This window comes from Rhinoraja longicauda, chromosome 22 (assembly GCF_053455715.1).
Source record: "Rhinoraja longicauda isolate Sanriku21f chromosome 22, sRhiLon1.1, whole genome shotgun sequence".
Lineage (NCBI taxonomy): Eukaryota > Metazoa > Chordata > Chondrichthyes > Rajiformes > Arhynchobatidae > Rhinoraja > Rhinoraja longicauda.
Window position 1 is genome coordinate 27,697,553 of NC_135974.1, and position 121,707 is coordinate 27,819,259.

Here is a 121,707-nt window from a genome sequence, read left to right on the forward strand (position 1 = left end):
TACCCTTTCCAACTTGACAACATCTTTCCTATAACAGGGTGCCCAGAACTGACACAATACTCTAAATGCGACCTCGCCTACGTCTTTTAGAACTGCAACATGACCTCCCAACTTCTATACTCAATACTTTGACTGATGAAGGCCAATGTGCCAAATGCCTTTTTGACCACCCTATCTACCTGCGACCATCTTCAAAGAACCATGCACCTGCACACCTAGATTTCTCTGCTCTACAGCACTCCCCAGAGCCCTACAATTCACTAAGTAGGTCCTGCCCACGTTGGACTTCCCAAAATTCAACACCTCACATTTCCCTTATTAAATTCCATCAACCATTCCTCAGCCCACCTGGCCAATCGATCAAGATCCTGCTGCAATTTTTCACAACCATCTTCACTATCTGCAAAACCACCCACTTTTGTACCATCTGCAAACTTGCTATTCTTGCCGTGTATGCTCTCATCCAAATCATTGATATAGATGACAAACAGTAATGGGCCCAGCACCAAACCTTGAGGCACACCACTAGTCACAGGCCTCCAGTCCAAGAAGCAACCTTCCACCATCACCCTCTGCTTCCTTCCATGAAGCTAATTTTCTATCCATTCAGTTATCTCTCCTTGGGTCCCATGCGATCTAACCTTCCAGAGCAGCCTACCATGTGGAACCTTGTCAAATGTTGAATTATTTTCAAAATGTTTTGCATTGGAATGGTGACAGACACCACAAAATCTGCTTTCATGGCATTCATACTCATATAATCAGTACTTTATGTCAGAGCTCCCACCATTTTTATGCTAACATCCTGTTGTTATCAAAATTTCTTTACTTATTAGAAGTCCCTTTCATTGATGTATCTATTTTGTATATAATTTTAATCATAGCTTGTTCGGTAGCTTGGATAGAACATGTTTATCAATTAGTTGGCATGCCAGTTTATCTCATAGTCTACAAACCAACAGCACACATAAGCTGCAATGCTGTGAAAGATGTTTTTAGACCAGTATATAATCATTAAATATCTCTTCTGACCTTTAGTTATGGTTTCTAAAGTTATCTCCCTGTGATTTATGATGGTGCAGGGTTGATATAATTTTGCAGATTTTTAATAATTTCATGTTCATAAATTCATAAGTGACAGGAGTAGAATTAGCCCATTCAGCCCATCAAGTCTACTCCATCATTCAATCATGGCTGATCTATCTCTCCTGGCTGCATGTAGCATGCAACATGTCTTCCTGTATTATTCTAACATGGGTTATTTTAAAGCCCACGAGATAAAATTGACTTGCTGTATCTACTGCAAATATCCCATTTAATATTTTTGAATGCTTGAGTAATCAGCAAGTTGTTATGAGAATTAAACCATAGTTGGGGGAAAAAAAACTCCAGACCAATAAACAATTGGGCATGTAACACAATTTGAGAGCCCCAATTAAGACTTTGATTCCTATTTGAAACATTTTGATTGGTGATTCATAGCAAATGACATTGCAAATTACAAAAAACAAATATATTCCATGCTGTATTGGACCTCAAGTTGGTGGATTTAACATATACAGAACTTACTGAAATAATGGCGGGCTTGAATTGCTTTGACAAAACCCATTGCTGAACAATTCAGATTTTATCTCAATATCATGAGGAAGGAGAAGCTCTTGCTGCCAACATCATTGTATGAGGTTTCTGGCAAGCTCCTGTGTTTTTTGGACATTCCTTGATGGCTCTCTGACATCAGTTTGTCTGGGGAACAAGGGGAAGTTTCTCACAAGCAAGAGGATATGACTTTTAATTCCACCTGTATTATTGCACTGGCTTTGAAATTTGCCTGCGAAGGAAGCGTCAATGATGGAACAAAATTTCAGATATTACATACTGGGTACCAATCTCTCATCAAGTGATATTGCCGAAGAAACAAGACAGAATCCTCTCTTTTCAAAAGTCTTGAATGCAACTTTCTGAGAAATGCCACATTGTATGTGGTGTCGATAAAAAAAGAATAATTTATCCACAGATAAAGACTTTATTCTGGAGGAGTTCCAGAGCGCGATAAACTGCTTTCATCTTTTCATGCCACCTGATGTTTCTTGCTTGAAGTCCATGGTTATATCTTCTGGCTAGATTAGTTCAGGATATACAATGATTTTGATGAAGGGTCTTCAACCTAAAATATTAACTCACTTTCTCCTTTCACAGATGCTGCCTAACCTGCTAAGCATTTTTAAGATCATAAAGAATAGGTGTAGAATTAGGTCATTCGGCCCATCAAGTCTACTCTGCCATTCAATCATGGCTGGTCTATCTGTCCCACCTAAGCCCATTCTCCTGCTTTTGAACATAACCTCTGACACCTGTACTAATCAAGCATCTATCAATCTCTGCCTTAAAAATATCCACTGACTTGGCCTCCACAGCCTTCTTTGGCAAAGAATTCCACAGATTCACCACCCTCTGACGAAATAAATTTCTCCCCATCTTCCTAAAAGAACGTCCTTTAATTCTGAGGCTATGACCTCTGGTCCTAGACTCTCCCACTAGTGGAAACATCCTCTCCACATCCACTCTATTCAAGCCTTTCACTATTCTGCATGTTTCAATTAGGTCTCCCCTCATCCTCCTAAACTCCAGCGAGTACAGGCCCAATGGCGACAAATGCTCAACATACGTTAACCTACTCATTCCTGGGATCATTCTTATAAACCTCCTCTGGACCCTCTCCAGAGCCAACACATCCTTCCTCAGATATGGTGCCCAAAATTTCTACTTTCATTTCAAAACATGGAATTTTGTGATTTTTTTGTACACACTGTGAGGCTGCTTGAAATCAACCTATCACAGCACTTCTGCATCCACAGTCTTGAATCACTGCACAAGTCTTCATTGATGTGGACTATGTCGAAGGGGACAAAAAAACATGTTTTGGTTGTGACTGATGTCTGCTCAAATAGCTCAAAATTCTTCCCACAACATTGATCTCTAGCGACGGTTCTGTGCAGCTTCTGAAACATCTCTTTGCATCTCATGGATTACAAACAGAGCTTGTGTGAGACAATGATATTCAGTTTTTTTGCATGGTATTTGAGCTTTTTCTAATCATTTTTTGTGCCTCTTGTATTCTACGCTGCACCTGATGGTGCATAAAGCACAAAGTGCCTGAGTAGCTCAACAGGTCAGGCAGCATCTCTGGAGGACGTGGAATGGTTTCATATCAGGTATGGAGCCTTCTTCAAACTGATGGTACTAGGGAGGAGAAAGCTGGACAAGAGGGGGGAGGGAATTAACCCAGAGAAGTAATATGTGGATACAGATGAGTGGGGTTGATTGGTAGATGGTTGGTCAAAGACCAAAGATGAAAAGGAGACAAAAGACTGTCAGAGTAAAGCCAGAGGGAGGGATATGGGTGAAAGGGGACAGGGAAGGCGAAAGAGGGTGTGGGATACTGGAAGAAATGGGTGCAGACTTGGGTGGGGGCACAGAAAAGAGAGGGGGAAATAAAGTGGAGGAATATTACCTAAAATTGGAAAATTCAGTGTTGGGTTATGTTATTTAAGCAAACTATGATGCACTGTTCCTCCAGTTTACATGCGGCCTCACTCTGGCAATGGAGGAAGCCCAGGATAGAAAGGTCAGAATGGGAAGAGGAGTTAAAATGATTAGTAACCATGAGATCTAGCAGGCCATTTCTTTGAAGACCTGCATATGGTCCACTTAGGCCTGCATATATAGAATTGTTTTTCAAAAGCCATTATTACACTTAAATGACACTGATTTGTCTTCCCCATTTTAAAACTTCAATTGTAGCCACTGAGAGTTAATGATAAATTGACTAGGCCTGCCCAACATCGACTACTCCTGAACGGAAGCCACTGAAGAGACCTAACCTTTAAACTGAACATATCTGACTATGCCCAAGGGTTAGTCACTATTATATTTGGTGTTGAGATTTAGCTTTTAGCTTTAGGTATTATTGCCACATGTACTGAGGTAAAGTGGAAAGCTTTGTTTTGCATGCTGTCCAAACAGATTAGATACTACAATATATAAATGCAATCTACTCAAACTCAAGTACGATGGATAGAACAAACTGAAAGATACAGAGTGCAGAAACTTACCAAATAATGAAAAGCCTGGATAGAGTGGATGTGGAGAGGATGTTTCCACTAGTGGGAGGGTCTAGGACCTGAGGCCATGGCATCAGAATAAAAGGATGTACCTTTAGGAAGCAGATGAGGAGAACTTTCTGTAGTCAGATGGTGACAAATCTGTGAATTAATTCCCGCAGAAGGCTGTGGAGGCCAAGGCAATGGATATTTTTAAAGCAGAGATTGATAGATTCTTGATTAGTACAGGTTATGGGGAGAAGGCAGGAGAATGGTGTTGAGAGGGAAAGATACATCAGCCGTGATTGAATGGCAGAATAGATTTGATGGGCCAAATGACCTAATTCTGCTCCTGTCACTAAGAAAAAGACTATAGTTCTCAGCATTGCATCAGTTCCATAGACAAAGTCCAATATTCGCAATGAGGGAAAGCTGAATTGGACAATAGCTTATGGACGGATTGTTCCGAAACCTGATAATAGAGGGAAGAAGCTGTTTCTCAGTTTAGTGGTGTATGCTTTCAAGTACCTTCTGCTGGACAGGAGCAGGGAGAAGAAGGGTAAGAGAAGCCTTTGAATATATTGGGTGCTTTTCCGAGCCTGTGTGGTGAAAACTTGACCTAATGGAGTACTTGGAGTCAGTGGTGTGAAGTCTGATCTATGGATAGACTGAGCTACAAATACAACTCTGCAATTTCTTGTGGTCTTGGGCAGAGCTGTTCCCAAAGCAAGCTGTGATGCAACCCAACAGTAAGGTTCATCTGTAGAAGCTTGTAAGAATCTTTGAAAACCTGCCAAATTTCCTCAGTCTCCTGAGGAAGTAAAGGTATTTGTGTGCATTCTTGATACATCAATGTGGTTGGTCCACCACAGATCGTTAGTAATATTAATCCCAAGGAACCTGAAGCTCTCAACCATTTCTACATCAGCAGCATTGATGCTGATGGGGCATCTACTCCACCATGTTTCCTGAAGTGGATAACTAGCTCTTTTGTCCTTCTGACATTGCGGGAGAGATATTGTCCTAACACCTATGTGACTCTATCTTCTTCCTGTATTCTGTTTTGTCATTGTGCATGATCCAGCCCACCACCGTATTGTCATTTGTAAACTTGTAGATGGTGTTAGAACCTAATTTGGCCATAAATCATGAATGCAAAGGGATTATGGTAGGAGACTGAGAACGCATCCTTGCAGGGCACCAGTGTTGAGAATTATTGTGGAGAAGGTGTTGTCACCTATCCTCACAGATTGTGGTCTGAGTCAGAAAGTCGAGGATCTAGTGGCAGAGGGGGCAGATAATTCCTGAGTTGAGGTGATTGGTGAGTTTGTATGGGATGATGTGGAGTTGAAGGTGGAGTTATCTAAAGTAGAAGTCATAGTTGTCTAGGTTTTCCAGAGACTAGTTTAGGGCCAGGGAGATGACATCTGCTGTGAAACTGTTGTAAAGGTAAGCAAACTGCAGTGGATCAAGCTGGAGTTAATGATCACCATCACCAGTCTCTCGAAGCATTTCATGATGGTCAGAGCCACATTAATGGACCTTGGTTTATTTTATTTTGGCACTGGAATTAAAATGGTCTTCTTGAAGCAGGTGGAGGCCTCAGAAAGGAGTAGTCAGAGAGCAGTGATGAGTATTTATAACATGTGTATCCCTGTTAAAGAAGCAGTATAATATATAGTATGCAATTCATTGTGTTTGTTGCCTGGGGTTACCATAGTGCTGACTTATCAGCAGTTATCCAGCAGAGGGAGTTGAGAGCAGACAAATAAAACAGCGGTCGACAATATCCTGTAATTGGAAAAGTTATTAAATCACCTTTCACATTGTGTGTGCAGGTCGTCTCCAGTTTACAAATGCCAGACTAATGTACAGCCTGTACTTATGAGTGTGCATTTGGGAGACCAGTGGAATAGACTTGCTAACTACTGCAGGGCTGCAGGCAATTTCTAACGTCTAGAAACATGGTTTACAACCACATTTCAGACTTGCAGACTGTTCGGGTTACAAACAGTTTACAGGAATGGAAACATGCTGTAACCTGGGGAGGATGTGTAGTTATAAAAACATTGAGTTATACAACATGGAAACAGGCGCTTTGACCCAACTTGTCCATCCCAACCAAGATGTCCATCTGAACGAGTTCCATTTACTCATGTTCAGGAGAGATCTACACACTACAAAATACATTTCTGGCCTGAAATTGGATCTACCACAACCCATCGGGTAAATTTGAGCCAAAGGATTTGGAAGTATTGTTGATACACAATCAGAATCAGCTATTGCCAAGATTCCTGCATTGGTAAATGCACACATCCCAAACCTGCGGTCATTCAAGCCATCCTTGCAGGGTGTCCACATATATCCAACTTTTGAACATGAGAAACTCTTTTGTGGAGTGCTTGATTCTTTTCCCTCTCAACTTACAATCAAGCTCACCAACTCGATAACCCAGGTACTCCTCGGTCTGGATTGATCTTTTCAGAAGTAAGTTTTGCCAGCACCTGGTTAGGTACATGCAAGGGGCTGCCTCACAGTACATGGACGGTGACTAGGTGGCAATCGTGCCAAACATTTCTCTCCTTACTGACTTGGGCAATGTAATACAGAGCAATGTTTATGGATAAATGATAGATTATTTATTGTAAAAACTTTAGTTTAAATCAACAAAATATTTGGAGATTCAGAAGAGCACCCAATTTTGATGAGCTGTCTGGATTCAACCTGAATGCAAAGATCTTTCTTTCACGGCCGACTCAAAATGAACCCAAAACACCAGGCTGAGATTGCCAGGTGGTAGTATTCAGTGGGTTCTTAGCATTTGGTGAAATTCTTTACAGATACTACACACCTGACACACAAGGAGCTCAAAGGAAATGTGCATAGTTATTTAAGGACTTTCCATAGATTGCCTTTGGAACTTTTGAATAAATATAAGGCAGAGCATATGACCCAATTGCAGACTAATGGAGGAACATCTCAGGTATCTTTGCAGAAGCCCTGGTTTACATGCATTTAGCATGTCGGCGAATACTCTATTGAACCTCTACAGATGTACAGTGGAGAGCAAGCTAACTAGTTGTATCACAGTCTAGTTAGGTAACTTGAATGCCCAAGGACAAAAGGAAGTTGCAGAAATTAGTGGACATTGTTTGGTCTATCACAGGTATTGACCTCCCCACCATCGGGGGGATCTACAGGAAATTCTGCCTCAAAAAGACAGCTAATATCAAAGATCCTTCCCACTCTGGCTGCACATTCATCTTACTGCTACCATCAGGAGCCTGCAAACCATGATCTCCAGGTTCAAGACCAACTTATTCCTATCAACCATCAAGCTCTTAAGCCACACTGCACCATCCTAACCATGACACCAATTCAGCAATGCTCTACTATGGATTTTGTTTAGGTGGAACTATGGACTTTGGTTAGCACTAATATGGTCTTGTTACCTAGTATTACTGATAAATTCTTGTCTTATAGATTATTTATATTTATTTGTTGTGCAGTCGTGTTAATGTACAGCTGCAGCAAATAAGAATTTATTTGTTCTGTTCCCGGTGCATGTGACAGGCAATATGTCAGGCTGCAGAACTGTGTCTCGGACATGGTGGTGAGCAACACAGGGGCCCCACAGGGACGGTCCTCTCTCCTTTTCTGTTACCATCTACACTTCGGACTTCAGATATAGCTCCACCTCCTGCCACCTGCAAAAGTTTTCAGGTGACTCTGCAATTGTGGGCTGCATCAGTGAGGGGAGGGAAGCTGAATACAGAGGTGTAGCCAACGACTTTGATGAGTGGTGTGGGCTGAATCACCTGCAGCTCAACACTAACAAGACTAAGGAGTTGGTGGTGAACTTTAGGAGGAGAGGAACACCCCTGTCCCCTGTCTCCATCAATGGTGTGGATGTGCAGTTTACCAGGGAGTAAAAATACCTGGGAGTGTACCGGGGCAGTAAACTGGACTGGTCCAGGAACGCTGAGGCCCTGTACAAGAAGAGACAGAGCCGCCTGTACTTTTTGAGAAGGCTCCGCTCCTTCAACATTTGCAGTGAGCTGCTGCAGATGTTCTACCAATCGGTGGTAGCCAGTGTCATCTTCTTCGCTGCCGTGTGCAGGGCGAAGGCTGCAGACTTCAATAGGATTAACAAACTCATCAGGAAGGCTACCTCCGTCCTGGGGGCGGAGTTGGATTCTTGGCAGGTGGTCTTGGAGGGGGAGGATGCTCTTTAAACTGCGGAGCATCCTGGACAATGCAGCTCACCCCCTCCATGACACGCTGGTCAACCTGAGGAGTACCTTCAGCACCAGACTGGTTCCACCAAGATGCAGGACAGAATGCCACAGGAGATCCTTCTTGCCTGCGGCTATTAAACTTGACAACCCCTCCCCCTTCTGTCATGGGGTAGACTAGACTGAGACTGACCCCCCCCTCTCAATCTTTGCACATCCCCAAAGCCTTACCACTCGTCATGTTATTTTCATGTTTCATTAATTTTGTGTTTTTTATGACTGTTGGCAAATAAATTTCTATCGTATCGTATCGTAAACACACTTCACTTGTCTTGACTATTGATTTTGGCCAGTGCTGGCATTTTCCAATAGCCTCGGCAGACTCTGGCTGCCTCTGTGCTGCTCCAATGGACTTCTCATGGAATCCGTTGGGATATTGTGACCTTCTGCTAACCCTCCACCTCTCAAGCTGGGAAATCTGACCGCTGAGTCCGTGCCCAGTCACCTGATGAAAGGAAGACATGAGCTGCCAGAAGAGTAAGAAAGTTATGTTTATTTATTTAAGTCAGTTTCAACGATATGAAGTGTTTTAATGGTTGGATCTACTCTTCAATTTTTTTAAAAAGCAAAATGCTTTCTTTTGTGTTTTGATTTTTTTTTTAAATTAGTACGTGTCTTGAGTACAATGGAACATTTGTGACTATCAAAGTCATGCACAGATGTTTACTAGTCCCAGTCATGCTAACAGCTTTGACATCTGTTGAGTCCGGGGAGGAGCTTCACTGACCTCCATGACAAACTGGGGGCACACATGAACAAACAAGGGCAGATCGATGGCTATTTTGGCACATCAGAAGATATGAAGCCCATAGAGCAGCCAAATGGTAAACAATCCCTAAAGGGTGCCAACCTTAAAGTAACTATTATGTTCCCAACCAAAAATACATTAACTAAACATTTAATTTTTACTAATTTAAAATCCATTGCTGTTAATTATTTGATGGGAATAAAAATCCAGATATAAAAATTAGATTTCGAGTGCTTGGGAAATTGCTGAAGAGTATTTATAGCTTGGTACGCCATTAAAGCTCAGGACTAAATGGTATTGACCCAGGCCTATTGCCTGCAGGAATTAATGCTTTCAGCCTCCCATTGCTTGGACTAAACAGGCCCATATGAATGGGACCTAGTTTATTCGTTCAAAAGCCTCAGACTCCAGCCATATTGCCTTCAGTGGTGTTCTGATGGAGCCTCAGCCCCTAAATGCTTTGACAACTGACAAAGCTTTGAACCCAGTTTAATTCTCTATAAAAGCTGTGGGTAATTTGTATAATTATTAAATATTCCTGACATTCAGAGATATTTTTTAAATGACTGAAATTGTCGTAAATAATTTTAAAAATCTAATTTAAATTAGTTACATTATTCTTGAGTGTAAAAAGTTAAACATGCATTAAACACATTTTATATTTTTAATCATTTAAATTTAAATAATTAAAAATAAATTCACTTATCTTCCCTTTTGCTTTACAGCCATATAACCCCATTAAATCAGTAAACTGAATAACGAGTGTATATGCTGGGGAATATCTGCAAGTTCCCTAAAACAGATTGACGTATGTTGTGTTCCAAATCTCTTATTATGGTTTGGAACTCTGCATTTGACAGTACATGCATGAAAGTTGTGAACTTGGATACCTTTAAGTGGATACATGTCCACAATCTGTTTGGAACCATTGGCCAGAAGAACTGTTCCTAAATTGAATTAAATTGGATGTAACATTTTTGAATTAGGCTTAAATAATTTGTTCTTGTCAATTTTCTAGTACTGCATAGATTGCTTTGGCTATGTCTGCAGTCATGTTCAAGAGTCAAGAGTGTTTAATTGTTATATGTACCAACAGCGGAACAATAAAATGCTGAATTTATTTCAGCATCAATTTATTGAAGCATCAATAAATTAATAACTGTAATACTGGTGCAAGAAGGACCCCAAAGTCTTTGGTGCGTGCAAAAATAGCCCATAGAAGCTCATAGTGTAGTGTTCAAGGGCCCGATAGTGCTGGAAAGAAGCTATTCTCGAACCTGGTGGTCATAGTTTTCAAGCTTCTGTACCTTCTTCCTAATGGTAGGAACAAAATGAGAGCATGGCCAAGGTGGCGTGTATATTATAATATTGGCTCCCTTTTTGAGGCAGCATCTTCTATCAATCTCTTCGATGGTGGGGAGATTAGTATGTGTGATGGATCGGGCAGTGTCTGCCCTCTCTATTATCTCTATAATCTCTATAATCGTTCCTGGGCATTTGAATTGACGAACTAGGCCATGAAGCAACCAGTCAATATAGTCTCTACCATACACCTGTGGAAATTCAACAGAGTATTTGTTGACACAGTGAATCTTCTTAATCTTCTGAAGCAAAGTCATTGATTAATTTTCTTTGTGGTTGTATGAATGTGCTGGGCCAGGATACATCTTCAGAGAAACGACGCCCTGGAACTAGAAACTGCTGACTCTCTACACCATTGTCCCTTCTATGAAAACAGGTTCATGGACCATTGCTTTCCCCTCCTGAAGTCAAAAATCAGTGCCTTATTCTTACCGACATTGAGAGCAAGATTATTGACCTGGCACCATTAAATCATATTTTTAATCTCCCTCCTATACTCTGACTCTGAGTTTGGTTTTCTTGAATCAGTCCCAACAAATATACCATACAATACTCCACAGAGTTTCTTAAACACAGCATACGAATGTGGTTCCATCCATACTTGAAAAATTGAAAGCCCTAGCTTCAAAATGTTGATTGTAAACCTGGAACCCAGACTAACCGTTATTTGTCTGACAACTTGCATCTCCAGATTAGAATGCGCGAGATCTGGTACTCAGTAGATTTCAGACCTCCTGGTTCATCCATTCTGGTTAGGTAATACTTGGATAGTCTTGGTGGGAATGCTTTACTTGACATTTTTCCATATGAAGGTCTTAATAACCATAGTGTACGTGTTCAGGTCCGCTGCTGAGTCCTTGAACATTGTGTTATAGTACACCTTGAGAAACAGTCATAAAAGTCAAATTCCCATGCTATACACGCTTGCTTCAGACGTTGCTGTAAGATTTCCTGCATTGAAATATTGAGTGTTGATTTCCTTGAAAATTATACAAACTTCATTCTGTTAAAATTATAATCAAGATTGCTTTTGTATTGCCATTATCTCTAATAAACCACAGTTCTTTGTGAAATAAAAACAATTAACAGACTTTAATTTATTGCTAAAGGATTGTTATCATCATCATCATATCATGCACGGTAGCGCAGCGGTAGAGTTGCTGCTTTACAGCGAATGCAGCGCCGGAGACTCAGGTTCGATCCTGACTACGGGTGCTGCACTGTAAGGAGTTTGTACGTTCTCCCCGTGACCTGCGTGGGTTTTCTCCGAGATCTTCGGTTTCCTCCCACACTCCAAAGATGTACAGGTATGTAGGTTAATTGGCTGGGTAAATGTAAAAATTGTCCCTAGTGGGTGTAGGATAGTGTTAATGTACGGGGATCACTGGGCGGCACGGACTTGGAGGGCCGAAAAGGCCTGTTTCCGGCTGTAGATATATGATATGATATGATATATATACAGCCGGAAACAGGCCTTTTCGGCCCTCCAAGTCCGTGCCGCCCAGCGATCCCCGTAAATTAACACTATCCTACACCCACTAGGGACAATTTTTACATTTACCCAGCCAATTAACCTACATACCTGTACGTCTTTGGAGTGTGGGAGGAAACCGAAGACCTCGGAGAAAACCCACGCAGGTCACGGGGAGAACGTACAAACTCCTTACAGTGCAGCACCCGTAGTCAGGATCGAACCTGAGTCTCCGGCGCTGTAAAGCAGCAACTCTACCGCTGCGCTACCGTGCCGCCGTTATACATATAGACCAGAAATATTCAAAATAGAAAAAAAGTAGGACATTTTATATTCCAAAATTAAATAAAAATTGTGCTCAGTTGAACATAATTTTATATCCCTGTGAATTTGTTAGTCTGAATTCTTGGTTAGACTGGGATCCATTGATGCAGAAATGTTTTATATCTTTCCGCGGTTTTCTTTATTTAGTCCAAGTTGCCAATGTTACAAAGCTTTGCTTTGTTCAAGATTATGAACAACATTGAACATTTTATGTTGATCATTTACTTGGCTTTGATGGAAATAACCAAATCAAAGGGTAAAACTTTTAAACATCTGAATCCTGCAAGTAGCTTCCTGTTTAGTCTGGGTTCCAGGCTTACCTTCAACATTTTTGAGGCAAGGGCTTCCAATATTCCAAGTTTGGATGGAACCACACACCTACGTTGTGTTTAGGAAATCTGCGGGGTATTGTATGATATATATGTTGGGACTAATTCGTGAAAACCAAATACTATATACTAAAAATCAGTTTGTTTCAATTGATTTCATCAATTTATGTCATTAGTTTTATCAGAAGTTTGCATTTTTGTCTGACACTACAGAGAACTAATGATCATTTTTGGAGTTTATATCAAGCTTTAAGTTGTACAATTACATTACTGAGATATTACAATGTACATATTATTGGAATGAAGTAGGAGATCAAATATTTGAGAATAAAGGCACATTTGTTTGTATCTTTAATTTCTTAACTAAAACTGATAATCAAAATCTCTCTAGATGAGATCATAGGCAATTAAACAGAAAAACAGAATGAATGATGACTTGTAAATGCTCATTGAGGCTTTCAAAAAGTCAGTCATTGATTTCTATGCATCTCTCATCACATGGTATCTTTATTAAATGATGATGGTGAATTATTTTAAACATGCAGGTTAGTGCAAACAATTTACCATTTGGAGATATTGAACGTATGAAACTAAATATGGTAAGGAGGCAATTGCTTCACATTTAGATAGCATCTAAGCAGAATGTTTGAGAGAGATTAGTGGAAGTTTCCTGTTAAAACAGATTGTTTTTTGATAATAAAATTATTGGGAATAGCTGTGAGAGGAACATTGTATCTTTTAGAAGTAATCTGGACACATATTTGAACAAGAGATATGGGCGGCATGGACTTGGTGGGCCGAAAAGGCCTGTTTCCGGCTGTATATATATATGATATGATATGATATGATATGAAATCAGCAGGCCAGGCAGCATCCCTGGAGACCATAGACAGGTGACATTTAGGGACAGGTCTCTTGTGTAGACTGATTGCAGAGATGGAGGAAAGAAACCCAGAAGAATGGGTTAGTGGTGAATGGAATTGGCCGCCCTGGAGCCATCAATTCCATTCTAGAAAGAATGGAGTCTTAGCTCCTTTCTCTTTCCTGCTCTAAACTAATGCTGGACTCTTCCTCCTGATTTGACATTGAACTTGATGCTATTTGACAGGTTTCCAGAAATGTTTTTTATTCCTTACCTTGATTTTGTTGTGGAGTTTCCGGAAATTAGAAATTAATTTCCAGGACATTGTTGTGATTACTTACGAAAGAAGATATTTTTTTAAAACGTTATTTTCTCTTCTTTTGAACATTAATTTATTAATAGTAAAAGCATAGGGACGGGGAAAATATCAAAATTAGATGTTCAAGAAAAATTCAGTTGTATACCAAAGAGGCTGTTGCTCTCCAAATTAGCCTGGAAGCTGGCAAGCCAGAAGGATGAAGTCTTTGGACAACACAATCATAGTGATGTGCATCTAAAGTGGTAAGTGGCAAAATGGAGAGGGTTTGCGAGAATGACCTTGGGCATAATTATGAGGAACATTTGATAATCAAAGGCCTAGATAGAGTGGATGTGGAAAGCATGCTTCCAGTAATGGGAGTGTCTTGAACCAGAGGGCACTGCCTCAGAATAAAAGGACGTACCTTTAGATAGAGATGAGGAAGAATTTCTTTAGCCAGAAGGTGATGAATCTGTTTAATTTTTTGCCACAGATGGCCATGGAGGCCGACATTGTGTATTTTTATAACAGAGATTGTTAAGTTCTTGATTAGTAAGGGCAAAGGTTGCATGGGCAAGGCTGGAGAATGGGGTTGAGAGGAGAAATAGATCAACCAAATGGCAGATTAGACTTGATGGACCGAATGGTCTAATTCTGCTGCTATGAGTTATGGTGTAAGAAGTCCTTTGCGATGTTGGAGATAAATAATGCATGTTAATGTTAATGTAGTAAGTGTACATTAAAACGACATCCATTCCTTCAGAATCTATAGTTTGGAATGAGGATCATTAGGTGACCATTAGAGGTGATAATCCTGCCAGATTTCTTTTTCTATTCTGATCCAACACTTGCAAGAAACATTTATAGTTCCAAATGCTCTGATCAGACAGCTGGCTACAGAATGGCAACTTAATCTGATCCGAGGACTTAGTATCAAACTAGCTATTGCCTTTACCCAGTATTCCATTAGGGGAGCTAGATATGCATTTTAAAATAACTAACTTTAGCCACGACGTGAATTTCTTGGGAAAGTATAATTTGTCAAAGGAAGCACAGGCAGAGAATAAAGCAACATATATAAGAATACAGTGCTGTAGTTCTGACATTCCATTGTGTATGTACTCTTCCACTGCAGAGTCCTGCTAAGGGAGCCTCAAATGGTTATCTCCAAGTTTCCTATTGCAGACACAGTATGTTGCAAATTGTGTCTACATACTTAACTCCAATTATTTAAACAGTTACCTTCAGAGCAATAGATATGTTTTTCTTACATATATATTGCAGTAATGTCAATTAAAGTTTAATAAAGCATAATGTTTTCAGTAATTATTATGATTCTCTTAAGCATCCCGGGTAAAAGAGAAAACCATAAGTTCCGGTTAAAAAATGAAACCAGATGTTTGATTTATGACATGCAGCCGATGGCATACTGGAAACACTATACAGACTCAGCATACTGTTAATTTAGGAACTACTTTAACAGTTCCAGAGTTAGCTGTACTGCACCACAGGAAATAGATGGAAATATAAAGTTTAAACTCCATCCTGTTGGGTGACAGTATGTTGAAGCACCGCAGAACAGAGAGTTCCTTATTGCTTCTTGGAATTTATTTTTTGATAACGTTTCCAAGTACCACTCCTAAGATATATTGTTATCAGTAGCATGCATACAGCGCCTTATGTAATTCTTGTAAACACCATATCATTGCAAAAATATCCTACAGTGCATTGAGTCACATGTGACCTCAGGAGGAATAAAGGCATCAGGACATTACACAGAGGTAAGCAGTGAAATTTTTTAATAAGTAAACCAAGAAAAGTAACTTGCTGTTTGTGACAAGTAAATTAATCTAGAATGACTATCATTTCTACCACTGGAATTGGTACGACATACTTACTCAGCACGATACAAAAATTGTTATACGAGAGACTGGTCTAAAACATTCATCTGACTTTGTGTCAAATTCTTCTATGACAAAAGAAACCTAATTGCAGCAAATGATGGTTTCACAAATCCTAAATCAATCTTGCATTCTAAATTTCATTGAGTCCTAGGTGCATGTTTTATCTACAGCATATTGTTCTCCAAAATGTTCCCTGCAACGTTTCAATTCTTTTTAAAATAAAGGGTATCAAAATACATTGGAAAGCACTCCTTGAGAGCTTGGTGTAAGTAGATTCAATGGTAACTTGCAAGTGGGAATTGAATGCGTGATTAAGAAGGAAATACGCAAGTGTAAGACTACAGGAATAGAGCACAGGAGTTGGACTAATTTGTAAACTCTTTCAATGAATGCCCCACTATTGGTATAGTGGGTAAATTGGACATATTTCCGTGTTACATGATTCTGTCATTCTAAGATTCTTTTCATTTGTTACTGCAACATATTGATGATATTTTCAAGGTGGATATAGGTTTTCATTCTGGTGCTAACTTGTGTTACTCCATTTAAAGGTTGCACCTGGAAAATAAATTGCTGATAACGTATGTAATTGTGAATGCATTGCACTACAGTTTATACTACAGTTTACAAGTAAAGGGAACATGTTTTGTTTCTATTAAGGCTGTTAATAACCCTTCTGAGATAGCAGAAGATTAATACCAGAACTTCAATCATAACACAATTTATCTTGCTCCCAAATATCAATTTCTCTGCTGTGCTAGGCATAAAATGTCACATGAGGTGATAGTAAAACATAAACCACTCTCCACCATCAATTTAAAATAAATTGCTACCTTTAACAGTTTGTATTATTGTAGATGAGTAAAACAATCCCATGATAAAATAAAATAAGAAACAATTTTCTTCCTTTGCCTTTCAAGTAATTCTTTTGACCAATAAAAATCTTTTGCTGTAATTACAAGATTATCTCGTTGAAATTTGTGCTAAGATTATTCTTATCAGAGGTCCTTGTCAGCGACAAATTTGGATTAGCAGCATTTTTGGAGGCCCATGAGGGTTTTTAGTTTTCCCAAATGCTGTCAGAGGCACATACCCACTCTTGAGAATATTAGCAAGAGTGTAACAAACTTCTGCAGGAACTATGCTGAGGAGGTCAATCACCAGGCAATCTTGATGTAGCACTGTTGCACTCAATTTAGCGCAGCGAGACAATGTTATAATTCAGGCAAATTAATGTTATTAGTAAAAAAATCCCTTCTGAAGACAAAGGAAGAAATTTTCTTAAATCTGTTAGAAGGATAAATGTTTTGCTATCATCTCATGCAATCTGAGACGGCAGACTGTGAACTAGCAACATTTCATACCTGAGAGCAGCACAAAAGACCCACAAGGCTTTATTAAGATTGTAAGCTTCCCTAGAGTGCAAAATAGGACACCATTATGGGAACATAAAGAATCTCCTCTCAGTGTCCAGTTTAGAGTAATGCAATTTAGCACCGTAATGAAAATTCACATCCGTTGGGAATAACGCCAATGTTTTACAATAACAAATGAAAAAATGATCTTAGATTGACAGAATCATGCAGCACAGAAAGAGGCCAATCTACCCACTGTGGATCAGGGAAAGGCAAAAGCAGAATGGAAATTGGCAATATTTTTTTTGATTTCTGTAAAAAGTGAGTTGTTGAGGTATCAGAGAAAAGGTTGGTGAGCAGGCTTTTGAGGGAAATTCCGCCCTTGCTCCCCCTCCCCCCAGTCGCAATAGGGACAGAATCCCCCTCGTCCTTACCTTTTACCCTATCAGCCATTGCAAACAACTCTGCCATTTTTGCCACCTCCAACGGGATCCCACCACTAGCCACATATTCCAATCTCCACCCCTTTCCACCTTCTGCAGAAACCATTTTCCTGAAACTCCCTGGTTAACTCATCCCTGCCCACCCAAACCCACCCCCCTCCCCAAGTACTTTCCCCTGTAACTGCAGGAGATGCAACACCTATCCTTATACCTCCTCCCTTGACTCTGTCCTGGAACTCCGAAAGTCCTTTCAGGTTCGGCAGAGGTTCACTTGCACCTACTCCAACCTCATTTACTGCATCCGTTGTTCAAGGTATGGATTCTTATACATTGGCGAGACCAAACATAGACTGGGCAATCGATTTGCTGAATGCCTGGATCTGCCTGATCTCCCGGTTGCCAAACACTTTAATTCCTCTTCCCATTCACACACTGACCTTTCTGTTTCTAGGCCTCCTCCATTGTCAGAGTGAGGCCAAATGCAAATTGGAGGAACAGCATCTCATATTTCGCTTGGGCAGTTTACAACCCAGTGGTCTGATGATTGATTTCTCTAACCTCAAACCCTCCATTCCCTCTCTCTCCATCCCTCCCTCACCCAAGTTGTACCAGCTTCAAAGTCGTCTTGTTGAATCTCATTGTCTGTACTCATTCTCACCTAACAAACAGCTATCAATGGTTTGTTTCCTTTATTCTGTGGAATTCTCTGCCACAGAAGGTAGTTGAGGCCAGTTCATTGGCTATATTTAAGAGGGAGTTAGATGTGGCCCTTGTGGCTAAAGGGATCAGGGGGTATGGAGAGAAGGCAGGTACGGGATACTGAGTTGGATGATCAGCCATGATCATATTGAATGATGGTGCAGGCTCGAAGGGCCGAATGGCCTACTCCTGCACCTATTTTCTATGTTTCTATGTTTATCATTGTTGCATATCTTTCATTCATTTGTTCTACATCTCTCTACATCACCGTCTATATCTCTTGTTTCCCTTTCCCCTGACTCTCAGTCTCAAGAAGGGTCTCGACCTGAAACGTCACTTATTCCTTTTCTCCTGTCTGACCCGCTGAGTTATTCCAGGTTTTAATGTCTATCTTTGAGATAAGAGACAATATCCTTTTGCAAATTCATTATTTTCCTTCTTCATCTATTAAGCGGTAATATTTTGCTATTTTAAACAAATGGAGAGGAAAGGAATAATAATGGCATAACTTCAAGTAAATGCTGCTAGTTCCATATCAAAATGCAGGTTCTTTTTCACATGAGTGCAACACATGCAGAAGTTTGAAACTTGCAGACTGCTCTTTGCTAGCAATTCCTCAACTGCACTCCAACGTTGGAGGCCCTGCTTATTTTTATTGCTCTTATTGTTGGACTGTGGGTAACGGAATTTCGTCCAAAAGACATTTTTTGGATGACAATAAAGGCTATTCTGATTCTGATTCTGATTGACCTTGCTACAATTTCCCAATACTTAATGCTGGGAAAAGTGCCTGCTGAACCTGAACCAGGCTAGAAATCATGCAGGAACAGCAAGTCCTTTCACTTAAATCAAGAGGAATAGTTCCAAAAGGCAAGGGTATGCATCAATATATTTACATTTTCTCAATTATGTCATCAGTTAATTGTTTTTCTTTGCTTTAATGTGTTTTTTGAATGATTACAATTTTTATATGTTTTCTGGTTTTTACTTTTTTTTTTATTGCTCCATTGATCACAATAGTTTTTGAATTGAAAGTGTGTATTCCTAAGTGGCAGGCACAGGATAGTCTGCCGGGGTTAGAGTTATGGCTTCTGATCATTGACCCACTTGGCAGAAAATAATTTTCCTTTTATATTCTCTCACAAAGTCATTGGCCATTTGAAATCATCCTCTTTTTAGACCACCTTTTAACTTTTTCTATTCCAAGCAGAACAGTGCTTACTTCACCAACCTTTCATTGTGGCAACTCACAAGTTCTGTTTCCTCCTGGAACCATTCCCCTTCATTTAAGTGAAAGGACTTGGTGTTCCTGCATGGTGGCTAGCCTAGTTCAGGTTGGCTCCTTGTACAATCAGTGTTTAGAACCTATAATTTAAAATGTATTTTAAAACAATCTTGCTTTTCCTCCTGAAGTTAACTGGTTGCCCAGCATGACTGAGGTTGTAAATTCTTGATAAACCATGTCCGTACCTACTAAATGAAACACATCATCAGATATATTTTCCACATTTGTCGCATTGTTTGCCATGAGGAATATCTATTTGCCTCAGCATCAATCATTGTTCAGCACGGTACAGGGGAGTACTTAAAATTAGAAAGAAGGATTGATTCCCAAATGACTGTTAAATTATTCTTTTGGATGTTTTTGTAATTACTCTCTGCCACATGCAGCCTTTTGTTTTTAAATGTTATGCCAAATTTGTGAAGCCTATTGTGTAAAGGTCAAAAGGGAACTAAATTCCTGAACTCTGCCTGGGACCTCATTATGATTGATTGATTGGCATAACCTGGCAGTTCCAGAGTTGGACAGATTTTTTGGCCACATGCAAAGTTTTATTGCAGCTTCTGAAAATCCAAGGAAAATGTTGCCATACAAAATAATTTCACACAAGTAACACATATCATAGGTTTAATAGAAACCAAAAGAAAACACACTCACTCCAGTGCTTCTCAGAGAGTTATTGTGCCGTAGAATCAAACGGCATGGAAAGTTTAAAGCTTTATAGTTTAAAGCCCTATTTATCTTGATGGTTATTTAATTCACTAGGCCTGATCCCAACTTAGTTTAAGTGGTCTATTCCAGCGGATCAGCGCTTTTCTCCAGTATGAATGCCTGCACTCCACACTTTGCAACTCAGTTCTATTGCAGTCTGTGAGCTTATCACTCGTCTGCCTCTTTGTATTGACCCTCTACCAATTTGCTCATTAATGGGGTAATAATTAAAAAAATAATTGCTCTTGTGGTTCTGCTTTTCAATTCAAACTCTCTTTCTTGGATCTGCCCCTGTCATCGTTATCCATATGGACAAGGATAACTGAATCCTGCTCCCTCCAATTCTTCTCCAGTCAGGAGAAGATGTCCCTCATGATGGCACCAAGTAGGCAACAGAGCCTTTGCCCTCTGCAGTCATGAAGAAGAGACCCAGCATCTGTCCAGCTAACTGTATTATGTCTCCATCCATCCTGATTGGCCAGATTCTTGACTGTTGCACATATTGAGACGGTGAACCCATTGAGCTGTTAGGTGAAGACTTCTAGGACTTTGACTGAGCAATAATGAAAAAATGGCTGTATCTCACTGAATCATAATGGATGGTAACATGGAGGAGAGTTTACAAATGGTTGTGTTCCCATTTGAGAAGTGCTTTTGAAGTCACTCTATTGAATGAGTCTTCTAGCGATTGTCCATTGGTGATGAAAGGACTGAATGTTTAGTTGGAGGATTGGGTGTCAATTAAGCAGCAGCTTCATCCACAACAGTGAGTGTTGTTTTGAGCACTTAAACCAAAATAGGCAGAGAGATTTCCATGACATTCCTGATGCACCTAATTTTTGCTGGCAAGGTATTAAGGAGTCAGGTGAGCCACTTAAGGCAAAAACAAAAACTTAAGCACTGATCTGCTCTTGTATCTGAGATTTTTATGGGGCTGGCCAAGTATTATTTTTGGTCAGTGAAGACTATGCTAGGATGTTGCTAATATAAGTTGTGTTAACAATCCTAATGCCATGTGGTAGTTGTTGCAGACATTTTTGTTGCAGACTATCTTTGCCTCCGCAGACATCTTAACTCGATCATTATTTGTCTTTATATAGAGTCTATATATAGTATACTAACATAATCCTTGAGTCCTCCAGGGTGAAATGGGCCTTTACTTAGCCCCCAGGAAAATCGCACCAGATGTATTTTTCTTCCTTGGTCTAGCTGTAGACTACACATGGTGAATATTTAGAAAAGAGTAGATTCCACCCCTACTTTTACATCAAAGGTACTAATAATTTAACTGGCAGATGAGAATATAAGGTAGAATGGCACAGTTTCTTTCTCCCCTGACTGTTGTGACTTCATTGCCAATGTTAGCCAGGTGGATTTTTTTGTGTATCTTTACTGTAAAAGGCACAGTGTTTGGTCATGTGAGAGGAGGAGGCTGATAAGATGGGCACATTTGAACTCTTCAAGGCAGAGGGAATTGTGGGATGAATGGTAAATATAGTGCGAGAAGGAGGCACAAATTGGTTCAGGATAATGACCAATATGGTTTGGGGCGGCACAATGGTGCAGCGGTAGCACCCGAGACCCAGGCTTGATCCTGACTATAGGTGTTGTGTCTATGGAGTTTATATGTTCTCCCTGTGACTGCAAGGGTTTTCCCCAGGTGCTTTGGTTTCCTCCCACTCTCCAAAAACTTACAGATTTGTTGATTAAATGCCTTCGATAAAAATTGTAAATTGTCCCTCCCTAGCATTAGTGGATTGCTGGCCGGCGTAGTCTCAGTGGGCCAAAGGGTCTGCTTCCGCACCATATCTTTGAAATCTAAAGTCTAAATGAGAATTGGACATTACCACATTGACTTCCATAATGATCTCTGATCCATTGAGTTTAAGGTAGCCAAACCTAAGATTACAGGCATACTTTCCTCCAAACAATTGAACACAGGCACACAATTCGCAACCCTCCCTTCCCCTCTAGTTTGCTGCTGCACGTTGTAGTTATAAGTTATATTCCATTATGAGAAATAGGAAAAACCGTTATGCAACATGTAGCGATTTAAAATAAGATTTGGCTGGCATGCATGGAACGTTGTAAGCCTGAAATGGGTGTGTTTGAATGTTACTTTATTGATTGAAAGGTCTTAAGGACATTCAAAGGTTCAAAGGTCAGTTTATTGTCACGTGTACCAATTAAGGTACAGTGAAACTGGAATTACCATACAACCATACTAAAAAAAAGCAACAAGACACACAACTACATAAAAGTTAACATAAACATCCACCACATTCCTCACTGTGATGGTAGGCAATAAAGTCTAAACTTCCTCTTTATTCTCCCGTGGTGGGGGCAGTCAAACCATCCGCAGTCGGGGCGATTGAAGCTCCCGCAGCCGCCGATCGAAGCCCCCGCATCTGGGCGATCGAAGCCCCCGTGTCGGGGCAATCGAAGCTCCCATGTCGGGACGGTCGAGGCTCCTGCGGCTTGGAGCTCCCGGAGTCGGTCTCTAACCAGGGACCGCGAGCTCCACGATGTTGAAGTCCGCACGCTCCCGCGGTTGAAGTTCCGAGGTCGATCCCCGACAGGGATCACCAGTTCCATGATGTTAAGTCCACAGGCTCCTGCACTTGGAGCTCCTGAAGTCGGTCTCCAGCAAGAGGCCGCCAGCTCCTCGATGTTAGGTCGCAGTGCGGACAGAGATACGATTCGGGAAAAAAATTGCATCTCCGTCGAGGTAAAAGATTTTTAAAAAAGATTCTCCCCCCCCCCCCCCCCCCCCCCCAAAGCTAAAGAACACTAAAACATACATTTAACACATGCTAAAAAAACAACAAAGAAGGAAGCGACGAGACAGACTGTTGGCGAGGCGGCCTTTGCAGGCACCCCCTTTGTTCCATTTAGATGGTAATATTGTAGGCTGTAGAAAGGCTGTATGTATCATTCCCCAATTGTTCATTTTCCTCAGCTTGTTCATTTTGGTAGTGAAAATGTATGGCATAAATACTAATCTGAAAACATTATCAGAAGCAAGAAATTTGACTTTCAGTATTTTACCTCCTTCAAAGAGCATTGATGATTCTGAACAAGATCTAGGTGGATTGCAGATGATGCGACCAGCTCATTGAATTGAATTGTTCCTTTGTCAGTGAGTGTAGGTACCTGGCTCAAACAATAGAGCATATATCACACTCTACCCTCAAAGCAAAAATGATTAAATTTTTGTCATAAGTTGTAATGGAATAGGGCTTACAAACTTCAAACTCAGGTCAAAAATGTTGTTCCAGGCATACACAAAAAGAAGAAATGAACACATTGACAGATAGGCTTTGGTACTGTTTTCAATAACATTGACTATAAGTGTGAGGTCATTATACTATCTGTAGGGTCTCCTCCATCCACTGATATTTCACCTTGGTCTTTGATGGCTTTCTGTGCTCCTTATCATGCAGACTCTCTCTACAGATGTCCGCATATGCCACAAAGATTTACACAGTATGTGTAAATGGGGTTGCCTGCTCCCAAATCTCTACTCACCCTGGCTGTGTGAGTTGGATTATGTGGTTACTCCACTTTAATGGCATGATTACACTTGTAGTTAGATCTAGTTAGCAGATGTACAGGATTCCTGAAATTATATGCCTTTAATGAGAATTACTGGGGAAAAGCATATAATTGGTCTCCTCCAAAATGCACAATGTTGCAAGAGATAGATGCACAAAAATCAAACATTGATGGCAATGGAACAAACTATCCAGGATGCACAATGCAGCACCATGATTGCTTGTTTATTATAGGCTAATGATCCCTTAGCCAATATCTGTAAGCAGAGTCACCAAATCTTGGACCATTCATCTGTGCCACAGATTGTTGTATACTGTTTTATCTTTCAGATACAGACTTAACTCACTATTGACTCACTTCCTGTGAATACAAGATAGAAAGAGTTGCATTATATTCTATTAGTTTGAAATGCACATTGCAACAGTAACAATATAAGCAGAGTTGGAGTTTGTTACATAATCTGAATGCTACATTGAGGCAAAAACATTCTGCTCAAGTGTCAGTGTTGCAGTTGAACAAAGCGGCCTATGAAGGCATGAGAGAGGAGCTGGCCAAGGTCGACTGGAAAAGGATCCAATGACGGTGGAACAGCAATGGCAGGAATTTCTGGGCATTATCCAGAAGATGCAGAATCATTTCATTCCAAAGAGAAAGAAAGATTTTAAGGCAAGTAAGAGGCAACCGTGGCTGACAAGGGAAGTTAGGGCTGGAATAAAACTAAAAGAAAAGATGTATAACATAGCAAAGAGTAGCGGGAAGCCAGAGGTTAGGAAAACTTTCAAAGGACAACAGATGGTAACAAAAAGGGCAATACAGGCTGAAAAGATGAAGAACGAGGGGAAGCTGGCCAAGAATATAAAGAAGGACAGTAAAAGCTTATTTAGGTATGTTAAGCGAAAAAGATTAGTAAAGACAAATGTGGGTCCCTTGAAGGCAGAAAAGGGTGAAATTATTACGTGTAACAAGGAATTGGCAGAAGAGTTGAACAGGTACTTCGGATCTGTCTTCACTAAGGAAGACACAAATAATTTCCCAGATGTACTGGAGGACAGAGGGGGTAGAGGAACTGAAAGAAATTTGCATTCGGCAAGAAATAGTATTGGATAGACTGATGGGACTGAAGGCTGATAAATCCCCAGGGCCTGATGGTCTGCATCCAAGGGTACTCAAGGAGGTGGCTCTAGAAATCGTGGCTGCATTGGTGATCATTTTCCAATGTTCAATAGATTCAGGATCAGTTCCTGTGGATTGGAGGGTAGCTAATGTTATCCCACTTTTTAAGAAAGGAGCGAGATAGAAAACGGGGAACTATAGATCAGTTAGCCTGACATCAGTGGTGGGGAAAATGCTAGAGTCAATTATTAAAGAGGTATTAGCAGCGCATTTGGATAGCAGTAAAAGGATTGGTCCAAGTCAGCATGGATTTATGAAGGGGAAATCATGCTTGACTAATCTTCTGGAATTTTTTGAGGATGTGACAAGTAACATGGATGAAGGAGAGCCAGTGGATGTAGTGTATCTAGACTTTCAGGAAGCCTTTGATAAGGTCCCACATGAGAGATTGGTGAGCAAAATTAGAGCACATGGTATTGGGGGTAGGATATTGACATGGATAGAGAATTGGTTGCCAGACAGGAAGCAAAGAGTAGGAATAAACGGGTCCTTTTCAGAATGGCAGGCAGTGGTGAGTGGTGCTGCAAGGCTTAGAGCTGGGGCCGCAATGATTTACAATATATATTAATGATTTAGATGATGGAATTAGAAGTAACACTAGCAAGTTTGTGGATGACACAAAGCTGAGTGGCAGTGTGAACTGCGAAGAGGATGTTAGGAGGTTGCAGTGTAACTTGGACAGGTTGAGTGAGTGGGTAGATGCATGGCAGATGCAGTATAATGTCGATAAATGTGAGGTTATCCACTTTGGCGGCAAAAACAAGGAGGCAGATTATTATCTCAATGGTGTCAGATTAGGTAAAGGGGAAGTGCAACGACACCTGGGTGTCCTTGTACACCAGTCACTGAAAGTAAGCGTGCAGGTGCAGCAAGCAATGAAGGAAGCTAATGGCGTGTTGGCCTTCATAACGAGAGGATTTGAGTATAGGAGTAAAGAGGTCCTTCTGCAGTTGTATAGGGCCCTGGTGAGACCGCATCTGGAGTATTGTGTGCAGTTTTGGTCTCCAAATTTGAGGAAGCACGCCCTTGTTATTGAGGCAGTGCACCGTAGGTTCACGAGGTTAATCCCCGGGATGGCGGAACTGTCATATGAGGAAAGATGGGAAAGACTGGGATTGTATTCACTGGAGTTTAGAAGTATGAGGGGATCTTATAGAGGCGTATAAAATTATAAAAGGACTGGACAAGCTAGATGCAGGAAAAATGCTCCCAATTTTGGGGGAGTCCAGAACCAGGGGCCACAATCTAAGAATAAAGGGGAGGCCATTTAAAACTGAGGTGAGAAAGAACTTTTTCACCCAGAGAGTTGTGAATAGTGGAATTCTCTGCCACAGAAGACAGTAGAGGCCAATTCACTGGATGAATTTAAAAGAGAGTTAGATAAAGCTCTAGGGGCTGCTGGAATCAAGGGATATGGGGAGAAGGCAGGCACAGGTTACTGATTGTGGATGATCAGCCATGATCACAATGAATGGCGGTGCTGGCTTGAAGGGTCAAATGGCCTGCTCCTGCACCTATTTTCTTTTTTTTTATGCTTGTTTTAAAATAACTTTTTCATAATCAGTACTTGTGGATATTCTTTGTTGTGCCAAATATTTCTGTGGTGACATTTATGCAAAAGTATTTTTGAAGATATACAATAATGTGGATGTGTACATGAGTTTTATCATTGGTCCAAATCTTATAAAATAATTCACTTTGATTATATTAAGTTACTTGTGATGTTTTTGGTGGCACTAAGACATCATTAAATTATTCCCATTATGTTCGGTAACTGACAGATAACCTTGCAGAGGTCAATTTTTATTCCTGTGAAATTAATAAAATATACATCCGGTGGTTAATCCATCCCTTGATTACCACGAACCAATATCTGCTTTGTTCTGTACTTAATACCACCCTAGTGTCAAAATTGAAATCTGATACCTAATGCAAATCAGAAGTCATATCTTTCTTACCAGTCATTAACTCAAGATTTAAGTTATCCGTGAAGTTGGATATCGTCACAAAATACTGTCAATCAAAATTCATAATTATACACCACAAGCAGGTTTTTTGGAATAATGAGTAGCTTTCAAACTGAAATCAATGCTTGTTCAAAAAACAAGAGGGCTGTATTGGATAGTTCCTCAGTTAAAGGGCACAAATTTTATGATGCACAATTAATAAGCATTCAATAGGCAAACTATAGATGCGATATAACTTGATGCTTCATGTTTATTGAAAGGAATTAAGAATGTGTTCAGTTCTAACATTGCTGTTTGCTTCAGCAACAGACCCAGTTCTATAAGTGGTTAGTAAACGTTAAATCAAATCTAAGTTGCATTATGCAATCTTCAGTAGCTGTGCCTTCCTTCAATACAATCTCCAAAGTCATATTCTGTGGGTTCCTATAATATTTTATTCTGACCTACCTACAGGTCTGCAATATTGTCATCGTCCATTTTGACAGCACCCTCTCAGTTAGATAGTTTAGTTTATTATTGTTACGTGTACCGAGGTGCACGTGGCAAGCTTTTTTGTTGCGTGCTATCCAGTCAGCGAAAAGACAATACATGGTTACAATCAAGCCGTCCACAGTGTACAGATACAGGATAAAGAGAATAACATTTAGTGCAAGATAAAGTCCAGTAACGTCCGATTAAAGATAGTCCAAGGGTCTCCAATGAGGTAGGTGGTAGGTCAGGACCACTCTCCAGTTGGTGATAGGAGGGTTCTGTTGCCTGAAAATAGCTAGAAATAATTAGCATTCACCATAGTTGGTTTGTGGCCAATGACAAAGCAGAAACTCTAGAATCCTTCTCGAAATCACAATATCCTCATACCCTGACAATGTTTCAGGTTGGGACGCTCCTTCAGATGAAGAAGACTCTCAACCCAAATGCCATGTGTCCATTTCCCTCTACAGACGCTGCCTGCACCAGTGAGTTCCTACAGCAGTTTGTCTTTTGCTCACAATTCAGGCATCTATATTCTCTTGTGTCTCTGTCCTCATGTCTAGTTATCTTTCTGACATTGCCACAAGTGTGTTAGGATTTACAGGTACATGCACCACTTACTTTTCCCATCTCTGTTCTCCCTTTGGTGCAGCTCAATATGCTTTCCTTATTTAAGAAAGCCAAGGTTTGCAACCAGGACAAGTGATTTCCTAGGAGAGTATAGATCCAGATGCACTGTGAGCGGCTGTCAAAGGACAATAGATCTACATTATAACGACTCATTGTACCCATGACCCTTAAAAGCTATGAGGTACAGATGTTTTCTCAATAGTCTGTCTTTGGTTTGGAGTTGACTGTATAATTCCTGATTCATTTAATCAATTCAAGTATTCTGGGAATGAAGATATATATCTAGGTCTGCAACAATATTGCCTGGAGCAATTAACTTTCACCTAAAATTTTTACAAAATATTTACAAAATTGCTTTGTAATCATACAACTGACATTGAAGGAATTGATGTTAAAAACGCACATTTTCTTTCCCTATAAGAGAGTTTGCAAAACTGGAAAAACTTCCTTACATTGTATTCTATTTTGTGGTTATGGTCCCACACTACAAGAAGGGTTAGGGTGATTAAATTAGAGAAGGGACAGAAAATATTCACGAGGATGTTGCCAGGACTGGAGGGCTTGATTTATAAGGAGAGATTGAATAGGTTGGGATTGTATCCACTGAAATTGAGTCTGAGGGTTGACCTTATGTAGATTTATAAAATTATTAGGGGATAGATAGGGTAGATAGCCACTTTTTTCCCCCCAGAGTAGGGAATTCCAAAACTAAAGGATATAGGTTTAAGATGAAAGGGGAATGATTTAAAGGGATCTGAGAGGCAAGTTTTTCATACAGAAGATGGTGGTATATGGAACAAACTGCCAGAAGAGGTTACAGAGGGGATACAATGACAATGTTTCAAAAATATCTAGACAGGTACATGGATAGGAAAGTGTTATAGAGATATGCCCAAACACAGGCAAATTAAATTAGTTTGGATAGACTTCTCCATGGATGAGTTTGGCTGAATTACCTGTTTTTGTGCTGCTTAACTCAGTAAATCAATGAATTGATTTCATATTGTGGTGTGTGATATGAACCAATATGCTAAATTGATAAACTGTTCAGTGAATATTTCTGCCTTTCTTCAATTTGTACACAATGTAATCAGCCCATTTGTTATTTGTAATGAGAACTTAACGAGAGTTCTTATTTATTATTCTGCATGCAAAATTCAACTAATTTCCGTCATGTAGCACATCAATTAAAAGCAGCACATGTAGCACATCAATTAAAAGTTACTCCAGCATTTTGTGAATAAATATTGTGCACTGGTGATATCTTTTAGACATTTTCCTTTTTTATTGAGTAAAATAAATTTGCATTATGTTTACCTCAATGCAAATTGAGCAGTTTCATTCAAAGAAAAAAATGGAATGCTTTTCCTCTGAGACTAAATTATATGTCTTGGATGTAATACTTAGGGGAAAAAAGGATGATTGTGAGATAAGGAAGGAAGGGTAAGGTTACCAAGCAGGAAATCTGGGAATTCCACTGTGGATTGTATTTTCATAAATCTGACTGCTTGTGCCAAAAGGACTACTGAGGTCAGGTTCTCAGAGAATTCTTTCTTCTTGTGAAGAGCCAGCTAATGACCCATGGTTATCCCAACCTCTCACAACTAGTGAACACAAAACCAACAACAATATGATCTCAATTACTGAATAATATATAATAACATAATAGTGATTTTTGACAAATTGTTTTCTTGCATGAGGTTTATTTTTTTTTGGCTTTCTCTGTAAATTAGATCTGGAGAAATATTCTGGAAAAAGCTTTGGGTGCATCATAGTCGTCTTTTTTTTCCAAAACAGACAAAATTTGAACATAAATCCATATGTTACATGCAATCGTTGTGATGTTTTTAACTAACATCCATGTAGGTCACAAGAAGGGATAAACTTCAAACTTCCAAACCATCTGGATATTCAATTTCTTTGCAGTTTACTCTCACATAAAAGCATAGCATTTCCTGTACTTTTCTTCACCTGAACGTTGAATATAAAAAGTGTGACTTGGAAAGCAAGGGCCTGGACTGATCACTGACAAGCAAGCTGCCTTATTCAAGTTAAAAGCCTGCTGTTAATTTAACCATGTCTCTAAATGTGATTTTCAGCTGATCAACAAGGATATTTTCATAGGAAGGGAGGTAACTTGTGTGTAATATCAAAACAAAACAACATCATAACAAATAGAAAGAGTTTCTATGGATATATAAATAGGAAGAAAGTAGCTAAGGTAGATCGCTAGAACATGGCTGATAAATTAATAGCAGGAAACAGATATGTTAAATCAATTTTTTTGCATTAATTTTCACAATGTGGGATACGACAACTATCTCCAAGATAACAAATAACAGGGAGGAACAAGTAAAAATCCCAATCACAGGGAACAAAGTATAAGAGAAACTAAAGGTCTAAAGTTGGAAAAATCGCCAGGATTTATTTACTGCCCCCAAGGGTACTAATGGGCTGGGCTGCCCACTAGTTGGAAATTTGCACAATTCACTAAATTCTAGGAGGGTACCAGAAGATTGGAAAATAAGCAGTGCGATTCCCTTGTTCAAAAAAGGAAGAAAGACAGATGGCAGGGAGATATAGGCCAGTTGTTTACCATCTATTGTTGGCAAGATGGTATAGTCTTTAATCAAAAATGAAATAACGAATCATCTACAAAAGCAGTATATGATCAAATCTAATCAACATGGTTTTATGAAAGTTAAATTATGTTTGACAAATTTACTTAAATTCTTTGAGGATGTAACAGGGAGAGTTGATAAAGGGGAACCTGCAAATATGGTGTATTTATTTTCCAAATGTCATTTGACAAGATGCCACAAGATGAATATGCAAAAAGTAAGAGTCCCAGGTATTGGATGAAGTGTGTTAGCATAGTTAAAAAACTGGCAGCCATATAAACAACAAAGAGTTGGAATAAATGGGTCATTTTCTTTCTGCAGGAATGTATTCCAGAGAAGTTCTTGGCCTTCAATTGTTTATTATTGTTGCTATCGGAGGGATGTCATTAAGTTGGAAAGTGTACAGAGAAGGTTTGCAAAGATGTTGCCAGGACTGAGGGCCTGAGCTACAGGGAGAGGTTGGGCAGGTTCAGACATTATTCATTTGAGTGCAGGAAGCTGAGGTGATCTTCTAGAGGTGTATGTGGAGAATAGATAGGGTATATGCACAAAGTTTTTTTACTCAGAGTAAGGGGATCAAGAATCAGAAAATATTGGTTTAAGGGGGGGAAAATTTTAATAGGGACCTGAGGGGCAACTTTTTCAGACAGAGCGTGATGGGTATATGGAACAAGCTGCCAGAGGAAGTAGTTGAGGCAGGTACCTCAACAACACTTAAAAGACATTTGGACAGGTTCATGCAAAAAAAACCTGGACAGGTGGGGCTAACGGAGATGGGGCATCTTGGTCAGCAAGGCAAGTTGGGCCAAAGGGCCTATTTCCATGCTGCATGGCTCTCTGACTGTACGATTCGATTTACATAAAGAATTTGGAGGAGCAAACAAAATGTAAGGTTCTAAATTTGCAGATAATACACAAATAGGTGGAAGGACATGTGATGAGGAGATTGTGAATCTGTAATGAGATATAGAAAGATTGAGCAATTGGGCAAAAACCTGATAAATAGAGTTTGTGGAGAAGTATGATGTAATGCACCTCAGTAAGAAGAATCAAAAGGGGGATTCATATCTAAGTGGAGAGAAACTGCAAAAGAATCAAGTTTAGAGCAATCAAGGTGATCCAGTGCATTAATCAAAAACCTTCTTCACCACTCTGTCCACTTGTGACACAACATTCTGGATGTACTTGTACCCCTTGGTCCATCTGTTTTACTATACTCCCCGGGGCTCTAACATTCTCAATGAGAAAACAATATCAAAACCAATACTTAATGAACTATTGAGAAAGTGTTTCATAACCAGAGAAGCGGTTCTTTGACTGAGATTTTGAACCAGCATCTGGTTGTCCTAAAGACACAAGAAACTGCAGATGCTGGAACCTTGAGGAAAAAGCAAACTGCTGGAGGAACTCAGGCAGCAGGTGTGTAGGGAAATGAACAGGCAACTTTTCAGGCCGAGATCTGCTTTAGGATTGGAGTAGAATGGAGATCGGCTGTAGAAAGAGGTTAGAATGCTTCTAATCCAGCCTTGAAGAATAGTCCCGACTGAAACATCGTCTGTCAATTTCCCTCCCCAGATTCTGCCTGACCCGTTGATTTCCTCTAGCAGTTACATTTTTGATCTTGTTATCCTACTCAGGTCAACATAAAAGATCCAATGATGTTTTTTGAAAAGCAGGAGCATATATGCAGTGACCATGTCGATATTTAACCCACAACTAAGAAAACAAAAGTGGATTAACTGGTCTTATTTGCTGGATTTAGATGCATGTCTGCTTGGATGTTGAATTTGTTTGCACAGCTATTAAGAACTTTTGGTCATCCAAAGAACTACGTAGTACGGTACTATTTAAATGCAATTTATTACTTATTCTATCTTAAATTCCAGGAAAATCCACATCAATCTAATCTCCTTTGGGGTGGAAATCGTTTAAATCTGAAAACCTGTGAATAGAAAGGCATCTTTGTTACACTGAATGTTACTGTGGTATTCATAAATATAAAGTGGATGACTGGTGACTAATCAGTTCTTTCCTTATCTCAAATAATCTCGCTCATGGAAAATTGTAGGTCATTGTCCAGGCAGTCATTAAAGGTTAAACTTCACATTCAAAGCATAACCATAACCTCTCCTATTACATTTGTGTTACTGACCCTTAAACTATTAACAAAGTAATATTTACAATATGTGATGTATCATACTGAGGAACATTGGTAATTAATTCTGCAGCTCGGAAATTATATATATTATAACATTTAACATATCTGTTGGACATTCCTCTGAATATGCTTTGGACATTCCTCTGAATATAGTCGAAAAAATGACTAACAATGTTAATAAAAAGTAAAAAGCACATACTCATTAGATGCACAGAGTCTCTTGCCCAGAGTAGGTAAATCGGGGACCAAACATGGGTTTAAGGTGAAGGGGTGTATGGAACAACCTGCCAGAGGAAGTAGTTGAGGCAGGGACTATCCCAACATTTAAGAAACAGTTAGACAGGTACGTGGATAGGACACGTTTGGAGGGGTGTGGACCAAATGCGGACAGGTGGGAGCTGGGACACGTTGTCCAATGTGGGCAGGTTGGGCCAAAAGGTCTGTTTCCACACTATATCACTCTATGACACATTAAACATTGGTGTTCTTGTGTTGTGAGAGGTATTATTTAATCTTACATCTTAACTCTTGAGATCCAGAAGGCACTTGTGTGAGGATAATTCTTACATGGATTTTTGTACTCAGTGAATGGATATTAGAAATTACAAACAACAAATGCTGATTGCATACTCACCATAGGGCACCCAGTATCTTACACACGGCTGGTGCAGTTAAAATTTGTGAGTAATGTTTTCCCAAGATCTTGGATTAGGGTTATTACCACTGAATGTCAAGGATAAATGGTTAAACTCTACTTTGTGGGAGAAAGTTATTGTCTATTATCATGAATTGGTTTATGTTCAGTGGAGTTGTGAATGGAATTGAACATCATTTAACCATCTGTGACTTATGCTCTGAGGAGTCATCGTTGATGCATTGATGAAGCAAAAGAAGGTAGTTTAGCTAAAGAGACTGCCCTGAAGAATTTCTACAACAATGTTGTGAGGTTGGATGGTTGACTAAGAAGAACTCCTGTTAGACCATTGTACAAAGTATGTCTGCTGCTCATGGACGATTTTCTTCTGGATGCACATGAATTGCAGTTTTATCAGAGTTCCAAAATAATACAATTGGTCAGATGCCGCTCTGCTATTAAAGACAGGCGCTTTCAATTTGCTTCCGGCTCTTTGGTCTGTTATAAAGCCTAGAGTCAAGCGATCCTTGTGAAATCCAAATTGAGCATTGGCAAACAAATAATTATCACTTGGAAAAATACTTTTTCCATAATTTTATATAATGAGCTGAATTGGATTCTATTTTTTAGGGACGAAACACAAAGACAATTTTCCACATCGCTGGGTGGATGCTAGTGTTTTAACTGTATTAGAATCCCTTGGCTGGGAGTCACGGTTTTGAGTGAACTGCAGCTGGGATGTTGTCTGATTTCTGAGCCTTTGCTGTATCCAGTGTCATCAGATGTTTTTTGATTTCATACGGACTGAATCAAATTGGCTGAGAACTGGCTCATATGATGTTGGCAATCTTAGCAGAAAACTGAGATGGATCATCTAATTGGGTCATCGGACTGAAGATTTAAATTCCTTCACCTATTAGCCTGTTATGTCTCCACCATGATTTATGACCAGATGTGGCAGAACAGCATAACTTTTGATCTGATTTATTGGTTGTAGAATATTAGATATTATTGCCTAGAAATTGGATTGCATAGCGCCATGTTTTGTGCACTAAGTAATCAAATTTAATCGAAAGATCAAATGCATATCAAAATTGGTAACTTCACATGAATTGCATTATCTGGCACTTTTGTTTTGGGCCCTCTGTGCTTCTGATGTGCTAATGGATGAAGGAACACTGATGTGCTTAATGGCATCCATTGACATATGGTACCAAGTTACCATTTTTGTAACTTGAGCAGAATCTGATCTGCTGAAGAGATCAGATGCTGATCTACCATAGAACCAATGTTGGGTGGTTTGTTTTGAGATGGGTGCATATCTGGCTCTCTTTAGTTCCCTCCTCAATCTGGAGTGACTCCCACATAACCCCAATTGTGTCAGCCTCTGCCAAGCACCTCATATGAGACACAATATTCACCCAGACATTTACAGCAATCCATCCCACCCTGCCCCCCCCACCCTGGCCATAACCCCGCCATCTCCCTGTCCACTAACCAACAAACTCACACCGTGACAAATAACCTGACTGTCTAATTAATGATCATAATTTCCTTAGGACAGAGTTGTCCAGGCTTGGTGCCAGGCTGTAACTCTGCTCTCAGATCTATATCAACTATCGAGTTGGAATAATTCGCTCTGAATACATTGGTCCTGGGCGAGCATGCTTCCCTGTACATTCATGGAGGATTGCATCTGTGGACATTAGTTCTTCTTTTTGTGGATTACCATACATATATTTCCTCCCTCCAATGCTCTTCACCTCTCACAGCAGGACCACTGCAGAAACACCCATGGCAAATAAATGGAGAAATAGCAATGCATCTCACTCAGTCATCAACTGCCTGTGAAGACTATAGAAGACTGTGTTAAGTAGATGAATACCTCTATAAATAGTGCAACTGCAGTGAACCCAGTGCATTGAAAGCCTGGTTTCTGTGAGTGGCAATGATTTTTTTTTTAAATCAGAAAAACTTGAGCCTTTTCAGCTGTTAATCCTCCAATTGAATGTAGTTTAATAGATGATGCTGCTGAGTGTGCAGCCAAGACATCTAGCAATTGATATGGTGTAGGAAAGAACTGCAGATGCTGGTTTAAATCGAAGGTAGACACAAAATGCTGGAGTCTGAAGAAGGGTCTCGACCCGAAATGTTACCATTCCTTCTCTCCAGAGATGCTGCATGTCTCGCTGGGTTACTCCAGCATTTTGTATCTACCTAGCAATTGATACTGCTGTGCTTAATACCTGGTCACATTTTGCAAACTTCCTGATTCTGTGTCTTTGAGGTTTACTCACAAAAACTTTCATATCTATGAGTTTAGCATTTAAAGCTCAGTAATATGTCACCTGTTTTCTAAGCAAAGATTTTTAGAAAATTAGAACTTTACAGTCATTTAAAGCGAAATGTAGATGATACTTCCTGAAAGTTTGACATTTATTATAAATTTGGCACTTAAAGCAGAGAGCAAGCTCATCAGGGAACACAATATAAAATCAACAAGTCCCAGTTTTAGAAACATGGAAAATAGGTGCAGGAGGAGGCCATTTGGCCCTTCGACCCAGCACCATCATTCATTGTGATCATGGCTGACCATCCACAATCAGTAACCCGTGCGTGCCTTCTCCCTCTATCCCATCATTCCGCTCGCCCCTAGAGCTCTATTTAACTCTCTTTTAAATTCATCCAGTGAATTGGCTTCTACTGCCTTCTGTGGCAGAGAATTCTACAAATTCACAACACTCCGGCTGAAATTTGTTTTTTTCATCTCAGTTTTAAATGGCCTCCCCTTTATTCTGAGACTGTGGCCCCTGGTTCTGGACTCCCCCAACATTGGGAACTTTTCCCTGCATTGGGAACATTTTTTACATTATAAATCCAATGAAAATAATATGTTTTAAATATTGACTTAATTGCCTTTAATTTGTTTGTTGAAATTTGTTTTACTTTTGCTTAGCTTGCTGGGGTATCAAATTTCTGATGAGCAAGCAGGGATGCAGTTCCTGATCTCCAATCATGTGTTGCGATATTATCCTATGGATTATCTTGCCTGGGAAAGAAATGGCATGAATAATTACTACAGGCAACTTCTAATATTCTTAGAATAAAGGCCATATCAATGGTGCAGCTAAAAGTAGTTTAGTATTATTAGTGCAGAAGACCTCTTTGTGTCCTCCTTCTCATAATTTCCTTGCTGAAGGTAATACTTCAAGAGAGAAAATAAAGGGAATTGTTGTTTCTTTGTTAAAAAAAAGAAGCATTCTCAGCTAAATTAGGAAAACCTCAGATAAAATCTGCCCTAAGGGAAAGGGGAGTAGAGGGAATGACTGGGGCATAAATGGTCCTTGATTAAGATGGCTGCTTTGCCAAGGTAGTGCAACATGTAGATGGAGTTGATGAACTGGACTGCAATCACAACTTTCTGTTATTCCTGGTGCTCTTGGGCAGAGGTATTGCCAAACCAAAAACTGTGATGCATTCCGGGTGCTTCTGCAGTGCATCTGTAAATGTTGGTAAGAGTTGTTAGAGACATGCTGAACTCATTAGTCTTCTGTGGATGTAGAGATATTGATGTGGTTTCTTGGCCATAGCTTCAATGTGGTGGTCTAAGACAGATTGTTGCTGATATTTATGTCTAGGAACTTGAAGCTCTCTACCATTTCAACTTCAGTACCATTGGTGCAGACTGGCGCACTGGAGAGATTAATGGACCTATATGAGGCGAGGAATGGACCTATATTCACTGGAATTTGGAAGATTGAGAGATTATGTCAGTGAGACAGAACAGTTTTGGAGTGCATAGTGTATGTTTATAGATTTGCTTCCTGTATCTGAAGAGGTTACAACTCGGCATTACAATCTTGAAATCGGGTGCCTACTATGTATAGCAAATAAGTTTTTCTTCATTTAGAGAGTGGTGAATCTTTGGAATTTTCTTTCATGGATAATCATGAATCCTTAATCGACATGTATATTCAAGATTGCAATCAACAGATTTTTACTAAAGGTATCAAAGGACATGGGAAAAAGGCTGAAAAAGTTCATGATTATATTAAATGGCAGATTGAAAAAAGGTTATTAAAGCTTCCCCCATTTTATTGTTTTGTTCTTATGATGACTTTGTAATGTTTACTTTACTTAACTAAACTGTTCACATAGATACAAATTTAAAACCACTTCCTATCAATTAAAACTGCAGTTTAGAATATAACTAATGTATCCTATGAAATGTTCAGCCAATACTTTGGATGTCTAACAATAGTTAACTCAAAAGTGAAAAAGTTATCTAATTGTCAGGAACTGTGACCCCATTGCATATTTGTTAAGATTTTGTATTTATGAAACAGTTTCTACAAGCTATCTTACACAAGAATGCAATGTTCTGAACAAACATCATCAATGGCATTCTGCCAGTTGGATTAGTTTACTATGGGGAATTGAAAAGTTAACACTTTGTGTTAAACTTCATCGTAAGTAACTCTCACAGGGGATCTCAGAGTTCATAGGCAAAGAGTTTACAACAGTCCAGGAGAAAAGACGACAAAGACTAGTCAAGTCAGGAAATGCTGAAGTAATTAAATCAATGTGGCAAATTGGATCAAAATAATAGGCGATTTATAAATTCTAAAGAGACAACTAAATCTTCGGACGTCAACGACTCGAGCTTTTGTATTTCTTCTGGTAAGATGGAATGATTTGTGTTTGCTTATACATGGTAAATCTTGATCTTTGTAAATGTGTTTCAAAACTTGGAATGTTTGAAGAATTCTTGTTATGTATAACAATGTGACTCTAATTGATCAGAATCTGATGTTCCATTATAGTCAATCAGCAAAGAGACAAAATGGGTAAGATTTTTTTTAATAGGAACCAGTGGCATTATATTGTCCTACAGCTATGTTTAAATACTTAGAATGGGTCTGTTTAAATGAACAAAAAGCAATGAGTATTTGCAGCTTTCCTCTGCAGGCATAAGCCTTATTTCCAGAGGAAAAAAAACGTGATTTTGTAATTGTCGCAAGTCTTCAATCTGAGCCACATTATGTGATTGTTCAAACAATCTGTCATTGCTTATTCTATTTGACACGGAGTGCAGAACCTTTTGAACCAAATAAATTGATATAACAGGGAATTTATGTCAGAATGGTACCTATGGGTTTAAAGGAATCTCCTGGAATTTATTTGACCACAATAGAATTAACCATGTGTGTCAAACAAGCGTTATAAGAACAAACAGTAAATGGGAAGCCCGTCGGTTGGTATAGCTGTATAGCTATGTTGTTTTGCTTTCCGAACAGCAACTCCAGCCATAGCTTGTTGCTTGGAAACAAAAGGCAGATTCATAAGCATCACATTAGAAAGAGATGGTTTGGTGCAGATCATATTCAAAACCTCGCAGAAAAGGAATTAATCAAACATTGTTATTTATTGAGATTATGGTTATGGCTAATATAGATGAATTTGATTAAAGGTTGGTGAATTTTGAATATTGACAGACAAAGCATGAAGGGGAATGTAGAAAATAATTGAAATAAATGCAAAACATGCAATGAAGGACATTAAAGTACTGTAAAATGTTTAACTGAAAATAACTAAAGGTGTTGTATCTGAATATGTAGCATTCAATAAATGAATTAATGGCACAAATGGAAGTAAATGGTTATGATATCGTTGTCATTGTGGAAACTTGGCTACGGGTCAACCAAAGCTGGGAACTACATTTTCCAGGGTACATAACATTTAGGAAAGACAGGAGAATGGGCAAAGGGGTTGATGTATTTCCATTAATGATAGAGAAGGATAGTGCAATGGTGCAAAGTGAGCTTGATGAGATGGATTATGGTGTAGAATAAGAATCAATTTGGATTGAGTTACGAAATGGCGAAAGGCAGACAACATTGCTAGGAGTTATTTATAGGCCATGAAATAGTAGTTGCAATATTGGGAGAGTCATTGGTCAGGAAATTAGAGGTAAGTGACATGGATAGAGAACTGGTTGGCAGACAGGAAGCAAAGAGTAGGAATTAACGGGTCCTTTTCAGAATGGCAGACAGTGACTAGTGGGGTGCCGGAAGGCTCAGTGCTGGGACCCCAGTTATTTACAATATATATTAATGATTTAGACGAAGGAATATAATGTAACATCTCCAAGTTTGCGGATGACACAAAGCTGGGTGGCAGTATGAGCTGTGAGGAGAATGCTACGAGGCTGCAGGGTGATTTGGATGGGTTGGGTGAGTGGGCAGATGCATGGCAGATGCAGTATAATGTGAATAAGTGTGAGGTTATCCACTTTGGTGGCAAGAATAAGAAGGCAGATTATTATCTGAATGGTGTCAGATCAGGAAAAGGGGAGGTGCAGCGAGATCTAGGTGTCCTAGTACATCAGTCACTGAAAGTAAGCATGCAGGTATAGCAGACAGTGAAGAAAGCAAATGGTATGTTGGCCTTCATTGCGAGAGGATTTGAGTAGAGGAGCAAGGAGATCCTACTGCAGTTGTACAGGGCCCCGGTGAGACCGTATTTGGAGCATTGTGTGCAATTTTGGTCTCCTAATTTGAGGAAGGACACTATTGCTATTGAGGGAGTGCAGCGTAGGTTCACCAGGTTAATACCTGGGATAGCAAGACTGACATATGATGAAAGAATGGGTAGACTGGGCTTGTATTCGCTGGAATTTAGAAGGATGAGAGGGGATCATAGAAACATATAAAATTATTAAGGGATTGGACAGGCTAGATGCAGGAAAAATGTTCCCCATGTTGGGAGAGTCCAGAACCAGGGGTCACAGTTTAAGAATAAGAGGTAGGCCATTTAGGACTGAGATGAGGAAAATATTTTCACCCAGAGAATTGTGAATCTGTGGAATTCTTTGCCACAGAAAGTAGTGGAGGCCAATTCACTGGATGTATTCAAGAGAAAGTTAGATATAGCTCTTATGGCTAATTGAATCAAGGGATATGGGGAAAAAACGGGAATGGGATCCTGATTCTGGATGATCAGCCATGATCATATTAAATGGCAGTGCTGGCTCGAAGGGCCGAATGGCCTAATCCTGCACCTACGTTCTTTGTTTCTATGTTTCGAAGTGTAATAGTAATTGTGATAAACTGTATTCTGCATGTCAGTGGGACAAATCAAATGTACCATGATAATGTGGAAGATTCATTGATGGAATGTATATGAAATGCTGTGCAAGATCAATATGTCATGGAACTTACAAGAGAAAAGCCTAGTTTGCATCTTGTATTGTGCAATAAGAAAGGGGTTGATTGATAATCTTATTATCAACGAGTCTTTGGGGGTGAATGACGATAATATGATAGAATTTGACATTGAGATTGAAAGTGATGGTGTTCAGTGCAATAGTGGAGTCGAATATCCCCCCCAAAAATAAGAGGAGAAATTGACTGTTATTGATTGGGTTAATGCATTGAAAGGCACAATGAGAGAGAGGCAATGGTTAACATTTAAAGAAACAATGTGCAAGGTGCCAACAATTTTTTTTGGGCTGAAATAACCATCAGGAAAAATGATTTGTCCATGTTCATCCTGAGATATTAAAATTCATTTTAAATCAAAAGAAGAAGCTTGTAAAGTTGCCAGAAATAGCAGGAGATGGAAATGTGTTAGAATTCAGCAGCGGAAGATTAAGAACTTAATAAAGAAAGGCAAGCTAGAATATGAGTGTAGACAGGCTAGTGGCATAAAAATAGACTTTAAGAAATCTTAAGAGGAATGAAACAGTTACTCTGCTTGGCTTCACAGAGAAAGACACACACAAGTCTACTGGCTCTATCAGAGATTCAAGAATCAAGTAAGAATGAGGAACTGAAGAATCTAAGTGTAAGCCAAAATAATATTGGAGAATTTGTTTGATTTAATACTGTTAAATCCCAAAGTTTTGAGGATGGCTGAAGAGATCAAGTGCTGTGGTTATCAACGTCCAAGGTTCTGTAGATTCTGGAATGTTTCCAGTGTATCCAAGGGAGCAAATATGACCCCACTCTTTAAGAAAGAAAAGAAAAACACATAATAACTAACCTGCTGGCCTAAGGTTAATGATAGGGAATATGAAAAATACAATAAACGATCTAATAACCCATGAAAAGAATAATAGGATTGAGGAGAGTCAGCATGGATTGTTGAAAGGAAAATCATGTCTGATGGATCTGTTGGAGTTCTTTGAGAATGTGATGAATAACCTTGGTTGTTGATAAACGTTATCTCTTAAGCCATCCTCAAAATTCTGGGTTATAATATCAGCAGTTCCTTGGGATTTAACTATTAAATAGTTGAATAGATAAGGGGGGATCTGTGGATGTGGTTTATTTGAATTTCCAGAGGGCTTCTGATAAGGTCTTACAGAGTACTTACAAGGTTTTAGCACATAGAATTGGAAGTTTAGCATTGACAGGGACTGAGAATTAGTTATTGGGTGGAAATTAAAGAGTGGTCCTCCTCAGGGTGCAGACTGTGACTATTGGGATAACTTTTGGGGTCCTTTCCCTTACCTTTCTAGGGCAATATAAATGACTTGAATGAGGGAAACAAATGTCTTGCATCGTGTATGCTATTGACACCAAACTATATGAGATTGTGAGTATGAAGAAGGATGAAAAAATACTTCAAGGAGATGGGACAAATTGAGTGAGGAAGCATGAGGTTTTGGAAACGTAGGATACAGAATATAAAGTGGAAAACTGTGAAATCTTCCAATTTGGTGCACATAACATAATATTTATTAAAGTAGTGAGAGCATATTAGTGTTGCTGTTCAAAGATATTTGGATGTGCATCTAGTAAGTTGCTGAAGGCTAACATTTGAGTGTAGCAACTTATTAAGAGGGTGATTGGTTTGTTAGCCTTTATGACAAGAGTTTCTGGTTACAGATGTAAAGAAGTCTTATGGCAAATGGTGAGACCACAGATGAATTATTGTGTACAGTTTTGGTCTCCTTATTTAAGAGAAGATGCACCTGTAATAGAGTAAGTGCAGCAATAATTTGCTAGACTAGTTCTATGGAAAGCAGATTTGTCGTGTGAGAAGAAATTGAGTAGACTGGGATTGTATTCAGCTTGGAAGAATGAAATTAGATCTCATTAAAACTTGCAAAATTTGTGAAAGACGTAACAAGTCAGATGCAGGGTGGATATTTCCCCTGACAAAGGAGTCTTAGACCAGGGACACAGTTTGAGAATAGAGGGGTAGGCAGTTTCAGACTCAACTGAAGATTAACCTCTTCACTCAGAAGGTTGTGAACTTCACTAAGAAAGTTGTGGAATTCTCCTACCTGGACAGCTACATTGAACAGCCATTGTACTCATTCAAAACAAATATCAACAGATTTCTAGGCATAAAGGAAATCAAGTGATATAGGAATAGTGCTGTAAAATGGGACTGAGATAAAAGACCAGTCGTGATCTTAATGAATGGCACAATTGGCTTCACAGACCAGGCCTTTTCCTGCTCCTGTTCCTTAATTAACTTACCTTCTAGACAAAGATAATGCTGAACTGCAATCAGCACCTCAACATTTGCTCATTTGCCTCCTCTTTCACACCTAATCCTCAGACTAAAGACGTACAGGTATGTAGGTTAATTGGCTGGGTAAATGTAAAAATTGTCCCTAGTGGGTGTAGGATAGTGTTAATGTACGGGGATCACTGGGCGGCACGGACTTGGAGGGCCGAAAAGGCCTGTTTCCGGCTGTAGATATATGATATGATATGATTATTCCATTTTGCCTTTGAACAAGTGTAATGATATTGATGTTTCTCTGTTACAGTCGGTCGGGAGTTTTGTGATGTTCAAAGGGGAGGAGGCAACATTACACGTTTTAGTCACAAAATGCTGGAGTAACTCAGCAGGTCAGGCAGCATCTCGGGAGAGAAGGAATGGGTGACGTTTCGGGTCGAGACCCTTCGTCAGACACGTTTTATTTCTTTTATTACACGTTTTAGGTTCTACACTATATGGATGTCCTAAGATTCAATAAATTTAAAGATTAAGGGGACAATGCGAATGCGTACAAGTTCAAACCAGCAAAATGGCAAATTTAGGACAGGAAGCTCTTTTTTACATAGTGTAATTAATATACGGAATGGTCTTTTGAAGAAGACAGCTGAGATGAAATTACAGAACCATTTAAAAAGCAATTGCATTTTGCATTCAAGGTTTGGTGGAGAAGTGATGTTGAAGTGAAGTGTTCAGGAACTGGATGGATAATGTAGTTACCATGTCACTCTGTAATTCTGCCTTTACTGCATTAGGCTGCAGAGATACTAATTTCAGGGGAAGATCCTTCCCTTGGTCTCAATTAACCATTATTGATAAAACAGGCATTATTTTTTGTGCTCTCAGATTTAATAGGTAAAACAGAGTTCCGTTCAGTCAGACGCGGGCGTCAGTATTGTACTAGGGACCTGCCCTTTTGAAAGAACCCTCTCTTGGAAGAGGTGTTAAACTGAGGTTTATTCTCCTTACTTGATTAACATAAACATTCCACAACATTGTTTCAAAGAAGACTAGTCACACTACACTGGAAACTGTTTATTCCTCAAACAATATTTCCAAAGTAAATCATTTGAAAATGATCATTGTGTTGTCCATGTGAACTTCCTGGTGCGAATTGGCTTCTATTTTTTGTTGCGTTACATCAGTGACTATCCAATGGAGGTCAACAGCTGTAAAGCACCAGGATATTCTTTAAAAATATATAAGAGACTAAATAGAGTCATAGAGTGATTCAGCGTGGAAACAGGCCCTTCGGCCCAACTTGCCCAGGCTGACCAACATGACCCAGTTATATTAGTCTGCCAGCGTTTGGTCCATATCCCACCAAACCTGTCCTATCCATGTACCTGCCTAACTGTTTCTTAAACGTTGGGATAGTCCCAGCCTCAACTACCTCCACTGGCAGCCTGTTCCATACACCCACCACCCTTTGTCTAAAAAGGTTACCCCTCAGATTCCTACTAAATCTCTTCCCTTCATCTTAAACCTATGTCCTCTCATCCTCAATTCACCTACTCTGGGCGAGAGACAGATTTAAATGTTATTATCTTTGTCCCTTTTTAGATTTCCTTGACATGATTTTAGGGGGAAAATACTTCCTTCAAACTCAACAAACAACATTTAATTACAACAATTGGGTTAAACCCATTATAGTGCGCAGATTAGTGGTAGAATCTGGGGTTGTTGATGGGAATGTGGGGAGAATGATATGTGATTGATGTGTATTTGAAGGTCAGCGTGAACTTGTTGAGCTAAAAACCTTGTTTCAGTGCACTTGAGCTCTGTGGTTCTATGGTTGTATAACTGCTGGTGGATGAGTGAAGTAACTGTGGTACATTGAGCACAAATAACTAAAGTGCAATTTTTGCAGAATTACAAACAAGTCGTCAGCGATTTGTACCTGGCATTGACTGACACAACTCTTCACCCATGGCTTTCACAACATTTTCTGGAAAGCTCCCTCGTACAGATACATTCAATGTAGATGATTCTCAACTCTCTTATTTTGCACTTCCTTCACCATGGTCTCCAGTGCAGTGTCAGATAACTGGAGTCCTCCATTTATCAGGTTATATTATTCTATGGTTTCCATTTGTTGAAGCTCTGCAATGTTCTTCACCTAGCCTTTAAGAAGAACTAGCTAACTTTAGGTAGTGCTTGCTCGCCTTAAGTGAACTTAGCACATTTGATATTGGGCCATGTGCTGAGGCATGAAGCCAATAAGTCTGCACTAGTGCTAGCACCAGTGGCTTCAGGTGTCTGCAGGAGTTGGTCCAAGACTTGGAAGCATAGAGGAAGACAGAGATGATGGTGCCTAGAGGACCATGAGTTTTGTGCCAGGTCTGAGGTCATGGTCAACAAACACACTTTTTCTTAATTAATCAAAGGCTGAGCTAGTGTTTTGAAGGCAGTTTATTGACGTTTGCCTTCCCCCTGTGATGGCCCCTGAGATATGGGAAGTAGTCCAGACTTTCCAAGGTCTCATTATAATCTGCTTTTTGACAGAAGGCAGTGTGGTGTGTGTCAGCAGAGGACCTTAGTCTTGCAGATGTTGATTGTCAGGCTTATTCTCTCATATGTTTCGATTAAGATGTTGACAAGTTGACTCAGCTTCTGAGAATGGCAAACCTCACCCACACATCAGATCACAGAGGTTTGGTTGACCTTGATTCTGAAGTGTAGTCTCTGTAGGGAAAGATTTCCCATCAGTTCTAAAATTAGCTGCACTCTCCTGGGAGGTTTGTTAGTCAGATCCCAGTAAACTAGAATATGTCATCTTCAACTCCAAGGAACTGCCTAAGAAGAAGTAACATGATAGGTGTGAATCATTTAACATTTAATGGACAATTATTGAATTTTTAAAACTTTTCATTAACTTTGAAGTTCACTGTAGAATGTCTCCTACTGAATTGAACAGTGTGCTAAATCTTCATAAATTTTAGCAAGTGAGAAGAAAATGACTCTGCTGAAATGTCCGAAACAGTAAATCCAGAGCCACGTTCAAATGGGAAGGTCTAAGTAGTACGCGGAGCACTTTTGTGGAAAATCGCTCATGGTCTTTTGCTCCATGGTCATATCTCTTGGAAACAGTGAGAGGCTGCAATGCATTTGAATATTAGTGATGAAAATTCAAATTAATAATGCTTTCTTTATTCATACCTGCATGACTTTCCTGTAAAGGCTAAGTCAAGAAAATCACTCTCCTGGAACTCAGATATTAATCCATTTGAGGGATCTGCATCTTTTTGGATCAAAAGTGGAGTGCAGCTGAGTCAAATTGCATTGGGAAGGATGTATTGTGGGAGGTTTAGGAATGTTTGATAAGAGTTTTTGAGTGTTGGCCAGTTCAGGGTTTATCAAAGGTCCTGTACACATGATATCATATTAGGTCTTGCCATAAAAGGAATCTTCTTGGGTATGCTATCAAAACACACATATATTAAATAATATAACCATGGCATTACATTGATTTCCCAGGGCTTTTTAACTGCTGAGGCCATAACAGCTTTCAGTTCAATCTGTGGGTCTTAGCAATTAAGTGAATAGTTTGAAGCAATTCCGACTGTGTGATTTTCAGTCATCATTATTTATCATCTCCTACTAAGTGACACAAAACAAGAACAATTTTTTTTTAAACGTTGCTGAAAGAAAACTGCCTGATCAATGTTTGAAAACTCAGAAGAAGGAAAAATAGTTTTGTAACTCGATGGATTTCCTGGCTACTCTGGAACCAATCATTCATGTTAAAATCGCACAATTCTGAGAGAATTTGTGGGGTGTGAGTCTAAATTTACTCCATATGGCAAAAACTATTACCTGCCAAGGAAAAAAGCAGATCTCCAAAAATATAGTGTTCAGTTTGTTCTACTCGTAGCTCAGGACGGGCCATGCAGACTTCAACAGGTATGTGGCAATCAATGCTCTGTCCTCTAAGACAGCATGAGTACATAGAGTATATTCTGATTCAGTATGTTTGTAAAACTTATAGGGCAAGAGTCAGATAGTAAAGGTCTGTGCTGTACAATTACTTACTCAGGAGTTTGGTGTGAAACGGTAAATGCTTTGCAGGACAGCAATTTTCAGTTATCACGTCATTTACTCTGACCATCACATTCCCATACTGGCTTCTCCATCTTTACCCTTCTATATTCAACATATCAGGAGGAAAGGATGCATTTTCAGAGAGACCACCAGGAAGGTTGCACTTGAGTTTACCCAGTAATACATTCTCCTGTTGTCATCAACTGCAGCTCAGAGTACCAAACTATCATCCCCTCCAAACTTGTTACCAAGCTCACAGAACTGGGTCTTTGCACATCCCTTTGCAGCCACATCCTCACCTTCCACATCAACAGACCACATCAGTCTGAATGGGCAACAAAATCACCTCCTCGATAACCATCAGTACAGGGACACCTCAAGGCTGTGTACTCAGTCCCCTGCTCTACTTACTCTATACCCATGACTGTGCATCAGGACACTGTTCCAACTCTATCTTTAAATTCATCGTCGACACTACCGTTGTTGGATGAATTACAGGTAATGATGAGCCAGAGTGGCAGAGGGAGATCGTCTGATTGAATGGTGCCAGGCAACAAAATTGCTCTCAACATCAGTAAGACCAAGGAGCTGATTGTTGTCTTTAGAAGAAAAATACCAAGAATGCACAAACCTTTCTTCATCGATGGGTTGGTGGTGGAGAGAGTCAACAACATCAAATTTCTGGGCCTGCATAGTTCTGAAGATCTGTCATAGGCCTGGCACATGCAATCATAAAGAAAGCCCATCAACACCTCTACTTTCTCAGAAGATTGAGGAGATTCAGTAAGTTGGCGAATACTCTCTTGAACTTCTACAGGTGTATGGTAGAGAGTATATTGACTGGATGCATCATGGCCTGGTTCGGTAACTCAAAACCTCAGGAATGTAGGAGATTGCGAAACGCGGTGGACACCACCCGATCCTTCACGGGCACTGATCTCCCCCCATCGAAGGGATCTATAGGAGGCTCTGCCTCAAAAACACAGCTAGCTTCATCAAGGACCCTCACCACCCAGGCAATGCACTCTTTTCAATCCTGCCATCAGGAAGAAGGTATAGGAGTATAAAAACTGCGATGTCCGGGTTCAACAACAGCATCTTCCTTGAACACTACAAATATGAACTATTGTTATTACCTTACCTGGCCTTTAATTTGCATTAATATTGTTTTCTTTAATTTATTAAACTTTCTTTTGTTTATTATGTTATCTATGAGTACTGTGTTTACAGACCTGCTGCAAGTATGAATTTCATTGTTCTGTTTTCGGTACATATAACAATGAAACACTCTTGACTCTCGACTCCTGATCCATAACCAGCATAGAAGTGGATGTACCAGAAAATCAAACTCCTGCTTTCATGTCTCTTAATACCATCGTTTGGATGATTTTGGACAACTTCATCCAGAGGTATTAAAAGCAGAAGTTTGACAAGCATATAATAGGATTCCAACAGTTAGTTCTTGTTGAGGCCAGAGAAAATGGTAATTGATGAGGTGGCACGTGAATCTGTTCTACTCATTCAGCAGGATAATAATTGTGGTCCTACCACTGCCACTTTGTTAATGCCATTGTAGAGATTTTGCCCTCATGTCAAGAAGGTGCTGCCTGAAGTTGGGTCTTCGACTAGAACTGCTGCAGGTCATTCTCCAAGATATTAAGTACAGTTCAGGTTGCTCCAATACAGGGAGGATTGCTGACTTTGAAGAAGGTGCATAAGAAGTTTACCAGGATGCTGCCTGGATTAAGAGGGCATTGGCTATAATGAGAGGTTGGACCAACTCAGCTTGTTTTCTCTGGAGCTTCAGAGGCAGACACGCTATCTGATAGAAGTTTATAAAACGATGAGAGGAATAGAGAACCTTTTTTTCCCATGGTGTTAATATCAAATACCAGATGGCATAACTTTATGATCAGTATGATCATAACTGAGATGTGCAGGGGGAGTTTTTTTATGCAGAATGATAGATGCCTGGAATTTATTGCCAGGGGTAGTGGTGGAGGCAGATACAACGGTAGTGTTGAAAATGCTTTCAGATAGATACAGGAATATGCAGAGAATCGAGTGATATGGAGCACAGAAAGGATTGGTTTAATATGGCAGCATGTTCAATACAGACATTGTGGGCTGAATGGCCAGTTCCAGCACGCTCTGTACCATGAGCTAGTCAGTGCAAAAATAGGAGGATAGAGCATGTGATGGTATAACTGGGATTTGATAGAGGAGGGAGAGCCTTAGATTTCTGAGACATTAGTAATATTTCCGGGAGAGGTGGGACAATTTGGATAGTGTTACCTCAATAGAACTGGGACCAATTTATTTGTGGGTAATGAGCTGGTGTTCAACCTAAATTGAACAACAAAGGTTTTCCAAGATTTGAAGCGAGTATGCAGGAAATATCTTTTAAAATGTGGGATGTTATGTCATCAAATCTAATTTAGATAGGAAGAGACAACGAGAGACTATTAACATAAGTCAAGTCAAGTCAATTTTATTTCTATTGCACATTTAAACACAACCCACATTGACCAAAGTGCTGTACATCAGTGCAGGTACTAAAAACGAACATACAATAACACACAAACCTAACAACACATACATAAACAGTTTACAGTTTACAGTGCCCCCTCAGAGCGCCTCAAATGCTAGGGAATAGACATAGGTTTTGAGCTTGGACTTAAAGGAGTCGATAGAGGGGGCAGTTCTGATGGGGAGTGGGATGCTGTTCAACAGTCTGGGAGTAAGTATGGGCAGACAATATAAGAGATGGGGAATATGTTGCAACTTTACCAAACACTGGTTAGGTTGCACTGTATACAAGTTCTGGTTGTTACTAGAAGGAAGATGTGATTGCACTGGAGATGGTGCAGCGGATATTCGCTAGTATGCTCCCTAGATTGGAGAGCATTAGTTATGGGCAGAGATTTGAAAGGTTGGCTTGTTTCTTTTGCAGCAAAGGAGGTTGAGGGGTGACCTGTCAGAACTATATAAAATTAGGAGATGCTTAAATGGTGAAACTCTTTTTTTTCCAATGGCTGAGTTATTAAAAACAGGATGACATATATTTAAGGTAAGAGCAAGAAGCTTTCAAGGGGAACTCAAGAGTAGGTATTTTACGCAGAATGGTTAATGTCTGGAATGTGCTGCCGGATGAGATAGTGGAAACAGATACAATTACTTTGTTTAAGGGGCATTTAGACACACTTAAATAGGCAAAGCATAGAAGGATATGGTCCGATTGATGGAAAATGGGATTAGTATTGATGGACAAAAAGGTCAGCATGGACATGATGGACCAAATGGCCTATTTCTGCGCTGCATGATTTATGATATCAGCCTGTAAATGTACAGGAAACATGGTAACATTTTATTTACAGTATAACTGCTCCAATATGTTGAACACAGATATGATTGTGGATTTGCATTAACAGTGGTGAGCTAAGGACTTTTCTTCTAGGCAAATATTCCCAAACCAATTGTGTCTCAGATTAAAAATTCATAGTGTAGGAGGTTAAGGGGGGTGGACAGGTATTGAATCTGTGTGTAACTGCTCCACGGCATAGAACTTTAACCAGACTGCCTGAAGATTGATAGCTGCTAATAAATATGCAAAAGTTCTATAAGTGAATATTTCCCATTAAAGATTATGACTAATTGGTGTCACGTTCATTAGCATAGTGACAGTGATTCATTGCTCTACTTCACAGCTAAGCATGGATATATTAAGGCAAAATTAACCAAAGATTCCAAGTACTGACATTGTATTTGTCTCAGAATTTCAGAAGCAAAGCTTTTATCATGAAAACATACTGGAAAACTTGGCAGCCTGATTTTAAAACTGATGTGGTTTAGCTGCCCATGACAATAACCACCTGAATTTCATTCCATTAAAATGAATGTATATGAAATTTGAACAGTTTCTCCAATAAATGTATAATCCACAAAATTAGCGTTACAACAGAACCAAAAGACACATGGCTTTGGAGTAATTCAGCGGGTCAGGCAGCATCTCTGGAGAACATGGACTGATGGTGCTTTGGGTTGGGACCCTTCTTCCAACTGATTGTAGGGAGGTAAGAATGCTGGAAGGGAAGAGAGTCAGGACAAAGCGTGGCAGGTGGACGCAGGCAAGGTTTTTTTTTTGGACAATTTGAGAACTTAGTCCACTGTATATTGTCACTTTAAAACAATGCATATTTGGGCCACTGGCTTTGAGATGTGTATTTTCAGCCATAATTTAATGCAGCGGTCTCCTGCAGAGACTGAATAAAATGAACATCTGTTTAAGATTGTCTTGCTTCTTGGCAATTATTGATCTGGTTATAATTAGTCCAAGCAGCGACAGATTTAGTCTTCAAGGAAATTATTGTCTTAGGTTACTTTCTAAACCAAAATAGTTTCAGAGTAGTATTCCATTAATATACTATCCCGGATTCACAAAAGTTCCATTTCACATAAGGTTGCAGCTGATCATGTAGCTACTTAAATACAGTTAATAGATGCCTCCATGTTCTGGTTTAGGTTTAGGTTCAGGTTTATTATTGTCACGTGTACCAAAGTAGGCATGCAGGAACAGCAGGCAGTGAAGAAAACTAATGGCATGTTGGCCTTCATTGCGAGAGGATTTGAATTTAAGAGCAAGGAGGTCCTACTGCAGTTGTACAGGGCCCTGGTGAGACCGCACCTGGGGTATTGTGTGCAATGTTGGGCTCCTAATTTGAGGAAGGACATTATTGCTATTGAGGGAGTGCAGCATAGGTTCACCAGGTTAATTCCCGGGATGGCGGGACTGACAAATGATGAAAGAATGGGTCGACTGAGTTTGTATTCACTGGAATTTAGAAGTATGAGAGGGATCTTATAGAAACATATAAAATTCTTCCAGGATTGGACAGGCAAGATGCAGGAAAAAAAAATCCTGATGTTGGGGCAGTCCAGAACCAGGGGTCACAGTTTAAGAATAATGGGTAGGCCATTTAGGACTGAGATGAGGAAAAATTTCTTCACCCAGAGAGTTGTGAATCTGTGGAATTCTCTGCCACAGAAGGCAGTGGAGGCCAATTCATTGGATGTTTACAAGAAATAATTAGATTTTGCTCTTAGGGCTAAAGGAATCAAGGAATATGGGGAAAAACAGGAACGGAGTACTGATTTTGGATGATCAGCCATGATCATATTGAATGGCGGTGCTGGCTCTAAGGGCTGAATGGCCTACTCCTGCACCTATTTTTTCTATGATTATATGTCTCAATAGTGCAGTGAAAAACTTCGTTTTGCATGCTATCCAAAAAGATCAGATGTTGTGCAAAAAAACCTCAAGTGAACCTTTCTGTTCACTGCAACGATTTTGTGCTTTGTCGTCATCGGTGCAAGGGTTGTGTCGGAGTTGCTCTGATTTAGCGATGATTGACAGGAGACTTTCAACACTGGATCTAATGGCTTTCTCAAAACTGAAACAGATAGAAAATAAGGAGCAATGATCATAGAAAGCTGTTTTAAGACAAGGTTCTGCTGCAGTTGTACAGGGCATTGGTGAGACCACACCTGGAGTATTGCGTACAGTTTTGGTCTCCTAATCTGAGGAAAGACATTCTTGCCATAGAGGGAGTACAGAGAAGGTTCACCAGATTGATTCCTGGGATGGCAGGACTTTCATATGAAGAAAGACTGGATAGACTCGGCTTGTACTCACTGGAATTTAGAAGATTGAGGGGGGATCTTATAGAAACTTACAAAATTCTTAAGGGGTTGGACAGGCTAGATGCAGGAAGATTGTTCCCGATGTTGGGGAAGTCCAGAACAAGGGGTCACAGTTTAAGGATAAGGGGGAAGTCTTTTAGGACCGAGATGAGAACGTTTTTTTTCACACAGAGAGTGGTGAATCTGTGGCATTCTCTGCCACAGAGGGTAGTTGAGGCCAGTTCATTGGCTATATTTAAGAGGGAGTTAGATGTGGCCCTTGTGGCCAAAGGGATCAGGGGATATGAAGAGAAGGCAGGTACAGGATACTGAGTTGCATGATCAGCCATGATCATATTGAATGGCGGTGCAGGCTCGAAGGGCCGAATGGCCTACTCCTGCACCTATTTTCTATGTTTCTATGTTTCACGTAAAGTGGCGCTATTCTCCAGCACCATCTCAAAATCATTGACATTGATCTACAACAATCGGTGCTGTAAATATCCATCAGCACAAATGTAGCATAACTACTAAGGAGATGTCTCAGTCCTGAAGAATATTGCTAGCAATCTAGGTCTGTACCAGGTAGTGAACAAACTAACATCATGTTAAACCTCTATGACCTTGTCCTCACCATGCTAACATTTGCAGGTTTGTCTGTGCATGACAGCATAGGTCAGAGGTACTTTAGTCCCTGGGGACTATTTTAGTCCAGCTAGAAAGATTATTCAGGGTGAAGCAGAGATTGATAGCAGATATATATGTATTTTTTTCATTTAATATTTATATATATTATATATATATATATATAATTCAATGAAAAAAATTATACTTTATTAAACAATGGTCGTAACAGTGCCAGATTGTTTATGGCGTTGAAGTGTCCAATCTTTTTTTGATGGGAAAGCAGTTCTCCTGGAGTATAGGAATGCGGGCTCTCCTCCACAAACCCCAGGATGTGACTTTTCGATCTCGGCCAACTCATCCAATGAGGCTGTATCTGAAGGAAAATTAATTACTCTCAAGATGGACAAATCTGAAATTAAGGTTGCCTTTTTTTTTAACAATTTACATATTTTAAATATATATATTTTTTACTTCAGTGTCCCTACCAGACTGAAGCCTGAAGTGCAAGACTTTTTTGCCGACCTCAATGCTAACAACTAAATTTCTCTTTATACAAAAACATAAACACCAAACTATATTATCTGGCATCATTTTCACTCCAGCAATATAGTACTATAATTCTGTTTGTGGTTACCTACTAAAACCATTTATTGTACATACCTCCAAAGACGTACAGGTATGTAGGTTAATTGGCTGGGTAAATGTAAAAATTGTCCCTAGTGGGTGTAGGATAGTGTTAATATACGGGGATCACTGGGCGGCACGGACTTGGAGGGCCGAAAAGGCCTGTTTCCGGCTGTATATATATGATATGATATGATATGATATGATACATGTCTCATTATTTGATGCACATGTCTCATCAAAAGAAAATCAAGATGTGTAGAAAAGAGCTTAAGGATACGTTGAAAAGGGGTCACATGACAATGCAGCAGTTACGCCAGCTGACTCAGAGCTCTAAGGACCTGGTTCAGTTTCTGACCTTGGGTGCTATCCATGTAAGAGCTTGCACATTGTGGTCATGTGGGTTTCTGTTGGGCGCTCCAATAGAACTATTGGAACTACTGTGTTTAGCTAGATCCGGTTTCTTCTTCTCCGCTGTTATCAAATTACTAAATGGTCTACCCATAAGGGTAGGAGTAAGGGTAAGATGAGTCCCAATCTCCTAACCTACTTCATTGTGAACATTGCACTTTTTTTACTTTCTCTGTAACTGTTATGCTATAACGCTGTAACATTATATTCTGCACTCTGGTATTTTCCCTTTGCATTACCTATTGTACTTGTGTATGGCTTGATTGTATTTGTGTATAGTGTAATTTAACTGGATAGCTCGTTGACTGGATAGCAAAGTTTTTCACCGTATCTCGACACAGGTGATAATAATAAAGCAATACCAATACTAGCTTGCATTTGTTGGGTAGAATCGTTTCTTCCTACCTGAAGAACCATCTGTCCCTGACATTTGTTTTGATAAATAATCAATAAAGAATCCTGAAGCCTCATGCAGGAAAACAGCCATATGTTGGCTTCTTGTGTATTTACTGGAGACAGTGTTCTTCATCCTGCTTCAGAATCAAAATCATTCTATTCCTTTCAATCATGGTGGCTCTGTCTGAAGAAGAGCCTCGACCCAAAATGTCACCCATTCCTTCTATCCAGTGATGCTGCCTGTTCCGCTGAGTTACTCCAGCATTTTGTGTCTATCTATAGTGGCTCTGAAGTTTTGTATTGACAAGTATTTCTTGCGCCCTTGAGCATGTGGCTGGGATTGACAAAAGAAGATTTGGGCTAGATCCTTAAAACAGCAGTCAAAATATTGGGTAAATTATAAAAAATAGAATGATGCAAAGAGAAAAATATTTCTACATGCTGATTTGCAAAATGTGGTTCCTTTTTGTAAGTGTGGCATTTTCACCAGTGAGATGTGGCACTTATGTTTTTGATATTTTTATGTATTTTGTCTGTCAGTTTGGAGCCATTGTGGGAAAAGCAACCATTTCAGCATAATTTAAACAACACTAACATATTGAACTTGTGCCAAATATAAATCCTTCAGCTGTAAAGATGGATGTCATCTGTTTTGTAATGGATGCTATGTTTCTGGCTGTGGTTGTTTTTGATCAAATCTATTGTGAAGAAGTTTTAAGGATGGACTCTGTTCAGCAGTGGAATGAAGACATAATGGATCATTTTAAGGAGACGAATGCTTGGAAATTCATCTGTGCCTGTGCTGATATATTAATTGATCGTTGACCAGTTGGCTCCACATCTTATCACTGACTTGGTCAACACATGGATAAAAGACCTAAACTCCAGAGGAGAGGTCAGCATGACAGTACTTGACATATGTGGCAACGAGGAGCCTTTGTAACGTTAAAGTCGGCAAGCGTCTAAAGACAAAAACTCCAGTGGTCAAAGATATACCTTGAACAAAGTAAGACAGTTGTGGTTGCTGGAGGTCAGAAAGTAGGGAAGTTCATCAATAGCTGTACAATGTGTAGGAAAATAACTGCATATCCTGGTACAAATCGAAGGTATCACAAAATGTTGGAGTAACTCAGCAGGTCAGGCAGCATCTAGGAGAGAAGGAATGGGTGACGTTTCAGGTCGAGACCCTTCTTCAGACTGATGTCAGAGGGGCAGGACAAAGAAATTATATAGGTGGAGGCAGGAAGACAGTGGGAGAACTCGGAAGGGGGAGGGGAAGAGAGGGACAGAGGAACTATCTACAGTTAGAGAAGTCAATGTTCATACTGCTGGGCTGTAAGCTGCCCAAGCGAAATATGAGGTGCTGTTCCTCCAATTTCCGGTGGGCCTCACGATGGCACTGGAGGAGGCCCATGACAGAGAAGGTCAGACTGGGAGGGGGAGTTGAAGTGCTCAGCCACAGGGAGATCAGGTTGGTTAAGTCGGACTGAGCGAAGGTGTTGAACAAAATGATCGCCGAGCCTGCGTTTGGTCTCGCCGATGTAGAGAAGTTGACATGTTCAATTCCATACTCAACTCTTCAGCATGTGAAGCTGCCCATGTCTGCAAGAAATCTCATGTGACATTTAGGTATGGGCCAAAAATGGCAATTAACATTCATATCAAAAAAGTACAAGCTAATGACCATCTTCAACAAGAGTATCCGACCACACATTCTTGGACATTCAATTGCATTAACTTGCCGAGCCCCACCATTAATATCCTGGAGAATACATTGTTCAGAAACTCAGCTGGACCAGTTAATACATATCATGGCTACAAGAACAGGTCAGAGGCTATGTATCGTATGATGAGTGACTCACTTCTTGAGATCCCAATGGCTTTCTGCCATCTACAAAGCCCAAGTCAGGAGCATTGTTGAATACACTCAAGATGCTTGACACTTACCATTCACCTAAAATTTATTCCCTTCATTATTGACATTTAGTTGCTGAAGTGTGTACCATCTACAAAGTGCATTGCAATTACTTGCCCAAGCTACTCTTTTTGCACCTCTAAAGCCCATGAGAAGAATAAGAGTTCTAGGTGCATTGGAACGTTATGCACAAACAACAAAATGATCACATTCTCAAAAATTAAAAAAATGTGTGTTAATTGACGCTATCTTCACAGCATGACGGAGGGTGAACTCAGCCCAGTCCTTCACAGGCATGGTCCTCCCCTCCATTGAAAACATCTATTTGTGGAGCTGCTTTAGGAAAAGCAGCCGCTATATTCAAGGATCCCCACCGTCCAGGCCATGACCTCTTCTTAGCACTACCATCGGACAGGAGGTACAGAAGTCTAAAGTCCCACATTACCAGTTGCAGGAACTGTTACTTTCCTTCAACTATCAGGTTCTTGGACCAACCAACATAACCCTAATCATACCTAGGTAATTGTACACTACTGTGGACTTGTTTCTTTTCCAAATTATATTTTTACACTTATGTCTTTTTTCTTTTTGCACAGCCTTCTATCTTTTAGAAATGTTAATTATAATTTATATTTGATTTATATATAGTTTGTTTCTGTGTGCTTGTCTGAGTTTATGTACCTGTATCTCACCGTACTTGTGCATTTGACAATACGTTGAACTCAGTTTCTTAATTTCACTTTTAGATGGAGTGCATCTGTGACTATTGGTGTTTCTGGAAGGAGAAATGTACTCCAGAAATAAAACTAGCCTGTCCTGAAATTGCTGTTTATCAAGACATGGTTACCTTATGAAAATGTAAAATATGTCCACATTAAGAAGCCCTATTATGTAGAGATAAATGTTAAATTGGTAATAATATTGCATGTGATAGTTGTAGTATCCAGGGGCATCACATGTGCTTGAATCTCTTCAGTGATTCTTCAGATGTCACTGTTAAAATTCAATATTATAAGATGCTAAGAAGTGCTTTGCCAATTATGAAAGAAGCGGAAATATCTTAACATAAAAAATTAATAACTTTGCTTATGTAAAACTTTCTTTAAACCTTCGCCGGTTCAAATATTTGTTTCCCTTGTCCCTGGACCAGGGAATATATATTTTTTCTACTGTCTCATATTTGATGTCTTTTTAATCTATTTTTAGGAACCATATCCAAGTCCCCAAGGACAATGTCTGTGAAACTGCACTTTGCCTCTCCTGCTGATTCTAGTGGGCTCAACCGCAGCCGTTCGTTCACTGGCTTTAGTTCCGTGCCAAGCAGAAGATCATCACAGTGAGTATAATTGACTATCACAGATGGCAAGCATATTGAGCTTGAAACTGTATGGTTTGAAGTGGCACTGAAGAGGGCTATCAGACCAATCTGAAGAAGGGTCTCGACCCGAAACATCACCCATTCCTTCTCTCCAGAGATGCTGCCTGTCCCGCTGAGTCACTCCAGCAATTTGTGTCTATCTTCGGTGTAAACCAGCATTTGCAGTTCCTTCCTACCAATTTTATACGAGGTCCTTCCATGAGGTTTATTGTGCATGAGACTTAGGTATTTTGCAACTTAAAGGCCCATTACCTATCATCTTCCTCCATTCTAGAGAGTGAGGACTTGTGGAAGAAGTCAGTTGGGTGAAAAAAGTGTTAGAAGAGATTTTGTGGGTAGATAATTGCACACGGTCTTTTATTTAGAGCGTGAAATAAAAAACCGCTCTATGGCAAACAAAATGATCAGGGAATCCATCGGGTTTGAATGGATAGTGGCCGACGTAAATTATAGTGGGGTCGAAGCAAGATTGTGACGATAAAGACTAGGCTCAATTGGAAAATGACTGGTAGGAATTGAGAACATCAGCATGAAAGAAATGAAACTGAAGCAGGTCTATTGGTTAAGGCCATCTTCAGCATGTGAGCCATTCGCATGCTTCATACAAGCTGCCAAATTTTGTAGATGTGATGTTAAAAAAAAGCATTGTATCCATTTAAATTGATTGAACGTCCTTGGTGACCTCCATACTGTTTAGGCCAGAAACAAAATTCCAGAAGTTATCTCCATTTGTGTTTGGCTTAAAACTTTCGTAATAGTGCAGTAATCCTTGCAGTCGTTGAAAAGACAAGGACTGCAGATGCTGGAAAACTGAGATAAAACAGAAAATGAAGTGATGCCAGGTTTGAATCAAATGTTGTTGAGGACACAAAATTCTGTGAAAAGCTTTGATCTGCCCTTTATGAATCAAAAAATGAAACTAGCCCACCAGGATATCATAGCAAGGATATATTGTTCACAAATTGTCACTAGTTACCAAGAGATTTCTCATTTTAGGATTGTTTTCCTAGAATATGGAAGATTGAGAGATAATTGAAATGTTTTTAAAGAGTTAGATTTAAAAATATAATGTAAATCATCTTTGAATGTTTCACAAACAGACAAACCTTCTTGAACGTTTTGCCAATCATCTAAGTCATAGGCAGGTTCTAGCCGGCTGTGAGAATTATTTTTCTCTGTGCATGGCTTGTTCTCTGTCTACCACGTGATGGGATTTATGTCTGTACTTTGCTTTGCCAATGAAGATCAGATGGCTTCTGAGTGGAAGTTTTCACTGGGGATTTGAATAAAATAAATGCAGGCTTAGCAAGTATGTGAGAAGCTCGCATGAGTGGCTTGCCAGTGCCAGGAAATTCGAGACTTACATTCGTGTTTAAAACAGTAGAGGTCCTTCTTAAAGTAAAAAAATTGTTTGTTGTCGCTTACACTGTGAAATGGAATCCAAACCAAGGGAACACAATAGATCACAGAACAATAAATTTATGGGCTCCCTTCTAGATGTAGCATTAGCTAATCACAAAATCCTGAGATAGACACAAAATGCCGGAGTGAGCGGGACAGGCAGCATCTTTAGAGAGAAGGAATGGGTGACATTTCAGGTCCAGTCGGAAGAAGGGTCTAGACCCGTAATGTCAGAGTATGAAGAAGGTCTCAACCCAAATCCTCACCCATTCCTTCTCTCCAGAGTTGCTGCCTGACCCGCTGAGTTACTCCAGCATTTTGTGTCCATCTTCAGTGTAAACCAACATCTGCAGTTCCTTTCTGCACAAAATCCTGAGAACGTCCATGAAATAGTTTAAAATTAGTCTGTCTGATTGGCCGCTGAGTACATATAATTTTCCCGTCATGCCACTTATGGTGGCATAACAACAGAGTAAGCGAGAGAAGACAGAAATAAACTTGTTTTCATTCTCTAAAGGGTATTATTTTTCTATTCCCATTATTTGAATTCTCCTACTGCAAGATGTGTTTTCCCATAGATCAAAATATTTTTATTTCCATGACTTTCAATTTGCCACTGAATATGATGGAAATTTAATTACATGCTATTTCAAATACAAACAGTACCTTGTTGTAACTATATAATAGCAGAATTATAAAGACATGGCAGGGCATGGCATTTTGAATCATTTAGACAGTTCCGAGTTTGCATGCTGTCAGTCACATTGCAGGAAACCAGCTCAGAGCATTTCATAAACACATCAGTTAGATTGCCTGGAGACTTAATCTGATATTAAACTAAATTGAACCAAGTGTTGGAATTGCAGTAAACAATTTTGATGTTTAATTGTAGCTGATGTGACCTGCAATTGTTTAATCTGTGACAATTCAAAATAACTTTGTAGAATGGCTGAGTGAGAGACAGTAACAAACCATACTTTAATACCCTTACATAATTCTGCTGGGGAGGAATTTGTCCTCTTTCATTGAAAGAATCAACAATTAGTTCTAGTTGTGTTCTAAACTATAACAGAACTGTTCTGGGCATGAGACAGAGTGTATAGATTTTTTTATGACTTCAATATTAAAATACTTGCTCGTTGTGTTACATAGTAAAATATTAGTTTATGTAATGAATATTACATTGATTTTTTTTTTTAAATGAATCTATCAGAAGTCTGTTCTAAAGGATAATTATCATATCATATCATATCATAATTCTCTGGAACAAAACGATAAACATACTTATTTATTAATTTCTTCTCTTCTTGAAGTGTAACATTTTTGATACAGGAGCTATTGCAATGTTATCTGCCTTAACTTGCTGGTCGACATTAATTCCTAATCTAACAACATCTCAAATTCCATATTGTCATTAGCAAACAACAGGGTATCACTACTCTCCAGCTATCTCCAAGGAAATATTATAATGTTATCTGTATTAACTTGCTGGTCAATATCAATTCCCTATCTAGCAACACCTTAAATTCAAGATTGTCATCAGCAAACAACAGGGTATCAACAACAGGGAGTTCCTAGATTTTGTGCCTATCTTTGAGGATTTATCAATCTTTTTTGCAGATTAATCAGGAATGGCAGCCTGCAAGTGGAAATGTTTTATCAAAGTGATAAACATTTCTGATGCTTCTAAAAGTTTCCTTTTAACATATGTAAAGGAGGGCATTTGGCCCATCACTCCTATGCTGGTTCGCAGAGCAGTGCTGTCAAATCTATTTCCCCACTTATTTCATTGCAAACTCTCCTCTCACATGAACACCTTTTTGGTTCGTTCATCTCAGCCATCAACATCAGGAGTAATTTACACTAGCTAATTAACCCAACAATCAACATATCTTTGGGATGTGGGAGGAAACAGGAGCCTCCAGAGGAAACTGAGCCATTCACAGGGAGAGTGTACAAACTGAACACAGACAGCACTGGAGATCAGAATCAAATCCAGGTCACTGGAACTGTGAGACAGCTGCACTATGTACAGCACCACTGAGTCACCCTAATATCATGAGCAAAGAAGTTCAAAAACAAGATGCCTGCATATTGTGAGCTGTGGAATAGCTTAAAGCACAAAATCATTGCAAAACAAGAAAGGCACTTTGGTGCACCCTTGATGCATAACTGGAAGCTGCCAATTGGCATGCCAGACATGTTTGGTTTGGCTTCCGGGAATTCGGAAAATTCTCAGATTAGTTTATTGTCATATACACCAGGGTGCAATGAATTTCCATGTTCACATGAAGCTTACAGAGTAAACAGCACACATACCATAATGATAAAAATGATGACAATGAAGAGCACAGATACAGCCGAAGTGCAAAAGAATATTAAAGTACTATAATGGAATGACCAAATGAGGTGGAGTTCAGAGTGAGAGTATATGGCAGCATCTCTGGGGGTGTCGAGTGAAAGAGGTGATTGGATCAGGAGTCAGATAGCAATGGGAAGAAGATGTTCTTAAATATGGATATCTAACCTTTCAAGTTCCTGTATCTTCTCCCAGAAGGTAAAAGAGAGAAAAGGGAATTGCCACAGTGGCAGGCATCCTTGATGATATGTCCAGCCTTCCTGTTGCAATGCACCATGAAGATAGTCTGGGTGAAGGAAAGTGATGAGCCTGTGATGAATTGGGCTGTGTTCACCACTCACAGGCTGTCAAGAGCAGAGCAGTTGCCATACAAGGCTGAGATGCATCCTTTCAGAATACTTTCATCTGTGGAAGATCATGAGAATCTCAGTGAACATGCCCAACCTTCTCAGACATTTAAGAAAGTAAATATGCCAATGTGCTTTCTTGATCACCACATCACTGTGAAGGGACCAGATTAGATTGCCGGTTATATGGATGCTTAGGAACTTGAAGGCATTGACCATCTCTACAGCAACTCAGTTGGTGAGGACAGAGTTCATTCCCTCACTTCCTTAGGTCTACAAGTAACTCTTGACGTTAAGGACGAGGCCTTACACCATGATGGAAAGTTCTCGATCTCTTTCCTGTGGATCACTTAATTGTTGTTGTTGATCCAGCTGACAACAGTGATATCATCATTAAACTTAAAGATCATGTTGTGGCTGTCTTTGGCCCCAAAGTCATAGGTGCATAAGGAGTGGAAGTGGAAACTGGGCACACAAACCTGAGGAGCAACATTGCTGGTTAAGGTGGAAGAAATGTTATGACCAATTATAACTAACTGGTCTGCCAGATAAGAAGTCCAGAATCCAGTTTCACAAGAGGCTCCAAAGTCAAGGTTCAGATCTTTTGACTGAGCTTATTTAGTACTGTGGTTTTGAAGGCTGAGCTGTAGTCAATGAATAGCATCTTGCCATAAGTGTTCATAATGTATGAATGGACCTCAAATAGAAAAAAAACAGCTAACAATTAACAATTAACCTGATGATGAAGACCTGCTCAAGTCAAAATTAAAGGCTCAAGCTGAGCTGAACACCTAAAGTCAGCAATGAAATCTGTACAAATGAATTTAATGTGATGTGTTCAAAGTAAGGCCATCTTCTTCCTTTGGACATGCACAATTACATTTGTGGTTTTGCTAGGTATCCACTTTTGCTGCTCCAATGCCTTATTGATTGTCTGAAATCAGAGGGCATCTGTTCCATTCCCATCTGCCACTTCTTTTTCAGGCAATCCATTTCATCCTTTCTAGTGGAGGTTGTAATTGCAGTTAAGAACTGGTGCTTTAACAGTTCCAGTTAGCTAAGTTCATACTTCTCAAGCAACTCTTATAATAAAATGTGGTAACTATGCATAGCCGTGTTGAAGGATTGGGAATTGTGCCACTGGTGAACAAATCTTTGCACATTGTGCTCTTCAGAAAGTAGCTCCTCATGGTTCTGAAAGCAACCAGCCAAGGTCCATTCCACAGAGCCTTGTTACTGTACGTATCCACATGCAATTCATTTGGACTCCATGGTCTTTATATTCAGTAAGTGGAGATATGTGGGAAATTGCAACTATGTGATCAGTTGGCAGATTTTATTATTTTTTTCAACCTTCTGCTCCATAATGCAATGTAGTCAATATATCTCCAGTAAATTTAAATAAATTTGGGTGAGAGATTGCTACCATTCATGTGGGAGAATAATTTTTTTGGACACTGCCAGAAAAATAGTTACAACACTGGGGTGATAAATGTAAGAGCCAAAGGACAATCCAGTTTATAAAACTTTTGATTCTGAAAAACAAGTTTGTTTACTTATACTTGTTTTTATAAATTCCTGAATTTCTCTAACGTTTATTATTACATTTGATATTCTGCATAGATGCACAGATTTTATTTTCAAACAGGAACATATCAACAGAGCATGAGATTTATGAGGCTTTTTTTCTCAGAAGGTTTATTAAGAAATTATAAAATTGTTGGGGAATTTTTGGATGTGATGCAGAGACTCCTGACCTTAAAGAAATGATTCACGAGTTTGAAATGTATCCATTTGGGTTCTTAGTTTCCTTTACTGTGTTCAAAATATGCATCTGGTTCCAATCGGATATAAGATCCACAAATTGCATTCTGTTAAATGTCAACTGTGAAAAATGATAAACATTAGAGGAATTCAGGGCATTAAAACATACTTGCATAACATTCAATTCTTATGTTCACATATTTAGAAAATGTCTTGGTTCATTATGTTATATTTGGGGATTCTATCCAAGTTTGCCACATCAGTGAAGAATAAGATGAAGACAGACAGGAAAGGAATTGGAAAGTGCAAAATGGAAACAAAAATGATTAATAATATGTGGCAATTTGATTAAGGGGGCTGGATGGCATCATAAAAACAATAAGAAAGATGGATTAGTTCAATAGTTGATAGATTACTGCTTTGGATTAATAAATAATCAAGATCATTTTTAGGATATGTAAAAGAAATATATGTACTCAATAAATTTTATGAAGTGGATATATTAAGTTTGGGACTTGTTTCTTGGCATTCAGCAGATGCAATATACAGTGCAATGGCACTAAAATTTCTTCCAAATTTAATTTCCTATTGATTGTTGAAAATGTCAATGCTGATACTTAATCCAAAACTTAACTAGTATGAGTCAAAATGTTACAGTTGGGTAGCATTAGTGGTTTCTTTTGTAAGGCAATAAATAAATTATACACTTTTATCCTTATGATGTAATGTGTAAAGGTGACTTGCACAACTTTGTGAAGCAAATATATTTTATAGGTGGTAGACACAAAATGCTGGAGTAACTCAGCGGGTCAGGCAGCATCTCAGGAGAGAAGGAATGGGTGACGTTTCGGGTCGAGACTCTTCTTCAGACTGATTTTATAGGTGGATTGACTGAGGCTCCTCACACTCCCAACCATACTTTTAAATTGATGTAGCTATGCCATTCTATGATCATTTTTACTACGAAAATAGTGCTGTTTCATCAAAATAATTTGGTTGAAAATAAGTGTGATGGAATGAATATCGCAGAGAAGGAAGAGAGTTCTGACTGGAGATAAGAGGAGAGAGGTAAGAAGGGACATTTAAATGATTTAGTCCAAGCAGATAGAGAAAACAAAATATTATCTCCATTTCATTTTTTAAAACTTAACAGATTTGGGCAAAGACTCAAAAACTGGCGTGTTGTAATTTGTACCCATTTCACTTAATTGGGAAAAATAAAAGCAAAAAATATTATCTGTCAAATTCAATCAGGTTAAAGCTGTTGATTGTTTGCCTGCAGGACACAGCAAAAAACACTTTTTTTTTTGTAGTTACACATTCTGTAATTTCATGACTGAGATTGGAAAGGTACGGATAACATTCAGACATGGGCTGATGGATGGTAAGTGACATTTAAACCACACAAGTGCCAAAGCCAGAAAAATAATCTTGCCAACTATACAGATGACATTACCATTACCAACTCCCCAGAAGTGAGCAGCCTGGAAGTCACCATTAATCAGAAACTTAGTGTACATCTGGGAAGAGTGACTTTTTTTCCTGGTTCCTCAAAACCATTCCTCCACTTTCAAATGACATGCTGCCGGGAGGATGATGGCAGTTACCACTTGTCTAGACGAGTGGCTGAGGCATGTCTCTGGCAAATAGGAATGAACAATAAACTTTGTTTTTTACCATTAATGTCCATATGAAAAAAAATTAAAATAAGCTAACATTATTTTTATGTTAGACATCATTTTATTTTACAAAGCCTTGGAGGAACCTTCCAAGGCATCTGATTATGGAAGAAGGATTATGCTGATCAAGCAGTATTTCTTCCTTGTTAATATTCTGGACATGTGAGATTGTTACAGTATGAAAACTAATGATATTTAAAAGAACCTTGTTAAATCACTGCGATTTACCAATGCCATTATTTTCTTTTGCAGAGGTTCTTTTGTCAGTAGAAGTTCTCCAATGTCAAGAGTCTCCTCAGTAAAATCCACAAAGAGGCTTGTAACCTCACAAAAAAACTCCAGCAGCTTGGAGCCACAGCCAATTCGTGTGGAGAAAATATGCAAGTCATTGCGGAAAGGCCTAAAGTAAGAATCTTTATTTAATGTGCTAGTTACTCAATTCAGCATTGTTAAACTATCCTCACTTTAGTGTAATCTGGTAAAATTAGCTAAAGTGTTAACTTTTCAGATTAATAATCACCTCATGTCAATTATTACTGCCCAAGTAAAATTTGGAAATACAGTCTTTACATCAATCTTTGCTGATCAATGTCTGTAAATACTAAACTCCTCTCTCCCTAGTTCTTCTCGACACCTCCCTGCATAATATATCTGGCAAATCTCCTGAAATTCTCCCTACAGTGGATTATGACTAAAAGCTGTCTCCAATCCCCGACAATAGACAAGAGAGACATGAAGAGGATAATGAGACCTGTTTTAGCCTAAATGCCCTAGGATTGAATGGGAGTGAAACACGCAAGCTGAGCAGTAGAATGGATGGTGCTTAGAAGATGGTAACAATGTTTTCAGATGAGGGGACACTGAGAACACTGAGAACACCAAGACAGATTGTGCTGCCTTGAATACCAGTTTTAACTGAATTGCAGAGTGCAAAGTATTGTAGGAGTAGAAAGGAATGGGATGAAAGACACAAAATGCTGGAATAACTCAGCGGGACAGGCAGCATCTCTGAATAGAAGGAATGGGTGATGTTTCGGGTCGAGACCCTTCTTCAGAATGGGATGGATGCCTTTGAGAATGGGAAATACTGGACAATTATTGCAAGCAGGTTATTGTTAAGGTACTCTTTGGGTACATTGCAGCCAGATTGACAGCATCAAATATGTAAATGTCAACAAAAATATCAACCAAGAATTGTAAAATGGCTTAAAATATATTCTGGGAAGTGTAGCCATTATTATAAATATAGAAAATGTGACACCTGCATTATCTCCCAAGATGCAATGAGATAATAATCAATTAACCGTTTTGATGATGATAGTTGAGGAATAAATGTTGATAATGAGACTGTTTCTTGGCTAAATTACCTCAGTGGATCATGTTTGTTACAGACATTATGGGCCTATGGGCCTCAACCTGTGCTGCACTGTTCTTGGACATGGATCTTTTACATCTACTTTAGCTTAACATTTCACCCAAAAGGCAACTTTCTCAGTACTACCTTACGTTATCCCTATAGATTCAATTCAGGAGGGTGTCCTGAATCCATAGCCTTCTGACACAACCGAGTGGACTGTTTACTTTACCAAGTAGACACTTTTCACAAAATCAGAAAATATAACATTCAAGATTCAAGATATCTTTATTTGTCATCCAAAAAACAAGTTTTTTTGACGAAATTTGGTCACCCACAGTCCAATAATAAAAGCAATAAAACAAGCAAGTTACACAACCCCAACCAACACACAAAAAAAGGAAACATCCATCACAGTGAGTCTCCTCCAGTCCCCTCCTCACTGTGATGGAAGATTTGAACTTTAACTAATCTGGTAACTGAGCAACTGTGGCTAAGACTTTTAACATATGATCTTAAAGGGCCAATGCAAATTCTTCTCCCTGCTCAAAATTTGACGTTTGCACCTTTTATAGGAACCATTACTTTCTGGAACTTACTTGTGCAGTTCTAACCTTCTACTAATACAGAGGTTAACTCCATGAGGCAGAAGAAATGCATCCTCGTTTCATAAACAGCATCATGGGCGGCACGGTGGCGCAGCGTCAGAATTACTGCCTTACAGTTGCTTTCAGTGCCAGAGACATGGGTTCAATCCCGACTATGGGTGCTGCCTGAATGGAGTTTGTTCATTCTCCCCATGATTGCATGGGTTTTCTCCGAGATCTTCGTTTTTTTCCCACACTCCAAAGACGTACAGGTTTGTAAGCTAATTGGCTTGGTACGAATGTAAAAATGATCCCTAATGTGTGTAGGGCAATGTTAATGTACGGTCGGTGCGGTCTTGGCTGAAGGGCCTGTTTCCGCGCTGTGTCTCAAAACTAACCAAAATTGAAAATGTTACATTTCAGTGGATTAATAGTTGCATAATTTTTTTACAGCAACTATCTAGAATCACGCCAGAATGAGTTAGATTTGCTGACCATGCAACAGAAAGACATGAAGAGAAACTCCAGATTGGTATGTTAACAAAATTACGATTCTTTGACAATGGCTTTTGCGAAGCACAGCTTGTACCTTTCCGTCATTTTGGTTTCGGAAATTATTCTCATGATGGTTTCAGGAAACTAATATCAAACTAATATCAAGAAGGCCGACACAAAATGCTGGAGTAACTCAGCGGGACTGGCAGTATCTCTGGAGAGAAGGAATGGGTGACGTTTCAGGTCGAGACCCTTCTTCAGACTCATATCACAGAGTGATAGGTAGATGCAGTTGAGGGGGTGGGGGGTGGGGGGTGGGTGGGGGTTGGCTGTAATGGACGGATGGTTGGACAAAAGCCAGAGACGGAAAGACAAAAGATGTGAGATAAGGAAAGAAGAAGGTGCAAATTGTGAAGCCACAGGTAGGAATAGAAACATAGAAACATATAAAATAGGTGCAGGAGGAGGCCATTTGGCCCTTCGAGCCAGCACCGCCATTCATCGTGAACATGGCTGATCATCCAAAATTAGTAATCTGTGCCTGCCTTCTCCCCATATCCCTTGATTCATCATATCATCATCATATATATACAGCCGGAAACAGGCCTTTTAGGCCCTCCAAGTCCGTGCCGCCCAGTGATCCCCGTACATTAACACTATCCTACACCCACTAGGGACAATTTTTTACATTTACCCAGCCAATTAACCTACATACCTGTACGTCTTTGGAGTGTGGGAGGAAACCGAAGATCTCGGAGAAAACCCACGCAGGTCACGGGGAGAACGTACAAACTCCTTACAGTGCAGCACCCGTAGTCAGGATCGAACCTGAGTCTCCGGCGCTGCATTCGCTGTAAAGCAGCAACTCTACCGCTGCGCTACCGTACACTAGCCTCTGGAGCTCTTTCTAACTCTCTTTTAAATTCATCCAGTGAATTGGCCTCCACTGCCTTCTGTGGCAGAGAATACCACAAATTCACAAGTCTCTGGGTGAAAAAGTTTCTTCTCACCTCAGTTTTAAATGGCCTCCCCTTCTTTCTTTCGTATGTCAACTACAACAATCAAAGGTGGCAATTGGTGCTTCAGAGTACCGTAGTTGGCGCTTTGCTGCATATTTTGCCAGCTCCATAGAACTACCCAGGGTGGACGACGAGGACGTAAAGCAGCTCCCACCCCGGCCTCCCCTTTATTCTTAGACTGTGGCCCCTAGTTCTGGATGAGGGTGGAAAGGAGGGGAAAAGGAGGGGGAGGGAAGAAATAAATGTGCCTTGCAACAAATTTGCTTGTTACATTTTAGAGAGATAAAACATATTATTTTGTGTACCTGGCTGCAGTCCATAACTGATTGAGAAGGCTACCCATTGCCATGCCGTATCATGACACGGCACGTGTAGGGTAAGGAGGTAGGAAGATTGCAGGCCCCTTGGTAATCATTTTACCAAATTGAGCATGCACATGCACGGTACTAATAAATTTTAAACGCTGATGGTTCTTTTGACCATCCTCCCCATTACCCACTGCCTTATGCTGAATTAGCCAGTTCATAACCTTGGAATGCAATCGAGGTTCTGAGCCTCTTGATCATAAAAGTTACATACTGCAATGCCTACAGTACAATATAGGGTAGGAGATTAAAACATTGTCACAAATCATTCCATTTCATTGTGCTTTGTGTTGTAATCTTTAATGTGTCAAAAGAAAATTCAGTAATGCATGATCGTAAGTGAGTTTGTTTCCTGAAAGGAATAATACATTTACTTGTAATGAAATTAATGTAATGAAACATCTCTTAATACATATTTCTTGTGTTTATTATTTCAGGCTTTTTTATATGATCTAGATAAGGTAAGCACATTGTCAATTCATGTAGGGAAGAACATTTGACTCCAAATAGAATAGGCCACAAGGCAGATGGAGCTGCTCAGTTTAACTGAAGCTAACGTAGCGGCCACGGTAGCACAGCGGTAGAGTTGGTGCCTTACAGTGCTTGCAGCGCCGGAGACCCGGGTTCGATCCCGACTATGGGTGCTGTCTGTATGGAGTTTGTACGTTCTCCCCGTGACCACGTGGGTTTTCTCCGAAATCTTCGGTTTCCTCCCACACTCCAAAAACATACAGGTATTTAGGTTAATTGGCTTGGTGTATATATAAATTGTCCCGAGTTTGTTGTATGTGTAAATTGTCCCTAGTGTATGTAGGGTAGTGTTAATGTGCGTGGATCGCTGGTTGGTGTGGACTCGGTGGGCCGAAGGGCTGTTTCTGCGCTGTGTCTCTAAACTAAAAAACTAAACCAAACTAATATTGAGATTTAAATAGAAGCTGCAATATATAGCTCTGGCCTTGGTTGGTGGATGCAGAATCCACTCCAGGAGGCAGTTGAACATCGCTTATTAGCAACTGCAGTATTTCTTTGTGGAAATAGGAGAAGCATCCAACATCTCCTGTCCCATACAAATTACCATGTTAAAATATTTCTGTGCTCTTGCTTTAGCTGCTACTAGTAATAACTGTGTGAAAACTGAAAACATTTGATAAATTGTGTAAAACTCTTTGTTTATTTAGCAGTTACTTGCTTGAAAATTGTAGGTGCTGCTTGCCAATTGTACATCAAATTGCCTGCATTCAATTTTGTTCAACATTGATGGGCAATGAATGGAAGAGTTTTTGCTTATCAACAGTGTAACATAGAAATTACATTATTTCTGCAGATATCGGTATAATTATTTATTTGATCACTAATGAAAACTATTATATTTCAGCAAATTAGAACTACCGAGAGATACGTCAGGAAATTGGAATTTCACATCAGCAGGGTAAGATTTTGCAGATTGCCAATAATGGAATTGGGTTTTTTCTCCTAATTAAAAGGAGGCAATTTAAATAGCTTCACATGGATAATAAAAACAGCTGTTTTGGATAAACCATTTGGCTTTCTCCTAAGTACTGTTTTACACAAGATTTCTGGTGAAGTAAAATGAGGACAGTGGGTTCAACTTAATAAATCATAAGTCATTTGCGTTCATTAAGTTAGGCGAAACGTTTTAAAATATGAAAGCTAAAGCTTTTGTTGCACGGTCACTTGGAATACAATCACATGGTATTAAATATAATTTTCAGTTTTTTATTAACATCATAACCTTGAAAAATTTACTATATTGGTCACATAATGTAAAATCTATGCTTTTTGTAAACTTGTTTAAAACACAGGACCATGACATTTTGATATGTTTTGCTGGATTGAATTTCTGCAATGTCCAAGAACAGCCTGTGCTTTTGCAGTATTAGAATGGAAACCATGGCAGCTCAAGCTGGGCCTTTTGCAATGGAGTTTTCATATCATTAAAGTTAAATATAAGTATTACAACAGTAGTTTTATTCAAGCAGGGGTTCCCAACCTTTTTCGTCCCGTTTACCCCTGGCGAATTTTAGAAAGTAAATTTACCCCCACCCTGTTTCGGTCATTAATTTGAGTTTACACTTCTACCATATTAAAGCAACCGACAAAGGGGAAATTTTAAAATAATGTTTTTAACATTATTATTTTAAGTTCAAATAACAATAATGGTAGGTGAAATTTACCCTCTGGGGGTAAATTTATCCCAGGTTGGGAACCCTTGGCCTATGGAAGCTTTAGTCCCAAATTTTCAGTGATAAATATGAATGGCCCAGAATAGATATTTTGACTTGGTTGTTCATAATGCAAAGAAAAACCTGCTGACACTGTACGTTTACTATGACAGCAACATAATCAACTCTTAATATCCTCAAAAATACATTAGCATACCACACATAATTTCCTCAGGCAAACTAGAGATGTACAATGAATTCAAATCACCAATGTCCTTAGGACAAACAATATGTGAACACATTTTTACCAGAGTACCATCCAAACTACCTGGTTATTTCCCAGAACGATTATTATAATTTACTTTCTGCACAGATTGCTTCTCATCTCTTGTTGCTCATTCTCCTCTTCTTTCCACTGTGTTTTATATGACCTTGCCGTGGGATAACCAAGCAAGGGTTAATTGCACATCACAAACCAATGTTGGTCTCTTTGGTCACCTATATACAGAGGAGCTAAGAATTGTATTACTCAGTGAGTTGTTGCAATCTGGAATATACTATATGAAAGGGTGATGAAAGTAGATTCAATAGTAATTTTCAAAAGAATATTAAATATATATTGGAAAGTAAATAAAATGGCAATGGTTAAAGTCAAGGGAATTGGGATTAATTGAACAATTATTTCAAAAAAATTGTATCTTATTCAACTAAAGGCCTCACTCAATGATATAAAATTCTATTCGTTTCGTAAAATGAAATAATTTGATTTTTAGAAATGCCCAGTGCTTTGAGGGTATTTTCATAGAATTTTATACATGTGAACTATTCTGTTGTGCACATCCATCATCCAGATAGAAGAATTATACGAGTCCTACTTCATCCAATGGCGTCTACGCAATGGGGCAAACAACATGAGAAGAGCTTACTCAGTAACACCTTCCACCAAAGGATCACGGGAAACACTGCTGGAGATTAATAGGAACTACAGGTTATGTACAGAGGTATGCCATCTGTGTACTTCTAAAATTTATTGCTATTGTTATTTGGCAGATGTGACTCAGGTTAAAAAAGATTCCAATTAATCTATTTATTTACAGACTGTCGTGGCATTAAACATTGCATTAATAAACATTCTGTTTCTCAATTTTAGATTGAAGATTTTTTTTCCAATTATGCTTATTTAAAATAAGCTTTTTAGGAAAGATAGGGACTTTTTAGGAAAGATAGGGTCTGTTACCAATTTAAAAAAGTTTACTTTTTTTCAGCACCAATGCTAAAATTCTGACATATAAGTTACTGACACATTGAAATAAAAGTAGACAATGCTGGAAACACTCAGCTGATTAGGCAGCAGCTATGGAAAGAGAAACAGTTAATGTTTCAAGCCAAAGTCCCCTCATCAGAATAATGAAAAGTGGGCAAATATTTTTTCTTTGTTTGTGAATGAATGTGAAAGAACTAGTTAATGAGTTTCATTAAGTGAGATCTTTGCTTTCTAAATATAGAAATTGAAATTGAGAATCTAAGTGGTTAAAAAAATAGGTATCTATGAATTATCGTCAAATGATCCATCTGGTTGTGAATTTGTCCATTCAACAAACATTTTATTCAAGTGCCTACTCTGGAGAATTCAGTCATATATAATGTCCATTGCATCACGTAACAGTATTTTAGTCAAGTCAAGTCAATTCTATGTCCTATGTACAGGTACAGAGAGGTACAGATACAATGAAAATCTTGCTTTCAGCAGCATGGTGAATCTCTTTGAGAAATAAAGAAGATGAAACAGGTCATAAATGAAGAAAGTTGATATAATCCTTTTCTGGGTGTTAACTGCCAAGTTGTAATGACTACCCTCGTTGGTGTTAAACTGGGCATAATAAGTAAATCCAGTGTAGTGAAGTGTTTCGTTTCTGCCATGTTGAGATGTGGGTTTAGGGCTTGTCACATATAGCTCCTCCTCAGGTTACAAAAGCCTGACATGCACAAATAAAGGAGCATTTGCAAGACCGGCTAAATGGATTTGCCAGCTGCTGGGAGGCGCAGGCATCTTTTTCCATGAAAACTGGGTTCACGGCAATATCTGAATGGTTGATATACTGTAAATGTCCTGGTTTAATTATACATTGCCCTTTGTTGCCTAATGCTCTATTAAAAATTTGCTGCATTTCTGACTTGCTGACTATATGGATAATGAACAGTTCTCAGGAACAGAATCCTGCCGTAAACCGGGGAGGACCTGTAGTTTTATAGCAAGGATAACTTTATAAAGCACATTGAGTTGAACAATCTTACAGGATTTAGGTACTACCATATGTTGTTGCCCTATCAGTCTTTGTGAATTTCATCAATACCCATTAGCTTAACTTTATGGATGAGAAACAAAGAAGATGGAACAGGTCATAAATGGAGTCCCAGATGACCATCTGCATAGAATTCTAGATGCAAACCTGATGTGGAGGCAGGCTGCAATTAGGCTTAGTGCAGTATTCCTCACATGAGTTCATATCTTATTAAATGGCAGAGCAGGCATAAGGGGCCCAATGGTCTCCAATTTATTTTGTATGTTTTATAATGCAATCTTTAAAGGAGTGATAGCTTCAAATAATAAACATTGTTCAATGCCAATATTATGCCTACTTATTCATTTTATTCAAAACCAATTATGTTTCATTTTAATAGTTAGATTTTAATTTGCACGACAATAAGTTTCCCTACTTAAATAAATTGATATGAAGTAATCCACCTGACCAGGAAGGTTTTTATTTTAAAACAAGCAAGACAGCACACCAGAGACCACTTTTTTAGCTTTTCCAGTTTGGGGCCCTGGATAAATGTGCATTTCTGCACAACCAATAGTAATTGTTTTGCCTGAATGTTTTAACATCTGGTCTGCTGAGGAATGTTATAATTTGAAAAAGTATACTCATTGCAAAAGAATAGATTATTAATGAATAGTCTCCTTCCGAAGAGAACACGGCGCTATGCATTTCAAAACATCCTAATGACTATTTCACATTTCAAAGTTTGCTTTTGTGAATGGCATAAAGTTACTAGCTGCTCAGGTTACAGAGTGCTGCAGCAGTTGATGCTCACAGCACCAGCGACCTGGGTTGAGCTCTGATCTCCACGGATGTCTGTGCAGAGTTTACACATTCTCCCTTTTCCTCAGGTGCTCCTGTTTCCTCACATGTCTCAAAGTTATGCTGGTAGGTTAATTGGCAACCGTAAATCATCCCTCGTTATATGTAGGTGGCAAAATGTCAAAGGTGAATTGATGGCCATGTGAGAGAAAATAAGTTACCGAGAGATAAGGGGGGGATGCTTGGACTCAATGGACAAGTGGAACGTATAAAAGGGATGGTTGCCCCTGAACTTGAGAGGAACCAGGTAGGGAGATTTGCTGGTGCTGCTTGGTTGGGTGGGAGAGTTGGGGGGGGGTTGACTTAAATTAGTCTGGCTTCGGGGTGAGACTCGAAGCAATAGTGTAGTAGATGGCAAATTGAGGTAAAAATAAATGTTAAAACAAGCAGGACAGGCAAGGTTTAGAGAGGGAATGAAGAGGGTATGATAGACTAAGCACAGGGCACGGGTGAGTACACAAACTGGAATAGTATGGCTATACCAGAAACATGTCTCAGAGAGGGGCAGGGCGGCAGCTCAATGTTCCAAGACACAGATGCTACAGACAAAGTGGTTATTGCATTCTTGATTAGGGAGAAGATCATAGTGGTATAAGTAACTTGGGAAAGAATTGGTCCCATGAAGAATCAATGTGGTCATTTATGTGTGGAGTTGCAGGAGTTAGGTGAGGTCCAGCATTGCCAAAAGTTTTATTTCTGATTCATGGTCTTGTACCTCCCTATCTCTGCAAACTATTCTCGCCCTAAAACTTGCTGAGGTTTCTGCGCATATCCAATTCAAGTCTCTGACACGTATTTGATTTTAATTGCTCCATCATGAGTGGTAGTGCTTTCATCTGCCTCAGCACCATACTCTGGAATGTATATTCCAACTTCACTGCATCTCCATTTTCTCTCACTTCCTTTAAGACATTAAAAATTTTTTACTTAGTCACCAGCCCAAATTTGAATTAATTTCAAATTTTGGTTGATAGTCTTCTATAACAGGTATAACAGAGCTTTATTTGTCGTTCGGTACCGAAGTACCGAACGAAACTACATAGCAGTCATAGAAAAAAAAAAAGAACACAAGACACATAACCCCAACACCAACGTCCATCACAGTGACTCCAAACACCCCCTCACTGTGATGGAGGCAACAAAACTTCCCCTCTCTTCCCCACGCCCACGGACAGACAGCTCGTCCCCGACCGACCCGCACAGTCCCCGCACCGGGCGCTGAAACGTCTCGCGGCCGAACCGGGCGATGAAAGGCCCGCGACCAAGCCTTGCGCAGCTAAGTCCCGCAGCCGAGCCGCACCAGCGGTGAAAAGTCCCGCAGCCGAGCCGCACCGGGCGGTGTTAAGTCCCGCAGCCGAGCCGCACCGGGCGGTGTTAAGTCCCGCAGCCGAGTTGCACCGGGCGGTGTTAAGCCCCGCAGCCGAGCTGCACCGGGCGATGTAAAGTAAAGTCCCGCAGCCGAGTTGCACCGGGCGGTGTTAAGCCCCGCAGCCGAGCTGCACCGGGCGGTGTTAAGCCCCGCAGCCGAGCTGCACCGGGCGATGTAAAGTAAAGTCCCGCAGCCGAGTTGCACCGGGCGGTGTTAAGCCCCGCAGCCGAGCTGCACCGGGCGATGTAAGTCCAGCGGCCGAGCCGCACCGGGGGATGTAAAGTCCAGCGGCCGAGCCGCACCGGGGGATGTTAGGCCCCGCAGCCGAGCCGCACCCCGCGCCGTGAGGAAGAGAAAAGTTCCCCACACCCACCCACCCACACCCACCCCCCACACACCACCACCCCCTCCCACACATACACAACCAAAAAAATATATATAAAAATCATCCCAACACCGACACTCAACAAAAAAAAGACGGACAGACTGCTAGTCAGCCGCTGCCGTTAGGCGCCGCCACGTGATATTCTGGGAGTCACCTAACTACTTTGTGATATAAACATTAGGTTTAGGTTTATTATTATCATGTGTACTGAGGTACAGTGAAAAGCTTATAGTTTCATAGACAAAGTCCAATGTCCACATTGGGGGAATGGTGAATTGGTCAGTACCCTAGCTTATGGAACGACCATTTTGAAGCCTGTTAACAGAGGGGATGAAACTGCTCAAGAGTATGGTGGTACGTGCTTTCAAGCTTCTGTACTTTTTGCCGGATGGGAGCAGGGAGAAGCAGGAATGACTGGGGTGGGCGAGAGTTTGATTATGTTGGCTGGTTTTCCATCAAGTGTAGATGGAGTGAATGGTGAGATGTCTAGTCTGTGTGATGGACTGGGCTCAAACTACCACTCTCTGCAATTTCTTGCGGTCTTCGGTAGAGCTGTTCAAAAGCCAAGCTGTGAAGCAATCTGACAGTAATCTTGCTATGGTGCATCTGTAGAAGTTTGTAAGAGTCATTTGAGACATGCCGAATTTCCTCAGTATCCTAAGGAAGTTGAGGTGTTGGTGTGCCTACTTGGCTAACGCATCAACGTGGTTGATCGATGATAGATCATTGGTAATTTTAACGCCAAGGAACTTGAAGCTCTCAACCTGGGGCATGTATATTCTATTATCAATAATATGGGATCCTTCTGTTTTCCTTCCTGCAGGATATGTGTGTGATAGAGAGAACACTGGAGATTCTTCTTGGCGAATTTCACATCAGAATGAAAGGTAACTTTAAAATCAATTAAATAAAAACCTTCCTTGGAATTAAATGGATCTTGCATCTTTCTAAAATAGTCAACTGGATATATGTAAATGACCTATCATGCCTTGTGAGTCTTTTTTCTGTTGTCATTACTATTTTCTTTTTCTGTTGCTTGAGGATTACATAGCATTTGGCAATTAACCTCTCTTTTGTTGAATTTTAATTTTAAGAAGCAATATATCTTTAAGAAGCAATATATCTCTGTTCCCGTGAAGAGTAATTGACATAAGAAATAAAGAGATATTGTAACCACTCCCTGTTTCACATTTTCTGCTCGCCTCTTTAATTTGCTGTCTTTCCTATATACTCTCAGTCCTGCATTGCCCTAACCTGCAATGTCAGTGATCTCTTTGCCTCTGTAGATGCAGCTTGACCCAATGAGTTTGTTTCTGGTTAAAAAAATAGCACATTGTGATATACATTGCCCAGCACTTGTATGATTTGAACTAATTACCTCTTCTCTATGAATTTCTAGGTTTGATTGGTTTTGCGCGTTTATGTCCAGGAGATCATTATGAGGTGAGTTTTGACATCATCAAACTTCTATCACTTTCTTGCCATGATGTTATTCAAATAGCTTATTCCAAGGCAGCAATGTTTGAAAGTACGACACTTTAACTAAAAAATTACTGTTCGTACAATGACAATAAAGGCATATTATTATTATTATTATTATTATTATTATTATTATTATTATTACAGAGTGCTCTTTGGTCCAAAGTATTTTCTTTTGTTGAAATTTAACTGCAGGCAGTAGGTTTCTTCCTATTACAATTCTTTTTTCCATTAAATTTGCTGCAATATACTCCACTCCTGGTGTAAGACTCCATTAAAGTCAGTTTATCGATGAAATAGTACAACGACCGACCATTACTGTACCATCTCTTTAACACCAGTGTCTGAGAAAGAATATGTCTCTCTTTTCTTTCGCAAGAAATGGCAGTGTATTGGGTAGGTGTTTTTCTTTGTTTAGTTTGGTTGACATCTATGGTGTGTAATAAACAACATCACCCAAGTGAACAGCTTTTGTGAAATAAAGAGATAACTCATAAACAAAATGAAACCCATACTGGGTGCTCCATGAGGTAACCATGATATGTATATATATTACGTGATCCTGTATAACCAAATAGGGAGCGAGATATTTACTCAATATTTACTCAATTACAGAGCTATACAAACGGTGTAAATACCTCACACTAATTTCCCCTTTTTTAAAGGTTGGTTATCCACCATATCTAACTCCTTCAAAACTAGCCCTTTAAGAGCACCACAGGATCCACCACAAAGAATAAAAGCATCGATCTTTCACCATCTCTTTTTGCTCTATAATTGATGTAATCATATCCATTTCAATAGACAATGGACAATAGGTGCAGGAGTAGGCCATTCAGCCCTTCGAGCCAGCACCGCCTTTCAATGCGATCATGGCTGATCACTCTCAATCAGTACCCCGTTCCTGCCTTCTCCCCATACCCCCTCACTCCGCTATCCTTAAGAGCTCTAGCCAGCTCTTTCTTGAAAGCATCCAACGAACTGGCCTCCACTGCCTTCTGAGGCAGAGAATTCCACACCTTCACCACTCTCTGACTGAAAAAGTTCTTCCTCATCTCCGTTCTAAATGGCCTACCCCTTATTCTTAAACTGTGGCCCCTTGTTCTGGACTCCCCCAACATTGGGAACATGTTTCCTGCCTCTAATGTGTCCAATCCCCTAATTATCTTATATGTTTCAATAAGATCCCCCCTCATCCTTCTAAATTCCAGTGTATACAAGCCTAATTGCTCCAGCCTTTCAACATACGACAGTCCCGCCATTCCGGGAATTAACCTAGTGAACCTACGCTGCACGCCCTCAATAGCAAGAATATCCTTCCTCAAATTTGGAGACCAAAACTGCACACAGTACTCCAGGTGCGGTCTCACCAGGGCCCGGTACAACTGTAGAAGGACCTCTTTGCTCCTATACTCAACTCCTCTTGTTACGAAGGCCAACATTCCATTGGCTTTCTTCACTGCCTGCTGTACCTGCATGCTTCCTTTCAGTGACTGATGCACTAGGACACCCAGATCTCGTTGAACATCCCCTCTTCCTAACTTGACACCATTCAGACAATAATCTGCCTTTCTATTCTTACTTCCAAAGTGAATAACCTCACACTTATCTACATTAAACTGCATCTGCCATGTATACGCCCACTCACACAACCTGTCCAAGTCACCCTGCAGCCTTATTGCATCTTCCTCACAATTCACACTACCCCCCAGCTTAGTATCATCTGCAAATTTGCTAATGGTACTTTTAATCCCTTCATCTAAGTCATTAATGTATATCGTAAATAGCTGGGGTCCCAGCACCGAACCTTGCGGTACCCCACTGGTCACTGCCTGCCATTCCGAAAGGGACCCATTTATCCCCACTCTTTGCTTTCTGTCTGTCAACCAATTTTCTATCCATGTCAGTACCCTACCCCCAATACCATGTGCTCTAATTTTGCCCACTAATCTCCTATGTGGGACCTTGTCGAAGGCTTTCTGAAAGTCGAGGTACACCACATTCACTGACTCCCCTGTCAATTTTCCTAGTTACATCCTCAAAAAATTCCAGTAGATTTGTCAAGCATGATTTCCCCTTCGTAAAACCATGCTGACTCGGAATGATCCTGTTACTGCTATCCAAATGCTCAGCAATTTCGTCTTTTATAATTGACTCCAGCATCTTCCCCACCACTGATGTCAGACTAACTGGTCTATAATTACCCGTTTTCTCTCTCCCTCCTTTCTTAAAAAGTGGGATAACATTTGCTATCCTCCAATCCACAGGAACTGATCCTGAATCTATAGAACATTGAAAAATGATCTCCAATGCTTCCACTATTTCTAGAACCACCTCTTTAAGTACCCTGGGATGCAGACCATCAGGCCCTGGGGATTTATCAGCCTTCAGTCCCATCAGTCTACCCAAAACCATTTCCTGCCTAATGTGGATTTCCTTCAGTTCCTCCATCACCCTAGGTTCTCCGGCCCCTAGAACATTTGGGAGATTGGGAAGCCAATTAACCTACAAACCTGCACTTCTTTGGAGTGTGGGAGGAAACTGGAGTACCTGGATAAAACCCACACGGTCACAAGGAAACATACAAACTCCGTACTGAGAGCACTCGTAGTTAGGATTGAACACGAGTCTCTGGTGCTGTAAGACAGTTGCCCCATTTAACAACATCTGTTTTCCCTCTTAAATCCCCTCTAAAATACCCATTAATAGGTCTGACCAATGCTTTTGCTATTTTTACCTTTGTTTTATTTTCCAACAACTTGGATGTATTCCAACTGAACATGTTATCCAGCACCATTCAGTATTATTTTTTTGTTTGTCTCCCCTACCGATAACCATCCTGACCAAAACCTCTTGGTCTTCTTTTGGTCTTTCATACCATCAGTTTCATTTGTGAGACAGATGCACAGGTCACAGTTAACCATTTTACCCATGTCCTTTGGAGTATACAAAGATTTATCATTGGGTCTTTAATTATGATCTCGTAAAAATTGTTTGCTTTTTGGATTTTGTATAATAAGGACTCAGTGTGTTACAAAATATGTTCATGTTCATAAGTCATAGGTGCAGAATTAGGCCATTCGGCTCAAAGAGTTTACTCTGCTAGTTAATCGTGGTTAATCTATATTTCCCTCTCAACCCCATTCTCCTGCCTTCTCCCTGTAACCTTTGACACTCTTTCTAATCAAGTAACTGTCAATCTCCACTTTAAAAATATCCATTGACTTGGCCTCCACAGTTGTCTGTAGCAATAAATTCCACAAATTCACCACCCTCTGGCTAAGAAATTCCTTATCATCGCCTTTCTAAAGGTACATTCTTTTATTCTGAGGCTGTGCCCTCTGGTCCGAGACTCTTCCACTAGTGGAACAACATCCTCTCTTCATTCACTCTATTCACGCCCTTCATTATATGGTAGGTTTCTATTTAGGTAGGTCTGAAGAAGGGTCTCGGCCCGAAAAGTCACCCATTCCTTCTCTCCAGTGATGCTGCCTGTCCTGCTGAATTACTCCAACTCTTTGTGTCTATCTTAGGTTTCTATGAGATTGCTGCTCATCGTTTTAAACTACAGCGTGTAAAGGCCCAGAGCTGTCAAACATTCATCATACGTTAACCCAATCATCTCTGGGATCATTTCCATAAATCTCCTCTGAACCCTCTCCAACGCATCACATCCCTCCTCATATGGGGCCCAAAACTGCTCACAATACTCCCAATGTGATCTAAATAGTGCCTTATAAAGCCTCAGCATTGCATCCTTGCTTTTATATTCATTTTTTAAATGAATCAAGGAGACATACAAAACAGGTTATTTTATCACTTCATTTCCTGAAATAAATTAAAATTTACTAGTAGATATATGTTTACATTTTGTGGAAAAATACACAAATGTATTTCTTCCAAAATGTTCTGGTAATGGATTCATCTGAACTCTGTTGGCACACCACACTCTCATGGTGATTATTCCTTTGTGTCTTATTTGACATTTTCCCAAGAAAATAACATTGCTATATTACTATGCAAACAATCTGCTCTTCAATTGCCCCATTATTTATAGAGCAGCACTGAGAGAATAACTTCATTTATCTTCATAGCAAGTGGTATTTCTGATGGATCAGTCATATCAAATTATTCAGAAGAGAAATACATTGTTACAAATACCTGAATGAATTATTTTCCAAATGAGTGAATATAAACTAAGGGTACTGTTAATTGTACCTATAAAGCTTCTATTCTACATGACATTTCATTAAATCAAAATTATCCATGATTATTGCAGATAGATTCAATTCTTAATTTAAAGCAAGCCATTTTAGAGTTTCGGCAGAGCAACAACTGAAAAGAAACATTGTTCATGTGGGAGTAGCAGGAATTAAGTGGGATGCAAACTTGGTATGGTGGAGACAGTGGAAAGTATCCCCATTTAGTGAAATTCTGGAGGGAGTGATTTGCACTGACATAATTGTGCATCGTGTTATCATTTTAGTAGGCTGTTTATGGTTGCTATGGTGAACATTAAGTTAATAATTAACATTCTGTCTCCAGTTGCAGCAAGGTTAATTCATGAGCATATAATTGCTCAGCCCAATTAAACCAATTATTTGACCATATTTAGGATGTAGGCCATCGTTTCTGAGCAGCAACTTTTATGGACCTTTCATTACCTGATGACATGATATGATGGATAGGTCTTCCCTTAAAGCTTTAAAATATGATCAAGTGCGCTGAAATGGTATAAAGCTGTCCCACCAACCATAGAATACAATTTGCAGATCAGTGCAATTTTACTAGATGTTTTACAATGGTACTCCCAGACTGCTAAGCTTGATTTAATATGTAGCTGATGTACCTTCAAACTCTAGCAGAGTCTTACTGCATATCAGCATGCTCTTAAAACCATTTTGCAGGATTCACCAGACCATAGAATACAAGAGCAGGGAATGTTACGGCTTACCTTTATAAAACATTGGTCAGGCTGGAGTTTTGTGTGCAATTCAGATTGCCACCCAATAAAAGGATATGATGGCACTTGGGAAGGTGCAGAAGGGACTCACCAGAATGTTTACTGAATGGAGTTTTTCATTTAAGTGGGGCAGCAATGGGTAGGTTGGTTTTGTTTCCTTGGCGCGAGGGAACCAGAAAGAGATGTGCAAAATTATGAAGAATGGTCAGTAGCAAACTTTTCCGAAAGTGGACGTGTCTAAAACCAGAGGGCATCTGAATACTGTCCGGGGTGAAAATGTTTGGAAACGATCCGAAGGCAAATAATTTTCACCCAGAAAATGTTTGGTGTCTGAAGGGATGATGACTGGAACTCTCACGGCATTTTAAAATGTAGAAAACACATGAACCACCAAGGCATAGAAAGATGCAGTGCAAGTATTTGTAAATGCGTTTAGTGTATATGGCTGCTTGGTGATTGCATGGACATGATGGACCGAAAGGCCTGTTTCAATGATGTATAACTCCATGACTCTGAGTCATTTGTGTCCAGTATCTAAAGCCTAATCTCACAAAATTTATCTGCATGTCAGAACAAGCAAGATAAATGCAACTTATCATCTGCAACAGAAGCATTTTTCTTGAAATCTGTAAATGTAATCTCGGTGTGCAGTTTCTTCTCTTCCCAGAAGATATGCTAAGTTATCATCAACTGTATTACGATGATCCACAATGAGTGAGATACTTTATGCACAAATGATGACTCTCCTAACTGCAAAAGTGGATACAAAATTAAGACAGTCCACCACCTCACCACCTGCTCCATCACCTCTTATTTTGGGAATGGTGCTTAAGCCTATGAACAGTCATCAGAAGCTGTAAATAGGCTCTCTGGTATTGGTTTAGTTTATTATTATCGTCTGTCCCAAAATACAGTGGAAAAACATTTGTTCACATGCAATCCAGTCAAATGATGTGACGCATGAGTGCAACCAAGCCAGCAGTTAGTACAAGTACAAAAGGTCATGCAGAATGAAAATAAAACAGAGTGCAGAATATAGCATTACAACCACAGAGAAAGTGCAGATTAACAAAAAGTCCAAGAATCACAATGAGGCAGGTTGGGAGATTGGGACTTCACCCTTATCTTAAGGGAAGACCGTTCGGTAGTCTGATAACAATGGAGACAAATCTGTTACTGAATCTGGCGCTACATGAAGTCAAATTAAATTACATTCAGCTACAAAACTAACTGTTGTAATACTCAGAATGTGAACAAAGGTTCTAAATGATATTGACATACTGAAAACATACACAGATAACTCTGATAACCAGTTCCAGGAATCAAGCACTAAGTATCTTCCTCCACTAGCTTCAGCACCAAGCTCAGGCAGTACTCAATTCATCACACTTCCATCAAAAACTTTTCTCACACCGAACATTCACAGGCTCCTCTTTGCCATCACGCTTAGATTGCTGCAAACCTTACCTTGTGTATTACACCTGACACGCTGCTCCCAGCAATTTTACAGTGACAAGCTGATGTCTGTTTGTAACTAGCATACTCTTCTCCTCCTTGGAAAATAAAATGCAACACATTCACAACTAGAAAAGGTGGCAGGGCACAGCACTTTCTCATTATCATTTCTCAAGGTAGTTGCCATTATTACAGCAGTCATGACTGAATCCTTGGCCTATGGTGGGGTTGAAAGGGAAAACACTGTTATTTTCATAACTAATCCTCTTTGTCATTATCCCACCTCTCTCCATCACACAAATTCTTCTGATTTACACACTGCAGATGGCATAATCATTCAACTAATTCCTTATTTCCACCTCTAACCTCCCCCCCCCCCCCACTCCCCCTTCCTGTCCTTCAGCTCACCACCCGTTATCACAACTCTGTTTTTGTGAGCTTCTACCTAAAGATACATAAAAACTGCAATTTGTTGAGACAAAAATCATTTAGAAAAAAGGAAAGTTTACACTTCCCTGATGGATAACACTTAGCAATTTCTGTACAAGAGGACGTTGGCTGTTGTTTCAACTGCAGTTGCTCAGTTTCTTTGCAACCTCAAGCTTAATTATTTTGGATTTCAACCAGTGTGTGGTCTTTTGAGTGCTTTAAATAATGCTGCCTCTAGTGAACCATATGCTGTGATCATGGATCTTTTTGTGGTGGTCATTCAAATGTGCGCATGTCATGTACAGTAGCTTCTTATATAATTATCACGTTTATTCAGAATGGTATCCCCTGCTTGTAATTATGCAGATTTGACTTTAATGTGTTACCCTGCAGCTACATTCATGCTGTATTTTTTGGTGTAGTCATAATTGCATAGAAATTGCTCATCAATCTGATGGAGTGTAACTACAAGATGTACACACAAAGGTTGAGCAAAAATAGCTCCTGACATTCCCATTTTGTTTCCATGATTTGCTTTCAGCACAAAAGTTTGCATAACCTTCTTAAATATTTTCATAAATTGTTCCATTTTAGCTTTGAGGCACAGGCAGCGAGGTGTGATTTTGCAGCGTGAGAAAGCTAAGTAGGTTGCAGGTTTCCGAACTTACTAATATTTGCAGAGCACAAAATGAAGATGTGATCAATCTTTGGGATGATCGCTTTCAGGGATCATTTCTGCAAGTGGGAATCTACTTTCAATGAAAGTCTTTTCACTTTTTGTGTGCACTTTGTCGCTCAGTTCTAATTTAAGATAATATAAATTAAATGTGTCTTTCATTTCTTTCTGCTGACATGCCACTTTGTTGCATTACAAAACCACAGGTGCTAGGCACGCCCCAATACCTCATCTGACTGTCAGTTTTTGAAGCATGATATTAAACTGACATACAAAAAATGATAGATAATAGTCAGGAAAATGGACTGGTTCATTTTCTGCTGATTTACCCAAATGCACAAAAGCTAATTACATGATATCTGTCAGTTTCTGAGCTGATATTAGTTAATTGGATGCAGACAAGAAAAAACAGACATGACTTTCCTAAGCTGAACTGCAAAACCACACGTGAGATGATTTGGCTGAGCTATTGAGGAGGCACGTCCAATTTCTATTTAAAAACCTGTTAATTCTAGTGTTATTCTATTTAAATCAATTTAAAGCTTCATTCAACAGGCTGTATAAATCCATTATTATACATCTAGTGATTACATAGATACATAGATACATAGACAATAGGTGCAAGAGTAGGCCATTTGGCCCTTTGAGCCAGCACCGCCATTCAACGTGATCATGGCTGATCATCTACAATCAGTAACCCATTCCTGCCTTCTCTCCATATCCCTTGATTTCGCTAGCCCTAAGAGCTCTAACTCTCTTTTGAATGCTAATAGTCAAACCTTTTGTTGTGTTTTTATGGAAAGATACTGTGGCTCCTTGTAAGACCAATTTTTAAAAACAGAATCACTTCTTGATTTTATGTAGGTATTGATTAGGTACGGTCGACAGAGATGGAAGTTAAAAGGAAAAATTGATGCTGATGACAGACAAACGTGGGATGAAGAAGAGATGGTCTTTCTACCTCACATTAATGAAGATATTGAAATAAAGGTACTTAGTTTATTTTGTATACTTCATTAAAGTATGCTAGCATTACTAACTTGAAGCTTAGGTAAAGCACATTTGAGCAGGCTATAGCGCTCTCTCCTTAACTCCTAAATTGTCTAAAATGTTGTTGAAGGGTCATACGGCACAGACACAGGTCACTCCGCATAATTCATTCATGCTGACCAAGATGCCTCATCTAAACCAATTAAATTTTTCCGCATTTGGCCCATATCCCTCTGATGCTTTCCCATCTATGTGCCAGTCCAAATGCATTTTAAATGTTGTTATTAAACCTGCCTCAACTAATTCCTCTGGCAGCTTGTTCTATTTACCCATCACCCTCTGTATGAAAAAGTGGTTCCTCAGGTTCCTGTGACATTTTCCCCCTCTCACCTTAAACCTATGCCCCCTTGTTGTTGAATCCCCTACCATGAGAAAAAGATTATGTGCATTCACCCTATATTTTCCCATTAGGCCCTCAAGTCTTGGCACAATCATCTCTGCACTTTTTCTAGCTTAATGGCATCTTCCCTCTCGCACAGTGACCAAAACTAAACACAACACTCCAGGTGTTGTCTCGCCAACATCGTGTACAACTGTAACATAATGCAATGACTTACTCATTTCCCCGACTGAATAAAGCCAGCAAACCAAAAACCTTGTTCATAACCCTATCTACCAGTGATTACCACTTTCAGTGTACTATGTACTTGTACCCCGAGATCCCTCTACTTTACAACACTCCCAGGGCCTTTAATGTTCACAGTGAAGGTCCTGTCCTGGTTTGACTTCCCAAAATGCAACACCTCACACTTATCTGAATTAAACTCCATTATCTGAATTAAACTCGAATGAGTCAGATGAGTTCTCCCCATTATCCATTTGGAGATTTACTTTTCTTTCACCTCTCAAGTTTATAGGATCTTGGAGGCCAATTCTCAGCATGCTGAGTGACTGATCAAGTACAGTCTACTGGAGCAATCCTTAGACCTCGCAGCGATCCCTCTGAGGAGGAAAAATAACCTGGAACTGGATTTGCATCCCGTTAGTTTACTACTTAAATCAAATGTATAAAATAGAATATGTTAACTTTATTGATTTGCTTTTTTCAGATTGTTTGCACATGGTTAGGATTATTCTCTCTCAAACAAATAATTATTTGGCAATCAGGTAACTGTTTGGCTTTCCAAGAATTCCAAATGTCAATAAGATGCAGATCACCTCACCAAATTATTTCCCAAACAGTTCACTATGAGTATCAGCCGTAAGTATGTCCCAGTAAATTAGTAACCCAATTAAATACAATGTGTTGAACCTATGGTCAGTGCTAAACTCCCACATGTGCTCCTCCCAATGGAAACATGCAGGGTATAGCTGGTCAGATCCTCTGTAACGAGACCCTCTACGTCATGGAACATAAATATAACTGCGGAAGAATGTCTCAGAAACATTCAAAGGCAATCAAATCTCTCAGGAACTATTGAAAGCATTAAAATTAATAAAAATGTAAAAGCAAAAAGACAATTTAAAACACATTAAAACTAAAAAACTTTAAAAAACACTTTAAAAATCTAAATGACCAAATACGTACTGCAGCCACCCACAATGCCCTTCTATTTAAATCAATAGCAAAATATTCCCTGTGCGTTCCCCAATTTATGCAGAATCTTTGGGCAGTGCGTGGGGGCGGGGGGGGGGGGGGGGGGGTAGAGGGGTAGAGGGGTAGGGGAGTTCCTTCCTGTAAGTGGCAGGGAATCTTCATAACTTTCCACTAGCTGACTGATCTCCACCTCTGGAATGTTGTGGGAAACCACTGGCAATTACTTCTGGATTTCCATGTTGGTATGATCATGTGGAAATTCTGAATTTGGTTTTAGATATGTGGGATCCGTGACAAATGAATGAACGCTAGAATATTGTGAACCACAGCCATATTTTTAATTGCTGCCATTGCTACTATGCTTGTTATAATTATTATCTGTAAATACATCCAGATAGTTAGAAATGATTGAAGAATATAATTTGATGAAGGGGCTGCAAACCCCAAAGTTACATTTTGATGAATACGTGCCAAGTCCTTTTCAAGGTTTCAAGGTTTCAAGGTCAGTTTATAGTCACATGTACCAATTAAGGTACAGTGAAATTTAAATTACCATACAGCCATACTAAAAGAAAGCAACAAGACACACAACTACATAAAAGTTAACATAAACATCCACCACAGCTGATTCCACGTTCCTCACTGTGATGGAAGGCAATAAAGTCCAAACTTCCTCTTTTATACTCCCTTTTATACTCCCAGGTTTACTGGTATTGCAGTTAAACCTGTCACCACTCTTTTAGCAGAGTCTTGTGAAGAGATTCTTTAGGGGATTTACAAGAATGACTGTATGGATGAGTGATTTCAGCTGCTGTTTAGATTGAAAAAGCTGGGGTTCTCCTCAGAGAAGAAGGTAACGAGATGATTTGATAAAGGTGTTCAAGATTATGCCTGACTTAGATTGGGTAAATAGAGTAAAAATGTTCCCATCCATGACTAGCAGATGGTTCACAGCCAAGGACACAGATATAAAATATTGGGGAAAAGCTGTAAGGAGAGTGTGCAAAAACTGTGGGCGGTTATGAAACATTCCCTATGATGGAAACAGAATCAATCGGCCTTTTTTTGTGAGGAAATTAGATTAGAAATTAACAACACACAGAACAAGGGAATGGGACTGAAGTAGAAATTAGAAGACCAGATGGAACAAATAGCCTCCTTACATTGGTTCGATGGTTTACCAAACTCATTTGAAACTGGTGATTTTACTGATTAATGATAAGATTATAAGACAAACAATAATCCACCTTTGACACATGTGAAAATTATGAACAATTAATATTCATATCCAAAAATGTATTCATTCTGTTTGAAAGTCAAAATATTACACATGTCTCCATACATCCAGGAATCTGACTCTTTAAAATTATATTAGCATCAGTGATCCTCTCTATATCACTAATCATTGTTTCCTCTTAGTTTTATTTCTTCTGATAATTTCTTATTAACTTGTTTTTCAGTAGCCTCTCCATTTAATGCCAGAAATGTTAACCTTGCTGCTAAATTAGGCACAGTACACTTTGTTTTTAATATACATTTAGATAGTTATATTGAATGGTTAACAGCTTTTGTCAGTCAAAATAAGTAAGACAAAATCCTTGAGTATTGTAACCATCTCTCTGATTCATACAAATGAAGCTATGAATCTTTGGAAAATGATTTTTTTTTAACACAGGTAGCTGAAATGAAAGGGCTGATGACTGTTTTGGTTGGAACAGTGACTTGTGAAAGTGCAGATTTCTTCACAGCACAGCCTCAAATAATGATCGTGGATATCACTGACCTGGGCACCATTAAACTCCAGCTGGAAGTCACATGGAAGTAAGTATTGATCTAATATTCTTTAGTAAACCAAGTTACTGTTTACATGCAGATGCAAATTTGATCAAAGTTTAATTTAATCTCTTATGGCTTTCCTACCTTATGGAATTAAATTTTATATTCCTACTCTTATGCAATTGTATATATTTAAAATATTGGGCCTGCAGTTCCTTATATGATTGATTTACTGAAGATCGCCTTTCACCTTTAAGGGGATATCATGACATGGAAATGGAGATGAATGCTGATAAATATACAACATATCACGTCAATGGTTGTGAGTCAAACAGGACAGGAGCAATTTATCCCAGTTTTGTGATGTATTAGTAATCTACTTTTATTCATTTTACACATGAACATCCTGCTTGCAAATAAACTGTTTCATCAAATACTGACAAACATATTTGCAAACAGGTTTCCAGCCATCTTTTGAAATAAACACTTAACTGGATTGAAAGTCGAAACTGAAATCTTTCAAGTAATGTCTTATCTGTGCTGTGGGAAAATAAATGGACTAAAATAATGTATAAATATTTGTGTGTACGTGCACAGCGACATACCTATACACACCCACGCATAGTATGCAGGGTGGCGCAGCTGGAAAAGCTACTGTCTGACGGTGCAAAGACCTGGATTCGATCCTGATCTCGGATTCTGACTGTGTGGAGCTTGCACATTCTCCCTGTGACTCTGTGCGTTCCGGTTTCCTCTGTTTGCTTTGGTTTCACTCCCACGTGCCAAACATGGATAGATACTTTCTCATTTACACAAATTAAGTAAAAAAACATATATGTAAAATGGTTTTCGTGCAGAAACATAAACAGATGTAAACAAATTAGGAAAATTAGCTAGGGTTTGCATCCTTCACATAAATGAGTCATTTCATGCTTCATGACCCGTAAATAAATACTCTAAAATATAAATTAACTTAGTATGTACACAATGTGTAATGACTTTTTAAAACTATAAACTGCATAATACAGGGTAAGTGGTTGGTAAGTTTGTGGATGATACAAAAACTGGTGGACTGTAACGATGGTTATCTACGATTATGGCAAGATCTTCAACATCTGGGTAAATAGGCCAAGAAACAGCAGATGGAGTTTAATTCAGATAGATCAAGGTGTTATTGGTATTAGTTCATTATTCACACGTATACCGAGATAGAGTGAAAGGTTTTACATGCGTACGTGCTATCCAGTCAAATCAAATAATATCACACATGTACACATTAAAGCCATACCTAAGAAAAACAGGTAGTGACAAGAGAAAAATACCTGAAAACAGAATATGGTGTTGCACCATAGCATAGAGTTGTATAGAAAAGGTCCAAGATCGGCAATGAAGTAGGTTGGAAGATTGGGACTACTCCCTAGTTTATGGGAGGATTATTTACTAGTCTGATAACAGTGGGTCATAAGGTCATAAATGACAGGAGCAGAATTAGGCCATTCGACCCATCAAGTCTACTCCACTGTTCAATCATGGCTGATCTCTCTCCCTCCTAACCCCATTCTCTTGCCTTCTCCCCATAACCCTCTCCAGTGGAGAAGAAGCTGTTTCTGAATCTGGTAAATAGTTCCATGAAAGCACATAGGGTTATGAAGAAAGGATTTGGCATTCTTGTCTTCATAGTTTCAGTTATTGAGTAAGAGAATTGGGACATTTAGTAATTGCTAATTTGATTAGAAGTCATAAGGGCATTAGGATGGCACAGTAGCACACCTGTTAGAGCTACTGTCTCACAGTGCAGAGACCCAGATTTGATCTTGACCTTGGGTGCCGCTGCATGGATCGTGCACATGATCCCTGTGACCCTGTGGGTTTTCTCTCTCTCTGGTTTCTGCCCACATGCAGGTTTCTAGGTTAATCAGCCTCAGTAAATTGCCACTTGCATGCAGAGAGTGGATGCAAAGGTTGGATAATATAGAGCTAGTCTGAATCGGTGATTAATGTTTGGCGTAAGATGGGTTCCGACACAAAAAGTCACCCATGCTTTTCCTCCAGGGATGCTGCCTGACCCTGTAACCTGTTTAAGCAAGATGATCAATAACCCATAAATTCGAATACCACTGCGAGCAGGTCTGTGATGTAGTGTGTTTACTGAATCACTAATCTGTTGCAAAGTTCCAAGAAAATTGCTTCTGCAATTGTCATTGTGTTCACTACCTAATTTCACACAAGCTATTGGTGAAACATTGAGTGAAGTAAAAGTTGCCTCTCAGGGGAGAGAAGAAAATTTGGATGCATTGGAAAACCCACACAACTTTTATCAATCCCTTTATGTCTGGCTCCAGATTACAATTGGCAGAGAGAAGAGACCTGATGGTTGCCCAACTTTCCAGTCAGGGAGTATGATCAGGAGAAGAAAAAGGAGCCTAAATAAACATGTTTAAAAATTGATACAAATCCTTAAACTGCATTAGCTCCATACAATGGAATTTGTGATTATGATACATATGGCTGGCAGATGTAACTATTGCTCTCTGCTGGGAGTGAAACCTGTGTGACCTACAGTACGTGAAATGAATGTTTTAGTACTTTGAGTCCATGTCATCTTGGGCATGTTTATTTAGGCATCCCCTAAAACTGAATTATTCCAGTGGGAGCTAGCTTAGCTTGTAGCCAGAATCAACTAATTTGGAGCAGATCTGTAGTCCTGCTCAAATTCTGGAAGCAATATCCTTTATGTTTGCTGTCTCAAATGCACCAACAAATTTCAAAGGATTTTATATTGGGAAATGATTGCTTACTTTTCTGATTAACTCTTTTATTGGCCTTTTATATTTTGATCTTCCTGCAAATGTATTTTCAGGATCCTGAATTTACGACTTAATTAATTCAGAAAACAGACAGTAACCTACTACCAGACTCATGCCAATGTTATCACAAAGGTGGCTATATTGCAGAGTGATTTATTTGCAAATGTTTCCTGTGTGAAGAATTCTAGTTTTATACTGCATACCTTCCTTTCAGTTGCACATTTGAGATCTGGAAGTTACTAAATTGTTTTTCATGTAATGGACCAGTACTCACTATAAAAATTAATGTCCTGAAAATGTTGTTGTCAACTGTGTTTGAACTCAAAGGCGATTTAATTCTAATATACTATACTGCATTTGTATCTATCTCATCCTCCTGGATGTTGACTTTAATATTAACATTTTCATTTTTATAACCCTTTTTATAACCCTTTGTGGTATTGCCTCTCTTATGCTTTATTTTACAATCCAAAATTCTCCAGTCTGCTAATTATTTTCCAGCATACAGCTATTTACTTCCTCTCAAGATCCTTATCTACACTCTAGCATTATTAGCGTTCTCTGAATTTGGAAAAAATGTCTTTCTCTAACAACTTGAGGGAATAGTATTTGGTCACTGTATAGAATTTAGAAACATTCCACAAAAATGTTTAAACTGAGGTTGGAAATTTGTAGTAAGATATTGACTATAGTCAAAGAACATAAAGTGATGGTTATCAGTGTTCTTGCATTCAAAAAGAAAGATACCCAAAAACATGTAAAGTTGCTGATAAATCCTTAGACATGAAATTCTGATCCATCTTTTAAAGTTTTGTAATTATACCTTGAATGAATCCAGAAAAATCTAGGGATATAAAGGACCTTGACAGGAATTTACACATAAAATAGCAACACAATTGGTATTGGTATTGGTTTATTAATGTCATATAATGTACCCGAGATACACTAAAGAGTTTTTATACTATACATGAACACAATCAAGCCATACACAAGCACAACTGATAGCACCAAGAGAAAAACATGAAAGGGAATAATAACATTTTCAGCATTGTAACATTATAGTTCCAGAGAAAAAGTCTGGTGTCCACATTGAGGTAGGTTGGAAGATTGGAACTACACCCCATCTTATGGGAGAACTGTTCAGAAGTTGATAACAGAGGGGATGTAGCTGTTCCTGAGTCCGGTGCTTTTGTACCTTCTGCCTGACAGGAATGAGGAGAAGCAAGAATGGCCAGGTTGTAAAAAGGTCCTTGATTATGTTGGCTTCTTGAGACAACATGAAGTGTAGATGGAGTCAATGGTGGAGGGTCTGGTCTGTGAGATGGACTGGGCTACATCCTCAACTCTCTTCAATTTCTTGTGGTCTTGGGCAGAGCTGTTCACAAATCAAGCTTTAGTTTAGTTTAGTTTAGTTTAGTTTAGTTTAGAGATATGGCATGGAAACAGGCCTTTCGGCCCACCGAGTCCATGCTGACCAGCGATCCCTAGTTCTATCCTACACACTAAGGACTACTTACAGAAGCCAAGTAACCTACAAACCTGCTCATCTTTGGAATGTTGGAGGAAACTGAAGCACCCAGAGAAAGCCCATCCGGTCACAGGGAGAACGCACAAACTCTGCAGAGACAGCACCCGAGGTTAGGATTCAACCCGGGTCTCTGACGCTGTGAGGCAGCAACTCTACTGCTGCGTCACTGTACAGCCCCAAGCTGAGATGCATCCTGATAGTATATTTTCTCTAGTGCAATTGTGGAAGCTGGTAGATGTCACAAGAGACATACTGAATTTCCTTAGTCCTTCGTCTCCAAAGGAAATATAGGCATTGTTGTGCTTTTTTGGCTGTATTTTCAATGTGGTTGGTCGAGGACAGATTGTTGGTAATATTTATGCCTAGGAACATGAAGCTTGCAGCCACTTACACCAGCCCCAGAGCTGTTGATTGAGGCATGGACTCCACCATGCCTTCTGAAGGAGCTAGTTATTCATTTGTCTTGCTTCTATTGAGGGAGAAGCTGTTAATTTGACACCATATTCCTCTTCCGGTAATCCATCTTGTCAGAGTTTAGGATCCGGTCCACTACAGTGTCATCTGCAAACTTATAGATGATGTTAGACTAGAATTTGGCCTTACAGTTGTGTGGAATATAGTAAGGGGCTGAGAATGCATGCTTGCGGGGTACCGGTTTTGAGAATTATTGTGGAGGATATATTGTTGCCTATCCTTACTGATTGTGGTCAACGGGTTAGAAAGTAGAGAATCCAGTGGCAGTGGGGTTGCTGGTTCCTAGACCCAGGAGTTTGGCGATGAGTTTAGATGGGATTATGGTGATGAAAGCGGAGCTATGGTCAATAAGTAAGCGTCTGACGTATGTGTCCTTGTTATCTCAATGTTGCAGAGTTGAGTGTAGGGCCAGGGAGATGGCGGCTGCTGTGGACCTGTTGTGACTATCGGCAAAATGCAGTGGATCTAGGTTGTCTGAAAGAAAGAAAGCAATTGCAGTGCTCGTCCATCAACTGTTCTTTGCTCATTAATTGAATCTACGTGTTTAGGCCAAATGGAATACCTTTTTTCCTATTTGAAGTAAGCTTTGACAAAGTGTATTACTTTATTCTGCCTAAGAGGTCAGTGGGTGATACTATTGTCTTTGACGGTAAAATGTCGTTTGTCAGTAAAAACAACATTGCAGCTCGCTCCACCTAATATACCTAAGAGTTAGCTTTCATTTCCACTGTGAAAATAACCCTTTTCCTAAGTTTGATATAATTGCTCAGAGGAGCTTCAGATCAATATTGCCACCTTAAGGTAACATTTTGTTACAACAGTACTTCATGCACAAACTTGGTGGATAGAAGTTAGATTTTAAGTCAAGTCAAGTCAAGTCAATTTTATTTGTATAGCACATTTAAAAACAACCCACGTTTAGCAACATTACTTGGTTGTGCAATTTGTCTTTTGTCCATGCAAGGAAAATAAATGTTAGCTGTGCATCAAAAAGACATAGAACATTTTTGAGTTGTCACTAAAAGTGACAATGATTCAGGTTCCGGAGTCAGCTAACCCGAGCTGGAAGGAACTGCAGATGCTGGTTTACACACAAAGGGTCTGAAGAAGGATCTCGACCGAAAAACATCACCTGCTCCTTTTCTCCAGAAATGCTGCCTGACACGCTGAGTTACTCCAACAATTTTTATCTATCTTCTGAGTTAATTAATGCTGAACTGATTTTGAAGTAACAGCTCTCGGAAATTGGTGAATAGTAATGGTAGGTTCTTGGAATCCTTTAGTTTGAGTGCTGACCTGTTTATATGGAGGTTTGATACATATGAACATTCAATCAAAAATTTAGAATATACCACTAGACGACAATAATTTTTAAGGTTAACAGTAAAATAGATTTCACAGAGCAGTCTGAGTGCCAGTCTGTGTGCACTATTTTCTCTATTAAGTACTGGGAAAGGAGAAAATGGTAACTTAAAGTTAAGTTCTAGTGTAAAAGCATAATACCACAGATACAAAAATATGAAATAAAAATACAATTAAATAATTAAATGTGGACATCGCTAACAAATACTAATGAAGATGCTCCAGGGCAGATTTCAACTTCTTCCACCTGGAGGAAACTACCTGAGAGTATAATGATGATCAAAATGATTAAATTCCTCTTCCGTGCATCAGTGAGTCTCCTCCTGGGAGAGCCTCATAGATTCATAGAATTACGTAAATCAGTTCCTCAATTTAAGTCATGATTCCAAAGACATCTTATGTGGCAAGTGAGGTCAGGAGAAGAATGTCTTTCTCCAGGTGTCATCAGGATATATTGTGCTACTGGTATCATAAATTCCACTCTTCCTCAAATCTATTATCCATGAATCCAACAAATATGATTGAAAACTTTTCAGGCTACTTTCTAGAATTAAAGTGCCAATGAGCTGAATAGAGACATACAGCATGTAAACAGGCCCTTCAACCCAACGTGCCCATGTCAACCAAGATGCCCCATCTGCACTCGTGCTACCTGCCCATGTTTGACCCATATCTCTCTAACCCTTTCTTATCCATGTGAGAAATGTCTTTTAAATGTTATTATATGGAACATTAAACAACATAACATACTTAAATGCTTAAGAATACTTAAAATTTGAATAGATGTTAAAATATTGAAAGTTATTTTAAAAGGTTAATAATATTTCAGTGCAAGCTGTGTGTGCATGCAGTGTATACCTGTAAAATGTATTCACTGTCCATGAGAATACATCATTGTGAACAGGTAGTCAGGCAGCTTGATGATACACGGGTCATTGAACATCTGAGATCCCTTTGACCTTAAACTTCTTAGAAATGAGTTACTAAAAAAGAGAAAAAGGAAGTTGACATCCTTTGTGGGCAGATTTCTTTGTAATCAATGGTGAATGTTACTAACTGCAAAATTCAGATCTTGGCTCTTATTATTTTCTTCTAAGACGACTGAAAAAAACGTATTGAAATTATCCTGAATTAAATTAATGATTCTTATCCTTCTTCTCACTGGCCAATACACTTAGAATTCACCACTAACGTTTGATTCTTATAACTCCTGGAACTTTCCCGTGAGCATTGCTTTTCCATCATAAAACCCCCACCTAGTATGAATTATTCTTTTACGGATATGACATTTAGGATAGTCAGGTGTAAGAATAATAAAATGATTTAAATCAATGACGTAGTACAAAATATCATAGATATGCTGAAATAAATTTTTATATGCATGTATAAACTTAATATTCCATGACACTGCTGATAAAAAATCTCATTAAGAAGTAAGATTGGAAGGTTTAGGTATAAACTTTACCCATCCACTTCAAGTAACTTCACCAAATAGCAGATTTTGGTAGCTAGAAATAATGGTAGATAGCTGAGATAATTTTAATGAAAATTACACTAGATGCCAAACTTCGGAGTTAAACAGATGGTGAATAAATGGATGAGCTGCCAGAGGAGATAGTTGAGGCAGGTACAATAACAACATTTAAAGGACATGTGGACGGGTACATGGATAGGAATGATTCAGAGGGATATGGGCCAAATGCAGGCCCCACACATCTCTGTTAAACTTTGACTTAAGCTGTGCCCTCCAGTCGTTGACAAATAGGGTTCAATTGGAAATGAATTTCAACTTCTTCCTGTAAATCACTTCACTTTCTCTGTTCTGCTTGCAATGGATAGGCTGTAATTGGAAACTTTGCAGACATGTTGTGCACTGATAAAATTTCAATCTGGAGCAGATTATTGATGAATTCTATGCATTATTCAATGAGCTAATAAAAATATCTTGAATGGGTTCCATAGTCACTTCTTCATAAATGAATTGAAAGTTCCAAGTAATAATATTTCTGTATCATTTGCCATGCTGTTTAATACCTAACTGAAGGATTCCAGTCAGAAACAAAAACTCATTTTAGCGGGGTATTCATTTCCACGGATATCGGAATTGGAAATAAATTTAAGGTCTTACATTGTTTGCATTATAACACTTCCCTCGAGGCAAAATAAAGGTTAACCTTTGGTGTTTATATTTGTGAATATAATGTCACATCGGAAAAGTGAATTTCTGCAATGAAACTCTGACATACTTTATAAATTATCTATATGGCAAATGCAGAAAAAAACTGATAAAATGTAATAGTTCATGTCCAGAGATATTTAAAAAAACTGTAGATATTTGTATTCTCGGTTTTTAATTTCACTTCTACCCTTTACTTTATTATAGTCCATTTGATGCTGATGAAACATCAGTAACCTCTGGCTCAGTTTCCAAATTCTCTTGGCCAAGTAGAAAAGGCTCTGTGTATAACTGGACACCACCCAGCACCCCCAGCTTCAAGGACAAGTACTTCTCTGTGAGTATCACTACAAGGATATTTCATATTACAGCATTTCTATAACCTTTGGCAGTCAAAATTATAAATTAAAATTAATCCAAAAAGGAAATAGATGCCAGGTGTTGACTTTAAGATGTAGATTGTATGGTACAAACTTGCACTATCATAGGCTTGTATCAAATAGCACAAACTGCAAAAGAGTCTTTATAGTAACCATATAAAGCTTGATAATTTGATTTTGTTATAACTTAATTTAATTGTGAATGGATGGATTAATCTTCTGTTTTCTGTTCTTTTGCAAGCAGCACGTTAGACAAGAGGACAAACTGCCTTCGTTATATCAGGAAACAAAAGGAACTTTCATTTTTAATCACTCAGGAAATTGTTTCCACAATACACATTTGTCATCTGTGCCTGAAAATGAAAAATTTTATAATTATGCAAACTTAGATAAACAAGGAGGCAATGACAACGGATATGGTGCATTAGATTTCCAAGAAGTATCCCAATCTTTCCAGGACAGCCTCTCGACAGAAAGAACTGTGCGATCACCACACGTAGAGCCAAAAACTCCAGATCAAGGAGAATTTCAAAAGGATTCACCACGAGCAAGACAATTACAGAGTTGTTCAGCATTGGCAGAATCTGTTTTGCACAAGGGACCACAGCTGAGGCTTAGGAGATCCACTGGGAAACCTGCTGGACAGGAGTCAACTGGCCAAGCCTGGAGCACAGATATTACAGATCCATTCAATTCACAGACATCTTCGACAATATCCTGTACACACAGAAGTAGCGCTTCAATCTGTTCTGAAAATCTCAAGGCAAATTTCACTTCAGCAGATATAGCAAACATCCTTCAAGAAATATTGATTATCCTGAGGACAGACCAAAGAAACTATAAAGAAATACAAAATCTAGAGCAGCAGATTCTGCATTTAGGAGATGTCCTTAAGGTATAGTGTCAGCATTTCTTAAGCATATTAAGAATAAATCTGAATAATGGAGTCAGTATTTTAATTTGTTTCAGGGAAATATAGGTCAGAAATGTAATATTTAGGTTAAAGATGCAAATTGGTGCTCCTTTTAAATGTAAAACACTAAATAGCCACTATCCATTTAGCTGAGAAAGTTCTGAATTAGAAATCAGAGTAATTTCTCAGTCTTTTTGGGTAGTATTTTGTTTCATGTCTAGAAATTTGGGATGAAAATTAATTGTGATTTGAAAAAATATCACTCAAATTGCTTCAATCTGAAAGTATCTCATAGTGCAGAAGTGGCAGTCATCTATGATGGAGAACATGGTCAGAGATATCTAATCCCTTGGGGAACATCATGGCACAACATGTGAGATTTGTAAATGATTAGAGAAAGAGGGTATTTTCATTCCTTGGAGCGCTGGTCAGCCTAGAATTTAACATTGTTGTGGTGATTTATGTCAATAAGTACATTAATATTTCTTAGTAGTTCATGTGCATCGGTTAGTGCATTTGGATTCCTTGCAGCTGTGTGAATCCAAATGTTACACAGGCTAAAGTTGAAACCAAAGTAATCTGCTTCTAGAGCATTTTAATAATATTAGACCAAGTGGACCCGTTGGGCCCAAACCTCTCCCGCATTAGTGCCCTCTCTTCCCCCCTCTCCCCCAATCCAACCCCCCTCGCCCTCTTCCTCAGTCCTCCCCCCTCCCTCCTCCCCTCCCACCATCCCCCCTCCCCTCCCCCTCCCCCCTCCCCCCTCCCTCCACCCCCCTCCCCTCCCCCTCCTCCCTTCCCCCCCACTCCACCCCCCTGCCTCCCTCCCCTTCCCTCCCTCCTCCCTCCCTAGGAGATAGATTTAAACTTTAAAATGTGAATAACTTTAAAAATATAACACCGATTTCAATGAAACTTCTTCCATTAGCACCAAAGGGACAACAGTGAGTAAGGTGGGCCTAAAATTGTTGCGCTATCGTGTACCGTTTTGGCTGCAGTTCAGGAACAAAGAAACAAACGAGTTTTAGTATATAGATGATTTTTTTTTACCAAGTGTTTTTTTATCTCCGAGTTATGGAGAAAAACAATATTCTAAGGAAGCTAGCGGAAGTTGGCGGTGAAAAGGTACAAGCTTATTTTTATATTAAGCATAAACTATGGTTTTAACTTTTTCTCTTGTATTAATTCCAAATGATCCCTCTCTAGATCCTTTCTATTCAACAGAATAAACTTTGGTATATTTGTACATGATGGCCATCTGTTCTGCCAGTTCATAATTCTCCAATCAATTATGGCAGGATCCATATATAAATCTATTGAGTGGTATTGTATCTTGGGTTGTAGAAGGTTGGAACTTTCATTTAAAAAATGTATTTTACATTCTTTAAACATCTAGTATTTTGAAGAAAATAGAAGACCCGGCTTAGTTAGAGTCCAGTAAAGAAGAACAGAAAAGTCACAAATGTTCAACAGATGAACTCATATCATATCATATCATATATATACAGCCGGAAACAGGCCTTTTCGGCCCACCAAGTCCGTGCCGCCCAGCGATCCCCGTACATTAACACTATCCTACACCCACTAGGGACAATTTTTACATTTACCCAGCCAATTAACCTACATACCTGTACGTCTTTGGAGTGTGGGAGGAAACCGAAGATCTCGGAGAAAACCCACGCAGGTCACGGGGAGAACGTACAAACTCCTTACAGTGCAGCACCCGTAGTCAGGATCGAACCTGAGTCTCCGGCGCTGCATTCGCTGTAAAACAGCAACTCTACCGCTGCGCTACCGTGGTAGCTCAGTGATGGATTCCTTAGTAAGGCAGAAGTAGTGCCAGACATCTATGAAAATGCAAAATGGGTGCCAAGTACTTTCTGATCATTATGATAAATTATATACTTATTCCTATTTCTCCTTTACATCCTTTAATATCCTCTCCTTTACAGATTGTCATTTTATTACTCAACTGTTGACAAACCATTTATAGTGTTTCATACCAACCCTCTTTACCATAATTTGATTATTTTAACCTGCAAGGCAGAATTTGATTATTTTAACCTGCAAGGCAGAATATTTTTTTAAATCAGTAATTCACATGCATCTTTTTAATTTGGAAAAGGCCCCAGACCACATTGATAGCATACTACTGTATTGTATCATCAAACATAGTTTGGGAATAAACTTACTAAACTGGCTTACTGGCAGAAGACAGAGGGTTGTCGTAGAAGGACAACATTCAGGCTGGAGGCCCGTGATCAGTAGAGGTCCGCTGGATCTGTTCTGGGACCTCGACTGTTTGTGATATATGTAAATGACTTGGACGTAAACGTAGTAAATTTGCAGATGACACCAAGATTGTTGGGGTCGCGGACTGTGAGGAAGACTGCCAAAGAATGCAGCAGGATATAGATTAGCTACAGAAATGGGCGAAGAAATGGCAGATAGTTTAATCTGAGCAAGTGTGAGGTGTTGCACTTTGGGAGGATGTTAAATGTAAGGGGAAAATATACAATTAATAGGATGATCCTTAACACCATTAATGTATAGAGGGATCTTGTGGCCCATAACTCCCTGAAAGTGGCAACACAAGTAAATAGAGTGGTAAAGAAGGCTTATGGTATACATGCATTTAAGGTCGGGGCATTGCATATGAAAGTCAGGAAGTCATGATGCAGATATATAGGACTTTAGGTAGGCCATATTTGGAGTATTGCATGCAGTTCTGGTCACCCCATTTCAAGAAGGATGTGGTGACTTCAGAAAGGGTGCAAAAGAGATTTAGACAATAGACAGTAGTTTACCAGAATGATGTGTGCAGGAAGGAACTGCAGATGTTGGTTTAAACCGAAGATAGACACAAAATGCTGAAGTAATTCAGCGGGACAGGCAGCATCTCTGGAGAGAAGGAATGGGTGACATTTTCGGTCGAGATGTCTGAAGAAGGGTTTCATCCCGAAACGTCACCCATTCTTTCTCTCCAGAGATGCTGCCTATCCCACTGAGTTACTCCAGCATTTGTGTCTATTTAGCAGAATGATGCCTGGATTAGGGGGTAATAACTATAGGGAGCAGTTGAACAGACGGATCGTTTTCTTTGGAGCGCAGGAGGTTGCGTGGCATCCTGATAAAAGTGTGTAAAATTATGAGGCATTGAGGGGGTATACAGTCAGAATATTTTTCCCAGGATGAAAAAAAACAAATGCTAGAGGGCATAGCTTTAAGGCAAATTTTAAATGAGATGTTTGGAACAAGTTTTTTTACACAGAAGATGGTGAGTGCTTGGAATGCATTGCTGGGGATGGTGGTTGAGGTAGATAAGATAGTGGCATTTAAGAGACTTTTGGATAGGCATATGATTTTACAGGGAATGGAGGGATATGGGTTACGTGCAGGCAGATAAGAGTTGGGCTTGGCATCATGTTTGGCACAGACATTGTGGGCCGAATGGCCTGTTCTTGTGCTGTGCTCTTCTATGTTCTAAATTAATCAGATAAAGGAGGAAATATTTTCAATATCACCAGATTTGACTGAAAATATATGATTGTAAAAAGCACCGTAATCCACTAAACACACAAATTAATAGAATTTATGAAATATGGGAGCACTTTACAACCCAGTAACATATCCCATGATTTACAGTGACTATTAAAGATTGAACTGATCAATTAGAATATATTTGTTTAAATGCTGTGCTGTTTGTTATAAACAGAAAGAAGTTACAGTCAGCAGAAGTACATCTACTGTCAGTCTGAGTGTTGAAACAGCGCTGGAAAGCTTCAACTTTCTAAATGGTGACTCCATTGATAATCTTTCATACTCTGGGAGTGTGAAGCCTGAAAGGTAGATAATTGATAATATAATGATAAAATTCACAAAAATCTGCTTCATGTTTTAAAATTAAGACAAATGTTGCTGTTTATTTCAATGTCACATGACTGAATGGTTCTGATTTCCAAAGAAATGCCATTTCCCACTGTGGTCGTCATGAACATCTCACAAACGACCACTGCATTAATATTGCCATTGTTTGCTAGGAAATAATGCCACATGGTTCAAAAGTACAGATGACTTTGGGCAATTGTTACTATATAAAGGGGCACCCTAGAACAAGTTTCAGCTAGTGTTATTATCCCACACATTTAATGTTTTGCTTAAACTTATCTACTCCCTTTGGGAACCTTAATTATTCTATAACTCTGCTCACCAGTAATCCTTCCAATGACCTCATCATGTTGTCCATGTTCCCTATAGCCCAAATTTTCAGAATCAAGCCTTAAGTTCAGAGCTACATCCTTGTGTCCTCCCAATACCGGACCCCAATCCCCTGTCTATTCCCTCCTTATATCAGCTCCCAATCTTTGGCTAACACCACAAGTACCATTCCAATCTGAACAGATCCCAAACTCCAACCATACACATCCTCCTCTATCACTGATCCCATCTCAAGTCAAATGTCTCTCACCACTCAGACCCAATCTATGGCTAAACACCAACCCTTTACCTTACCAATTTTTGATCTCTGATCACCCCCTGATCTCCAGCCATATCATTCACCTTCCAGGCTTTGCTCAGGCCTGAGTCTGCTAGCTGTCTCTGCTCCTCCCCCTCAAGTCCTAGGCCAGGTCTTGACCATGATCATATGATGCGAAGGAAAGTGTGTAAAGGACTGTCCACAATGAAATTTGCAATGACAGACCCGTGACTAGTATAGCCGTTGGTTTAACATATCTTTCAGTGTTGTTATCTGTACGACGTGTTGAGTCAATTTATTTTCCTTTTATATTTTATTTTACAGAAATGGCACTTACAATAATAGTAACAATTGTCAGTATGGTCTGCTTACGAGGAGTGGAGATTTGGGAATGAAAACAGCAGGAACTTTTGCCCTGACATCAAAGAATCAGTGTCTTGATAAAATCCTATTAACACACCTACAGGTGTGCAAGAAGCTTCTGCAGGTAGGTGAGGGTAAAAATAATAATACAGGCAATATCCGCATTACAGATGTTCGAAAATTTGCCCATATAAAATGGAAACTTGAAATATGGAATAACATCCATTCTTACGGAATTTGTGTGGAGAAAATAAGTAAATTGGTCATCACAAAAAACACATTTCTCATGACCCAGGCACAGGTGACAAAGTTTCATGTTATGTAAAATCACCATGTGGCCTGTTTTCTCAGGGCACTATTTTTCCATGGGTTACCTATAGCATTTATATTTTTTCTTCTTCATTGTTCATAAGAATAAGGGGTAGGCCATTTAGAACGGAGATGAGGAAGAACTTTTTCAGTCAGAGAGTGGTGAAGGTGTGGAATTCTCTGCCTCAGAAGGCAGTGGAGGCCAGTTCGTTGGATGCTTTCAAGAGAGAGCTGGATAGAGCTTTTAAGGATAGCGGAGTGAGGGGGTATGGGGAGAAGGCAGGAACGGGGTACTGATTGAGAGTGATCAGCCATGATCGCATTGAATGGCGGTGCTGGCTCGAAGGGCTGAATGGCCTACTCCTGCACCTATTGTCTATTGTCTATTGTCTATTGTTTTTCCCATTAAAATTTTTTGAGGGTAATTGACACTTCACAAAACTTAAATTTATAGCACTGAATTTTGTTAAGTGTTCAATCTGTTTTTCTGAATATTGCAGATATTAAATTTATTGTTATTTTCTTGGGCTGATTTCTTTGCTTTTATTTCTTGCTCATAAACCTGCTCAATTTTGAACTAACTATTTTAGTGACTTTTAAAGTAAAGGAAAATAGATTTATAAAATAATGATTACATTTTACAGAATTGTTAAAATTGAAAGGACAGAGAATGTTAATCAATGTCAAAAGCAGGGTTATGGAATATAATCTATATTATCTGATCTTAACATCGATGTGGAGTCCTGGGAGAGCCTTGCAGCTGACCGTACAAGGTGGAGAGGTACCCTGAACCAACATCACAAAACGGGGCAAGAGAAACTGATGAACGCAGCGGCAGAAAAGCGGGCACGCAGAAAGGAGCGCAGCAACTTCAACAGACCAGAGACCACACACAAATGTGACCTTTGCGACAGAGACTGTCACTCCCACATTGGTCTCTTCAGCCACAAGCGACGCTGCTCTAGCCGAGGTGTGGAGCAAGCAGCCAACTAGGATGCATCATCCATGGTCAGCCATGACCGAGGGGGTCTAAGAAGAAAGTAGTTACCTGCATATGATATTCTTAGGATTCAACATCCACCTCATATTTCCTGGATTATATAATCTGGAATCTGAGGAGGATATAGAAGTACAAAAGCTTCACCACTCCATTGATGAGAGAATTATTTTCTTAATATATCATTTTATTTTTACATATTTTATTTGAAAGCACGTTAACATAATCACTCCAAAAGGTCACTATAACCTTAATATGATTTAGAAAAGAAATTGTTAAACTAACAATGATTTTTTAAAGAACCTGATGTTGATATATTATCTTTTAAACCTCCTTAAATCAGGAGAAAATGGTCCTCGAATTATTTAACCAAATTCCCAGCTACAGGTATCATTTTGAAAATGAGCCCAGTTACAATAGTAGTTTCAATCTAAACTTTGATCGGTTACATTTATACCTATTCTGTAAAAGAATAAGCAGGTTACGGGTTAATCTGGGCATCCCTCGTGCCTTCAACAATGGTACTTATACATCCTTGTGACCTCCGATGTGTTTGATATGACTGACCAAATAGTCCTCTTTCAACAAATCTACTTAGTGAGATTGATTTCGACTGTTCCATTCCTAACAATCCAGTCGACTAGGTTATTTCTGGCAGTATAAGAAGATAACTGCAGATGCTGGTACAAATTGAAGGTATTTATTCACAAAATGCTGGAGTAACTCAGCAGGTCAGGCAGCATCTCAGGAGAGAAGGAATGGGCCACAAAATGCTGGAGTAACTCAGCAGGTCAGGCAGCATCTCACAAAGTGTTGGAGTCTGAAGAAGGGTCTAGCCCCAAAACGTAGATCAGTCTGAAGAAGGGTCTCGACCCGAAATGTTGCCCATTCCTTCTCTCCTGAGATGCTGCCTGACCTGCTGAGTTACTCCAGCATTTTGTGAATAAATACCTCAGGTTATTTCTGGTGGTATCTCTCTTTTCATAGGATGGTCAATTCTAGAGTTCCCAGTGTTCTATTCCACGTTCCTTCCTCTTCAATATTTCTCTTTCTGCCATTGATGACAACGTCTAGAAGTGTGGGTTAACCTTCTCTTCAAATTCTGGGCCCCTCCTTTACTGCAGTGTAGACATTTTCACCATCGTAGACTGTACTCATTTTGCCTCACTTTCTCTACTCAGACTCCCCTCTAAAATCTTTCCTTTAATCAAGCTTTTGGTTCTGTTGAACCAATCTCTCCCTTGGCTGGATTTTTTAACCATATTCCTGGATGAAGTACTATGAAACATTTATTTATGTTAAAAGGCTTTTCTAAATATAATTAGTTCCTGCTGACAATTGGTGGTTGAGAGTTCTTTTAATCTGTAAAAATGACATCCATTTATTAGAATATAATTCCTCCTGTCAGGATAAAGTCAACCAGAGGCGAATGATGCAACAAGAAACATTAGCAGGAAAATGTTGTACTTGTATTGAAAACCTGTGGCCTTGCATGTGTCACATCTCTGAATGTCCATGGACAGTGTCCTGTATGTAATGAGGAGTTTGATGACTGCGAATGATCAGCCATGATCACATTGAATGGTGGTGCTGGCTCGAAGGGCCGAATGGCCTACTCCTGCACCTATTGTCTATTGTCTATCTGATTTTGGTTAAATTGTTTAAATTTGTCTTTTGCCAGCAAGCAAATGACATTGCAGAGATTTTTGTTAGCTGCGCCATTCTCCTTTCCCAAGTTAGGACCAAGAAAACAGGAAATTTAAAAAGAGAATGCTCCTTCTGGTGAAATGGAGATGCTTCTATTTCTGGGTCATGCAGTGTCAGCTTTCTTTCCAAGTTTTGTAATGTATCTTGAGCCAGATGTCCGTGAAGCCTATTTCAGCTCATTTGCAGTTGTTATCAGTTATGCTAATAACTATTTGTCTAAATTATCAATGGGTGTTAGAGACTGGAACGTCGTGGAATCATCTGCTGATCCATTGTAACATTTCTGGTTTCACCTCAGAGGCATTTGGACAGGTTAAGAAAATAATCTCTTATTTTACCTTTAGTTTAATGAGACTTCTAGGCTAATGCCACCCAGGAGCATGGTTATATTATAAAGACCACTTCATCCACAAAGAATACTTGAAAGCCTTGGGAAAATTCATTTTTAAGTTATACACATTTTGATATCTGTTGTGTTATTCCACCTGCAAATAATACTCTAATAATAATTCCACCTGTATATATTAATCTAAAAGCTTTCAAGGTAGACAAGAAACACTATCCTCTTTACAAAATGTGTTGCCCTATTTATATTTTGCCTTTCATAACATTTGATGGATATTAAATATATATATTTCTAATGTGATCTTCATGATACCTTGGTTTTCAAACCCAGCGAATAATTTTATTTCTGTTTCAGAGATTTCCATCAGTTGATTCTGTACAGGTCCTACAGAACTGTATACTGGAGGAGCTTTCTCAGCAGATCCTGGTGTTGGACTCGCTGGCTCATTTCTGTTATGAGAAGTCAGCAAATATTAAATCAGTTGAAGAAGGTTTGTACAAAATAACCATAACCATGGGCCAGTTTCCATGCTGTATCTCGAAAGTAAAGTATGAACTAATTGATTGTTTAATACTTTATCACAGGTCACAGTGAAATTCTTTGTTTTGCATACCATACACAAGGTATGCAAAGATTCGCCACGTCCAGGGCGATGACAAAGTTACAAAGGATTCATTACAATGCCCAATGATCCCTCCTTGTTCTTGCCCCCCCCCCCCCCCCCAACCCCCCAGGCCGAGGGACCAAAGAGGGACCATTGGGTGCTGTAATGAATGCTTTGTCGTCACCCTATACGTGGCGATTCTTTGCATTCCTTGTGTAAGGTATGCAAAACAAAGAATTTTACTTTGTTCTTGTCCGCCCTCCGGCACCCACCATGGGCCCGTCCTCGGCAGCCCACCGCCGGGTCCTCTCTTGGACGGCACCGTGGAGCTGGCTGGGTGCTTCCGACGGCTCGCAGCACTCTGCAAAGGCCCACCCCGCTCTTGGCGGCTGCTCGCAGATCCCCCCTCGCTCTTGCCGTGCTGGTCCTGCTGACGTCTCCGGCGGGAGAGCCGGACCTACCGGAGGGCTTAGTCCCATTTGCCGGGAACACTCCCAACCGCGCTGCTTGCCCAGAACATCAACACCGGAATTACTAAAGCCTGAACGAAACACATACTTAATATTCTTCTCAGAATTAATTATAATTCAGGTATTTCTTGCAATTGAGGGAGTGCAGCGTAGGTTCACCATGTTAATTCCTGGGATGGCGGGACTGATATATGATGAAAGAATGGGTCGACCGGGCTTGTATTCACTGGAATTTAGAAGGATGAGAGGGGATCTTCTAGAAACTTATAAAATTATTAAGGGATTGGAAAGGAAATATGTTCCCGATTTTATGGAAGTCCAGAACCAGGGGTCACAGTTTAAGAATAAGGGGTAGGCAGTTCGGACTGAGATGAGGAAAAACTATTTCACCCAGAGAGTTGTGAATCTGTGGAATTCTCTGCCACAGAAGGCAGTGGAGGCCAATTCACTGGATGTTTTTAAGAGAGAGTTAGATATACCTCCTAAGGCTAACGGAATCAAGGGATATGGGGAAAAAGCAGGAACGGGGTACTGATTTTGGATGATCAGCCATGACCATATTGAATGGTGATGCTGGCTCAAAGGGCCGAATGGCCTACTCCTGCACCTATTTTCTATATTTCTATGTTTAATGCTAATAGGGTTTTATCTTTCTTATTTCAGTTATTCCAAAATCAAAGAAGAGAAAATCAGTCCTGTCATTTTGGCATAAATGCACAGAAGGAGAATGTGTTTTACATTTATCAGCTGAACAGTTCCTCATACAGCTAAGGAATTGTTATATGCAGAAAGTGGCTGCAAAATACCCAGGACAGACAGAGAGAGGTAAGCCACAGACATATCTGGCTGTTATCTGTGATTGAATTTACAAAATATACATCTTGTAATTTTAATGAAGACTATATGTGAATAATTACGTAAGAAATAGCAAGGGAAGGCCATTCAGTCCTTCAGACTTGTTCTGTCATTCAACATATCATAGCTAATCTCAACACCATTTTTCTGCCCTATCTCTATGTACCTTGATTCCCCGATCTTGTTGATTTTAAGCACATTGATTTTAAGATACATAAACAATATCTGAAAAACTATTCTCATTATTTATGATACATCACTTGGATGAAATAAATAAGGTTTAAATTGGAATTTATGCGATTATTCAATAACTAAACTTTGAATCGATGTTTTGCAATTACTGATATTCAGCTATGAAATTATTGGAATTCTGAATCTATATATATATATATATATATATATATATATATATATATATATATAAAGGTAAAAGTTAAACAGCCTTCTCTTGCTCAGCGATGGCTAACTTGGCGTAGATTTGGTGAAACTATTCTCCTCTGGCCAATGAGAAGGGCAGAGTGCAGCGATTGCAAATTTGGATGTATTTTCGTGTAATTCTTTTGACTCAACTAACAATTGTGTTGAAATGTGGGAGATTTAACATTTTGCAGCTCTTGCGGTTTGCGGAAAAAGCTGCAAAATATAAAATCCACCATCATATCACATATGGCAGAGAATTTTAAAATTAGTGAGACTGAGTAGGTGTCATGTTATATTTAGGTCCAAGTCAGACCACATTGAGGATAATTGCGAGGCTGCTTTTGAAAGGTATAACATTAGACATAAGATATAGGTTTGTTTTATTTTCCTGAGGAGTCTCTGTCATGAATGTAGTCAACCAACAGAAACACAGAACTCTGAAGCTGCAGTACTCTTTAAAAACACCTTAACCAGAGACTTTCAATCTTGTTCTACTCTCAGTAACCGGGAGAACCAAGCCAGGAATATGTCCACATTCAAGATTGGTGTTGCATGACAAGATTATATATATATATTTTTAAGTAACCTAGGTTTCCAGTCATGCAGATGAATTAAACAAATGCAACCTCACCCACCATTCAGAAATCATTGATTAATTTTCTTTCTTTATTCAGTAGCGTTTAGACTCGACTGATTGTCCAGTATTATAGGGAGGGAAGGAATCATCACAGTACAGGTCGTATTTAACATTTGCATTTCCTTCTCCCATCAGTTGCTTTAGGAGGACAGATTCTACATTAATTTTGTCGAATATGGTCAAAAGAATTATGTTACACTCTGTTAAAAGGGTTTAAGACATTTAATGTTAATCGCTCTCATGTTTTTGCAAGTATTCAGAACACTTCTGCACCAGATTATCAGCTGTTGTGAATTACTGCCTTGTCCCAATGTCTCAGAGGAATTGGTGACAGTTTTCCAGTTTTTCAACTACGTACAGAAGTACAATATTACTCAGCTCGGAACCCATTTGACCAGTCTAGCTAAGGAAGGTAAGAGAAAACGCTATCTCCATGGATTGGAACTTGAGTGTGTGACTGTTACAGTAATGAAATATTTATGAACAAATGGATGTGCAAAGTCTAAAATGACCACTTACCCCTTTTGATACAAACAAACAGCCTGATGAAGACCACAGGCAGCTGGAGCAAGAGAGTATAAATAGAGGATGTGTTTTTGAACCACAACAGATATAGCAGCACTTGGGAGATAGACACAAAAAAGCTGGAGTAACTCAGCGGGACAGGCAGCATCTCTGGAGAGAAGGAATGGGTGACGTTTCGGGTCGAGACCCTTCTTCAGATCTTGGGCCAAGTTATAAATTCATTAACAAGTTTTGATAGATTGAGACAGAAGTTTAAACACACCCAACGTTAAATATAACAGCTTATAAACTTTGGTCTAATGTTAACAAATGTTATCATATTATTTAATACTTTTATAGGTCATGATTCTTGCAATCCCATTTGTTGACTCTTTATACTTTTAGTGTTTCTACCTGAAGCATTGCATTCTGCATACAAGGTAAAGGCACTGAAAAAGTTAAAAGAAAAGCTTGTGTCGGAACTGCAACCACTGCGTCAAACGTTGCAGTCCATCAGTGTTCTTCAGTTGGATGAGAATCCCAAAGTTGCTCAGACTGCAATCTCCTTTCTTAGGAGTGCTTTAGCAAACAACCTATTTAGAACAAAGGTAAGCATTATCGTCTTCATGCTCTGAATAAACAAATTTAAAAACCTATTTTATGTTTTAGCCATATTATTGTGAATGTTGTCACATGAAGTAAAATAGCAAATCATGAATAACATTAACATTTGATCAGTAGCATGTTTATGCCTAGAGTTATATACATAATGTGTAATTCTCGTAATATATTAGCCTCCACATGAAATAGGAATATTCCCTGAAAGTTGAAATAAAACAAGTAAAAAATTAAATAAGCAATATGAAAAATAAAAATAAAATTTGCAAAGATAGTGACTAAATAAGCAAAATACCTTAATGAGATATATCAGTAATGAGATATGATATGAGATACTATACCAAGATACGGTAAAGCAGGATAACAAAAAATGACAATATTAATATTTAGTCATATCTCTCATTAAAATATAACATTGTTTAAAGAGAAACTGAAGTTTTCAATGTCCGTAGGACTTATGGGCCAGATTCTACTGAAATAGTGAAAGTAATTGAACAAAACAGGAAGGAAATTGAGAACCTCATAACCGGGTATCAAGACAACAACATCTCCCTCAATGTCAGCAAGACAAAGGAGATTGTGATTGACTTCAGGAAGTGAAGCAGGGTACATTGATGGCATCGAAGTAGAGCTTCATGCACTTGGGAATAAATATCACTAGTAATTTGTCCTGGACCAGCCACATCAAAGTTATGGCCAAGAAAGCACACCAATGCCTCTATTTCCTTAGAAGGCTTAGGAAGTTTGGCATGTCCCCAACAACCTTCACCAACCTTGACAGACGCAACGCAGAAAGCATTTCATTGGATCAATCTTGGCATGGTTTGGGAACAACTCCATCCAACGTGGCAAGAAACTACAGTCATGGACTTAGCCCAGACCATTGTATTGACTCCATCTACACTTCACCCTGCCTTGGCAAGGCCACCCACATAATCAAGGACCAGTCTCACCCTGGTCACTTCCTCTTCTGCCCTCTCCCAACAGGCAAGAGGTACAGTTGTAGGAAGGAACTGCAGGTGCTGGTTTAAATCGAAGATAGACACAAAATGCTGGAGTAACTCAGCAGGACAGGCAGCATCTCTGGATAGAAGGAATGGGTGATGTTTAGGGTCGAGACTCTTCTTCCATTCTCCAGAAATGCTACCTGTCCTGCTGAGTTACTCCAGCATTTTTGTCTATCTTACGCAAGAGGTACAGATGTTTAAAAACGCACACCTTCAGATTCAGGGACAGTTTCTTCCTAGCTGTTATAAGGCAACTGGACCATCCTCTCACCGGCTAGAGTGTGGTCCTGAGCTCCAATCTACCTCCTATGAGACCTTTGAACTATCTTTAATCAGACTTTATTGCGAACCAAATAATGTACCCTTTATCCTTTATCTGTGTACTATGGATGGTTTGATGGTAATCATGTACAGCCTTTTCTTTAACTGGATAGCACGCAAAAAAAAAAATCATTTTACTAAACTAAAATTTTCATTAAACTAAACTAAAATGTACCTGGTAAACCATGGAGAAGTTAGCAAGTAACTAGTAGTGAATAGCCACAGGATGCTAGTCTTTTGTTTTTGCTAGTCATTTGACAGCTTTCTGAAAAAGCCTTCCCAAGTTTTTCATCAAGCTACTGTTTTTTCACATGTATTGATCACTCATTGAAGAAAGTTGTGTCCAAGTACACTTTTGACTATGCGATTGATAGTGAAAGCCCATCAATCACTTCTGCCCACAGTTGTAAACAAATGGCTTTGTGTATGCCATTCCCAATTGTTTTATGATGTTAAAATCACGACATTTTTGTAGATGCACTCATCCATAACCACTATGATGACTATGTGGTTATGGATGAGTGCATATACAAACTCAAATCTTCACACCATGACATTAAGAATGCATTTATTTGTCCACCTCTCCAAAGGTGGATTGGAATATTCCTTTTGAACTATCTATTCATTTGCTAGTCTCTCTAACTAAATATTAACCTGTTTTCTCTCTTTCATTGTTCTGATGAAGGGTATTGCACCCAAAATGTTAAGTCTATTCCTCCTACAATAATCCTTAAATGTCAATTTAGTGTATTTTGTATTGTGGATTCAATATAGTTAACCTAATTGTAATTTTAATGATTTTTATCTGTACATTTCTCAGGCTTTGGCCTACTACACAGAAAGTTTGCAAGAAAAAGATGTGCAACACCAAAGAGCTGCCTGCTTGGCACTTAAACAGCTGAAGGTAAATTAGGATTTAATGAAATTTCATGCTGCTATGAATAGCACTAATATATCTCTGCCAATCCACAAAACTAGGTGAGTTTGCAGGTTTAGAGGAGGACACAAAGCCAGCAAAGGAATATGAATAGATTAGGTGAATGAACAAAAAGTAAAATGGAAGTTACCCCCTTTGGAAAATTGAAAAGGAAATATATTATTTAAACTAAGAGACTATAAAATGTTGTGGTATGAAGAGATCTAGGAAACCTTGCAGATGAAATACAAGAAGTGAGGCATTGCAAGTAATTTGGAAAGCTAATGAAACATTGTCGATGTTGCTATAGATATGGAGTGCAAAAGTAGATAAGTGTTCATGCAAATTCACAGGGTGCTGCTGAAACTGGCCTTTGAGTAGTGTGTACAGCTGTGGCCTGCTTATGGATTGGAAACAACACAGCGGGTTCACCAAGTTGATTCGAGATGAAACAGTTGAGATGAAGTTTAGCAGGTTGGGTCTATACTCATTGGAATGTAGAAGAACAAGAGGTGATCTTATTGATGTAAGGATCTGAAGGTGATTGACAGGATGAAAGCTAAGAGGATGGTTCCCTTGTGGGAGTAACTAGAATAACTGGAAGAGGGGGGGTCACCCATTTCAGACAGAGTCGAGGTGTAGCAAGGTTGCACCAGGGTTGCAAATCTTTCAAACTCTACCTTAGAGAGCTGTGGGGCCAGTCATTGAATATATTCAAGGAGAGGCTGCCCTTTAAACTAGAAGAGTTCTGGGATATGTGGAAAAAGAGAAAAGATAGTATTGAGGCCAATATTGGATCATCGATGATCACATTGAGTGAAGCACTGGCTCAAGGGATGGACAGAACCACTCTTGCTCTCATATATTTGCTCAAATCAATGTTTTAATGCATAAAGTATTACACCCTTTTCATATAAAGTTTCAAAACGCCATTTGTTTTGTCCTTGGTCTTTGCTGAATCTAATATGCTCAGCCATTTCTGGATTTTTGCAGATTGAATCAAATTGATTGGGCCTGCATTCTATTATAATGGGGACCTCAAGAGGAGGCGACTGTTGTGGCTGAATAGTTGGAAATTCTCCTGCATTGTCGTTTGGACCTGTATATTTTTGAGGATCTGGAAGCTCATAGGAACAACATCTCTCATGAAGTTGTTTAATTAGTCATTGTTATTCATCATTATACATAACAAGACTACTGAGCTTAAATCTGATCTGCTGATTTTGGTGCTGGTGATCCTTCTCTCTCTTTAGCAAGATGCATCTGTTGTTTGGAACATAGAACAGTACATACAGGCCTTGTAGCTTTGGGCCATGATGTCTACAGACTAATCCCTTCTGCCTGCATGTGCACTATTTCTCTCCATTCTCCTGCATATTCATATCTATCTAAATGCCAATGTTATATCTGCTTCCACCACCACCCCTGGCAGCATATTCCAGGCACCGATGCAACTGTGTAAAAAAGCTTGTCCTGCACATCTCCTTTAAATCCCCCACTCCCTCACACAATATACCTATGCCCTCTAGTCTTCGACATTTCCACCCTTTTGGTCCAACCTCTCTTTATGGCTAATACACTCTAATCCAAGCACACATCCTGGTAAACCTCTTCTGAATCCTCTCCAAAGCTTGGACATCCATCCTGTAATGGGGCCATCAGAACGGCACCCAATACTCAAAATGCAGCCTAACCAAAGTTCTATAAGGCTGCAACATAACTTCCTGACTCTTATACTCAATGTCCTGACCAATGAGGGTAAGCATATCATTTTGCCGTCTTAACTTGTGTAATTTTCAGGGAGCATAAATGTTTAACCTTTATGTAGGCTTGTGTTCAGCTTTATCAGACTCTATTTAGATGCTGTTTCTGGTATAATTTTATATACATTGAACCAGGGTGGTTCTCTGGCTTAATAGTAATGACAAAAGTGAGGGCACTGCTAGGGTGTAATGTTATGGATTGTGATAGGATATGTTTGTTAAATAAAGATAAATTGGAAGATTGCAGCATTACCTGTGCTTTAAAGTAAGTTTAATGGATTATTAAATCTTATTTTGATCTTTCTTTGAGGCGGTGGAAAGCATTGAGCAGATCGCCAGCTTGTGTCATTCCCAAGTGGCACAAGTGCACAATGTGGCAAGGGAAACCCTCATCTCATTTGGTAATGGTATTCTTCTGAATTATTATTCATCTTCTCACTTGTTTCACCTTTTGCTAATGCAGCTAGTTCAGAATGTACTAGTAACTTTAAAATACCTAATTGAAATGGCCAACATTTACAATTGCTTTAACACAAGTGTTGCACTAGAATGACAATTCAGTCAGCCTATTCCAATCATCAGTGTTCATATTGAGATACAATCAGTCAAGATAGCTGGCTGAACATTTCAGGAGAAACAAGGTACTGCAGATGCTGGAATCTTAGGGAAAACACAAAGTGCTGGAGTAATTCATTGGGTCAGGCAGCATCTCTGGTGGATATGGATAGGTGACGTTTTGGGTGAAGATCCTTCTTCAGAATTCAAAAGCAGATACATTTTATGGTGAATAAAAACAGCAAGGAAAATGCAGATAATTTAGGACCATTTTTTCCTGTGCTCACCTCAAGATCTCTGATACAGGTTGTATACATTGACCTTGGCTGGAATAGAACTTGGTACCTGCATAGATTAAAATTAACATTTTTCTAGTTGATTTACTGCAGAGATTTGCTTAACTATTGAAATGAATCATGTATTAATATATTCAGATCACATCCCAATAATATTATTGCTGAACTAAGTAAATAGATCATAGTTCCTGGGAAAGACGTTGCAAATACTGCCATTTCTATAGTCCTTAAACCATAGTTTAACCTTAACCACCAACACACCTGCTCCCCCTCAAACCACCTGCCCCCCCTTATCCTGTCAGCCCCTGCCTCAGTTCTCCCCAATCTCCACCACCGACCTCTCTGACCTCTTCACAGGAATAAAAACTGCCACCTGCTCTCTGGACCCCATCCCCTCCAGCTTTGTCAAGGCCTGCCTTCCTGCTCTCTCTCCACTTATCACTGCAACAATAAACTCCTCCCTGTCCACTGGCATCGTCCCGCCATCCCTCAAAATCGCTGCTGTCACCCCCATTCTGAAAAAACCTGGTCTAAACCCTGACACCCCAAACAACTTCAGACCAATCTCCAACCTACCCTTTCTGTCCAAAGTTTTGGAACGTGCTGTAGCTTCCCAACTAAAATACCACCTCTCTACCAATAACCTGTATGAAACTTTCCAATCTGGATTCCGCTCAAACCACTGTACTGAAACTGCGCTCCTCAAAATCACAAACGACATTCTCCTCTCCTCCGACGCTGGCAACCTCAACATTCTCATCCTACTTGACCTCAGCGCCGCCTTTGACACCATAAATCACTCCATTCTCCTCACCCGACTTGAAACCTCCCTTAACATCACCGGCACAGCCCTATCCTGGTTCAAATCTTACCTCTCTGACAGACACCAATTCATCTCCATTAACAACTGTAAATCCCCCACCGCTCCCCTCCCCCAAGGTGTCCCCCAAGGCTCAGTCCTTGGCCCCCTCCTCTTCATCCTCTACCTGTTTCCCCTTGGTCAATTAATCCGCCGTCATGGTCTCAACTTCCACTGCTTCGCCGATGATATCCAGCTCCTCATCTCCACCAAGTCAATCTCCTCCACCACACACTCTACACTGACAAACTGCATTACTGAAATAAAATCTTGGCTTCAAACAAACTTCCTCAAACTCAATTGCAACAAATCTGAAATCATCATCATTGGTCCAAAAATGCTCACCAAATCCACCCAAAACTTCACCCTCAACATTGATGGTCTCCCAGTATCCACCTCACCTCACATCCGGAATCTTGGAATCATCCTTGATCAAACCCTCTCCTTCGACAAACACATCACAAAGACAGCCTTCTTCCACCTCAAAAACATTGCCCGTCTCCGTCCATCCCTCTCCTCCACAGCTCCAGAAACCCTCATCCACGCCTTCATCACCTCCCGTCTGGACTACTGCAACAGCCTCCTCTATGGCGCACCCTCAAAAATCATCAATAAACTTCAATACATTCAAAACTCCGCTGCCCGTCTACTCACACACACCTCGATCCATGACCATATCACCCCCGTCCTTTATAAACTCCACTGGCTCCCCATCCCCCAGAGAATCCAGTACAAAATCCTCCTCATAACCTACAAAACCCTCCATAACCTGGCCCCATCCTACCTGACCGACCTCCTCCACAGGCACACTCCCACCTGCACCCTCCGCTCTGCCGCTGCCAATCTCCTATCCCCCCACATCCGGACTAAACTCAGATCCTGGGGGGACAGGGCTTTCTCCATCGCTGCTCCCACCCTATGGAACTCACTACCCCAAACCGTTAGAGACTCCCCCACACTCACCACATTCAAAACATCGCTGAAGTCTCACCTGTTCAGTACTGCCTTCAACCACTGAAGGTCACCTCACCTTCTGTCTCCTTTCTCTGTTCATTTATTTATTTACTTATTTATCTATTTATTAATTTCCCTATGTTCTCAAAATCTCTGTAAAGCGTCTTTGAGTATATGAAAAGCGCTATATAAATAAAATGTATTATTATTATTATTATTATAGTTGGCCCCTTTACATCTCATCCTTTGACCTTCTTAACCTGCTCCATTTACAATTTATTCGAAAGCCGTATTCTTTGCTACCCATTCAATTTCATAATTGTCTTAATGACCTCTTGAGTCTACTCCCACAGCCTCTGTAAGCAGATAACTTTCTGCCTTGGTGATTTCAGCCTCCATTTTAACCTGGGTTTTCTTTCTTGCTTGCTTTCAGTAGTATCCTAGACTCCATTAATTTATCTTACTATAAACTGTGGAAAGAAGCATTAGGGCTTCAAAAGCAGATAAATTGCCTGGTGATTGAAAGCAAGTAAAAGGCCATACCTCTGAGCATTTTTCAATCTTCAGACTACAGAAGTGGTGCCAGAGGATTGCAAGCATTGTAACTATGTTTTAAAAAAAGGGGGGGATAAACCGTCATGTTGATTTAACTCGGTGGTGGGTAAATTATTGGAATCCAATTTGAGAAACAGTATCATTCATTAAGAGAGAGATTAAACAGTAGACAGCATGGATTTGTTAAAGGTTCGTCCTAACTGATTTTTTTCTTTTTCTGAGAGGTGGCAACAAAACTCAGTGAGGGCAGTGCACTTAATGTATTCTACATGGATTTTAACACAACCCTTTATAAGGTTGTACATGGTTTAAAAAAAAATAGGGATCAAAGTATCGAATTGGATCCAAAATTGGCTGCACGGTTGGAAGCATAAAGTAATAGTGATTGAAGGCTGTTAAAAGCCTCAATATTCTCCAATTGCTTTCAAATAGGGAACAATTTGAATTTAAAGGTTTTATTCTTGCTTTTAAGGCCTTTGTGGCTTACACCCTTCATTTCTGAACTCGAGATATCTGCAACACCAATTCTGGCCTCTTGAGCATCCCTGTTTTTAATTACTTCACTGCTGGTGATCATGCTCTTTGGTGTCCTTGTACAAAGCCCTAAAATTATTTGCTTAAAACCCAACCCTCCACTTCTCCTTTAGAAGGCTCATCAAAACTTACCTCTGGTGCAGGTTTTGTTTAAATGGTTAATTTCTAAGCCATGAGGTGAGATGATGATTCTACATTAGACAAAGGCACAAGGCCACAGTGACACACCTATTAAAACCACTGCCTCAAAGTGCCAGAAATGCAGATTCAATCCTGCCCTTGGGTGCTGGGTGGAGTTTGCATATTCTCTCTGTGGCAATATGGGTGTCCTCTAGGTGCTCGTTTCCACCTATATTCCAAAACATGCATGTTAGTAGGTTAATTAGCACTGTAAATTGTCCCTCATGGAAAGGCAAGTGGTAGAATTTGGGAGTAGTCAATAGTAATACAAGGAGAATTAAAAAATGGGGGCTAACATGGGATTAGTGTTAATGTGTGTTTGATGGTCTGTGTAGATTTGGTGGGCCGAATAGCCCATTTCAGTGCCAAATCTCCGACTGTACGGAATATTTATCAAGTTTTGCTTAGTTGATTTCGGATTTGGAAGAAAATGACAAAAGTTCTGACTGTATACATTTAAATCAAGGCTGTTATTTTGACAACATTTTTGTTAACTATTTGCTTATTTTATTGTACAGGTGAAAAAGGTTGTTTGGCCTATGATGCAGTTGACAGACTTTGGAAGGAAGGCATGAAACAAAATTCAACTACTCAAATTACTATTCTCTGAATATTGAATTTTAAAAACCTTGTCAATATATTTGTGTTGTAATTGTGCTTACAGTAATTATATTGTATAAAGATTTTATCAAATAGTTATTCAAAGGTCCAAGATATTGATGTTCAAGAAAGTGGCTACATTTGGATCATACGAAAAAGCTGGACTTCCTTGTCTATTGATCAAACTTGCAAATATGCTGTAGACCGCATATCTTTAACATTCTTAAATAAATGTTCAGTTTATTTGAAATAAACTATGTTCAGTGTGTGATTAAAGTTACATGAAGTAAACCATAATTACATTGCCAAACTATCTTGCTGGTTGCAAATTAATTTATTTTCAAAATATTCTTGCAATTCAGTACACAAAATTCAGTGACGAAAACACAGTTTGGACATGTCATCGTATTGACACTTTTACTGTTTTACTATGTTCACTTAGTGGATGTTCACACAGATAGTAAAGAGGCTGCAGGGGAGAGTGGAGCAGTGAGATTCCATGGACTGTACTTGCATAAAGCCAGTTTGGGCTCAATGGACTGGAAGGCTTCCTTCAGTATTGTAACCTAGATTCTGTTTAATTTTCAATTTGGAGAATAGTTCAGAATTCTAAAATGAAGTTTGTAGATTTAAAATTGTTGAATGCACTTGGGCTTCATCTGGAAATCAGACTTGTATCCAATTCATTCCTTTCATAGGTGTAGTGTGAGAAAATGAAGAGGTGCATTAGAGTTAAGTTACTTGAGTTAAGTATACTTCAAGATTACATTTGATACCAGAACTTTGGAACGATGCCAGTTCTGTGAAACAGGCCATTTCCATGGAATAAAACCACCAGTGATTGGATTTCCCACAGGTAGCAAGGTCCTAACAACAAGACCATTTCTGTTGGTCCTATTCTCATTTTCACTTTTTTTTAGATTGAATCTGTAACCCCACATCTTAATAGTTCACTCCATTAATTTTCTCCAAATGAGAACATTTCTCCACCAGGCTTTGTCCTGTACCTCCTCTCTTTCAGTTTTCTCCCTCCCCCTCTCAACATAATTATCTGAAGGGTCCTGACTCGAAACATCACCTCTCCATGTTCTGCAGAGATGCTGCCTGGGCCACTGAGTTATTCCAGCAGTCATTTTTGTAAACCAGTATCTGGAGTTACTTGTGTCTCTGAGAAAATTGCTTATTCCCTCTCGTACCAATCACAAATGCATTCATATTTTTCATGAACATTTATCTGCAAAAGAGGGGTATTTTCGACTATTTTCTTCAAACCTGTCTGAAGGGACCCTACCCAAAACGTCACGCATCCATTTTCTCCAGGGATGCCACTTGACCCACCAAGTTACTCCAGCGCTTTGTGTCTATCTTCTGAAAATATTTAGTCATGATTTTTTAATATCAGGAAGATACGTCCTTTACTTCAAAG

At 39.4% G+C, this 121,707-nt stretch overlaps 1 protein-coding gene across 5 annotated transcripts; it reads left to right on the forward strand.

Moving 5' to 3' along the window:
• Positions 1–15,511: 15,511 nt before the first annotated feature.
• ripor3 (RIPOR family member 3) lies at positions 15,512–120,481 on the forward strand. 5 transcript variants are annotated; one of them, XM_078419340.1, is made up of 23 exons: positions 38,755–38,862; positions 41,160–41,237; positions 57,808–57,937; positions 65,782–65,934; positions 67,924–68,002; positions 69,787–69,810; positions 70,725–70,778; positions 72,384–72,533; positions 77,253–77,316; positions 77,829–77,872; positions 86,296–86,421; positions 89,694–89,839; positions 98,349–98,478; positions 98,766–99,416; positions 103,150–103,280; positions 104,236–104,398; positions 107,988–108,123; positions 109,371–109,532; positions 110,873–111,031; positions 111,529–111,731; positions 113,890–113,973; positions 116,059–116,149; positions 120,200–120,481. In XM_078419340.1, exons 3-23 carry the CDS (start codon positions 57,834–57,836, stop codon positions 120,289–120,291), a joined length of 2,946 nt encoding a protein of 981 aa, XP_078275466.1. In that variant the 5' UTR covers positions 38,755–38,862; positions 41,160–41,237; positions 57,808–57,833; the 3' UTR covers positions 120,292–120,481. The 5 variants fall into 5 exon arrangements, 4 of the variants coding, with proteins under 4 accessions (XP_078275465.1, XP_078275466.1, XP_078275464.1 ...); XM_078419339.1 differs by lacking the exons at positions 38,755–38,862; positions 41,160–41,237 and adding an exon at positions 15,512–15,570; XM_078419338.1 differs by lacking the exon at positions 41,160–41,237 and having other exon boundaries at positions 38,765–38,862.
• Positions 120,482–121,707: the final 1,226 nt, after the last annotated feature.

Bases quoted from the DNA above. Each gene is read 5' to 3' on its own strand.
- ripor3 (XM_078419338.1), top strand. The intron at 103,281-104,235 runs GTAGATAATTGA...TTTATTTTACAG, and splicing joins GGGAGTGTGAAGCCTGAAAG to AAATGGCACTTACAATAATA. The intron at 116,150-120,199 runs GTAATGGTATTC...TTTATTGTACAG, and splicing joins GGAAACCCTCATCTCATTTG to GTGAAAAAGGTTGTTTGGCC.